At 41.8% G+C, this 144,179-nt stretch overlaps 1 long non-coding RNA gene across 2 annotated transcripts; it reads right to left on the bottom strand.

Annotated features, from left to right (window-relative positions):
- Positions 1-47,899: 47,899 nt before the first annotated feature.
- Positions 47,900-142,193, bottom strand: LOC134355141 (uncharacterized). Of its 2 annotated transcripts, XR_010019960.1 has the most exons (4): positions 141,994-142,193; positions 139,707-139,922; positions 78,443-78,701; positions 47,900-48,952 (listed from the first exon to the last, which is right to left on the bottom strand). It is a non-coding gene; the product is annotated as an uncharacterized LOC134355141 (long non-coding RNA). The 2 variants fall into 2 exon arrangements; XR_010019961.1 differs by lacking the exons at positions 47,900-48,952; positions 78,443-78,701 and adding an exon at positions 133,144-133,254.
- Between the last annotated feature and the right edge of the window lie 1,986 nt (positions 142,194-144,179).

Below are 144,179 nucleotides of genomic sequence, written 5' to 3'. Positions count from 1 at the left end.
GTCGTTTTTCAGCCCATTTTTCCAGCTGGTTCAGATTTGCAGTACAAGTTCTGATTGAGTTCCTCACTGTCCATTACACCCCTAATGTTGGTGTCATCTGAAGATCTACCGATCCAGTTAACCACATTATCGTCCAGGTCATTGATATAGATGACAATTAACAATGGACCCAGCACCAATCCCTGTGGCACTATACTAGTCATAGTCCTCCAGTCATAGAGGCAACCATCTACCACCACTCTCTAGCTTCACCCACAGATGTCTAATCCAATTTACTATCTCATTTTGAATGCCAAGTGACTGAACTTTTTTGATCAATCTCCCATGTAGGATCTTGTCAAGTGCCTTGCTAAGGTCCATGTAGGCAACATCCACTGCCTTGCCTTCAACAACTTTACTGGTAACATCCTCACAAAATTCTATAAGATTAGACATGCCCTACCATGCACAAGGCCTTGCTAACTATCCCTACACAGTCCATATCTATCCAAATACTCATATATCTGGCCCCTTAGAATACCTTCCAATAACATTCCCACTACTGATGTCAGGCTCACCAGTCTATAATTTCCTGGTTTAAATTTAGAGCCTTTCTTAAACAGCAGAAGATCATTAGCTATTCTCCAACCCTCTGGTATCTCACCTGTCACAATGGATTATTTAAATATCTCTGCTACCCTGCAGTTTTTGCATTTGCCTCCTACAGGGTCCAAGGAAATACCTTATCAAGCACCGGGGATTTATCCTGCCCCTTTACTTGCCTCAATACAGCAAACACCTCCCCCTCTCTATAGGGTCCGTGAAGTCGATGCAGCTTTACCTCATTTCTATAGACACTGTGTCTGTTTCCTGAGTTATACTGATGCAAAGATTCGTTTAAGATCTCCCCATCTCTTTTGGCTCCACTGAAGGATTACTATTCTAATCTTCCAGTGGATCAATTTTGTCCCTTGCAATCCTTTTGCTCAAAAAATATCTGTAGAGTCCCTTGGGATTCTCCTTCACCTTATCTGTGAGGGCAACCTCATGCCTTCTCTTAGCCTTCCTGATTTTGAAGGCCTCCTACTTACCAAGTACATCTTTGCCAGAAAACAGTTTGTCCCAATCTGCACTTTCCAGATCCTTTCTGATATCATCAAAATTGGTCCTTCTCCAACTTAGAATCTCAACCTGAGGATCAGACCCATCCTTTTCCATAATTACCTTGAAAGAAATGATATCATGATCACTAGATGCAAAATGTTCTCCCACACAAACTTCTGTCACCTGACCTGTCTTATTCCATAATAGGAGGTCTTGTATCGCACACTCTCTCATTGGGATTTCTACTTACTGATGAAGGAAACTTTCCTGAACAGATTTGACAAACTCTATTCTATCTAGTCCTTTTACAGGCAATGTGTGCAAAGTTAAAATCACCTACTGTAACAATCTCATTTTTCACGCAACAGTCCCTCGGGCTGTTGGGTGGTCTGTAATATAGCCCCATTAACATCTCGTACCTTCCTCATGCCTCAGTTCCACCCTTAATGCCTCACTAGATGAGTTCTCCAGTCTGTCCTGACTGAGCACTGCTATGGCATTTCCCTGACTAATAATGCCATACCTCCTCCTTTAATCCTGCCCACACTGCCAGAATATTGAGCTGCCAGTCCTGCCCCTCCTGCAAGCAAGTCTCACTAATGGCTACAATATCGTGATTCCATGTGTTGATCCATGCCCTGCGCTCATCTGCACTTCCTACAATACTTCTTGCATTGAAATGTACACAGCCTAGCACATTACTTGCACTTTGCTCAGTCTTTTGATTCCTGACTTTGTCTGTGGTCTTAACAACATCTGAATCCAGAACCTCTCCACTATCTGTTCTGGCACTCTGGCTCCTATTCCTGTACAACTCTATCTTAAATCCTCCTGTGCAGCACTAGCAAACCTTCTCACTAGGATATTAGTCCCCCTCCAGTTCAGGTGCAAACTATCTCTTTTGCACAGGTCCCACCTTCCCTGGATGACAGCCCAATGATCTGATGCCCTCCTTCCTACACCAACTGCTTAGCCACATGTTAAATTGTATACTCTTCCTATTTTTGGCCTCACCAGTATGTGACACAGGTATCAATCTGCTGATCACAACCCTGGACGTCCTGCCCTTTAACTCAGCACCTAACACCCTGAGCTCACTTTGCAGAACCTCCTCACTCTCCTACCTATGTCATTGGCATCTACATGGACAATGACATCTGGCTGTTCATCCTCCCACTTAAAGATGCTGAGGACTCGATCCGAGATGTCCCAGACTCTGGCAACTGGGAGGCAACATACCATCCAGGAATCTCATTCCCATCCACAGAATCTTCCTTCTGTTCTCCTAACTAATGAATCCATTATTCCTTCTGAGTCACAGAGCCAGTCTCGGTGATAGAGACTTGACTGCTGTGACTTTCCTCTGCTAGGTCACTCTCACCAACAGTATGCAAGGTATCCAAACCTGTTAATGAAGGGGGTGGGTACAATGGTACTTTGCATTGCCTGTTAAACTTTCCCCTTCCTGACTATCACCCAGTTTCCTGTGTCCTGTACCTTGGGTATAACTACCTTTCTATATCTCCTATCTATCACCACTTCAGCCTCCCAAATGATCCAGAGTTCATCCAGTTCCTCCTCCAATTCCTTAACATGGATTGTTAGAAGCTGCAGCTGGATGCATTTCTCAAATTTGTAGTCATCAGGGACACTGGGGGCCTCCCTGTCTTCCTATATCCCACAAGAGGAGCATTCAACTATCCTGCCTGGCATCCCTTCTGTTCAAACTGAGGAAAAACAATAAATGAACTGTGTGAGGGAATCTACCTGCAGGTTTTCACTCTCTCCGACTGAAGCTTCTTCCTCGCTAAAGCCTCAAGATCCTGACTCTCATTGAAATCCACTCCAGCAGAGGCTGCTGTGCTTGCCATTACCTTATCTAATTGGTTCTTGCCAAGGAAACCCGATTGCTGATTGGCTGCTGCTCAAAACACCAAAGTGCCGTGAGTCGATACCTTATCCATTCAATTGGCGAATCTGACTGAGCAATGATTTCTCACACTTCCTACCTCTGCTCAAAAAACCTTTCCGTAATCTGCCTGGACACCTATTCCTCCATCTCCCACTCCTTTTGGGTAGCCAATAGCACATTTGATTGCACTTTCATAGTCCTACCCATATCGCCTCAATGGATACAGCCTCCAGTGAATAATAGTGTTTAAATTGGATGACAGTGGAAAAACACAGTAGCATCATAATGCTTGTTCACTCCAAAGCAAGATGCACACAAAATACATGCAGCAGCCTCTCTACCATATTTTCATCATCCAATCAGCTATGTACAACTTTGCAACCCTAATGTAATGAGTGACAACCATTAGTTGAATCACGCTGACTGAATTCTGGCCTACACTTCTTCAAGAGAAGGTGCTTTTACTGCAGCTGGTGATGAAAGTCATTTCACAAGCTGATGGAAATCAATGCTGATGAATGAGAGATTTATCTTGAACTTCAGATGTGTTTCTACAAACCTTTGTGCACAAGGCAACAATAACCCTGCCCTTAGAGAGCTAAGAACTCCACCAGGCAGATGGTTAAGCCTCAGTGGGTGGAGGATGCAAATAAGTTGAATGGAAGTAGTCAAGTTCCGGGCACATGGAAGAAATGCTGGAAGAATTTAAGTGACCTCACAGACACAAGTGGCTAAATCTCTAAATCTTATTTCACAGCGGTGAACTGCCTGCCTCAGCTCTGCACAACACAATGCATCTTCATCACTCATATATTGGGTGTTATTGGTTTACTAGGTGAATAGTTGTGACATGATTGCAAGACATAATTGTGATACAGATTAAAATTTCTCTGTCTCTCTCTCACTTTCCCTTTCTCTCACTGTATAATGTCCAGCCTCTTACACTCAAGGAATTTGAGAAATTTTCAAGGAGTCCTCCAAACACTGGAGGAACACAAGGAATTTAAAATCCTTGATCCCCAAACTTACTCCCGGGACAAAGATCAAAACAATGCTGTATGTCAACATTGCTCCAAGTGCAAGCCCCAATGCTTTCAACCTGCAGAGATGATGTAATCAGAGCACGCAATAATTTAATGAAATATAAACTCCTGAAAATAAAATGAATACTTATAAAGGATGAAAGGACCAGGTAGGTGAAGGAAATAAAATATAACTAGGCAAGCTTTCTGAAAAAAATAAAAGTGCAAAATTTATTCCATCCACATTAAAAATTTATTAAGAATGCTGCACATGAACCTACAAATTCCTTTCACCAGGCTATCAATATTCTGTTTCACAGTTCAAAAAGTAAGATATTGGGGAAGCATTTATATTAGTTTAGTCACACTTCCCTTTGTACTTCTGGTAAAACTAAATACATTCAAGATTGTAATCTGGAATTTCAATTCTATTTACATGTTCAGCTTTCTCATTCAACTTCTTTTGATGCTTTTGTTTTGGAATTCCTGTTCAAAATTCTATTTATTAAATGCGTTTTAGCATAAAGAAAGCAGGTATTTGCTTCTATGTTGTGTATTTAGAACCTATATTGTACAACATTCAGTTCATTGGAAACTGAGCCTTTGGTTAAGACTAGTCATCTGCAAGGTGTTGGGCTATGCTGCTTGTACAATGAGGATAAGGTCAACAAAGATGTTTTTTTTTCAAAACAGCATTCCAATTTAAACCCCTTAATTTGACCTGTCAAAGAATTTTTATATTTGAGGTACTTATACAAGGATTGCTTATGTTAATATCAACTTTGACCAATGCACCAAAACTCTAAAAGGTAGTACTATAAACTGATTATTTACTTCTCAAAATTCAAGTTTATGATTCAAAGTAAATCTACTTTCAAAATACACAGATCTCACCAATTAAATACACTGGAGTACTGGGAAGACACCGTGTTCTGCTGGTTGGAAGTTCTACAGGCCAGTGCAATTAGAATCTGTTGTGGAGCATTCTGGACCATACCCGGAAATGCGTTCGGGGGTTGAACTGGGTGAGAAGCCTCTTGACCTACGGAGAGAAAAATAGAGTGGATTTCCTTAGTAGGGTGGAGGGCATCCCATCGGATTGTTGGGGACACACGAGCAGAGTTGGTAAATGTTTTTAGAGGATAATTAGGGACTATGTGCGGGAGCATGGTCTTGGGGATTTGCAGATTATCCCAACTGTGCCCTGGTCAAGTGTTCCACCATGGAAACTTCCAGATGTGGGAATAGATTTGACATTACTGGAGGAATCACAGGATCTTGTGGGTGGTGATAGGGTGTCTGGTCATTTACAGGAGCAGTATTTTTCCCTTTTACCTATCGTTACAGATGATTCTAAGACCCAGTTAGTAACCAGAAGAGCTCAGGGATATTTATCCCCTAGTTTAATATTTAGGTAGGGAAAAGGCTGACCGATGGATTGTCTGTCTATACAGCAGAATAATTGACCATTATTATTAGTCTGCAATGGGTTAAACTGGTTAAGCCAAACAAAGTGACCATTTGCTCAGACTCTTCCTCTGTACTGCAGAGTTTGGAATCGAAGTGTTCAAGGAGACCTGACCTGTTGATGGAAGTGCATCATAATCTATATGTTCTGGAGAGTGTGGGAATAGTAGTATAGTTTTGTTGGGTACCTGAACATGTGGGTGTATTAGGTAATGACAGGGCAGATGTTAAAGCAAAACAGGCACTTACTAAGTCGGAGAAAGATATTATAGTTAATATGGGGAAGTATGAAGCCGAATCTTGTTCTTGGTTGGCTGTGATTGGGAAAAAGCAGAAATTGTGGAATTGATTAGATTAGATTATGAAGACACGCAGTCCTCTTTTATTGTCACTTAGTATGCATTTAGCATGCATTAAGAAATGATACAATGTTTTTCCAGAATGATATCATAGAAACACATGACAAACCAACTTAAAAACTAACAAAAACCACATAATTATAACATATAGTTACAACAGTGCAAATCAATACTGTAATTTGATAAGAACAGACCATGGCACGGTAGAAGTCTCAAAGTCTCTCGAAAGTCCCATTATTTCACGCAGACGGTGAACCTCCAGCGCCACCAACTTGCCGATGCAGCATCCTGGAAGCATCCGACCACAGTCCAACTCCAAGTCTGTCCAAAAACTCCAAGCCTCCGACCAGCTCTCCGACACCGAGCACCGAGCACCATCTCTGCCAAGTGCTTCGACCCTGGCCAGGGCAACAGGCAATAGGCAAAACCGAGGATTTGAGGCCTTCCCCTTCAGAGATTCTCGATCGCACAGTAGCAGCAGCAGCAAAGCAGGCATTCCAGAAGTTACTCCAGGTGTTCCTCCGTGCTTCTCACGGCTGTCTCCATCAAATCCAGATTGTGCACAGCCCCCGAGTTAACATATACGATAGGAGTAGGACAGAGGGGTGGTAATACAATTCGTTTCCTTCAATCCAGAGGCGATGCCTTTTGGGAAGGAATAGGAGGAAAGGTGTGTGGTTGGCGAGACTGAAATTTGGATGTACGGGTTTGCACCCTACTTTGGCACTTGTTGGTAAGCATGGGAATGGGTGATGTGAGTTTTGTAGGCTCACAGGTTTGATAGAACCTGTGATCACGGTATGCCTCAGATATGTGTTGGAACATGGGAAGCTGTTTAAGCAATTATTGGGTAGATCTAAAGTGCTAGATTACAGAATATTCTGACAACTGGGGCAGGGGTGGTTAAGTCATGAAGGACCCTGATGACCTTTTTAATTAAAACAGGTTTGGAAGGTATTCTGATTCCTTTCATGGCTACCTTCATACCTAGGTGCATACCTAGGTTACAGTAGGTGGCGGTGATGCACCTTCCTGACAGATACAAGCCACCATTACCACAAAGGAAGAAGAAGAAGACTGCAGTTGGTTGCACTGGACAGAATTTGTGTGAACATGTCAAAGGGAGGGTACTGGTGATGGAGCACTTTTGCACCATCATTTTAAGACATCTTTCAGAATAGTGCACACCATCTGATTCCATTTGAACTATATTCATGGATTCTTACAGCAAATCCAAGAGTTATTCAACACATTAATTAGTGTGTATTGGGAGAAACCACTTCCATTTACAGAAGGGAGATGAGGAAGAGCTTACTTATGCAGGAACTTGCTTGAATCTGAAATACAAGCCTGAAAGGCCAGATCAAGTAAATTCAATTGTTACATTCAAAACTGAATTTGATAAATTCTTGAGAAGAAAAGACTTATAAGACATTCTTGGAAAAGCAGGGAAGTAAAATTAATAGAACATATTTTTCAGAGGTTCAAATAACTGTTTTCTTTGTAGTAAGATTCCAAAGGTAATATTCAAACAATGAATTTTCAGAAGTGCAGTGCAGTATAATGGAAGTTAATAATACCATATGCATTTATCAGAGACAACTAGAGACAAAATTTAGACAAAAGATTGTGTATATGTAAACAAAAGAAAGATGGAAATAAAGAACATACTCTTATATGTGGGAAATCTGTTGAGGATGAACTGGATAAACCTCTGCAGTTCAACAAAGATCAGTCTGAAGTAAACATCACCACATGTGCACTTTGAGAACAGAGTTGATAAGGTCAAGAGAGCAGTACTTAATTAGCTCTATAAAACCACCCTGCAGCATATTCCTTTTCCTGAAGCATGTGATCAATTAATGCTGAGAAGGAAATCATACAACTTCAAAAAGCAACAGCTGAATAAATACTTTGCAACCATGTTACAAAGCTTCTTGCTGAGTCCTGTATTCCTTTGAAAACTGTATCAGCTGGCTCATCACCATGGTTGTATAATGACATCCCACACAACTGTTGAGAAATGAAGATCACTGGGGATATATTTGATCCCCTTAAAAACAGCTGCAGGTTTCATGATGGAAAATCAACCTATGTCCATTCTTTCCCATACAGACAACAGAGCAAATTTGTACTGCCTACATATCCATCTGACTTCTACGCAGCCAGCTTGAGTTTATTCATTAGATCCATTTCACTGAAGGAAACCAGAATCATGAGTGGAAGCCGGACTAATTAAAGCTGGTATACACCCCCTAAAGAGGAGGTGTTGTGACTTCAAGAGACATTGGGAACTTTTATAGGAGTTAATTTAAGTTTCAATTTGTCTGAAGGTCAGTGCTCATAGCAGACTGAACAAATCCTAGTCATTATGTCTGTTTGGGAATCTATTGCCTGTTTGTCACTTGGTTTATGTTGGGACTGTGCCTCAATCTCTGGAGTTCAACTCAGGAAAAGTTACTCTGCACTTATATCATACATGAATAAATGAGTATTTGGGTAAGGTGGTTTCTCTGCTGTTAACTGTTAGTTGAGGGGACCAAATCTGAACATGAGAAAGTCTGCAGATGCTGGCAATCCAAAGCATCACACACAAATGCTGGAGGAACTCAGCAGGTCAGGCAGCATCCGTGGAAATGAAGAGTCAACATTTCCGGCCAAGATCCTGCTTCGGGACTGGAAAGGAAGGGGGAAGATGACAGAAGAAAAAGTTGGGGGGTTGGGAAGGAGGATAGCTAGAAGGTGATAGGTGAAGCCAGATGGGTAAGGAAGGTAAAGGGTTGGAGAGGAAGGAATCTGATAAGAGAGGAGAGTGGACCATGGGAGAAAGGGAAGGAGGAAGAGACACAGGGGTATAGGCAGGTGAGAAAAGGTAAGTGACCCGAGTGGGAAATAGGAGCAGAAAGAAAAATCAATATTCATGCCATCAGATTGGAGGCTACCCAGGTGGAATATAAGGTGTTGCTCCTCCACCCTTAGGGTGGCCTCATCTTGGCACAAGAGAAGGTCATGGAACAACATGTCGGAACAGGAATAGGAATCAGAATTAAAACGTTTGGCCACCGGGAAGTTCTGCTTTCGGTGGATGGAGCGGAGTTGTTCAATGAAGCAGTCCCCCAATTTTTGATGGGTCTCAGCAATATAGAGGAGGCTGCACTGGGAGCACCGGACAACTTAGATGACCCCAGCAGATTCACAGATGAAGTGTTGCCTCACCAGAAGGACTATTTGAGGCCCTGAATGGAACTGAGGGAGGGGCTGAATGGACAGGTGTACCACTTCGGCCATTTGCAAGTGTAAGTGCCAAGACGGAGAATATTGAGGAGGGATGAATGGACAGGGGAATCCCGGAGGGACTGATCCCTCTGGAAATTGGAGGGGTGGGGAGGTAAAGATGTGTTAGGTGGTAGGACTCCTTTGGAGACGGCTGAAGACGATAATATGTTGTATTCAGAGGCTCATGGGGTGGTAGGCAAGGATAAGAGGAACTCTGTCACTGTTAAGGCAGCAGGAAAATGGGGTGAGTGCGGATGTACAGAAAATAGAGGAGATGCGACCGAGGGCAGCACCTGTGGTGGAGGAAGGGAACTTGTTCTTTAAAGAAGGAGGAAATCTCTGATGTCCTGGAAAGGAAAGCACAATCCCGGGAACATCTGGTGGAGACAAAGGAACAGAGAAAAGGGAACAGCATTTTATAGGAGACAAGATGGGAAGAGGTATAGTCAAGATAATGGTCAAATCTGAATCTTACCAAGAGAGCTGTGGAGTTTAAATTGAACTAATAATCTGGAATTAGGAAAAGTAAAGCATCAACTACATTAGCAGTGATTGATGAGTGATAAACATCCTTCAGGTTCAATAATTTCCTTCAGGAGAATATCCTCTAACTTCGGCCCTCCAAACACAACAGATTGCTGTTGTATCCGAAAGGACCTCAAGGGTGTCACAAGGTTCGAACCACCTTCCCTCCAGCAGGAAAAGGAATTGCAGAGGGGCAAATATGAGGAGCTTTAGCGGCTCATCCACTTCTAGTAGAGCAGCACTCATGAACCCACTCCATTTTGTTTGATTCAGTGTCTGTCAGTCAACAAATAAAACTGGCAGACTTCATTCAAAGAAGATTCAATCTGAATCTATGCCACTGAAAAGCTAAGATTACTTCGAGTTCCCACGTAGAATCAGCAATCATTCCTGCTGAAAACCTGAAAGGTATTGTTGTTTAGAAGCACACCAGCAGGTGAAGTCACACAAAACAGACTCTCTGGGATTGCGTGAGGACTAGGCAGATAAATGCAATGGGTCTCACACTTTATAAAATGAATTTATAGCCCTCCAGCACTAGCCTGGAAGTATCCCAATGCATAAAACCTCATAGTACTGATTGTCACTTCATGTGTCATCTTTGAACTGTACACTCAGTAGTTTAGTACTCTGAATGGAGCGGATGGTACAGGGCAGAGAAGACATCACTACTCACCACAAATTCCTTACTGATGTTCATATAGAGTACTTCCTCCCCAAAGATTGAGATGAATATGGGCTTCTACTGGGAGCCTTCCTATCCCATTCCTTCCCTTTGTAGCATCCTACACTACTCCTTGGCCTTTTGTTCAAGTCACGCAAAAGCTTTAAGGCCAGGAAAAGTCACTCTGTTACGACACGCACCTTACCGTGACAGCCTCAGGGGTTTAAATGGTGTAACTCTCCAGAATTTGGATAGCTGGCACAGTTCCTTTAAGGATTCAGTGCCGCCCCACTAATTGGCAGCCATGTTTTGGTGCCAGGGTTTTAATATTTAAAGAGCACCTGAACAGAGGTTCAGTGCTCAATCATCAGCTCTACTGTGGATTCTCGTCTAATGCCTAGTTTAGAATCTTGTCTCCGTTTCAGTCTTGATTCATGTCTCGATTCCAGTCTCAGGTACTCCAGCACTTGGGTCCAACCCATCCTTGCCTCGGTCTTTCATCACAGTATGATTGAGCCTAACACGCACCCAGCGGGGTTTCAGGACTTCTCATCTGCCATGGCCTGCCACAGCGAAAGATTTTTGAGACAGAACCTGGAGTACACAGCCTCTAGGTCATCGTGTGCCAGCTATCACAAGGAGTTAGCCAGAGTCACTCGGCGAGGCTGCCAGTCGCTCAGCAGAGCCAGTTCATCTTCAGACCCCAATGGTGACTCGGGCTCTTGTTGTGGCTTCCTGACTCAATGTTCATTGGTGTTCGAACTCCAGCCAGCCTGGTTCCCTTCAGAGCACATAAAGGTGGCCTTCATGACCTCTCTCCTGACCGGGAGAGCCCTGTCCTGGGCCCCCGCACATTATGAGCGAAAGTTGGAGACTTGCTCGGATTCAGTGGAATTCATGGCCACCATGAGGAGGGTGTTCCATCACCCCACCAGAGCAAACAAAGCCTCGGACCATCTGATGAAGGTGCGTCAGAGTCTGGCCAGAACCATCCAATGTGAAACAAGTCCAACAATTCCTGGCATTTGCCAACTTTTACAGGAAGTTCATCAGGAGCTTCAGCTCAGTGGCGGCTCACTGATAGCACTAACCAAGAGATCCACGGGCCCTTTAGTTTGGACTACCAAAGCAGAGGTTGCTTTCACAGAGCTCTAACAGCGGTTCACAACAACTCCCATTTTGTTTTCACCTAACCCAGACTTTCCCTTCATCATGGAGGTGGATGCCTTGGACATCAGACCGGGTGTAATGTTGGCTCATTGGGCACCTTCGGACAGAAACTCTACCTGTGTATGGTCTTCTCCAGGTGGCTATCCCAGGCTATGACTTCAGGAATAGAGAGCTGCTCACATCCATTGGCTCTGGAGAAATGGCATCACTGGCTTGAGGGGACCAAGACCCCTTTTATTGTATGGACAGACCAAGAGAGCCTGCCTTATATTCAGGAGGCCAAGAGACTGAATTCCAGGCAAGCCAGATGATCTCTGTCCTTGAACAGCTTCAATTTTGTCCTGACATCTTGACTGGCATCAAAGAAGCAGAAACCAGATACCTCGTCTCGTCAGCGCAACAAACCCAAAAGATAGGAGCAGTCTACCACCATTTTGTCCCGGGCTAAGGTGATACTGCAAATTCTTTAGGGAATTGACACACTCATTTGCAAGGCCCAGGTGCAAGGTGAGATTCCCAGGAGTGGTCCTCCAGGCTATCTGTTCGTCACAATTTCTGACCAGTCTCAAATACTTCATTGGGGACATGCATCAAGAATGACTGCTCACCCAGGGATTGCCAGGATCCTCAAGTTTGTTAAGAGAAGATCCTAGTAGCCTGGAATGGTGAGGGAGGTCTGACAATACATGTCAGGAAAGGTTTCCTCTTGAGAAAACTATGCTGAATATGGTCTATTTTATCATGTGCCTCTGAAACCATATCCTTAACAATCAGCTCCAACATCTTCCTAACCACTGAGGTCAGGCTGACTGTCCTATAATTTCCTTTCTTCTGCCTCTCTCACTTCTTGAAGAGTGGAGTGACATTTGCAATTTTCCAGTATTCTGGAACCCTCCAGAGTCTACTGATTCTTGAAAGATCATTGCTGATGCCTCCACAATCTCTCAGCCACCTCTTTCAGAATCCTGGGTGTTCACCACCTGGTACAGGAGACTTATCTACCTTCAGACCATTCAGTTTCTCAAGAACCTTATCTCTAGTGATGGTAACTACAGACACTTCATGACCCCTGACACCTGGAGCTTCCACCATACTGCTAGGGTGTTCAACAGTGAAGACTGATGCAAATATACATATTCAGTTCATCCAACATATTGTTGTCCCCCATTACTACCTCTCCAGCCTTGTTTTCCAGTGGTCTGATTACTACTTTTGCTAAGTTTTCTACGTCCCACTAGTTTTTTTCCCCCTCTTTGGCTTTTATGTTGGCTTTGAATTCCCCTGTTAGCCATGATTGTATCATTTTGCTTTTAAAGTCCTTCCTCCTCTTTGGGATGTATATATCCTGTGCCTTCAAATTGTTTCCAGAATTTCCAGCCATTTTTGTCCTGTCGTAATCTCTGCCAGTATTCTTTTCCAATCAAATATTGATATTCCAGAATATGGATAGGTGATGAGGTCCCTTTAAATTTTCAGGCCCGCCCCACTATTTTGTGGCCACTTTTTTGTGGCACCAGGATTTAATATTTAAAGAGAACCTGAACTGAGGTTCAGTGCTCAATCATCAGCTCAACTTTGGATCCTCATCTAGTGTCTAGTTTAGGACCCTGTCATCGTTTCAGTCTCGATTCGTGTTTCAATTCTAGTCTCAGATACTCCAGCAGTCTGGCCATAACCATCTTCGCCTAGGCCTCTCGTCACACACTCAGGACATTAGCAACATTAAAGAAGTCTCACAGCCCATATATTTTGTACAATGATCAGCAAACATTACGGAAATAGATTATAATCTTTTTAAATTGATTTATTTAGAGGTGCAGCATGGAGCAAGCCTTCTGACACAACGAGCTGCACCATTCAGCACCAATGCTAAACCTAGCATAATCACAGGATAATCTGTAATGACCAATTAACCTAACTGGTACACCTTTGGACTGTGGGAGGAAACCAGAGCACCTGGAGGAAACCCACACATTCATGGTGAGAATGTTCAAACCCCTTACAGTCAATGTTGGGACAGAACTCTGAACTCCACTGCTCCAAGCTTTAATAGCACTGTGCTAACCACTTTTCCTGGTGCTGATCACATATACACTGTGAATTGAATTGAATTGACTTTATTTCTTACATCTTTCACATACATGAGGAGTAAAAATCTTTACGTTACGTCTCCGTCTAAATGTGCAATGTGCAATCATAGTAATTTATAATAATTTATAATAAACAGAACAGTCAATGTAACCCATAGGAATGTACTCAGATCAGTGTGAGTTAATCAGTCTGATGGCCTGGTGGAAGAAGTTATCCCAGAGTCTGTTGGTCCTGGCTTTTATGCTGCGGTACCGTTTCCCAGATGGTAGCTGCTGGAATAGATTGTGGTTGGGGTGACTCAGGTCCCCAATGATCCTTCGGGTCCTTTTTACTCAACTGTCTCTGTAAATGTCCTGAATCATGGGAAGTTCACAACTACAGATGCACTGGGTTGTCCGCACAAGTCTCTGCAGAATCCTGCAATTAAGGGAGATACAGTTCCCATACTAGGCAGTGATGCAGCCAGTCAAGATGCTTTCAATTGTGCTTTTGTAGAAAGTTCTTAGGATTTGAGGGCCCATACCAAACTTCCTTGACCGTCTGAGGTGAAAGAAGTGCTGTTATGCCTTTTTCACCACGTAGCTAATGTGTACAGACCACGTGAGGTCCTCGGTGATGACCGAGGAAATTAAAGCTGTTCACCCTCTCGACTCCAGATCCATTGATGTCAGTAGGGGTTAGCCCACCTCCATTCCTCCTGTAATCCACATCCCACTCCTTTGTTTTCGCGACATTGAGGAAGAGTTTGTTTTCTTGACACCACTGTGTCAGAGAGATTATTTCTTCCCTCTAGGACACCTCGTTATTGTTTGAGATTGTTGTGGATCAGTTACACAAGGTTATAAATGGGGTTAGTCAGAGTGTGTGATCTTAACCTGTATCAAATCAGTATCGAATCATTGCAGGACACTGGTTGTTATCAAGATCGCTCTTTTCTACCCAGTTTGTATTAGAAGTGCACTAGTTAAAGTCTTCACCTACACAACATCTGTTGGTGGACAAAGCAACAATTCTTGCATAGGTATGCAAGTATGCCATTTTGCAACTAATTTGCCAGTCCAAACAAATCCACATCATGAAAATAAATGTTGCAATTATTTTCATGAATACCATGTCATGGAGCGCTTTCTCTTAAGTTTTGTGCTCCAGGATAACAAGAAACTATAACTCTTGAGATTCCTTATATAACTGCAATCAAGCTTGAAACATCACATTTCCCACTGATGGGACTTTCTTCAGTGAAGCCTCATCACCTGTGACTCTATTCACTCTGCAGAGAGGTTTGAACTCAGGTGCTGAAGCAGAAATGATGCAGTGTGCATTGACATGCCTCTTGGTACCTCCGTTTGATTTCTCCAAATAGTTCTCATGCTGTCAGATTCCATTAGTGTAAAACAAAGAAGACAGCAGACCTTGATGTGGTTGTACTCCCATCTGATGTGCCGAAGAAAAGCCTAACACTTGGAAGTAAGACCTTGTCAAAATAAAAGTAGTCTCTCTACAACTGCAGAATTGAAAGTATGTATAAAATATGCTAAACAATTTAGTTTTACTAAGATCAATCTCCTTAAATATTATCATTGAGAACAACAGTAAAGAGACAAGAAACCACAGCAGCCAAAAAAAGGTCTAGAAAAGTAAAATCCCATGTAGCTGATTTATTTTTTAAGTGTTTAAGCCATACACTACTGTGCATACAAATTTAAGCTCCGAGTCTGACACTTAATTCACCTCTCCACAGCATGGTATCCTAAGCAGAAGCGAAGCTGGTGGTCCAGTTAACACCCATAATAAAGTGTACCTCCTCTCAAATAAACCACAGAGCAGTAACCACATGGAGCCAAAGTACAATGTCTATAAAAATATTCACCTCCCTTGGAAGTTTTCATGTTTTATTGTTTTACAACATTGAATCACAATGGATTTAATCTGGCTTTTTTTGTCACTGATCAACAGAAAAATACTCCTTCGTGTCAAAGTGAAAACAAATTTCTGCAACGTGATCTAAATTAATTACAAATAAAAAACACAAAATAATTGATTCTATAACTATTCACCCCCTTTAATATGACAGACCAAATCATCACTGGTGCGGCCAATTGGTTTTACAAGTCACATAATTAGTTAAATGGAGATCACTGTGTACAGTCAAGGTGAGTCAATTGATTATTGTTAAAATACACCCATATCTGAAGGTCCAACTGTTGGTGAGTCAGTATCCTGGCAAAAACTACAACATGAAGACAAAAGAACACTCCAAGCAACTTCGTGAAAAGGTTATTGAAAAACACAAGTCAGAAGATGGATACAAGAAAATTTCCAAGTCTCTGAAAATCTCTTGAGTCAATCACTTAAGTCAAGCATCAGGAAATGGAAAGAATATGGTTCAGCTGTAAATCAGAATCAGACTCAGAATCAGAATCAGCTTTATTATCACTGGCATGTGTCATGAAATTTGTTATCTTAGCAGTAGCAATTCAATGCAATACATAATAAAGAAGAAAAAAATAAAGTAATAATAATAATAAATAAGTAAATCAGTTATAGTATATGTATATTGAATAGATTAAAAATCATGCAAAAAACAGAAATAATATATATTTTAAAAAGTGAGGTGGTGTTCAAGGGTTCAATGTCCATTTAGGAATCGGATGGCAGAGGAGAAAAAGCTGTTCCTGAATCATGAGTGTGTGCCTTCATCTTACCCTTCCTGAAGTCCACGATCAGCTCTTTCATCCTACTGACGTTGAGTGCCAGGTTGTTGCTGCGACACCACTCCACTAGTTGGCATATCTCACTCCTGTACCCCCGCTCGTCACTACCTGAGATTTTACCAACAATGGTTGTATCATCAGCAAATTTATGGATGGTATTTGAGCAATGCCTAGCCACACAGTCATGGGTATAGAGAGAGTAAAGCAGTGGGCTAATCACACACCCCTGAGGTGCACCAGTGTGATTGTTAGCGAGGTGGAGATGTTATCACCAATCCGCACAGATTGTAGTCTTCCAGTTAGAAAATTGAGGATCCAATTGCAGGAGGAGGTACAGAGGCCCAGGCTCTGTAATTTCTCAATCAGGATTATGGGAATGATGGTATTAAATGCTGAGCTATAGTCAATGAACAGCATCCCGAGATAGTTGTTTGTGTTGTCCAGGTGGTCTAAGGCTGTGTGAAGCGCCATGGAGATTGCATCTGCTGTTGACCTATTGTAGCAATAGGCAAATCGCCATCGGTTTTGCTGAGGCAGGAGTTCAGCCTCAATCTGCCCACAGCAGACCATCCTCAAAAACTGAGTGACCGTACAAGTAAAGGACTAGTGAGGGAGGCCACCAAGAGCCCTATGACAGCTCTGAAGAAGCTACAAGCTACAAGTGGCTGAGACTGGGGATACTGCACATACAACAACTGTTACTCAGGTACTTCATCAGTCACAAATTTATGGGGAAATAGCAAAGAGAAAACTACTGTTGAAAAAACTCACATGAAATCTCAGTTAGAGTTTGCCAGAAGGCATATAGGAATCTCTGGAGTCAGATGGTAGAAGGTTCTATGGTCTGATGAAACCAAAATTGAGCTTTTTGGTCATCAGGCTAAATGCTATGTTTGGCATAAGCTGAACACCACACATCAAAATCACACCATCCCTACCATGAAGTATGGTGGTGGCTGCATCATGTTGTGGGGATGCTTCACTGCAGTAGGCCCTGGAAGACTTGTGAAGGTAGAGGGTAAAATGAATGCAGCAAAATATAGGAAAATCCTGGAGGAAAACCTAATGCAGTCTGCAAAAAACTGTGACTTGGGAGAAGATTTGTTTTCCAGCAAGACAATGATCCCAAGCATAAAAACAAAGCTACACAGGAATGGATTAAAAATAACAAAGATAATGTCCTGGAATGACCAAGTCAGAGTTCAGACCTCAATCCAATTGAGAATTTGTGGCTGGACTTGAAAAGGGCTATTCACTCATGATCCCATGCAATCTGACAGAGCTTGAGCAGTTTTGTAGAGAAGAATGAGGAAAAATTGCAGTGTCCAGATCTGCAAAGCTGATAGAGACATATCCACACCGATTCAAGGCTACAATTGCTGCCAAAGGTGCATCTACTAAATACTGACTTGAAGGGGGTGAATGTCTATGCAATCAATTATTTTCTGTTTTATCTTTGTAATTAATTGAGACCACGATGTAGAGATCTGTTATTACTTTGACACGGAAGAGTGTTTTCCTGTTCATCAGTGTCAAAAAAGCCAAATTAAATCCATTGTGATTCAATGTTGTAAAATAATAAAACATGAAAACTTCCAAAGCTGGGGGAGGGGTGGGTGGTGATGGGCACTACATCTTGTATACTCATTACTTAATATACTGAACTGAATCTCATTAATTAATGTACTAAAACTAAAAGAATAAAATCTGAAATGTTGCCAGAGATTTCTTGTATGGTGCAGATTTGTTCTTTAAGGTGAAATGTTCTAACGTAGTCTTTAAATTCTTGACAGGAGATGAATTATTAGAACAACAGGCTGAAATGAGAGATGAATGCTGTGAGCTTGACTTGTGTGACCATCCCTTAATCATTAACAGCGACCAGGGTAAGAAGCACTTTTCTTATTTGACTTGTGGTAGCCTTGACTTGATAAGGTCAAGCCTGAGATTACCTTTCAATTGCTCAGTGTAGTAGCCAAAGATTAAAAGCAATTCTTCAATCATCATCTGAGAAACTATTCTGATAGGTTAGGATGTTACAGTTGACCATTTATTGTGGTTTTTCTTTTTTGAAAAGCTGTGCAATAATTTTCTCCCTCCCTCAAATAGTCATGGTTCAAATTCAAAGGTTTGCTAATCAAGGGAATATGTGTCAGCAATGAGAAGCCACTGAACCAGCCCAGAAGCTAATAAATGATCCTAAAATATTTGGTTGGAAGCAGCAACTTCCAATAAAATGCCATTCTGATGTGGTTCATAAAATTCGTATTATAGTAGCTATTTATTAATTTGAACAGATAAATTACTGATTATTTTTACACTGATTTTCAAAAATTGATTCACTCTTATAAATCAGCATTTTTATTTTCAGGTTTAGATATAAGTTTTGAATCAAAGCTAGCATTTCCTATGTGTCATTAATAGGCCTCAAGAAGACAATAAATCAAAAAATATAGTAAATGCTGAAAAATACCAGTCAGGTAGCATCTGTACAGAAAAAAACTCAAAGATCCTTCAGCAGAGCAACAAAATATCCTCTTTTTTTTAGGAAATGAGGATTCCCCTCTACCGCTATCAATACAGGCCTCACCCACATCTCCATTTCCTGCATAGCTGCCCTCACCCCATCTGCCTAACGTAGCAAGGGTAGAATTCCCCTTGACCTCAACAACCTCCCCACATCCAACATATCATTCTCCATAGCTTCCACCATCTCTAACAGGATTCCACCACCAGTGACACATTCCCCTCTCCTCTCTGTTTTCCCCACAGGTCACTCTCTCTGTGATTCCCTTGTCCGGTCGCTCTTCTCACCGATAGGAGGGGTGATCGATAAGTTCGTGGCCTAAGGTAGAAGGAGATGTTATACGGCTCTCATTACATGCACATGCAGTTCAACTCTTTGAGTGGTTATGCAGAAAGTTTGAAGTTAATAATTTATCTCCTTCTACCTTGGGCCACAAACTTACCAATCACCCCTGATGAGTGATTAACTTCAAACTTTCTGCATAATCACTCAAAGAGTTGAACAGCATGTGCATGTAACGAGAGCTGTATAACTCATCTCCTTCTACCTTAGGCCACGAACTTATCAATCACCCCTGCTGTGGACACTTTCTGGAGGTCCAAGATCCATATGCTCCAGGACCGCTGGACTAAGTGTGTAAATGTAGGAGGAGACTATGTTGAAAAATTATATGTGCTAGGTTTTCCAAAATTGACTCTTTCTACCCTAGGCCACGAACTTATCAATCACCCCTCATACTCCTCTAGGTACTTATCCCTAGAACCATGATAAATGCTACACCTGCCCTTACACCTCATCCTTCACAACGATTCAGGGACCTCAACTGTCCTTCCAGGTGAGGCAGCACTTCACGCATGAATCCATCATGATTGTTTATTGTATTCAGTATTCCTGGTGCAGCCTCCTTTTTTTTTAGGTTATAGAAAGTGTAAAAGGGAGGTGAGAGTTGATACTGGTGAGGTAGTAATGGGGGAAAAACAAATGGCAGATGGACTAAATAAGTACATGGCATTAGTCTTCACCGCTCAAGACACTGGCAGTGTGCCAGAGGTCCGTATGTGTCAGGGAGCAGGAGTGAGTGCCATTGCTATTACAAATGGAAAAAGTCCTAGGCAGACTGAAAGGTCTTAAGGTATATAAGTCACCTGGACCAAACAGACTACATCTCAGAGTCCTGAAAGAGGTTGCTGAAGAGACAGCAGATGTATTGGTAATGATCTTTCAAGAATCACCTAATTCTGGCATGGTTCCGGAGGACTGGAAAATTGAAAATGTCATTCCACTCTTAAAGAAGGGAGGAACGCAAAAGAAAGGAAATTATAGACCAGTTAGCCTGACCTCAGTGGTTGGGAAAGTGTTGCAGTCCATTATTAAGGATGAGGTTTTGGGGTACTTGGAGACTAATGATAAAATAAGTCAAAGTCAGCATGGTCTCTGTGAAGGGAAGTCTTGCCTAACAAATCTTTTAGAGTTCTTCGAGGAAGTTACAAGCAGGGTGGACAAAGGAGAAGCAATGGATATCATTTACTTGGATTTTCAGAAGGCATTTGATAAGGTGCCACAGATGAGACTGGTTAACAAGATAAAATCCCATGGCATTACAGGAAAGATACTGTCATGGATAGAGGGATGGCTGGCAGACAGGAGGCAACGTGGGAATAAAAGTGTCCTTTTCTGGTTAGCTGCCAGTGACTTGTGGTTTTCCTCAGGGGTCAGTATTAGGACCGCTACTTTTCACATTGTTTGTCAATGATTTGGATAATGGAATTGATGGCTTTGTGGTGAAGGTTGCAGACTGAGATTCACATTCCTTTATTCTTCTCGTGTACATCGAAATATACAATGAAATGCGTCACTTGCGTTCGCAACCAAAACCGCCTAAGGATGTGGTAGCGGTAGCCTGCAAGTGCCCTCACATATTCCAGTGCCAACCTACCATGCCCACAATGTTCAGCAGAACAACAACAACAACAATTCAATCACAGCAACAAAACAAAACAATAACAACAAAATAAGCCGCTTTCCTCCTCCCCCACCCCCCATCCATCCATACGCACCCAGGACAGGCCACGTCTGGGCACACAACCTTCAGTCCCTGGCCTGGACTTACAGAAATCAGGCCTCTGAATTCCAGACACACTGACCCAGGGGCTTCAACCATTGGGCCTTGACTTCCAGACTTGCCAATTTCAGTCTTCGACCTTTGGGCATCAACTTTCAGTATCAACACTAGGACTCATCTGAAGTGTATTTAACATTTCTGTAACATTTTCAATCATGTCGTCAATGTATCCTGTAGCTGTATTTTATGGTATACCATATATACTGTAAGTTCGATTTGAGATTCATTCTATATTGAGTTGGAGTTTGTAACTAAGTAGGGAGGGATGTATTATATTTAATATTTCAGTAATATTTGAATGATATTATAAATATATTGTTTGATTAAGCATTCTTTGTTTGCTTACATAATTCATTATGGTTATATGTAAGATGTACATGAATAGCATACCTCATTACACCACCATGGCATATGAAAGCATCTCTCAGAAAAAAGGGGTAAAAAACTAAGTAGATAAGTATCTTGGTTCCTGAGTTTTTCTTTCCTTTCGATTTTTGAAGTTACAAAACCTAACGTTGCCAATCACGGAACTTTATAATTTGGGCTCAAATTCCAGACTCACACAATCCTCTGACCACAGGCCTCACTGATTTGGGGGGCCTAGGGAGTTGTTGACCTGAGTGCTTTCTGTCCACGTGGACATCGATCTTCTGTCTCAATGACCTGGGGGGACCTGCCGGACTACAGAAGTCCACATGGCCCACTGACCTCTGTCATTAACCATGGGGATAGCTGGTCTTTGTCCTCTGGGCCTGCTGGCCTGACATCTCTCTATAGGGGTAACTGGCCTTCTACTGTGGAACTACTCTCCCAGACTCTTCATTTACTGTCCTTGACCTCTAGCTCCCCTCATTCCTGTCCCTAACTAGTGGCCAGATCTAATCTGTTCTGTTTTTTTTCGTAAATGGAACATACCTCCTTGTCAGTACAGTCCAGTATTGTAGTACTGAAAGAACTTGTCTCTGAGGGTGTAGCTAATTCTGGAACACAGCTTTTCAACACAATACCAGAGATGCCATCTGATCCCATGCCTTTTGCTACACCCAATAACGTTAGCTTCTTCCTGATCAGTGTAGAAAACCAGAGGCTTAACAGTCAAGCAGTGGAAGACAGGCGTGCTGTATCATCCGAAGCCAGTGGAAGCGATATTGCCTAAGATAGATTAAGTGCCTGTTTCAAAGATCATTGAAGACAACATTAGTGCTGATACATCCTCTCACATCTCACCATTCCTTCGTCTGGTTTGCAAGCAGGCAGCTTTGTGCCACCTCTGTGCCCTTCTTCTTTCAGATAACTTATCATTTTGACCTGATCAGCTGTAGGAAGCAAAAAGAAAGTGAAGCTGACGGTGTAACTTCACATGATATAGTGCCATCAGCTACCTTTTATAATATAATTTTTATTGAGTTTTCAAAAAGAATAAATGAAAAGATAAAATCTACCCTCCCCCCTCCCCTTAACCGTCCCCTCCCCCCCATATATAGTCCTACCTAAAAAGAAAGAAGAGAAAAAAAAGGAAGAGCTGCCTGGATGTTGGAAGGTTTCCACATGCTCCATGGGATTCAAAATAAATTTGGTATAATTATTCATTACTTTCCCCAAGGGACCAAGATCTTTATCGGAGCACTTAAATATGCCATCCTATCTTTTGTAAATAAGGGCGCCAAATATTCAAAAATGTTACATATTTATCTCTTAAATTATAAGTAATTTTTTCGAGTGGAATAGAACTAGCCATTTCATTATTCCAACGATCCATACTTAAATACGAATCAGATTTCCAAGTAACTGCTATAGTCTTCTTAGCTACTGTCAATGCAATTTTTATAAATTCTTTCTGATATTTATTCAATTTCAGTTTCGGTTTTATCCCTTCAATATCACCTAATAGAAATAATACAGGGTTATGTGGAAGTTGAGTTCCAGTAATTTGTTCCAATAAGACTCTTAAATTTATCCAAAAGGGTTGAATTTTAAAACAAGACCAAGTAGAATGTAAAAAACTACCAATTTCTTGATTACACCGAAAGCATTTATCAGATAGATTTGAATTTAATCTATTTATTTTTTGTGGTGTAATATATAATTGGTGTAAAAAATTATATTGTACTAATCTAAGTCGAACATTTATTGTATTTGTCATACTGTCAAGACAGAGTCTTGACCAATTTGTTTCATCAATATTAATATTCTGATCTGTTTCCCATTTTTGCTTTGACTTATGGATTCCTTGTTTAATTGTCTGTTCTTGAATCAAATTATACATACAAGAAATAATTTTTTTAATTTTCCCTTTTTGAATTAAAGTTTCAATTTCATTAGGTTTTGGCAAAAACATTGTTTGGCCCAGCTTACCTTTTAAGTAAGCCCTTAATTGAAGGTAACAAAAGAAAGTATTATTTGATATTTTATATTTATCCTTTAGTTGTTCAAATGACATCAATATACCTCGTTCATAACCATCTCCTATAAATTTAATCCCTTTTTGGTACCAATTATATAAAAGTTGATTGCCCATTGTAAAAGGAATAAGTCTGTTTTGGAAAAAAGTCTCCTTGCTAATAGAGATTTCTGTGTTTCATTATCAACATTTATCTTATTCCATAGATCAATCAAATGTGTTAATATAGGAGATTCTTTCTTTTCCCGTATCCATTTAGATTCCCATTTATATATAAAATCTTCAGGTCTATTTTCTCCTATCTTGTCTAATTCTATTTTAATCCATGCTGGTTTTCGATCATCAAAGAAAGATGCAATAAATCTAAGTTGATTTGCTTTATAATAATTTTTAAAGTTTGGAAGTTGTAACCCTCCTAACCCAAATTTACATGTCAATTTTTCCAATGATATTCTTGACATTTTACCTTTCCAAAGAAATTTTCTCTCACATTTATTTAACTCTTGAAAGAACTTCTGTGGCAATTGTATTGGTAATGTTTGAAGCAAATACTGTAATCTAGGAAATATATTCATTTTTACAACATTGACTCTACCTACTAATGTTATTGGTAGTATCATCCATTTGTCAAAATCTTCTTGAATTTTTTTCAATAGTGGTAAATAATTAAATTTATATAAATTCTTTACATCATTATCAAGTCTTATACCTAAATACTTTATACCATTTACCGGCCATCTAAATTGGGTTACTAATCGACATTGACTATAGTCTCCTTTAGTAAGAGGTAAAATTTCACTTTTATCCCAATTTATTTTATAACCTGATACCTTCCCATATTCATCCAATCTAGAAGATAATTTATGTAACAAATGTTGTGGGTTTGTTAAGTAAATCAAAACAACATCAGCATATTCCTCCTGATTAACTCTAAAACCCATAATATCTGGATCAATTCAGATTAGTTCTGCTAATGGCTCTATCGCCAGTACAAATAAAGCAGGTGATAATGGACAACCTTGTCTAGTTGACCTTTTTAACTGGAATGGTGTTGAAATTTGAGAGTTTGTCACTACTTTAACCTTAGGGTTAGAATTTAAAGTTTTAATCCAATTTATAAAAGATGTTCCTAACCCATATTTTTCTAATACTTTAAATAAAAAATCCCATTCTAATCTATCAAATGCTTTTTCTGCATCCAAGGCTACTACTATACTCTTCTCATCCCTTTTTTGTGCCAAATGAATTATACTGAGTAGCCGGGTTACATTATCTGCCAATTGTCTATTTTTAATAAATCCTGTTTGATCCATATTTATTAATTTTGGTAAATATTTAGATAATCTATTCAATAAAATTTTTGCTATTATTTTATAATTCGTATTCAATAGAGAAATAGGCCTGTATGATGTTGGTTTCATAGGGTCTCTGTCTTTTTTTGGCAATACTATTACAATCGCTGTTGAAAAAGATTCTGGGAGTGTATGTGTTTTTTCTGCTTGACGTATTAGTTCCATAAAGAGAGGAAATAATAAATCTTTAAATTTTTTATAGAATTCAGGTGGAAAACCATCTTCTCCTGGAGATTTATTACTTTGGAGTGATCCTAAAGCTTCTTCAACTTCTTTTAATGTAAAAGGCATATCTAATCCCTTCTGTTCTTCCAAATTCAATTTTGGAAGAGATACTTGTGATAAAAACCTTTCTATCTCATTAACATCATTTTGTGATTCTGATTGATATAATTCAGAATAGAAACTTTTAAAGGTTTCATTTATTTCAAGAGGTTTATAAGATATTTTATTTGCCCTTGTTCTAATTGCATTTATTGTTTTGGAAGCTTGTTCTGTTTTCAACTGCCAGGCAAGAATTATATGTGCTCTCTCACTTAACTCATAATACCTTTGCTTAGTTCTTATAATTGCTTTTTCCGTTCTATATGTCTGAAGCGTATTATATTGTAACTTCTTATTAACAAGTTGTCTTCGTTTTTCTTCTGACATATATCTTTGAGATTCTTTTTCTATTTTTGTAATCTCTTTTTCCAATTGATCTAGTTCTGCCATATATTCTTTCTTAATTTTAGACGTATAACTTATTATCTGGCCCCTAAGATATGCTTTCATGGCATCCCATAATATAAATTTATCATCCACTGAATGAAAATTTGTATCCAAAAAAAATTGAATCTGCTTTTTCATAAAATCACAGAAATCTTGACGTTTTAATAATGTTGAATTAAATCTCCATCTATAAGCCACTTCTTCCTTATCAGCCATTATTATTGTCATTAATAAAGGGGAATGATCTGATAATATTCTTGCTTTATATTCCATATTTTTCACTCTGTATTGAATATGCATTGATAATAGAAACAAATCTATCCTTGAGTAAGTTTTATGTCTATGAGAATAGAACGAATAGTCTCTTTCTTTAGGATTGATTCTTCTCCATATATCAATCAAATTTAAATCTTTCATCAATGATAAAGTTAGATTTACTACCTTCGATTTTATAACAGCCTTGGTTGATCTATCTAAGACTGGGTCTAAGCAAAAATTAAAGTCTCCTCCAATTAATATTTTTTCATGTGCATCCGCCAAATTCAGAAAAGCTTCTTGTATGAATTTTACATCATTTTCATTTGGTGCATAAATATTCATAAAAGTCCATAGTTCAGAGAAAAGTTGACAATGTATAATCACATATCTCCCGGCAGAATCAGTTATTGCATTTTGTATTCTAATTGGTAACGTTTTATTGATCAAAATTGCTACTCCCCTTGCTTTTGAATTAAATGAAGCCACAACAACACTACCCACCCAATCTCTCTTTAGTTTCTGATGTTCTGTTTCTGTTAGGTGCGTTTCCTGTAAAAAAAGCTAAATCTATCTTCATTTTCTTAATGCAAACAACAGGAATTCTGCAGATGCTGGAAATTCAAGCAACACACATCAAAGTTGCTGGTTGAACGCAGCAGGCCAAGCAGCATCTATAGGAAGAGGCGCAGTCGACGTTTCAGGCCGAGACCCTTCGTCAGGACTAACTGAAGGAAGAGTGAGTAAGGGATTTGAAAGCTGGAGGGGGAGGGGGAGATGCAAAATGATAGGAGAAGACAGGAGGGGGAGGGATAGAGCCGAGAGCTGGACAGGTGATAGGCAAAAGGGGATACGAGAGGATCATGGGACAGGAGGTCCGGGAAGAAAGACGGGGGGGGGGTGACCCAGAGGATGGGCAAGAGGTATATTCAGAGGGACAGAGGGAGAAAAAGGAGAGTGAGAGAAAGAATGTGTGCATAAAAATGAGTAACAGGTGGGGTACGAGGGGGAGGTGGGGCCTAGCGGAAGTTAGAGAAGTCAATGTTCATGCTATCAGGCTGGAGGCTACCCAGACGGAATATAAGGTGTTGTTCCTCCAACCTGAGTGTGGCTTCATCTTTACAGTAGAGGAGGCCGTGGATAGACATGTCAGAATGGGAATGGGATGTGGAATTAAAATGTGTGGCCACTGGGAGATCCTGCTTTCTCTGGCGGACAGAGCGTAGATGTTCAGCAAAGCGGTCTCCCAGTCTGCGTCGGGTCTCACCAATATATATAAGGCCACATCGGGAGCACCGGACGCAGTATCACTCGGTGATCCCCAGTCGACTCACAGGTGAAGTGATGCCTCACCTGGAAGGACTGTTTGGGGCCCTGAATGGTGGTAAGGGAGGAAGTGTAAGGGCATGTGTAGCACTTGTTCCGCTTACACGGATAAGTGCCAGGAGGGAGATCAGTGGGGAGGGATGGGGGGGACGAATGGACAAGGGAGTTGTGTAGGGAGCGATCCCTGCGGGTTGCAGAGAGAGGGGGGGAGGGAAAGATGTGCTTAGTGGTGGGATCCCGTTGGAGGTGGCGGAAGTTACGGAGAATAATATGTTGGACCCGGAGGCTGGTGGGGTGGTAGGTGAGGACCAGGGGAACCCTATTCCTAGTGGGGTGGTGGGAGGATGGAGTGAGAGCAGATGTACGTGAAATGGGGGAGATGCGTTTAAGAGCAGAGTTGATAGTGGAGGAAGGGAAGCCCCTTTCTTTAAAAAATGAAGACATCTCCCTCGTCCTAGAATGAAAAGCCTTAGGCTTTTTTTTTAAGCTATATTGGTGAGACCCGACGCAGACTGGGAGACCGCTTTGCTGAACATCTACGCTCTGTCCGCCAGAGAAAGCAGGATCTCCCAGTGGCCACACATTTTAATTCCACATCCCATTCCCATTCTGACATGTCTATCCACGGCCTCCTCTACTGTAAAGATGAAGCCACACTCAGGTTGGAGGAACAACACCTTATATTCCGTCTGGGTAGCCTCCAGCCTGATGGCATGAACATTGACTTCTCTAACTTCCGCTAGGCCCCACCTCCCCCTCGTACCCCACCTGTTACTCATTTTTATGCACACATTCTTTCTCTCACTCTCCTTTTTCTCCCTCTGTCCCTCTGAATATACCTCTTGCCCATCCTCTGGGTCACCCCCCCCCCGTCTTTCTTCCCGGACCTCCTGTCCCATGATCCTCTCGTATCCCATTTTGCCTATCACCTGTCCAGCTCTCGGCTCTATCCCTCCCCCTCCTGTCTTCTCCTATCATTTTGCATCTCCCCCTCCCCCTCCAGCTTTCAAATCCCTTACTCACTCTTCCTTCAGTTAGTCCTGACGAAGGGTCTCGGCCTGAAACGTCGACTGCGCCTCTTCCTATAGATGCTGCTTGGCCTGCTGCATTCAACCAGCAACTTTGATGTGTGTTGCTTCATTTTCTTAATATGTGTTAAGATTCTTTTTCTTTTCACTGGTCCATTAAGCCCGTTAACATTAAAACTCAAAAAATTCAATAAATTAGTCATTATTCTTAACCAAGTTACTCCAATCTAAAACATTACTTATCTTCTCAACTCTCATAGTTCCTTGGGGAATCTCTTTGAACTTCACCATGTTGCTATGTGTTTCCCTCCCCCAACCCTCCAGGCAAAAAGAAAAAAAAAAGATAGAAAGGATACAAAAAAAGAAAAAAACAAAATACCCCCCCCCCCACTAATGTTGTGAATGAAAAGATACACAACACTACCCCCCTCCATTTTACGGGTCGTGGCTAAAGCCACGCTTGCACACATGATTAGCGTAGCAATTGGTCAGTGCTTCTTCCAGCTCCCCTGCAACAAAAAAAAATTATATATATATAGACAAAATTAATGTTATTATTCCCAACTAATATTCCTCCAATTTTAACCTTTCTTACCCCCCTCGTATAATTAATAATATATTTATATATTCATCCGCCTTCAAAAATCCAACAAGTCCATTCTTTGACCCAATCTTCATCTTCAATCTATCTCGCTCCCCTGGATTTGTTCTCGTATCTGGTGAATATTCAGAGAATCTCACACAAACTGCTCTGCTTTCCGGTAGTCATCAAAAAATCTTTTTTCTCCACCAGGCAAAAAAATCTTCAAGGTTGCAGGATAACGCAATATAAATTGATAACCGTGATCCCATGTTTTCACTGGATTAAATTTCTTCCTTCTCTTCAAAGTTCAGGGTCGAAAAAAACTTTGTTCCCTTGAATCATCAATGGCCCTTTTCTATCCTTGGCAGCTTGAGCAGCTGCCTGTAGAATCCTTTCCTTGTCTTGAAATCTTAAGAATTTTATTAAAATCGATCGTGGATATTGGTCATCTTTTGGTTTTGGTCTCAAAGCTCTATGTGCCCGCTCAATTTCAATTGGTCGAACCTCCTCTTTCATTTGCAAAACTTCTGGGATCCATCTTTGAAAAAATTCTATTGGATTTTCTCCCTCCATACCTTCTTTAAGACCATCAATTTTAATATTATTACGTCTACTGAAATTTTCCAAGATGTCCACTTTCTCCAAGAGTCGATTTCTTTCCGAGTTCCAAACAAGCAGATCATTTTCTGTTTTTTCCACTCTATCATTCATATGCCCCATTGCTCTTTCCATCTTCTGAATCTTCTTATCCATTTTATCCTGTCTTTCCATAACTTTATTATAGCACATCTTCATATCTCTAAGCTCTTCTCTTACTTTTCTTAGTTCAGCCGTTAATTGCAATATAGCCTCTCTTATGTTTCCATCATCTCCTTTACTTCCAATCGCTTCCAATTCTTTCTCCTCTTCTTCATCTGTGTTCTCTGCAGAATCCAATTCTGACTCTGAGTCATTTTCAATTGCAGTGGCTGTCGGTTCTTGTAGTTTGTGTTGTGTCGGTTTGCGCATGCGCATTTCCGGCATCTTCTTCGGAGAGACCGCTACCGCCGCCATTGCTCCCTGTTCTACCGAAGGAGATCCAACCTGAGTCCGAGGCTCCATCGTTGCAGTAGGCCCTTTTTTCTTCCCCTCTCGCGGCTGCTTCGCAACAGCAGACTTCTTTTGTTGCGGTTTAGGAGGCATATCATAAAGTAGTCTTACAAAGTTTATAAATAGTTTTCGGAAAGTATTTATTAACTTTGTTTTGTTTAAACAGTACTTTGCTAATTTTTTATGGGAGAGCTGGATTTACACGTCTCAATCCCACGTCATCACGTGACGCCCCTGCCATCAGCTACCTGATCAGGCACCCAATGATTATCTTAGAGATGAAGGCTAGAAATTTGTGCACCCAATACTGAAACTAACACTGTTGACCACTGAAAAATAGCTTTACCTGGAGTACAGCAATTCTGTGTGTATTTCTTGGTAGTTTAGCGCCTGTCAGGAAATTTGGTACCTTACATTTTGTCAGAAATTTCGTTTCCCCTCATACTTATCTTTCCAGAATGAGACTCCTCAAAACAAAGTCACAGTATCTACCTGGAGTGACACTCTCATTTTCACTGACTAGCATTTGTATTTACAAACAGAGCAGCTGCATTTTACTAACCCTGCTTCTCCCTATAATTGTGCTATTTAGCGGGTCAACGTGCAAATTGAATTCCTGCTCCTGAATGAGATCCGTGACCAGCTGCAAAATTAAACAAAGCCTTACACTGCTTTGTTTAGAGAGGTCAGAGTCACTGTCATTCTCATCTTCCAAGCCTCAGCATCGTCCAAACCCTTGTTGCTAATCTCTGCCACATCTCATAATTTGTTCTTCGCTGCTTCATTGGGGAGGATATCCAAGCTCTGTGCTGAATTTACTTTTCTCTTAGCCCAAAGGAATATGCATAGGAAGCCCAGCAATTTGCTATTTTGCAGCCTTCCCCAAAGCGCAAGTATTCATAGACTACAGTCATCATCACAGAGACCTTCCTTGCAGCATCCTGCCTGGAGCATCCAACGAATCTCTGAAGGGTCTCGATGGCTCCAAGCTCGAAGCATTTGCCTCCTAAAGATGTTCTTCACCAGATATACATGACTCTCCGGCATATTGGGTTTGATGTCATCTGAAGAAGATACGTTGATCATTTGAGGAGAGCAGAGTAAATTGTTCGAGAATAAAGGCGTCCGAAGCTGTCAGAACCTCTTCCTGCAGTCCCAGACTCAACTCCTACAATCACCACGGAAGATGCCCCGGAGCCAAAGATTGTTCAACTCTCAATAATCATTGCTTATATATTTATTATTATTATTTCTTTCTCTTTGTTTTTGCAGTTAGTTGCCTTTCGCACACTGGTTAAATGTTCAAGTTTGTGCAGTCTTTCATTGACTCCATTATGGCCAGGTAGCCTGGGAAAAATACACACTCAGGACAACAAATATTTTTTCAGGTCATTAATTCCTTTATCTGTTTTAGATGTTTTAATGCAGAAATAGAGTATCAAAATAAACACAAAAAAATGAATTTAAAAAGACCACAGTTCCTGCCGTTGCAATCTCAGTTTAGTTTCGGTCCACACAATTGTGCATCAACTAGTTGTGTATGCAGTATGAAAGTAAATAAAACAAAATTTACAAAACCATTACAGTAGTAACAATTCTATTAAAAAATACAAACAATATTAGAATCCCACAACACTGTACCTTTTATACGACATCAAAGATATGAATTAATACATCTCATCTTAACTAAGAGGTATACTCACATTGGCACACACATGTTCAACTTCCAAACACATATAGGCTAGACCTGAAATGAATTCTCTTGCTCATGCTACATGAACAGAGATTAACACATTCACATTACTCCGTTACATTCACATTCCGTCATGAAACAATAAAGTAAGACAAAAGTAAACTTTTACAACATCTTTACAATATGTTGCCTCATAGTTAAATCACTAGAAAGACAAACCTACTAGGCCAATAAGGAATATTGCACAACCATGCTATCCAGCACGGATACATTACCCATGAAAACCTAAAGCATCCACATGTAAAACATATCAAATTACCAATACTCTAGATTTATCAACAAGTATAAACAAATTTGCATGTCTATTATCAAATATTATTCACCTTTCCTCACCAAACCTGGGAAAAGCAGCTTCCAGCATTCAACGTTCATTCTAGAACATTGTAACTCTTCTTTCTACTCCACACGTGCATAATGACATCACTGTTTTCTCTTACAGGCATGGACAGCTATTTTAGCATTACCAGGTGTATATATATAAAGTTTACATTAACAATAAAATATAATATTCAACAGCCACCTGGTTACTGTTATTATTCTATTACACTGGACAACAAAGATTTTGCATCCTGAACACTTCTGGTGTATCTTATGGATTTTGGGCTGCTGATCATGAAATTCACCAAGAAATTTTCCTATCACTCACCACTTATATAAAATCGCCTGTATTTATTATTTCAATTCATAATTCTGGTCAGAATTTTGGTCCACAAATCAAACATCCTCATCAATGACAGTCAATTTGAAGAACTTCTAGTGAGACCCCAGAGAAAATCGAATGGAAGTCATTCAAGGATGTTGTTGAAATTTTTCTTGGCAACTACAGAGTGCCAGCCTACATGCAGCCGGTTGACAGCAGGCTTCAAGCATCCAAAACCATGAAGTGCAACATGTCACTAAAGATTCATTTTCTACATTCCCATTTAGACTTCTTCCCTGCAGATCTTGGCGCTGTCAGTGACAAGCATGGTAAAAGGTTCCACTAGGATACTGCAGTCATGGAGAAACGGAATCAGGCAACTGGAATCCATCAGTGCTGGCTGATTATTGTTGGACGCTTAAACGAGAAGCCCCGGACACTGAGTCAAATGAAAATCATCAACAAAACATTTTTAGCTTAGTTGAACTATTGCAAAGTGTCAGCATTGTTATACAAAATGTTAATTTCTTGTTTCTCCAATTTCCCATGTAATACAAGCAGTTTGAAATTACACTTGTGTTCAGCTTCAAGTGGTCTATCATAAACAAAAAAAAATTCTGAGAAAGCAACAAGTTCTGAAATATTTATTGTCTAGTGTTATTGATTTATTGAGTATGCCCACAAAGAAATAGATCTCAAGGTTGTACATGGTGACATATATGTACTCTGATAATAAATTTACTTTGCACTTTGAATACTCCAGGTATGGCCTCTCAATGTTTCTCAGGTTGTAACTTGATGCCTATGCTCTTATGCTTTCTTTACCACCTGTCGATGAGTGCTGTCACTTTCAAGGATGTATGGACTCGCACCCGAAGGTCCCTGTGCTCATCAACACTGCCTATGCCCTATGTTTGTTAATGATTCCTGCCCCATCATCGCAGCATTCATTCACTCGTGCAAACGTAGGCCTGCAGCTGGAAGTGTTGCTTGCATTGTGGCATGTCCCTTTAAGAGACCACTGCAGAGCTCCTATCTGCGAAATGCATGCTGACAACTGTGAGAACTTACAACATTTCAAAAGAGAATGTCATGCTGAAATCGACAACAACAGCTTCAGCGGGGCATTGTGCAGGGAAATCTAATGACACTCTTCAATGAAACCTCGGTGAAGTAACTAAAGATTGTGCTTTTTATGTAACCTTCAAAACGGCATCACAGCAACTGATAATACTATTTAATGTCAAGAATAAAATCAGTTTCTAGGTTGGGATCTGCATGTGGCATGTTGCTGGGCATTAGTTATTTTCCATAGGCTGGGCAGTTTCATGGTGAGTAAGGGTACATCATAGTATACATCCAGTGCAGAGGACTCAGATCTTGTATTTGGTCGGGTAGACTAGTAGTACAGCACATAGAAAAGTACAGCACAGAAACAGGCCCATCAGTCCATCTAATCCGTGCCAACCCATTTAAACTACCTACTCACATTGACCTGCACCCAGAACATAGCCCCCCATACTCCTGCCATTCAGATGTCTACCCAAACTGCTGATAAACTATGAAATTGAGTTTGCATGATGAGTGATGAAATTTTCCCTCAATTTCCCCATAAACTTTTCACCTTTCACCCCTTAACCTATGACATCTAGTTGTAGTCCCACCCAATCTCAGTGGAAAAAGCCTGCTTGCATTTACCCTGTCTATACCCTTCATAATTTTGTATACCCCTATCAAATCACCCCTCAATCTTCTAAGTTCCAAGGAATGAAGTCCTAACCTATTCAATCTTTCCTTGGATTTCCAGAAGGCATTCAATAAGGTGCCATGTAAAAGATTTATCCATAAGATCAGGATGCGTAGATCTAGGGGTGGTTTTTTAGCATGGATAGAGGATTAGTTAACCAACAGAAAGCAGAGAGTTGGGATACATGGGTGTTTCTCTGGATGGAAATCAGTGGTGGGCAATGGGCTGCAGGGGTCGTTGCTGGATCCGCAACTGTTCACAATATACATTGGTGATCTGGAAGAGGGGACCAAGTGTAGTGTATCTAAGTTTGCTGATGACACTAAATTGAGTTAGTTGTGCTGAGGATACAGACAGTCTGCAGAGAGATATAGATAGGATAAGTGAGTGGGCAAGAGTCTGGAAGATGAAGTACAATGTTGGTAAATGCAAGGTCATCCACTTTGTAAAGAAAAATAGAAGATCAGATTATTGTTTAAATGATAAAAGATTTCAGCACGCTACTTGTGCATGAATTGCAAAAGGTTGGTTTGCAGGTGCAGCAGGCTATCAAGAAGGCAAATGGAATATTGGTCTTCTTTGCTGGAGGGATTGAATTTAAGAGCAGGGAGGTTATGCTGCAACTGTACTGGGTACAGGTGAGGTTGCACCTGGAATACTGCATGCAGTTCTGGTCTCCTTACTTGAGGAAGGATAGACTAGCTTTGGAGGCAGTGTAGAGGAGGTTCACGAGGTTAATTCCAGAGATGAGCAGGTTAGAATATGAGAAGAGGTTGAGTCGCCTGGGACTATACTCACTGGAATTCAGAAGAATGAGAGGAGATCTTATAGAAACATATAAAATTATGAAAGGAATAGTTAAGATAGAGGCAGGAAAGTTGTTTCCAAGGATAGATGCGACTAGAACTATAGGACACAGCCTCAAGATTCGGGGGAGTAAACTTAGAATGGAGATGAGGAGAAATTGCTTTTCCCAAAGAATAGTGAATCTGTGCAATTCTCTACCCAGTAGAGGCTATCTCTGTTAATATATTTAAGACAAGGTTGGATAGATTTTTGCATTATAGGGGAATGAAGGGTTATGGGGGCAAAGGCAGGTAGGTGGAGATGAGTTCATGGTCAGATCAGCCATGATCTTATTGAATGATGGAGCAGGCTCGACGGACCACATGGCCTACTCTTGTTCTTATTTTTTATGTTCTCATGGTCCTTATAACTCAAGTTCTCCAGTTCTGGTAACATCCTTGTAAATTTTCCCTGCACTCTTTCAACCCTATTTACATTGTTCCTGTAGGTGGTTGATTAAGACTGCGCATAATACTCCAAATTAGTCCTCACCAATGTCTTTTAAATCTTCAACATAACACCTCATCTCTTGTACTCAGTACTTTGATTTACAAAGGCCAATGTACCAAAAGCTTTCTTTACAACTCTATCTACCTGCAACACTACTTTCAATGAATTATGGACCTGTATTCCCAGATACCTTTGTTCTACAGCACTCCTCAGAGCCCTGTCATTCACTGTGTAAGACCTACCCTAGTTGGTCCTAACGAAGTGCAAAACCTCGCACTTGTCTGAATTAAATTCCATCTGCCATTTTTCAGCCCATTTTTCCAGCTGGTCCAGATCCCACTGCAAGCTCTAATAGACTTCCTCGCTGTCCACTATGCCCCCAATCTTGGTGTCATCTGCAAATTTGTTGGTCCAGTTAACCACGTTATCATCCAGATCATTGATACAGATGACACACAAAGGACTCAGCACCAACCCCTGCAAAGCTACACCAGTCACAGGCCTCCAGTCAGAGGGGCACTATCTACTACCACTCTCTGGCTTCTTCCACGATGCCAAAGTCAATCCAATTTACTACCTCATCATGAATGCCGAGCGACTGAACCTTCTTGAGCAACCTCCCATGCAGGACTTTACAAAGTGTCTTGCTAAAATCCATATAGAAAACATCTACTGCCTTGTCTTCATCAACTTTTCTGCTAACTTTCTTAAAATACTCTATACGATTGGTTTGATATGACCTACCAGATACAAAGACATGCAGACTATCCCAAATCAGTCCATGTCTATCCAAATACTCATATTCAGTCCTTTAGAATACCTTCCGATATTTTCCCACTACTGATGTCAGGCTCACTAGTCGATAATCCCTGGTTTATTTTTAGAGCCTTTCTTAAACAGAGGATCAACATCAACCATGGAAGCAAATTGTTGTACAAGTCTCAGGGCCAATTACAATAAGATTCTTTATAGATTGACAGGCCTACTAAAATCCTTGGTCAAACAGCTTGGAGAAATGCAGTGCCAACTTTGTATAGGGCTTTTTCAGGAGCCTGGAGACTGTCCTTTTCAGTAAAGAAGCAGCTGGCAACTCCGTCCAGGTTGTGGAGCAATCTGCTTAGTCCTTGAACTACATTGAGAAGCCACCCAACAACAGAGGCAGTTCACATTTAGCATGGTCCCATGCCTACTCAGAATATAATAATTATATAATAATATAACATAAATAATCTTCCAGAAATAGTAAGGGACAGAGGGTCCAGTGAGATGGAGGAACTGAGTGAAATACATGTTAGTAGGGAAGTGGTGTTAGGTAAATTGAAGGGATTGAAGGCAGATAAATCCCCAGGGCCAGATGGTCTGCATCCTAGAGTGCTTAAGGAAGTAGCCCAAGAAATAGTGGATGCATTAGTGATAATTTTTCAAAACTCGTTAGATTCTGGACTAGTTCCTGAGGATTGGAGGGTGGCTAATGTAACCCCAATTTTTAAAAAAGGAGGGAGAGAGAAACCGGGGAATTATAGACCGGTTAGCCTAACGTCGGTGGTGGGGAAACTGCTGGAGTCAATTATCAAGGATGTGATAACAGCACATTTGGAAAGCGGAGAAATGATCGGACAAAGTCAGCATGGATTTGTGAAAGGAAAATCATGTCTGACGAATCTCATAGAATTTTTTGAGGATGTAACTAGTAGAGTGGATAGGGGAGAACCAGTGGATGTGGTATATTTGGATTTTCAAAAGGCTTTTGACAAGGTCCCACACAGGAGATTAGTGTACAAACTTAAAGCACACGGTATTGGGGGTAAGGTACTGGTGTGGGTGGAGAATTGGTTAGCAGACAGGAAGCAAAGAGTGGGAATAAACCGGACCTTTTCAGAATGGCAGGCGGTGACTAGTGGGGTACCGCAAGGCTCAGTGCTGGGACCCCAGTTGTTTACAATATATATTAATGACTTGGATGAGGGAATTAAATGCAGCATCTCCAAATTTGCGGATGACACGAAGCTGGGCGGCAGTGTTAGCAGTGAGGAGGATGCTAAGAGGATGCAGGGTGACTTGGATAGGTTGGGTGAGTGGGCAAACTCATAGCAGATGCAATTTAATGTGGATAAATGTGAAGTTATCCACTTTGGTGGCAAAAATAGGAAAACATATTATTATCTGAATGGTGACCGATTAGGAAAAGGGGAGGTGCAACGAGACCTGGGTGTCATTATACACCAGTCATTGAAAGTGGGCATGCAGGTACAGCAGGCGGTGAAAAAGGCGAATGGTATGCTGGCATTTATAGCGAGAGGATTCGAGTACAGGAGCAGGGAGGTACTACTGCAGTTGTACAAGGCCTTGGTGAGACCACACCTGGAGTATTGTGTGCAGTTTTGGTCCCCTAATCTGAGGAAAGACATCTTTGCCATAGAGGGAGTACAAAGAAGGTTCACCAGATTGATTCCTGGGATGGCAGGACTTTCATATGAAGAAAGACTGGATGAACTGGGCTTGTACTCGTTGGAATTTAGAAGATTGAGGGGGGATCTGATTGAAACGTATAAGATCCTAAAGGGATTGGACAGGCTAGATGCAGGAAGATTGTTCCCGATGTTGGGAAAGTCCAGAACGAGGGGTCACAGTTTAAGGATAGAGGGGAAGCCTTTTAGGACCGAGATTAGGAAAAACTTCTTCACACAGAGAGTGGTGAATCTGTGGAATTCTCTGCCACAGCAAACTGTTGAGGCCAGTTCATTGGCTATGTTTAAGAGGGAGTTAGATATGACCCTTGTGGCTACAGGGGTCAGGGGGTATGGAGGGAAGCCTGGGGTGGGGTTCTGAGTTGGATGATCAGCCATGATCATAATAAATGGCGGTGCAGGCTCAAAGGGCCGAATGGCCTACTCCTGCACCTATTTTCTATGTTTCTATGTTTCTATGTTTCTAATATTGCTATCATGGCCGTGCCACAGCAGTACAACAATCTTCTTCAGAGGACCTGCTGTATTTGGCTGCACTGAAGTCAAGACAAAGTTTTTCACCATCTGCAGAACCACTCCCTGTGGGTCTCTGAAATGAAAAAAAAGGACACCAATTGAATCATGGCAACTGCTGGTAGAAATCAATCAGCAGCAAGAACCACAGCTGCTTTTCGCTGCTGGACAGGTAGGCAGCAACGTGAGGTTCATATGTGGTACCAGATGCAAGGTGAGCTTCAGGATAGCAGAAATGGTTTAAACTATTGTTCCACACTACCTATTCTGTGCAACCCAGCAGCTGATGGTATCATATATGTCCATGACCTTGGCAGTATTTTGGCCAGTCTGACTTGGGCTACTAATAGCTGCAAGACCATCAATCATCCTATTGCAAACCAGTGAACAACCACAGCACCCAAATGCTGAGCAATATAGAGCCAAATTTTTTGGCAATTATTTCCACACAAATCAATGCTAGTTTCTTTGCACACAAATTATTTTGTTCCATTAAAATAAACCACAGCTGTTATTTGCAACTGTCTAACATCAGCCTAAATAATGATTTTAACCAGAAAACTGAAAAGTAACTATTAAAATTGTGTTTCAAATTTTACATATGCAGCAAGAGAGGATTTCCAGTTCATTTGATTTTTCCAAAATAAACTTAGCTCAATTCATAGTTGCCTCTAATTATCTCCTGAGTTATCTTGCATTAGAAACTAATGTTCTGATTAGTGACATCAGCCAGAGAACATGAAGGGGACTTGTTTATCAGAAAACACCATTCCAATCTGCAGTGATCCTTTAGAAATTTGCAAACTTACTCATGAATGGAAATTGGCTTGAGACTGTTCTAGCATATTTCACTTTGTATCTTTGGCAGCCAACTGTGGAAGACAAAGCATTCATGCCATGAGTCAGTTTATTTGAACAGAATAGAGTTTCTGGCTGTGATAAGAGTTCTCAAGCTGATTACGATGCTACCTAGTATCCTTTATAATTCAGCATGAAAGACCTCAGGAGTTTATCTCACTATGCATCAATGTTGGTAGCAAAAATAAAAGGGTTGATACCATATTGATTTTGTGCCATTATATCTGGCTTCCATATAGGTTAGAACATTCATGATAACTAGACATTAGGATTCAAACACTTTTAAGTTTGAATAGTTAAAGCTTCCAATTCATTCTGTTACAAGTTCAAATTTACTGGCACGAGGATAAAAAGCTCAAACTAGCCAATGACAAAATCCAACAAGTACTATTTCAAACATTCAGGGCCAACTAAAAAGGACTGCACCGACTTATATTCCTGTTCTATGTATTCCTCAATTCCAATGTACAGTGTGCTTGAATTCACTGCATAAGTTATTTGCAGTCAATTACCAGGGTTGTTTAGGAATTAACCTGTGGTAGGACCTCAGGCAAGATAAATGCAAAACATCTGTTGTGTAATTATTATTTCAGTAATATTTGTGTAACATTGTAAATATATTATTTGATTAAGCGTTCTCTGTTATTTACATTATTCATTTTGGGTTATATGTAAAAGCACATGAATGGCATACGCCATGATGCCACCACGTCATATGTGCATGTCTCAATAAAGTAAACTAAGTGTACACATCCTTCCGGAATCCCATGTTTTTTCCTTCCAATTAATTTCTGGAGTTACAAAACATAACAGAGACAATAAGTAAATTTTAAAATGAACCAGAGACAACTGCCTACAGTCTGAAACGCAGAGAGATGTTTGAGTTACTAACAAATGCAGTACATTATTTTTCTTTGGAAGGGGAGAAAGAGACATTCAAGTCAAAAGAAAAGTATAGCATGTTTTTTTTCTTCAAAAGGGGGATAGAAATGGTTCAGTTAAAAAGGGAAAAAGGGATGAAAATCATATGTTCATAAACAGCGAGTACCAGATGAAATAACAATAAATAAATAAAAGAGCAGAATGGCTGGCCTCAAAGGAAAGACAGATGCATTTTACTGAACAACAGATAACTGGATTATGTGTACTAGATGAACTGAGCAGAATTTTGAAGCAAATGAAAAGTGAGTGCCTGCGTTACTGAATGCAACAGCTGGACAGGCATACAACTTGTTTAGAAGTTTAACTGCTCCAAACAAACCAATCTGTTGTGTATGTGGCCTGGTTGCACAACAATGCTATTAATAAAAACGCTGGAGACGGCAGCTAAGTTTCATGGTTCTTTACTGGCAGAATCCAAACTCAACACACACGTACAGACCAATACATGCCTAATAGCACATTCAACGACGTGTTACTAGAACATAAAGTAGTCCCTTATTATACTGTAGGCTATACGATACACAACCAAAATAAGCTTTGCTGATATCATGAAAGTAATGCAGGAATACTTAGAACCAAACCATTGTTTATTGCAGAATGTTTTGCATTTCATGAATGGAATCAAGAGGAAAGTGAATCCATTTCAACATAGATGGGTGAATTGATGAAATGGTCTGAGCATTGTCAGTTCAGTGTTATGCTTAATGGTACACTGTGAGATTGTTTAGTTTGTGGAATCTTACAAAAAAAGCATTTAAAAATTGCTCCAAACTGAAGAACAACTTAAATTTAAGAGCAGGTGAAATAGCTGCTGAAATATCAATGGAAAGAGCAGACAGGGGGCAAAATTGAGTTGCAGTCAGGAATGAAAGTTAGTGTGAACAAAATTGCAGCATCTAAACAGGAAGCTGCCTGGCTGAATAAATTATCTTACTGTTGAGGCTGTGGCTCACATACATCAGACCAATGCAGGTTTAAAGGTGAGACTTGCAAAAAAAAATGCAGAAAAATAGGGTCCATACAAAGAACATGGCAGGTAGACAAATATAAATGGACTGCACAGGGAAGGTTGCATTTTTTTGATCAGAAATCAAGTTGCAGTTTCAAAAACAGCATTAATCTGCATGCTGTTAATGAACAATCTGACAATGATGAGAGTGGCCAGGACTAGGTAGCCTTGAGATTTACAATGTGAAAACTAACAAGAGACAAGTAATATGGCTTACACCAGAAGTGAAAGACAAATTAATAAAATGGAATTGGACACTGGCTCCGTCATTCCAGAAAAATAAGTTTGAACTCATTTCAAAGATACTGAACTAAAGCCTGCAGATCTCCAACTAAGAACTTATACTGGAAAAAAAAGATAACTCCTGTGTGAATGATATTTATAGCAGTGAAATACAACAGACAATAAGTTATATTGGGCTTGTATATGGTAAAAGCAGGAGAGCCAGCATCCTAGGGCCATGAGTGGCAGAGACAACTGCAACTAGATTGCAGATCCATCCACCATTTGCATGCCACGAACCCTGCAACAGAATCAATTGAAACCAGATTAAGAAAGGTACTGGAAGTGTTTAAGGATGGCGACGAGAAACTCAAAAATATCAAGGGTAAAGTAGTGTTAAATGAAAATGCCACACCCAAGTTTTACAAAACCTGACCGGGTTCCTAATATCATCTGTGAACTACATTGCATGGAGGCTGAAGGAATTCTTTCCAAGGCTGAGTGGAGGACAATAACCAACAATATCGGGTCTGCCTGGATCGGTGGTGAATTTAAGGTCATTATTAACCCAGTACTGAAAGTAGATCAATACTCTCTGCCCAGGATAAAGGTTATCTATGCAAACCTTTCTGCAGGAAAACAATTTAGCAAAGTGGATTTAGCTGAGGCTTACCTACAGATGGAGATGAAAGAAGAGTCCAAAATGTTTCTCACCATAGACATTTATAAAGGGCTTTATCACGATAATAGGCTTATTTCTGGAGTAGCATCAGCACCTGCACTCTGGCATAAAGCTATGGACCAGGTGTGGAAAGGCTGCCCAGGCTCTCAGTGTTACCTGGATAATAACATGGTTACAGGTGAGGATGACAAGGAACATCTTCCAAAATCTCAAGACGGTGCTAAAAAGATTAGAAGATTATGGTGTCAGTACCTCCAGTTGGACTCTGTCTTTTTGTATGTTTCCCCCTAGCTGTCAGTCTGTGGTTTTGTATTGCCATGTGCTCCTGTCCCTGCTCCTGCTCTACTCGGGCCCCTGTATTACTGAGTACCCCGTCTCTCATCTGTTTCTCATTGTTACCTGTATTGCTCCACTTATCATCTGCCTCCCCGTTTATTGCTCAGTGTATTTCAGTCCTGTGTTTTCACCTGGTTGTTGCCGAATTGTGCCAGTGAATTCTCTTGAGTCTTTCCAGCATTGGTGTCTGTACTCTGTCTGTCTGAATATTGACTCTGCCTGTTCCCCGATTCTGGTGTTTGAATTTCTATGGATGTTTTGATCTCTGCCTGAACTTTCACACCAACTTTGTTTGCACCTTGGGATTTGTTACTCAATTAATATCACTGTGTGCACAGTACTGGGTCTGCGATTGGATCCCTGCTCCAGCATCCTGACAGTACAATCTGACCAGAATGGATCCAGCCAACCCCGATTGTCTGAGAGCTGCCCTGGAACAACAGGGAGTGATGCTGGGGAGACACCAGAACCAACTGGACTCGATGTTCAGGGCAGTGGAGTCTCTTTCTGCCAATGTAGCCGATCTTTTGGCCCAGACTCAGTCACTCCAGCTGTCTTAGAGCACTCATCAACACTCTGCGACTGCATCTTTCACCACACCCTCCGCGTTCACGCTCACTCCGCCCATCCAAGAGTCTGATCTGCCTTCTCCAGAAAAGTACTCAGCTGAGCCCAGTACCCGCCGCTCTTTTCTTTCCCAGTGCACCCTGATTTTTGAAATGCAACCAACAACATTTCCGACTGATCAAGCCAAGGTAACCTACATCACCTAACTGTCCGTTTGGGTGAGAGAATGGGGAACAGCCGTCTGGGAGACAGGCTCCCCTTTCTGCAGTAGTTTTCAGTTATTTTCTGAGGAGATGAGAAATGTGTTTGATCGCTCCAAACATGGGAGAGAGGCTGCCCGTGAAATGCTGCACATGCACCAGGGGAGCAGACCTGTGTCAGATTATGCCATAGAGTTCCGGACCCTAGCCACCTCCAGCGGTTGGAACTCGGAGGCACAGTACGACACCTTCCTGAATGGCCTCTCTGAAGACATCAAGATGGGCTGGTCACCCAGGACCTTCCTGCCACCTTTGAAGCATGGGAGGGGTTCCAGAGGGTCCCTGGGGGCACTGGGTGAGTTCCAAGCTCCTCATCAGTCTACATTGCCCTGCCATTTGCCTCCATCTACAATTCCCATTCCAGAGCCCGAGACTATGCATGTTGACTGTACCCACTTGACGCCGACTGAAAGACAATCAGCTCCCGCTCCTGTCTGTACTGTGGTCAATCAGGCCACTTCACCTGCACCTGCCCAGTAAAAGCCAATGCTCACCAGTAGGACGAGGAGTACTCGTGAGCATGACCCCTGTCCTGCCCTCCTCGACACCATTCACTTTCATACCTGCTTCTCTGGCGTGGGGTGCCCAACTCCAACCAGGGTCCGTCTTGGTCGAGTCTGGTGCGGAGGGGTGTTTTATCGATTCTAGCTTGGCTGCCCAGTGGGGACTACCCACGTCTGCTCTCCAGTCATCATTAATGGCCAACGCCTTGAACGGTCAGAGACAGGCTAACATCACCCATGTCACAGCCCTGGTGAGTCTCAGTTTATCTGGCAACCATCATGAACAGTTAACCCTTTTATGTTATTGACTCTCCTCAAGCTTCCGTTGTCCTAGGCCATCCCTGGTTAGTCAGACACAACCCCACATTGACTGGCTCAGTCACAAGATTGTAGGCTGAAGCCCATTCTGTCACTCCCACTGCCTCTGCCATGCTCAGGTCCCCTTCTCTCCAAGCTCAGATCCACCCCCCCCCGAGGAATTTCCAGACCTTAGTGCCATCCCTCCTGAATACATGGACCTCAAGGCTATGTTCAGCAAGTCCCAGGCCACTTCCCTGCCACCTCATCGTCCATATGATTGTGCCAATGACCTCTTGCTTGGCACATCTCCCCCTATCCGTACCTGAAACAGAAGCCATGAATAAGTACATTCAGTAGTCTCTGGCTGCAGGCATCATCCGGCCGTCTTCCTCCCCTGCTGGTGCCGATTTTTTTTTCTTTCTTTCTTTTTTTGAAAAGAAGGATGGTTCCTTGCATCCATGCATTGATTACCGGGAACTGAATGAAGTCACTGTTAAGAACTGTTACCCTCTTCCGCTCATGACCTCGGCGTTTGAACTACAAAAAGGAGCCTCAGTTTTCACCAAGCTTGATCTATGTAATGCCTACCATCTTGTCCGCGTCCGCGAAGCAGACGAATGGAAGATGGCCTTCAACACCACCTCAGGCCGTTACGAGTATCTGGTCATGGCATTCGGTCTCACCAATGCCCCCGCTGTCTTCCAAGCCCTGGTAAATGACGTTCTCAGGAATATGCTGAGCTAATTTGCTTTTGTGTATCTCAATGACAATTTGATTTTTTTTTTCCAAGTCCCTTGCTGAACACACAGGTCACGTCCGCAGAGTTCTCCAGTGCCTTCTGGAGAACCAGCTCTTTGTGAAGGCTGAGAAATGTGAGTTTCATCGCAATACAGTCTCCTTCCTGAGGTATGTAATTTCAGGCGGTTCCATTCAGATGGACCAACAGAAGGTCAAGGCTGTGGTCGAATGGCCCCACCCCTCGACTCTTCGGGTGTTGCAACACTTCTTGGGCTTCGCTAACTTCTATTTCCGCTTCATCAGAAATTACAGTACACTGGCTGCACCAACCACTGCTCTTACCTTATCTGCTGTCAGATTCTCCTGGTCCCCGATGCTGAAAAAGCATTCTCTGACATGAAGGAACGTTTCACCTCTGCCCCCATCCTGATTCAACCAGACACCGACCGACAGCTCATTGTGGAGTTGGATGTGTCTGACATTGGCATAGGAGCTGTTCTCTCTCAGCTCTCGGCCAAGGATGAGAAGGTACACCCCTGTGCTGCCTTTTCACACCGTCTCACTCCCACAGAGCAGAATTACAATGTCGGAAACCGGGAGCTGCTGGCTGTGAAGCTAGCCCTGGAGGAGTGGAGTCATTGGCTGGAGGGAGAAAAGGTGGCATTCTTAGTCTGGACTGATCACATGAATCTGGAATATATCTGTACAGCCAAGCGTCTCAACTCCCATCAACCTCGTTGGTCCCTGTTTTTCTCAAGATTCAATTTTACTCTGTCCTTCCGCCCCAGTTCCAAGAATGGAAAACCTATGCCCTTTCCCAAAGATTTCCTTCCTCTGAGACCCCTGAGGTACCCAAGGTCATCCTCCCTGCTCACTGTCTCGTGGGTGCAGCACAATGGGATATTGAAGCCATGGTGCAAGATGCTCAAGAGAGCGAGGCAGCCCGCAGTCAATGTCCCACTAACGGTGTTTATGTTCCCAGCTCTGTCCGCTCACAGGTATTGCAGTGGGGTCATTCTTCCTGGTTATCCTGTCACCCCGGAACCAAGCATACTCAGGCCTTCATCAGTTGGCGGTTCTGGTGGCACCCCATGGGAGATGACATCCGTAAAGTTGTGGGCTGCAACTTTGTCTCAGCCTGCTCGGTCTGTGCTCAAGGCAAAAACTCTAACCAGTCACCTGCTGGTCTGTTACAACCCCTGTCTATCCCCGAGAGACCCCTGGTCCCACATTGCCCTGGATTTGGTCACCGGTCTTCCCCCATCAGATGGTAATACCACCATTCTCACAGTAGTTGATCGTTTCTCCAAGTCTGTACATTTCATTCCTTTACCTAAAGTCCCCTCGGCTAAAGAAACAGCAAAATTACTAGTACTGCATGTTTTTAAATTACAGGGTTTACTTATAAATGTTGTGTCAGACAGGGGCTCTCAATTCACATCCAACTTCTGGAGGGCATTCTGTAATCTTCTGGGTGCATCCATGAGTCTGTCTTCAGGATTCCACCCACAGGCCAATGGCCAGACAGAGCGGGACAACCAACAGCTGGAGACTGTATGGTGTCTGATCTCACAGAACTCCTCCACGTGGAGTCAGCAGCTATCCTGGGCCAAGTACGACATAAACTCTCATCCGTCCTCATCCACCAGTCTGTCCCCTTTTGAATGCTGCCTTGGGTACCAACCTCCCCTGATTCCTGCCCAGGAGGAGGAGGTTGGCGTTCCATTTGCCGAGGCATCCATCTGCCGTTTTCAGCGGACGTGGAGGCGCACTCAATCTGCCCTTCTCCGTGCCTCTGCTAGGATCAAGCGTCAAGCTGACCACCATCGCTCCAAGGCCCCACATTACCGTCAGGGACAGCGTGCGTGGCTTTCAACCTCAGACCTGCCCCTCAAGATGGATTCCTGCAAGCTTGCCCCTCGCTTCATCGGCCCCCTTTCCCATTGCTAAAGTCATCAACCCTGCTGCCGTCTGTCTCAAGCTCCCCTCCACTCTCTGCCACATTCATCCCACCTTCCATGTGTCCCGCAACAAGCCTTTCATGAGTCACCCCCTGTGTCCTGTCCCCAAACACCCTCCACCCCCATGGCTCATCGATGGGTCAGAGGCCTTCATGGTGCATCGACTGCTGGACGTTTGTCGCCAGAGCCGTGGCCTCCAGTACCTTGTGGACTGGGAGGGCTACAGTCCTGAGGAGAGGTGCTGGGTCCCCGCCCGTAATTCCTGGACCCCTCTCTCATCAGAGACTTTCATCGCCAGCACCCAGCTCTACCTGCCGTTATGTCAGGAGGCATCTGTGTGTGTGGGGTGGGGGGGTGGTGGTACTGTCAGTAACTCCAGTTGAACTCTGTCTTTTTGTGTGTTTCCCACTAGCTGTCAGTCTGTGGTTTTGTATTGGCATGTGCTCCTGTCCCTGCTCCTGCTCTACTCCGGCCCCTGTATTACTGAGTACTCCCTCTCTCACCTGCTTCTCATTATCACCTGTATTGCTGCCACCCGTGTATCATTGTGCTCCACCTATCATCTGCCTCTCTGTTTATTGCTCAGTGTATTTCAGTCCTGTGTTTTCACCTGTTTGTTGCCAGTGAATTTTCCTGAGCCTTTCCAGCATTTGTGTCTGAACTCTGTCTGTCTGAATATTGACTCTGCCTGTTTCCCGATTCTGGTGTTTGGATTTCTCAGGATGTTTTCATCTCAGCCTGAACTTTGACAGCAACTTTGTTTGCACCTTGGGATTTGTTACTCAATTAATATCGCTGTTTGCACAGTACTGGCTCTGCTCCAGCATCCTGACATATGAGCTCAGAGCATGACATGACAAAAGTGAATTCTATAAACCAAGCCTCACTTACTGAATCCACACCATTGACACACAAGACATACTCAAGTGTGCTGGAAAAAATTCAAACAGTTGTGGATACCCTAAGGTCAAAAAGCATGTCACAGTCAGGATTTTTCAATTATTATAATTAAATTCTTGCCAAACCTGGCCACTGTGCTCCACACCCTGAACTCGTTACTACAGATAGGGTGGAAATGGCAATGGACAAAGCAGTGTGAGGTGGTTTTCCAAAAGGCAAAGGAAATGGTGACATCAGACACAGTATTCACACATTGCGATCCATATCATCCAGTGAAGCTTGCCTGTGATGACTCACCTTATGCTACAGGTACAGTCATGTCAAATGTTAGGAATAATGGAAGCAAACACCACAGATTTTGCATCACATTCCCTTGTTGCAGAGAAAAAAATACACACAGATTGACAGAGAGGTCTTGAGTATGGTTTGGGGTGCAAAACATTTCAACCAGTACTTGTATGGGAAGGAGTTTACCCTTGTTATTGATCATCAACCACAGGTGTCCATTTTCAATCCACAGTGTTTATTAACAGCAACAGCACAAATGCAGAGCTGGGCTCTGTTTCCTGGAGGTCACAATTACAAGATTAAATTCAAGAGGACAACTGCACATGATAATGCTGAAGGATTGGCCTGTTAGCCCTTGGAAAAGGAAGTTCCTGAATATTTTACAAAAGAGGACACTCCTCTTGATGTATTTTCCATCGTGCAAATAAAATGTCTCCTTATTACAGCAGAGATGATCCAAAGGGTAACCGGAAAAAAACCTTACACTATCTGAGGTCTACATGGCCACTTTAAATGGCTGAATTGTGTAGCAGAAATCCAATTTCCCATATTTTTACCAGTGCCAGAATGAATTTTCCCTTGACACTGGTTGCTTTATGTGGGAATTGAGAGATTTTTGTACCATCCAATCAGAGAGCTGAAGTGTTAGAGGAGCTACATGACGGTCATCTAGATGTGCTTAAAATGAAGGACGTTTTCCCACTAGAGTAAGAAATCATCCACAGTGATTAATTCTTTAAGCCTGAATGGGACAATTTAAAATTTACTATGCTATGGATGTCGATATGGTAGTTGTGTAATACTGTGTATATAGTTGAGATGCATTCTATATTGTGTCAGAGTTTATAGCTAAGCAGGGAGGAGTGTAGTGTATTTAATATTTCAGTAATGTTTGCACAATATTTTAAATATATTGTTTGATTAAGCATTCTTTGGTATTTACATAATTCATGATGAGTTATATGTAAAAGTATGTGAATAGAATACCTCATTACGCCACCATATCTACCTCGCTAGAGTAAACTAAGCATAAACATTCTCCCAGGCTCCTGTGTTTCTTTTCTGCCTTATGATTAATTTCTGGAGTTACAAAACAAATAATATCCAAATTCCCACAATTATTAATTAAGTCCTTAAACAAATATGACAATGCATGCAACATACATCAAAGTTGCTGGTGAACGCAGCAGGCCAGGCAGCATCTATAGGAAGAGGCGCAGTCGACGTTTCAGGCCGAGACCCTTCGTCAGGACAATGCATGCACTTCTTTCATGGATAAGGTCCCCAATTCCCTGATTCCATAAAAAAAATTCTATGTAACTTCATTACATGAACACCAAGCAGAGAAATAAAAAAACTGTGCTGTACATCTGTTTGCTTTTACTCCATTTTAAGATTAATCCACTCATATACTGTGAAATACCAGTGGCAGATATATATCATTCATTAAGCTTTTGGTGGACAGTACCTGGTAGATGTCCTAAACACATCAAGTCAGAAAGTCATGCAGGTTCCAGATAATGGCCTGAGCTGTAGAAAGAAACGTACTCCTCATTTGATGAAGACTTTACAACTGAGGCAGAATCTGCAGATTTTCTCGTGTTTGTGACGTTACAACAGACCTTCATGATCCTGAGTGTGACAGGAGAGACAAAGACTGATGTTTCCCTTGCTGCTCACTACACAATTATTTTAGTAGGAATGTTTGTTGACTCTGGGTTTGCACTCACTGCAGTTTAGAAGAATGAGGGGTGGATCACATTGAAACCCATTGAATATTGAAAGAGAGGATGTGGAGATGTTTTGTGTAATGGGGAAAGTCTAGGACCTGTGGGCACAGCCTCAGAATTGAGGGATGCCTATCCCTTTAGAACAGAGATGAGGGGGAATTTCTTTAGCCAAAGGATGGTGAATGTGTGGAATTCATTGCCACAGACAGCTGTGGACACCAAGTCATTGGGCATACTTAATGCAGAGGTTGATCGGTTTTTGATTAGTAAGGGCATCAAACATTATGAGGAGAAGTCAGGAGAGTGAGGTTGAGAGGAATAATAAATGATAAGGATCATAGGTGGAATAGCAGAGCAGATTCAATAGGCCATACAGCCTAATTCTTCTTCTATATCCTATGGTCTTATGGTCTATTGTATGTGCAAATGGATATAGTGATGTTTGAGAGAATCCCTTCTCTTTATGGCCACATGAAAAATATATAACATGTCATTTTGTCTGCCTGATTACCAAAATCCATGCATAAATCTTTGGCAAGTGGGAAGGGAAAAGGAACATCCAAATAAGAGAAAACAGTAATTTGCCAATAAGCCCCCATAAGTGGGACTCACTGGCACTGGACTGGAAAATTTTCCAGACTATTGGATTGTTACTCCTATTAATACTCATTCTGGTCAAATTCATACTTCTTAGATGTTACAGCTCCATATTACAAATTTTCCAGTGAACCAAGTGAGATTAGGAGTATGGGAAACAAAACCTGGTGAGTTTAAAAGAAGCGTTAGAATTGAGGTTCAGGGGTTCCAGTGACGTCATCATTCGGAATGGCAGCTTAAATCAACAGCTCCTCCGGAAAAACAGATATTTTGCCCCGTTAATGCACCAAATCTAAGATTTTTCGAACATATCTGAATTGATAAGGGGGCAAGAATGGGGAGAAAGGATGGAGATAAAAAAAAAGCATCACTGCTGAGCCTATGGAAGAGAGAGGTGCAGCACGCGGCTCTCCTACACATACGCGTGGCGGCGAGGCTGACGCGGGGCCTCGTGCAGGCGAAGCGGCAAATATGATGAAGATTCTGGAAGAGATAAGAGAAGTCCAAAAAGATATAAAACAACAACTCAATGATATAAAGTCAGAGCTCGCCAACTTCAATCAGGAAATAGCGACGGCAGAGACTCGAATTGAGAAGATGGAAGACCGCATGCAAAACGTGGAACAGATACTAAGTAAGATGATAAAATTATTAAATCAACAGGAAAGTAAATTGCTTGACCAGGAGGGAAGATCACGACGGAAAAATATCAGGATTTATAATGTTCCCAAAGGAGCGAAGGGAGTGTCAATGATAGGCTTTGTAGGCAAGCTGCTGCGGGAAGCGCTGGAGATTCCCCCGAATATATAGATGGAAATTGAAAGGGCGCACCGTTCTCTCGCCCAGCGGCCTGCCGGAGACAGACAAAGTAAACTGCAATCCATTGTACTTAAATTTCTCCGATTCAAGAGCAAGGCGGAGATTCTACAAAGGTCCTGGGGTAAGAAGAGGGTTCTTTGGAATAGAAAGTTAATATACTTCGATCATGATTACCCCCCACCCCCGGCAGTCCTACAGAAACAGAAGGAGTATTCTGAAGCGAAACAAATATTAAAGGAGAAAAGATTAAATTTCTAACCCCATACCCTACAAAACTGAGGGTATTTTACCAAGAAGGGATGCGACTGTACCAGACGGTGGAAGAGTTGACTACAGACATGAACAGCAGAGAACTGTCCATTAGCGTGGTCAAACCAAGGGGAAGTCTGGCTGAGCAGTTATCCCGAACTGCTTGGGAAATAGTAAGAGAACAGAGAAAGCAGGGGTCGGGAACAGGACGAAAGAAGGATATTAGGAAGAGACTGTGAGTTCTCCTAAGACAACCCTCACCTCCTCCAGAAGAGCCATAATGTTTGGCTAAACTTAAAAGTGCTGATAAACTAAACGGAAACAAAAATAGACGGTGATATACCCATCTCGAGAAATACGTGTTATAATGTGGTTTTTATATTACTCAATTTTTTAAAAATTCATTTATTCATTCCTTTTTCCCCACCTAAATGAGAATATATACATGGGAGGAATACACAGGGAAATCATTTCTGTGTAATGGACATCGTTTTTTTTTTACTTACTTTTATAGGTACTGCAACGGGGGCCCTCAACCCAGAGGTAGGACGGGCTATCCCCCACGGCTAGACTTCTCTTCTAGCCCAACCCAGGGTCATCTAGAGACCCCAGCCTTGGAACCACACCTTCCTTATCTTTCTTTTTATTATTCACTTTTCTTGGATCTTATTTGTTCAGGGAGTAGATCGATTAAGTATTATTCTGCAAATTTCAATGATATACTAACTTAGAGAGTAAGACGATATATTTGGGGTATATACCTCAAGAATGGTTGAAAAGAGATAAATATAAATATTTAATGAAGGTACTGCTGGTGGCTGGTAAAAAGACCCTTACCAAGAAATAGTTATCTCAGGAGAGCCCAATTTTAAATGTATAGATGGAAATTACAATGGACATTTACAAAATGGAGAAGATAACAACATCTGTTAATCATAAGTTGGAACAATTTTATTCATACTGGAAAAAATGGTTTAACTATGTAACATCTTATAAGCCTGATTTTATTCTCACAATCAATGAATATGTTATTGAAAAAAATCACTCCCTAGTCTGTACATATTTTTCTTCTTTTGATTGTTCTTTCTTTCCTCTTCTTTCTATGAGTATACTTCAGATAAATATTATGTGGAGATTAGTGACAAATATGATTATATGATATATGTGTACAGTATCTGAAATACATCTTATGGAAATGTTTGTTTGATGATGAAATTCAATAAAAAATAAATTACAAAAAAAAAGAATTGAGGTCCTGATAAATTTAAAACCATCTGTGAGAATAGGCCCTGGTGAGTTTGAAGCAAGTGTGGGAATAGGCCCAGGTGAGTTTAAACCAAATGTGGGAATAGGCCCTGGTGAGTTTAAAGCAAGTGTGGGAATAGGCCCAGGTAAGTTTAAAGCAAGTGTAGGAACAGGCCTAGGTGAGTTTAAAGCGAGTGTGGGAATAGGCCCTGGTGAGTTTGAGCAATTGTGAGAATAGGCCCTGGTGAGTTCAAAGCAAGTGTGCAAATAGGCCCAGGTGAGTTTAAAGCAAGTGTGGGAACAGGCCCTGGTAAGTTTAAAGCAAGTGTGGGAATAGGCCCAGGTGAGTTTAAAGCAAGTGTGGGAATAGGCCCAGGTGAGTTTAAAGCAACTGTTGGAATAGGCCCAGGTGAGTTTAGAGCAAGAATTGGAAAAGGCCCAGGTGAGTTTAGAGCAAGTGTGGGAAAATGCCCAGGTGAGTTTAAACCAAGTGTGGAAATAGGCCCTGGTGAGTTTAAACCAAGTGTGGAAATAGGCCCTGGTGAGTTTAGAGCAAGTGTGGGAAAAGGCCCTGGTGAGTTTAGAGCAAGTGTGGAAATAGGCCCAGGTGAGTTTAAAGCAAGTGTGGAAATAGGCCCTGGTGAGTTTAAAGCAAGTGTGGAAATAGGCCCTGGTGAGTTTAAAGCAAGTGTGGGAATAGGCCCTGGTGAGTTTAGAGCAAGTATGGGTCACTGCCTCAGAATAGAGGAGTGTCTTTTTAGAACGGAGATGAAGAGGAATTTGTTTAGCCAGAGAGTGGTGAATCTGTGGAATTCTTGGCCACAGGCAGCTGTGGAAACCAAGTCTTTATGTATATTTAAGGTAGAGGTTGACAAATTCTTGATTGGTCTGGACATGAACAGGCACAGGGAGAAGGCAGGATGTGGGACAGAGAAGAAATTTGGATCAGCCTTAATGAAATGGCAGAGCAGACATGATGGGTCAAATGGCCTAATTCTGCTCCTATATCTTATGGTCTAATAGGCCCTGGTGAGTTTAAGGCAAGAAAAAGGACAATGCTGAGTCTAAGGGAAGTGTGAGACAGTACCCTGGTGAGTTTAGAACATGTGAGGCAATCCAGTAAACCACATGCCAATCACACTGTGATTTTCAAACAATCAAAACTGAACTACAAGAGATTGCAGGGGCCCTGGCTGAAATATTTAAAATGTCAGTGTCTACAGGTGAGGTGCCGGAGGATTGGAGAGTGGCTTATGTTGTTCCGTTGTTTAAAAAAGGATTGAAAAGTAATCCGGGAAATTATAGGCCGGTAAATGTAACGTCGGTAGTGGGTTAGTTATTGGAGGGAGTACTAAGAGACAGAATCTACAAGCATTTGGATAGACTGGGACTTATTAGGGAGAGTCCACATGGCTTTGTGCGTGGTAGGTCATGTTTGACCAATCCATTGGAGTTTTTCGAGGAGGTTACCAGGAAAGTGGATGAAGGGAAGGCAGTGGATATTGCGTACATGGACTTCAGTAAGGCCTTTGACAAGGTCCCGATGGGAGGTTAGTTAGGAAAATTCAGTCTCTAGGTATACATGGAGAGGTGGTAAATTGGATTAGACATTGGCTCGATGGAAGAAGCCAGAGAGTGGTGGTAGAGAATTGCTTCTCCGAGTGGAGGCCTGTGACTAGTGGTGTGCCACAGGGATCAGTGCTGGGTCCATTGTTATTTGTCATCTATATCAATCATCTGGATGATAATGTGGTAAATCGGATCAGCAAGTTTGCTGATGATACAAAGATTGGAGGTGTAGTAGACAGTGAGGAAGGTTTTCAGAGCCTGCAGAGGGTCTTGGACCAGCTGGAAAAATGGGCTGAAAAGTGGCAGATGGAGTTTAATACTGACAAGTGTGAGGTACTGCACGTTGGAAGAACAAACCAACGTAGAACATACAGGGTTAATGGTAAGGCACTGAGGAGTGCAGTGGAACAGAGGGATCTGGGAATACAGATACAAAATTCCCTATAAGTGGCGTCACAGGTAGATAGGGTCGTAAAGAGAGCTTTTGGTACAGTGGCCTTTATTAATCGAAGTATTGAGTATAAGAGCTGGAATGTTATGATGAGGTTGTATAAGGCATTGGTGAGGCCGAATCTGGAGTATTGTGTTCAGTTTTGGTCACCAAATTACAGGAAGGATATAAATAAGGTTGAAAGAGTGCAGAGAAGGTTTACAAGGATGTTGCCGGGACTTGAGAAACTCAGTTACAGAGAAAGATTGAATAGGTTGGGACTTTATTCCCTGGAGCGTAGAAGAATGAGGGGAGATTTGATAGAGGTATATAAAATTATGATGGGTATAGATAGAGTGAATGCAAGCAGGCTTTTTCCACTGAGGCAAGGGGAGAAAAAAACCAGAGGACATGGGTTAAGGGTGAGGGGGGAAAAGTTTAAAGGGAACATTGGGGGGGGCTTCTTCACACAGAGAGTGGTGGGAGTATGGAATGAGCTGCCAGACGAGGTGGTAAATGCGGGTCCTTTTTTAACATTTAAGAAAAAATTGGACAGATACATGGATGGGAGGTGTATGGAGGGATATGGTCCGTGTGCAGGTCAGTGGGACTAGGCAGAAAATGGTTCGGCACAGCCAAGAAGGGCCAAAAGGCCTGTTTCTGTGCTGTAGTTTCTATGGTTTCTATGGTTAAGAGTGTAACACTTAGCCTGTCAATCCTGTTCTGCAATTCATTTACTTGCGTTTGCTCCTTATTTCCTCATACTTTTCTGACTTAAACACTTCAATTGTCTTATAATCAGGTTTAGGAGAGGTTGGGCAGGAGGTACATTGAAATTAACAATCAAGATCTTATGCAGCATTCAGGCATAGTTGACTGAACACAGCTTTTTTTTCTTGAAGGAACCAATAGTTGCATTTCTTTTAAAAATCAATCTAATTCGATGTACGTAAAGTACTGTACCTCTGTCAATTATTCATCATATTGTTGCACAGGCTTCACCTCAAACTCGGCAGACAAATTAGAATCAAAATATTTCTGATTCCCATTCCCGTTCTGATGTGTCAGTCCATGGCCTCCTCCTGTGACAAGATAGGCCACCCTCAGGGTGGAGGAGCAACACCTTATATTCCGTCTGAGTAGCCTACGACCTGATGGCATGAATATGGATTTTTCCTTCCAATAAACAGATTCCATCCCCAACCCCACACTCTGACATTTTACTTCTTCTCACCTGCCTATTACTTTCCGCTGGGTCCCCTCCTCCCTCCCGTTCTCTTATGATCCACTTTCCTCTCCTATCAGATTCTTGCTTCTCCAGCCCTTTATCTTTCCCACCCACCCAGCTTCACCAATCACCTTAGTGCTTACTTCCTTCCTTCCCCGCCCCCCCCCCTTTTTAATTCTGGCGTCTTCCCCTTTCCTTCTCAATCCCGAAGAAGGGTCTTGCCCCGCTACATCAACGGTTTATTCTTTTCCATCGATGCTGTCTGACCTGCTGGGGTCCTCCAGCATCTTGTGTTTGTTGTTTTGGATGTCCAGCATCTGCAAACTTTCTCCTGTTCAAAATACTTCACACTGGGATTCTTATAATTTATTTTTGTACAGATTGAACACCTATTATGCAAAATGATTGGGGCTAGATGTCTTATGGATTTTGGAATATTTTTATCCATATAAAGGGATACCTTGGAGATGGGACTCAAGTCTAAATGTGATATCCATTTACATTACTTACACAGCCTATACACATGCCCTGAAGGTAGTTTTACATAATATTTTTAATAATTTTGTGCATGAAATAATAATGCATACGTTGAACCATCAGAAAGGTAAGCAATCACTACCAAGGCCACCCAGGTGGTCAGTCAGTGGCTGTTCGCCATCACCATCATTCCTGACTCTGAATTTATGTACTACCAGGAAGCAGGTCTTTTCTTACACTTGTTCATCACACATACGTGCTGATGAAGCTGTTCAACATGTTAGATTTTCATCTGCGACAATCTTGACAAACTCAGTGAATTTCTCTGCTGCTTCGTGATCACCGCAAATCTTTAAAATTTTAATACCGTGCCTTTCTTGAAATTTCTGCAACCAGTCTGCTGAATATTCAAAATTACCTTCAATTTTCAATTCATCACAATAGATGTTTGCTAATTTCATGATCAGCATACCGTTAAGCAGAATATGCTCACTCTGACACTGACGATCAACTCTTTCAATACACATTCAAGATCTTTATTTGTCAACTTATGCCATGTTTTTCTATTTCTCATTAACTTTTGTTTATTACATATGTAAGGTCACTTCTCAGAACTGTTCATGGAGTGCAGAAACTTTCCCAGCACCTTGTAGAATTTTCTATTTATGGCGTCTTGTCAGCACACAAAAAAACTTTGAATTTCAAAAGTTTTCAGATTTTGGAACTTCGGATGAGGGGTACTTAACCTGCAATGAGTTTTGAGATTGACCTATTATGCTGGGATTGCTCTGTGTACAATGAGGTCTGCAGGATGCTAGGAAATTCAAAATGAAACTGTATTTTAGATTAAAATAGGAAAAGTAAATTTTCAACAGGTTAGGCAGACTCAATATAGAGGAAGAGAGAGTGAAAGAGATGGAGTGAGAGAAACAAAGAACTAAGAATCCCTCTTCGCCATCAAAAAGAAAGAAAATATTACACTCAATAATCTTATCAAAATGACATAACGTTGCTTGTTACAACAAACACAATCCTAGTTCATATTGCCTGTACTTTCTCTGTAACTGTAACACTATATTCTACATTCTGTTTTTGCTTTTCCTTTTGTACTACCTCAATGTAGTTACATTAGGAATGATTTGTATAGTTGGCTCACAAAACAAAGGTTTTCACTGTACCTCAATACATGCAATAATAATAAAAGAATTTACTAATTTACCAGTGTGCCTTCATGCTGAAATACAGCCAAGCTGCTCCAGTTTAATTTTTACTGGAAAACCATGATTGAGTGTGTTAGAAAATTTTGTCAAATTACTCACAAAAACTTGTTTTGGCCCAAAAATGCTGCAATATACAAGGAGAAATAAAAAAAATATATATATAATGCAAAGTATGGTTGCTTTATGGAACAAAATACACACAGAAAAAAATTGAGTCTTTTGTTAGTACTTAATGTGTCCAGATTTAAAGTGTTCCAAACTATTTAATATGCAGATTGCAAGGACCATCTGCTGGGTCTAGCATGATATAGTGCATTGTGGCATTTGGAAAAAGAAGATTTGTAGTAGGTACTAGAGTTTGATGATGGCAAGGTATCATAATAATAATGTTTATTTACATAATGGAAGAAGCCAGAGAGTGGTGGTAGAGAATTGCTTCTCTGAGTGGAGGCCTGTGACTAGTGGTGTGCCACAGGGATCAGTGCTGGGTCCATTGTTATTTGTCATCTATATCAATGATCTGGATGATAATGTGGTAAATTGGATCAGCAAGTTTGCTGATGATACAAAGATTGGAGGTGTAGTAGACAGTGAGGAAGGTTTTCAGAGCCTGCAGAGGGTCTTGGACCAACTGGAAAAATGGGCTGAAAAATGGCAGATGGAGTTTAATACTGACAAGTGTGAGGTATTGCACATTGGAAGGACAAACCAACGTAGAACATACAGGGTTAATGGTAAGGCACTGAGGAGTGCAGTGGAACAGAGGGATCTGGGAATACAGATACAAAATTCCCTATAAGTGACGTCACAGGTAGATAGGGTCGTAAAGAGAGCTTTTGGTACATTGGCCTTTATTAATCGAAGTATTGAGTATAAGAGCTGGAATGTTATGATGAGGTTGTATAAGGCATTGGTGAGGCCGAATCTGGAATATTGTGTTCAGTTTTGGTCACCAAATTACAGGAAGGATATAAATAAGGTTGAAAGAGTGCAGAGAAGGTTTACAAGGATGTTGTCGGGACTTGAGAAACTCAGTTACAGAGAAAGGTTGAATAGGTTAGGACTTTATTCCCTGGAGCGTAGAAGAATGAGGGGAGATTTGATAGAGGTATATAAAATTATGATGGGTATAGATAGAGTGAATGCAAGCAGGCTTTTTCCACTGAGGCAAGGGGAGAAAAAAGCCAGAGGACATGGGTTAAGGGTGAGGGGGAAAAGTTTAAAGGGAACATTAGGGGGGGCTTCTTCACACAGAGTGTTGGGGTGTGGAATGAGCTGCCAGACGAGGTGGTAAATGTGGGTTCTTTTTTAACACTTAAGAATAAATTGGACAGATACATGGATGGGAGGTGTATGGAGGGATATGGTCCGTGTGCAGGTCAGTGGGACTAGGCAGAAAATGGTTCGGCACAACCAAGAAGGGCCAAAAGGCCTGTTTCTGTGCTGTAGTTTCTATAGTTTCTATGGTAATTGAATGACTTATTTATTCTTTATAAACTCTACAAATATGTTGCTGTTATGTGTCATTGAAGTCCAATGAGGAGCTATTATCAATTGAATAGGAAAAGTGTGTCTCCTCAGGGTACCAGACTAGGCAACTGTTTAGCAGTTTCTCAGCATAAAAGAATTTAAGTGCAAAGGTAATTAGCAAAGCACAGAAAAGCCATAAAGTAGCAGTATTTTTGGACATGAAAAAATAATGGAATGCATTGCTTGAGTGGTTGGAGAAGGCCAAGTCAATTATTTTCTGAAAGAACAGTGGATCAATATTAAAACTTAGCTGGAGAATGAGCAATTGAAGCAGTAAGAATGGGATGCCTCTTCTATTTCTGTACAGGCACATGTTTGATGGGCCAAATGGACTCCTCCATGCTTTATCATTCTACAAAGCCAGTCATATCTGACAAAAATCACATTTTTTGTGAAGTTGATGCAAGTTTCAATTCCATCTTCTCATTCCGTCACCACAGCTCATGCATGTATATGGAGGTTTGCCTACAGACTCTGCTCTAGGCATAGGATGTGCACTTTAGCCAGTGGGGTGTACTGGTCATTGGGACAGAATAAATTACCGCCCACCAAGACACTGGAGCTGGCAGGAAATCAAACGGAGTAGTATACTCCACCCAACTACCACTTGTTATTGCTCTTCTTGTGTGTGAAGTAGGAAGCAGGCAATTCAGCAGTAAGCCAAACTCCACTCAGCTGAACATGGAACTCAGGATGAAGCATCCAAGCTCCAGGTGCTTTATTGGGCAGCACACACACATACAATTGAGTCAGAGTAAAACTAAGAGCGAATCAGAAAGACACCGGAAGTACTTAATGCAGCAAACGTATGATGATTAAATCACATATTCATAAGAAATTAGTAATTTTTGAAGCTAGAAGCTAGACTTACATATAAAATATACACATGTAGATTATACACAGCATGAGTAAGCAAAGTTTTAAAGTATGTGAGAATGTAAGCATTATTTAATTACCAAGGCTGGTTGTACCTTATAGCCTACTGTATATTATGGGACTACTTTATGTTGTAGTAACACATCACTGCATACGCTACTAGGCGCGTATTGATCTGTACGTGTGTGTTCAGTTCAGTTTCAGTCAGTAAAGTACCCTGTTAACTTAGCTCCCATCTCCAGCATTTTTATTTACAGCTTTGTTATGTAACCCGGCCACATACACAACAAATTGGCGATGAGGTTAATGAACCTACATCGCATCGGAACGCCAGGTTTTAATTGATAACGACACTCGGAAGAAGAGCGCAAGGTACGAGCCAAGGCAGAGCGGGTCTGAAAGGAAATGGAAGCATAGCCGCAGGTTGGGAACGTTGGGAGACCAAGAGACACAGTCGGAGCCGCAGCACAATCAGCCGAGACCACAGCCGGCGCTGACCCCCAGGGGCTGAGGGTCTGCCTGCACCGGAAGGGAGATAAAAAGAAGCGACACACAAACCTAGACGAAGTGCGCTCATGGCGCTAGCAAAAAGGTCACGTGAGTCAAAAAGGAAAATAAGGGGAAAACGGGGCTTAATTAACATAACAAAGATGGTGATGATTGGAACCATTACAGCATTTGATAGTGGCATTGAAGACTGGGCAACTTACATTGAAAGAGTGGAGTTATATTGTGAGGCTAATGGTGTTAATGATGAAAAGAAAGCCAATGTTTTACTCGGTATTATGGGAGCAAAAACATACAGGCTGCTACGGAGCTTGTTAACCCCTGAAAAGCCAGCTGACAAAACGTTCAAGCAAATAGTAGACACTCTCCAACAGCATTTAAACCCCAAACCACTGGTCATTGCTGAAAGATTTAAATTCCACAATTGGAATCAGAGCAAAAATGAAAGCATTTCTGAATATTGTGCTGAATTGCGCAAATTATCAGAACATTGTCAATTTGGAGCTGGTCTATCAGAGGCATCGAGGGACAGGTTAGTGTGTGGCATGCACTGTGAAACCACACAGAAGAAGCTCTTGTGTGACAAAGACCTTGCATTTGAGAAAGCACTAAACATTGCAATATCAACAGAAACAGCGGCACCGGGTGCTTCCAAGATACAACAAAAATCTCTGGAACATGCCACGGATAAAATGACACCAAACAGAAATGAAGGAAAGAAATGTTATCGTTGTGGGAACAGGTCACATGACCCTGATGACTGTTATTTTAAAGACAAAGAATGCAGAAACTGTGGCAAACAGGGCCACATTGGCAGAGTATGCAAAGCTAGTAAACAGCAGAAAAAGGACAAATTACAGAGAAACAAGAAACCCCAGAGAGGAAAATACAACAATGTACACAAAATGGAAGAAAGCAGTTCTAATGAAAACAACTCAGGTGAAAGTGAATTGCCTTGTCTGCAACTTCACAGCGTAAAAGAGACAGATGATCGAAGCGTAATATGGATCACTCCACAAGTGGTAGGCGTGAGACTGAAGATGGAGTTGGACACAGGCTCAGCTTTAACAATGATCTCTGTACACGACTACAAACGACTGTTTTCTCACATACCTCTGAAACGAACTAAACTACTACTAAGGACTTATATAGGACAGAAAGTGCATCCCAAAGGTAAAATTAATGTGACAGTGACCTACGGAGACAAAACACAGCGGCTGAACCTCTATGTACTGAAAAATGGAGGACCACCATTGCTGGGACGTGAATGGCTCAGGAAAATCCAGTTGGACTGGCACACCATCAAGGCACTAGTTGTGTCAGCAAAGGAGGGCAGCAAGGCTACATCTGAGAGACTGTCACAAATACTTGCTGACTCTGAGGAAGTGTTCATGAAAGGAATAGGAACACTTTAGGGCATGAAGGCAAAGATTGAGATTGAGGAAAATGCATGTCCAAAATTTCACAAAGCCAGACCAGTGCCATATGCAATCCGTCCTACAGTAGAGGCAGAGCTGAAAAATCTGGAGCAGACCGGGGTCCTGTCAAAGGTAGATTGGAGTGAATGGGCCGTGCCTATTGTTCCAGTGATGAAGAAAACCTCCAGCATGAAACCAGGAAAACCAAGCAAGGTGCGCATATGTGGTGACTTTAAAGTGATTGTTAACCCAGTTCTCCACACAGTACAGTATCCTCTACACCGAATTGAGGACATTTTTGCTTCCCTGTCAGGAGGGGAACATTTCACAAAAATCGATTTGACCCAGGCTTACCTCCAAATGGAAATTGATGAAGCATCCAAGAAATATCTGACAATAAATACAGACAAAACACTTTACCAGTACAACAGGTTGGTGTTTGGGATAGCATCAGCACCTGCAATCTGGCAAAGGGCAATGGACCAGGTCCTGCAGGAGATTTCAGGGACTCAGTGTTACCTGGATGACATCATTATCACTGGCAAAGATGATGACGAACATCTTTCTAACCTTGAACAAGTGCTCACCAGGTTACGAGAATATGGGCTCAGAGCTAAATGACAGAAATGTGAGTTTTTCGAAAAGGAATTCTCATACTGTGGGCTTGTGATCAACAAGGATGTCTTACACATATCTCAAGACAAGATATAAACAGTGCTTAAGGCACCACCACTTGAAAATGTGTCTCAACTGAGAGCATATCCTGGTCTAGTGAACTACTATCACAAGTTCTTGCCTAACCTATCCACAGTCCTACACTCACTAAATGCACTATTACAGATAGGGACACAATAGAAGTGGACTGAGAGCTGTGAGAAAGCGTTTCAAGAAAGTAAAAGACTCATAACTTCAGAAGTGGTGCTCGTACACTTTGACCCCTCCTTACCAATCCGACTGGCTTGTGATGCCTCATCCCATGGGATAGGAGCTGAGTTATCGCACAAGTTTTCAGATGGCTCCGAAAGACCAATAGCCTTTGCCTCAAGAACACTAACTTCAGCTGAACGCAACCACGCACAAATCGACAGAGAGGCCCTAAGCCTCGTGTGGAGAGTCAAGAAATTCAGTCACTACCTGTATGGTCAAAAGTTTACCCTGTTGACTGACCATCAGCCTCTCGTGTCAATCTTCAACTCAAGAAAAGGCGTTCCAGTGATGACAGCACAAAGGCTGCAGTGATGGTCTCTTTTCTTAGGAGGTCACATGTATGACACTGAACACAAGGGGACCAAGCAACACGGCAATGCAGATGGCTTGTCACGTTTACCACTGCCCACTTCCGAGATAACTATGCAAATAGATTCAGCAGAGGTCTTTCACACAAGAATAGTTGAACAATTACCAGTAACAAACAGCCTCATTGAAAGAGAAACACGCAATGACCCTATGTTGTCAAAAGTGTATGACATCACGGTAAAGGGATGGCCAGAGCGTGGTAACACTGTTTCCAGCCTTCACAGCGAGGAAGGAGCAGTTGTTAATGTGTCGGAGAACTCTAATGTGTGGTTTACGAGTTGTGATTCCTCCCAAGCTACACACCAGAGTGCTGGAGGAACTGCACAAGGGGCACCTGGGTACCGTGAAGATGAAAAGTCGTGCCCGTGCCTATGTGTGGTGGCCAGGAATCGATAAACAGACTTGCCCAAGAATTGCTCTGGATGTCAAAAGATCCAGAACATACTACCACAAGCCCCTCTCCATCCATGGGAGTCGCCCTCATCACCATGGCAACAAGTGCACATTGGGTTTGCTGGACCATTCATGGACCCTATCTTTTTAATCGCCGTTGATACACATTCCAAATGGCCAGAGGTCATCAAAATGAAATCAACCACATCGGAAAAGACCATTACGGTTCTGAGGACCATGTTCACCAGGAATGGCATACCAGAACAAATCTGTACAGACAATGGATGACAATTTGTCTCTGAAGAATTCCAAAGTTTTGTGGAGAACAATGGAATCAAGCACTTTATATCTGCCCCTTACCATCCATCCACAAATGGTTTGGTGGAAAGATTTGTGCAGACATTCAAGAAAGCCATCAAGGCAATGGACGGTGAAAATCGACCACAACAACACAAGGTAGACAACTTCCTCCTTGCCTATCATAATGCAGTACATGCAACCACTAATCAGGCCCCAGTGATGATGTTTCTGAACAGGAACCTGAGGTCCTGCATGGGTCTTGTCAAACCAGATGTACGGCGTGATTTGGAAAACAGACAGTTCAAACACTTGAATGCTAAGCCAACACAGAGCTTCAGTGTGGGACAGTCAGTACTTGCACGTGATTACTGGACTGAAAAGTGGCTACTGATGTATAGAATACAGGTGAGAGAGAATGTATGGAAACGTCATGTGGATCAAATCCTGGACGCTCAGGTGAAAAACACAACAACGCCTTGCCCGGACTCCCATGACATAGAAGCAAACACTCCTGATATGACCACATCAGCCTCATCCACAGATAAACCTGTCATCAGTGCTGACGACCCACCTAATATACCTCTGGAGACTAATTCCCTAAAGCAAACATTTCAGGGCAGACGTTACCCGGAGAGGCAGAGAAGACCTCCCCAGAGACTTGAGTTATAATTATAATAATAATAATTTTTATTATAACATTACTTTATTATAATTTGATATTATTAAGTTGCTAAGTAAACAATTGGTAGGTGTTTCTATGTTAAGGGTACACATATTTGTTTAACATAGTGCCCCAGAAAAAAAAACAGTTGATCTCTATTAAAATAAAACAGGAGGAGTGTTCCATATAGCCTTCTGTATATTATCGTACTACTTTATGTTGTAGTAACACGTCATTGCATGCGCTATTAGGCACGTATTGATCTATACATGTGTGTTCAATTCAGTTTCAGTCAGTAAAGAACCCTGTTAACTTAGCTCCCGTCTCCAGCGTTTTTATTTATAGCTTTGTTGTGTAACCCGGCCACATACACAACACTGGTCAAACACTATACCGATTATCAGGAATTAATTTTTACATAACAATACCATAAAATATTGCTCAGATGGCATTCTCCTTTATGAACTTACAGACAATGCTTTCAATTGCTTATTGTTGAAAGACGACACAGGATTGGGCAAATGTTCTTCAGTCTGACCGAAAACTCCACCAAAACAAAATGGCTGCCCTCACGTGATCCAACAGAAGTTCAAGTTTAAAGGCAGCCACACTATCAGAATTAAAGCCAGCAGTGCAATCGGAACAAATATCAACAGGGCTATATTTTAAAATAAAATCATAAATACCACACAAAAATCAAGGGTTGCTGAAATCTTTGGCTAGATCTCTGTCTCTGTTGTGTTGGTTCTCCAAGGTTTCCCTGGCAGATGAAGACAGACCTTCGCTTGCAAGTGAACAGTAGTGGGACTCTGGAATTCCACAAAGGGATGGTTGAGACAGAAACCTGCTTCACACTGAAGAAGTAATTGGATATATTCAATTATTGCTGAGGCAAGAACCTAATGTTGAAAGATGGAATTTTACTTAACAATACTTTTTGAGGAAGAATGGGAAGAACAGATCGCTTTTCCATGATTCTATCACATTTATGCAATTGAGGAGGCAAAAGTTACTATCCTTTTTGACCTACACAGAGCAGGATAGGTCTGTAATACTCAGGAGATGCAACAAGAGAAAGGCCATTGAGAATGAGAGAATTGAATCATGATTTTAAGACTCAGTAATACCTCATTCTTTCATTAAGATCATTGTAATTCTAAGGTTCTTTTTCATGCTTACAGGTTTTCAGTATACTGTCTCCTGCCCACTTCCTACAAGTCCTTAAACACGAGGAAATCTGCAGATGCTGGAAATTCAAGCAACACACACAAAATGCTGGTGGAACGCAGCAGGCCAGGCAGCATCTATAGGAAGAAGTACAGTCGACGTTTCGGGCTGTGAACCTTCGTCAGGACTTTGCAAGTTTACCTTCTCTAGCTTATTAGCAATTGAAAGTCAGTTTTACATGAAAGAAATAGTTTTGAGAGTTGCTTTATTTTCCCTTAGCAACATACATCTTAAATGTTAATAGATATTAAAATTTACAGGAGAATCTTGTAAATGTCTGCAAATAATATAGTGCTCTCAATTTTCATAGTTGTGTAGTCATTAAGTGAATAGTAAATTTTCCTGTCAGTTTGCTGATAACAATTTCCCATTTTTTTTCTGTTTTAATCCCTTTTGTAAAGGTTATTTCATCTAATTTGCCTGAAATCCAAGTTATATTTTACAAGATGTGTTTTTTACCTTTTGTAACTATTATTTCAAGACAATTAATCAATCTTTCATAGTAGCGTACATATTAGATCAGAAATTTCTTGCAAGTTCTTTACCTAGAAGTTGAATTTTACTTTCTTTTTTGGATGCTATGTTTAATGTGAATGTCAAATCAGGAACCTTTCAAGAAAATAATTAAAAGAAAATGAGAGTATTTTTAATTCTCATCTTAATTTAAATCGACTGCTTAATTTTATAACATAACCACTGGAGAAGAACATGTCCTCATAAGGAAACTCTCCATGGCAACTATCCATATCAAAACACAAGGAGAGAGAGAGGAGGAGAGGACATGGTGAGGGAGGTGAGGGAGAGAGTGAGTGGGGAGAGTAAGTGGTAGAGAGAGGGGAGAGAAATGGAGATAGAGGGAGAAAGAGGGGGGAGAGGAGCAGAAAGGGAGGGGACAAGAGAGAGAGGCAGAGAAGCAGAGGGAGGAGAGAGAAAGAGAGGAGGTAGAGAGGTGAGGAGAGTGACCAGGACAGAAACAGAGAGGGGAAGAGAAAGTGGAGGAAAAAAGGGAAGAGAAGGGCGAGAGGGGGAGGGTGGGAAGGGAGAAGTGAGGTGGAGAGAGGGAAAGAGGGAAGGGAAAGGAAGGAGGAAGAGAACCTGAAGATCTGTCATGTTTACTTAAAAAAGTCTTGCCAGAATGTGGCTTGTGTGGTCTCATTCAGAAGCGAGAATCGACAATCCTTCATGTCTCTACACATGCAATCACTGGCATTTTTACCCATTTCCCCACCCCAACCCCAGTGAATTGTTCTGAGACGTTTTCCCCATTTAGTTTAAAAGGAACAAGAGGGAAGCTGCCCAGACAGGAGAGAGGCCCCCTCCAGTACAGTTCCTCAGTGATCACATGATCCTCCTCTACAGAAGCAGAGGTGTCATTGAGGTGCAAACCACCTCATTCAAAGAGGGTATACAAGATCTGTCAGTTCATAACTTTAATAATGTTATGCTGTGGTTCTTCCATCAGCTTGATGAGATCACCAGTAAGTTTTGTGTGGATTTGAAAGGACTTTCATAAGTGGCACAGTAATGCAGGTAGTAGAGCCACTGCCTCACAGCTCAAGCAATTCAGGTTCAAGGTTCAAAAGTTCAAAGTAGATATATTATCAAAGTACATATGTGTCACCATGTACAGCCATGAGATTCATTTTCTTGCAGGAAAGCTGAATAAATCCAAGAACCCTAAATCCAATAACCATGCTGAAAATCTAGTCAAGAAGAAAAGAAAAGCTTAGGAAAGGTTCAAAACAACAAGGTAATGAGAGAGATCTAGAAAATTATAAGGCTAGCAGGAAGGAATTTAAGAATTTAAGAGAGCCAGAAGGGGCCATGAGAAGGCCTTGGCAGACAGGATTAGGGAAAACCCCAAGGCATTCTACAAGTATGTGAAGAGCAAGAGGATAAGGTGTGAGAGAATAGGACCAATCAAGTGTGACAGTGGAAAAGTGTGTATGGAACCGGAGGAGATAGCAGAGGTACTTAATGAATACTTTGCTTCAGTATTCACTATGGAAAAGGACCTTGGCGATTGTAGGGATGACTTACAGTGAACTTGAGCATATAGACATTAAGATAGAAGATGTTCTGGAGCTTTTGGAAAGCATCAAGTTGGATAAGTCACCGGGACCGTATGGGATGTACCCCAGGCTACTGTGGGAAGCGAGGGAGGAGATTGCTGAGCCTCTGGCAATGATCTTTGCATCATCAATGGGGATGGGAGAGGTTCCAGCGGTTTGGTGGGTTGCAGATGTTGTTCCCTTATTCAAGAAAGGGGGTAGAGATAGCTCAAGAAATTAGAGACCAGTGAGTCTTACTTCAGTGGTTGGTAAGTTGATAGAGAAGATCCTCAGAGGCAGGATTTATGAACATTTGGAGAGGCATAATACGATTAGAAATAGTCAGCATGGCTTTGTTAAAGACAGGTTGTGCTTTAGGAGCTGATTGAATTTTTTGAGGTTATGACTAAACACATTGATGAAGGTAGAGCAGTAGATGTAGTGTATATGGATTTCAACAAGGCATTTGACAAGGTATCCCATGCAAGGCTTATTGAGAAAGTAAGGAGGTATGTGATCCAAGGACACCTTGCTTTGTGGATCCATAATTGGCTTGCCCATAGAAGGCAAAGAGTGGTTGTAGACAGGTTATATTCTGCACAGAGATTGGTGGCCAGTAGTGTGCCTCAGGGATTCTCTTCATGATTTTTATAAATGACCTGGATGAAGAAGTGGAGGGATGGGTTAGTAAATTTGCTGATGACACAAAGGTTGGGGGTGTTGTGGATAGTGTGGAGGGCTGCCAGAGGTTACAGCGGGACATTGATAGGATGAAAAATTGGGCTGAGAAGTGGCAGATGGAGTTCAACCCAGGTAAGTGTAGGGTGGTTCATTTTGGTAGGTCAAATATGATGATAGAATATAATATTAATGGTAAGACACTTGGCAGCGTGGAGGATCAGAGGGATCTTGGGGTCTGAGTCCATAGGACACCCAAAGCTGCTGCGCAGGTTGACTCTGTGGTTCAGAAGGCATACAATGCATTGGCCTTCATCAACCATGGGATTGAGTTCAAGAGCCAAGAGATAATGTTGCAGCTACATAGGACCTTGGTCAGACCCCACTTGAAGTACTGTGCTCAGTTCTGGTCGCCTCACTACAGAAAGGACATGGAAACCATAGAAAGGGTGCCCAGGAGATTTACAAGGATGTTGACTGGATTGGGGAGCATGCCTTATGAGAATGGGTTGAGTGAACTCAGCCTTTTCTCCTTGTACTGAAGGAGGATGAGAGGTGACCTGATAGAGGTGTACAAGATAATGAGAGGTATTGATTGTGTGGATAGTCAGAGGCTTTTTCCCAAGGCTGAAACAGGTAACATGAGAGGGCACAGTTTAAGGTGCTTGAAAGCAGGTAGAGAGAAGATGTCAGTGGTATGTTTTTTACGCAGAGAGTGATGAATGCGTGGAATGGGCTGCCAGTGACGATGGTGGAGGCAGATACAACAGGATCTTTTAAGAGACTCCTGGATAGGTACATAGAGCTTAGAAAAATAGAGGGCTACGGGTAACCCTAGGTAATTTCTAAAGTAAGCACATGCTCGACACAGTGTTGTGGGCCGAAGGGCCTGTATTGTGCTGTAGGTTTTCTATGTTTCTATATCTAGAATCAATGAAAGACTACAACAACAGTGCATACAACCAGTGTGCAAAAGACAACAAACTGGCAAATACAAAAAGAAAGAAATAATAAATAATAAACAAATAGATCGATAGATAATTAAATAAACAATAAGTACCGAAAATATGAGAGGAGGAGTCCATAAAAGTGAATCCATAGGTTCTGGGAACAGTTCAGTGAAGGGGCAAGTGACATTGAGTGAAGTTATCGCCTTTGGTTCAAGAGACTGATGGGTGAGGGGTAATAACTGTTCCTGAACCTGGTAAGGTGGGTCCTGAGGCTCCTGTGCCTTCTTCCTGTTGGCAGCAGTAAGAAGCGAGCATGGCCTGGATGGTGGGAGAGTCCTTGATAACGGATGCTGCTTTCCTGTGACAGCACACTTTGCATGTTCTCCCTGAGACCGCATGTGTTTTTTCCACTTTCTTCCGACATCCAAGGCTGGTAGGTTAACTGACAACTGTAAGTTGCCATGAATGTCTAGGTGAGTGGTACAATCTGTGAAGAGTTGTTAAGAAAGTAATGAGAATAAAATGGGACTGGCGGAAATCGGTGCCTGATTGGTAGCGCAATGGACTGGATGGCTTTTTGCCAATCTGTATCAGCCATTAATCTAGGACTTGAATGGAAAGGGAGCATCCTTCAGAAGCCAGACTGCAAGCACAGAAAGTGCTCCACAGCATACAGCTGTACTATTGAAACCCACCTCAAAAACAGTCAAAAGGGAATGGCACCTGATGAACAAAGATCATGGTTTCCCATTTATATATTATTTTAATGCACTTTGTTATAAATGATTTCAATAGCACTAACATCATGCACGTTTAGGGGCAGATAACATCTGAGACATTGTGTTGAGATAAGTCACTGGTATGGCAGGTGCTGTCAGCTCAGAAGGTACTCATGGCGTACATTTCAGAAAACTGCACGTGAAGGAAAACTTAATTGTCACTAGACTGTGAAAAAAAAGTGCCATATGTGATTGCTCAATAACTTGATAGTCTAGCAGAGATGTTACTGGGCCATTAAATGAGCATAACATCCAGTGCAAAATGGATCCAAATTTCAGACCATTTCTCTCTTATCCTTCAGCACTTATTAAAGTCAGCTTTGTGGAAGGGTCTGTCAAAGAATCTGAAGAAGATGAGCAATATTGTGTGATGAGATGAAACATCTGCTTGATGCAGCCCATTAGCTAGAATCTCTATCTAATGGAGAAAAAAAGCACCAGGAAAAAGTGAGCGGGCACGAGAGAGATGTAATCAATTGAGCTGGATGACATGCCAATATAATAATCCCATCATAAGTGCTTGCATCATTGAGAGAATCAGTTCCTTCCCATTCTGTACTCTGAATTGTCAATCAGTACATAGGCTAGTGAACCGCACTTGAACTTCAATGAGGGATTTTTCACTGCTGAATAAGTATGGATTGAAACGTTAGATTCTCAGTACCTACCAGTCGTGTGCCAATGTGATCAGTACAAGTCCTTTTAAATCTTTTTATTAAGTAAGTATACAAAAAGGTAAGCCATATAGACACTAATACATTGTTAGAATATAATAAAATTACAGAAGATATTAATACAAAAAAAATACTACAAACAATGTAATTTAAACATAACATACCAAGGTAACATAATAGTATACTCATTTTATATATATATCAATAGAGAAAAAGAAAAAAAAACCCCAAAAAAAAACCCACCATGCAACTAACTAAAAGCAACGCAAAGCAATGGGCTAACTTGAAACCAAACAGAGTTAAACTTAAAATCACGTCCTCAATCCCGACCTCCATTAAAAACAGTGAAAAAAACAAGAAGGGTATATATTACATTAAATGAAAATATTGAATAAAAGATCTCCAAGTCTGTTCAAATTTAAATGAGGAGTCATAAAGATTGCTTCTAATTTTCTCCAAGTTCAAGCATAATATCGTCTGAGAAAACCAAAAAAAGGTAGTTGGAGCATTAAGCTCTTTCCAATGTTGTAAGATACATCTTTTCGCCATTAAAGTAAGAAATGCAATCATTCTACGGGCTGAAGGGGAGAGATTACTGGAAATTTTAGGTAGTCCAAAGATAGCAGTAATAGGGTGAGGAGAGATATCTATATTCAATACCTTGGAGATAATATTAAAAATGTCTCTCCAAAAAGTTTCCAAAGTAGGGCAAGACCAAAACATATGAGTTAAAGAGGCTATCTGCCCCGGACATCTATCACAAAAAGGATTAATATGAGAATAAAAGCACGCTAACTTATCTTTGGACATATGTGCTCTATGAACAACTTTAAATCGAATTAGGGAATGTTTAGCACAGATAGAGGAGGTATTAACTAATTGTAAAATCTGCCCCCAGTCATCCACAGAAATGGTAAACCCCAATTCCTGTTCCCAATCTACCCAATCAGTACAAGTCTTTGCTGCGTTGTCTATGGTAGGCAGCCATCGACCCCAGGGGATTATGGGTTTGCACTTCTGGTTTACTGTGTCCTCTTCAGGGCGTAAGCCTAGGAGGGAAGATTTGAAGAACCTGCTGTTGCCCATGAAGCAGGATCCCCTTCTCCACGTCACTGACGTAGTCCAAGGGAAGGCCAAGCTCCAATAAAGCTTGGCATCAGTGTCAATGCAGAGGTGGCCAGAGTGAGGTTGTAAACAACACCAAACTGCCTTAGGGACCCCAGCTCCAGATTTCTTCCTCAGGGTTTACTCCCGAAGCCTTTCCCATGGGCGGGTATGGCTGCAAGGCAGTGGTGGTTTAAAATCAGAGTTTTCCTTCTGCGGGGTGGGGTGCCATCCAAGGCTGACAAGCCCCACCTGCCCAAAAAAAATTGTCTATAATGGACAGTTTAAAGCATCTACACTCTCAACCAGCATTGTTCTGCAGAACAGTGTTCCTCTGAGGGAAAGTGGTTTTGTATGATGTCACAGTGCCAGACTGGGAAATACAGAGATGTTGTAGCAAGCCACTTAAGAAATTGGAACAAAGACTTAATAATTGACATGTTGTAAACAGTGCAGATACAAGGAGTGATAGTGTCATCTAGACTCTCTTGGCTGCTTATGGTTTATTGTTCTTGTGGTAACAAATGGAGTGTGGAATGAGTCACATGTATGGCATTGGCACAACTGGCAGAGCAACTTCTACGCAGCAACAGATTCCCAGGTTCGATCCTGACCTTGGATGTTCATGCAAAGAACATCTGTTCTGCATCTGACTATATGGATTTCCTCTTTGTATTTCAGCTCCCTCCCGTGTCCCAAAGACATGTGGATCGGTCGGTAAGTTGGCCCCTGTAAATTGCCCCTAGTGTGTAGGTGAGTGATAAAATCTTGGGGAAGTTGATGAAAATGTGCAGAGAGAAAAAAAATGGAAAAAATTGAGGATTTGTGTAAATGAGTGGTTGTTTGTCACTGCAGACTTAAATAGGCCAAAGAATCTATTTCCCTCCCTGGAACTCTCACACTATGTAATTGTACAGGCACTTTAGGAGAGAGTTTATCCATAAGAAAATCCTTTATCCATTAGGACTTCCTTACTCTGCTCTATTGGAAAGGGGAGCAGCTCATGTTGGACAGAGGCCACCCCACCAATCCCTTTGCACCTTAGTAGCTTTCATCATCATCTGGTTCCTCTTGCTCCCGTTGTCTTCTTTGTCTATTTCATGTCCCTCAGGTTCAGTGTCACCCTGCTTTGCCTGTTACCTTCTGTCATTCAGGTTCTTTCTGTTTTGTTCTTCCTTCTCAGGGTCAAGGTTGCCTTGTTTCTATGCCTTTTCTATAGTTTTTGAGGAGATGAATCCCCCATAACACCCACACACTCTGCCATGGATAGGTGGTCAATGGAGCGGGTGAGTGGGTTGTTTTGAATATTGCACTGTCCTTATAATATATATAACCATATAGCCATCTCAGCCCTTCTAGTCTGTGCCGAACTCCTACTCTCACCTAGTCCCACCGACCTGCACTCGGTCCATAACCCTCCATTCCCTTCCTGTCCATATATCTATCCAATTTAACTTTAAACGACAACATCGAACCTGCCTCAACCACTTCTGCTGGAAGATCGTTCCACACAGTGTAAAAAAGTTCCTCCTCATGTAACCCCTAAACTTTTGCCCTTTAACTCTCAACTCATGTCCTCTTGTTTGAATCTCCCCGACTCTCAATGGAAAAAGCCTATCCATGTCAACTCTATCAATCCTCCTCATAATTTTAAACACCTCTATCAAGTCCCCTCTCGACCTTCTATACTCCGAAGAATAAAGACCTTACTTGTTCTACCCTTCTCTGTAACTTAGGAGATGAAACCCAGGCAACATTTTAGTAAACCTCCTCTGTACTCTCTCAATTTTATTGATATCTTTCCTATAATTCAGTGACCAGAACTGTACACAATACTCCAAATTTGGCCTTACCAATGCCTTATACAATTTCAACATTACATCCCAACTCTTATACCCTGATTAACAAAGGCCAGCATACCAAAAGCTTTCTTCACCACCCTATCCACATGAGATTCCACCTTCAGGGAACTATGCCCACCTGGCCTCCATGTTTCTTTCAAGGGGATTCAAAATACAGGGTTAGTGTGAGATTTTCATTTTCCAGACCAGTTATGCAGCAAGTCAATAGTTCGTAACCTATTTGCCATCTTGGGTCACGCTTTTATTTCTCATATTGCTATATCTGCTGCTCCCTCACAGTTTTACTTCCTAAAATGCAATTCAAATTAATTTTCTACTTTTTTGTGGAAAAACACTTTGTACAAATGAATAGAATTGCTGCTATACAGCAGTTTGAGTATCCTTGAGTCTGAAAATACGTCACAGAGACTCCAATGCACAGGATCACCAGAGGTTGCAGAGGATTATGAACATCTTCCTCACCGTCAACAAAATCTTCAAGAAACAGTACCTCTGGAAGGCAGGAAAAGCTCTTCACCAAACAGAACATGCCCTCTTCTCATTGCTACCATTGAGGAAGAGCTACAGGAGCCTGAAGAACCACACTCAAAGAATCAGGAACAGATTTTTCCACTCTACCTTCAGATATTCTATACACATTACCTCATTATTCCTCTTTTTGCACTACCTATTGAATTTTGTCATTTATAACAATTACATGTTTTTGCACTGTACTGCTGCTGGAAAACAATAAAATTCATGTCGTTTAAGTCAGTGTTAATAAATCTGATTCTGAAGCATTTTGCTCTTTCCAGAGCCTGCTGTTGGGCATGAGGAACCATATGGTCTTTCTAAATCATTGCAAGCAGACCCTGAGGACTGGGAGAGGGCCTAACCCCCACGGCATTACCAACTGCTCAAAATGTCAGTGCAGACTCCCTCAAATTAAATGATTCGAGGAAACTACCAAAAAAACTTACCACAAAGGTCATTTCCATAGAACCATAGAACCATAGAACATTACAGCACAGAAACAGGCCTTTTGGCCCTTCCTGGCTGTGCTGAACCATTTTTCTGCCTAGTCCCACTGACCTGCACCTGGACCATATCCCTCCATACACCTCTCATACACGTACCAGTCCAAGTTTTTCTTAAATGTTAAAAGTGAGCCCACATTTACCACTTCATCTGGCAGCTCATTCCACACTCTCACCACTCTCTTTGTGAAGAAGCCCCCCCCCAATGTTCCCTTTAAACTTTTCCCCCTTCGCCCTTAACCCATGTCCTCTGGTTTTTTTCTCCCCCAGCCTCAGTGGAAAAAGCCTGCTTGCATTCACCCTATCTATACCCATCATAATTTTATATACCTCTATCAAATCTCCCCTCATTCTTCTACGCTCCAGGGAATAAAGTCCCAACCTATTCAACCTTTCTCTGTAACTCAGTTTCTCAAGTCCCGACAACATCCTTGTAAATCTTCTCTGCACTCTTTCAACCTTATTAATATCCTTGCTGTAATTTGGTGACCAAAACTGTACATAATACTCCAAATTCAGCCTCACCAATGCCTTATATAACCTCACCATAATATTCCAACTCTTATACTCAATACTTTGATTTATAAAGGCCAATGTACCAAAAGCTCTCTTTACAACCCTATCTACCTGTGATGCCACTTTTAGGGAATTTTGTGTCTGTATTCCCAGATCCCTCTGTTCTACTGCACTCCTCAGTGCCCTACCATTTACCTTGTAAGTTCTATCTTGGTTTGTCCTTCCAAAGTGCAATACCTCACACTTGTCTGTATTAAACACCATCTGCCATTTTTCAGCCCAATTTTCCAGCTAGTCTAAATCCCTCTGCAAGCTTTGAAAACCTTCCTCACTGTCCACTACACCTCTAATCTTTGTATCATCAGCAAATTTGCTGATCCAATTTACCACATTATCATCCAAATCATTGATATAGATGTCAAATAACAATGGACCCAGCACTGATCCCTGTGGCACACCACTAGTCACAGGCCTCCACTCTGAGAAGCAATCCTCCACTACCACTCTCTGGCTTCTTCCATTAAGCCAATGTCTAATCCAATTTACTACCTCTCCATGTATACCTAGTGATTGAATCGTCCTAACTAACCTCCTATGAGGGACTTTGTCAAAGGCCTTACTGAAGTCCATGTAGACAATATGCACTATCTTCCCTTCATCCACTTTGCAGGTAACCTCCTCGAAAAACTCTAATAGATTGGTTAAACATGACCCACCACGCACAAAGCCGTGGTGACTCTCCCTAATAAGTCCCTGTTTGTCCAAATACTTGTAGATCCTATCTCTTAGTACTCCTTCCAATAATTTACCTACTACTGACATCAAACTTCCCGGCCTATAATTTCCCGGATTACTTTTAGAGCCTTTTTTAAATAACGGAACATGGGCTATCCTCCAATCCTCCGGCACCTCACCCATAGATACCGACATTTTAAGGGCCCTTGCAATTTCAACAGTAGTCTCCTTCAAAGTCCGAGGGAATACCCTGTCAGGTCCTGGGGATTTATCTACTCTGATTTGCCTCAAGATAGCAAGCACCTCCTCCTCCTCCTCAATCTGTATAGATTCCATGACCTCACTACTTGTTTGCCTTATTACCATTGACTCCATGCCAATTTCCTTAGTAAAAACAGATGCAAAAAACCCATTTAAGATCTCCCCCATTTCTTTTGGTTCCATACATAGCCGACTACTCTGATCTTCAAGGACCAATTTTATCCCTTACTATCCTTCACCTTGACTGCCAAAGCAACCTCATATCTTCTTTTAGCCCTCCTGATTTCTTTCTTAAGTATTTTTTTGCACTTTTTATACTCCTCAAGCACCTTATTTGCTCCCTGTTTCCTATACATGTCGTACATCTCTCTTTTCTTCTGTATTAGAGTTCCAATATCCCTTGAGAACCAAGGTTCCTTATTCTTATTCACTTTGCTTTTAATCTTGATAGGAACATACAAACGCTGCATTCTCAAAATTTCTCCTTTGAAGGCCTCCCACTTACCAATCACATCCTTGCCAGAGAACAACCTGTCCCAATCCATGCTTTTCAGATCCTTTCTCATTTCTTCAAATTTGGCCTTTTTCCAGTTTAGAACCTCAACCCGAGGACCAGATCTATCTTTAGCCATGATCAAGTTGAAACTAATGGTGGTATGATCACTGGAACCAAAGTGTTCCCCTACACATACCCATCACCTGTCCTAACTTGTTTCCTAATAGGAGATCTAATATTGCATCCTCTCTAGTTGGTACCTCTATATGTTGACATAGAAAACTTTCCTGAGCAGATTTTACAAACTCTAACCCGCCTAGACCTTTAACAGTATGGGAATCCCAATCAATATGTGGAAAATTAAAATCCCCTACTATCACAACTTTATGTTTCCTGCAGTTGTCTGCTATCTCTCTGCAGATTTGCTCCTCCAATTCTCACTGACTATTGGGTGGTCTATAATACAACCCTATTAATGTGGTCATACCTTTCCTGTTTCTCAGCTCCACCCATATGGCCTCAGTAGACAAGCCCTCTAACCTGTCTTGCCTGAGCACTGCTGTAATATTTTCCCTGACTAGCAATGCCACCCCACCACCCTTCATTTCTCTGCCTCTATCATGTCTGAAACATCGGAACCCTGGAACATTAAGCTGCCAGTCCTGCCCCTCCTGTAGCCAAGTTTCACCAATGGCTATAATGTCGTAATTCCATGTGTCAATCCATGCCTTCAGCTCGTCAGCCTTCCCCACAATACTCCTTGCATTGAAATAGACACACCTCAGAAGATTATTACCACCACACACAACCCTTCTCTTTGTGACTTTGCATGAACTTTCAACATAATTTACTTTCACCCCCACTTCACTATCTGCTCTGGCACTCTGGTTCCCATCCCCCTGCAAATCTAGTTCAAACCCTCCCCAACAGTACTAACAAACCTCCCTGAAAGGATATTGGTCCCCTTGTAGTTCAGGTGTAACCCGTCTCTCTTGTACAGGTCCTACCTGCCCCAGAAGAGGTCCCAATGATACTGAACTCTGAAACTCTGCCCCCTACACTAGTACCTCAGCCACGTGTTAATCCGCCACAGCATCCTATTCTTTCCTTCACTGACACGTGGCACATGTAGCAATCCTGAGATTACCACCCTTGAGGTCCTGCTTTTTAACTTCCTACCAAGCTGTCTATACTCACTCTCCAGGACCTCCTCACTCTTTCTTCCTACGTAACTGGTACCGATATGTACCATGACATCTGGCTGATCACCCTCCCACTTCAGAATGTTGTGCAAGTGATCAGAGACATCCTTGACCCTGGCACCCCGGAGACAACAAACCATCCGGGAGTCTCTGTCACGACCACAAAACCTCCTTTCTGTACCTCTAACTATCGAGTCCCCTATCACTACCGCTCTCCTCTTCTTCCACCCTCCCTTCTGCACTGCAGAGCCAGACTCAGTGCCAGAGATCCGGCTACTGCAGCTTGTCCCAGGTAAGTCATCCCCCCCAACAGTATCCAAATAGGTATACTTATTGTTGAGGGGAATGGCCACAGGGGAACCCTGCTCTGCCTGCCCTTTCCCCTTCCCTCGCCTGACAGTAACCCAATTGCCTGTGCGCTGCTCCTTTGGCATAACTACCTCCCTGAAGCTACTATCTATAAACACCTCATTCTCCCGAATGATCCGCAGGTCATCCAGCTCCTGCTCCAGTTCCCTAACGCAGTTTGTTAGGAGCTGCAGCTGGATGCACTTCTTGCAGGTGTTGTTTTCAGGGACACCAGAGGTCTCCCTGACTTCCCACATCCTGCAAGAGGAGCATTCCAACATCCTGCCTGGCATTCTCTCTACTCTAAACAAACAAAACAAAACTTAACGAACACTTACCTTCACCTCTGTCTGTTCACACCGACGCCTGTTGAGCCAAGGCCATTCCACTCTGCTCCCTCTCACTCCGCTGCCCGCTCTCAATGCTGCCCACTGTATAGGGTCATCTTTTTTTTAAACCTTTGGCGCACTACGTCATGCGCCTGCGCAGTCTAGCCTCTTTTCCCCGAGCAGAGTAAAAACAAAAGTCTTCTCTCCAAGATTCCTTACTCCTTCACTCTCAGCCTCTTGCTCCAATTTTAAAATGATCTTCGGCAATCTAGAATATACACAAAGAACGTTAGGATCCTGGGAAGTGCTGAGAAACAGAGGGACATTGGTGTATGAGACCAAACATCCCCAAAAGCAGAGGCACATGTAGATGAGGATAAGAAGCCTTGGGGAATACTTGGCATCATTAGCCATGAATAGAATATAAGAGCAAAGAGGTTAGGTACAGTTACATAAACATTGATTTGGCCGGAGATGGAATACACGTGCAGTCTGGTTGTCACACTTTCACAAGGACGTAACTGGAGAGTGTACAGAGGAGACTGGGTGCCACATTTCAGCTGTAAGAAGAGAGTGATGAGCCTGGATTTGTTTCCCTTGAAACAGAGGAGGCTGAGGAGAGGGTAGTTGAGATGTACCAAATTATAAGCGGCTTAGGAAAACCAGATAATGAATCTCATTTTACCTTAGTAGACAGACGTATACCCAGAGGACATAGTTTAAAGTGAGGCATAAAAGGGTTGCAGAGAACTTGAACAAGAATGTTTATGAATAGATGGTTGAATTATGGAATGCACTGCCCGAACATAAATGGGAATAAGTCCACAGATAATATTTAGATGAGCACGTGGATACCATGGCATGGAAGCTAGGGACAAGTGCTGGGAAATGGGATTAGTATCAGCAGGCAGTGCAGGATAGTGGTGCTGAAGGTAATGCCGATGTCTCACAGCCCCAGCAACCCAACTTCAGTTCTGTCTTCAAGGGTCGCCCATTCAAAGTTTGTAGCTCCTCACAAAACACACATTAGGTGGTAGGCTATTTGGTTACTGAAAACTCTAGGTGGACAGTGGGAGAATCAGCTTGGTGGGTGGTGGGGAACAAGGAGTTGAACGGATTGCAGATGGCAGGTGGAAGTGTAGTCAGATGTTTAATAATCGGGACAAATGCAATGGGCTGAAAGGCCTTTTTCTTATGACACTCTTTGGTATTTAATGGCCACAAGGAGATGATGGGCCAGAGCGCTCTATGATCCTGGATAGCTTTGGAAAGAAAAGATGGAAACTCTTTCTATTAATGAAATGGGCATTTGTGTTGTCAATACAAAGCTACCAGCCCTGACAATTCCCAGTGCTCAAGAAGCCACTTTCTCCTCAGACCATTCATAAAAAATGGAATTGAATTTCTCTAATGACAGCCTTGGTGATCCCTGATGCTGTGCTGACCATAGACTGAGAAATATCACACATCCACTGGGAATGATCCTCTGGCAAAGAAGATGAGAGTCATTGTGATCTTCATCTCCAGAGACGAGTCCAGGTATGTAATGTCAATTTTCAATGCTTTTACAGCTCTAGATGATCTGAGCACACGAGGGCATTATTTATCAGAGAGCTTGTGATGTTTCCTAAACCTCTTCACACAGGGTCCTTATAATTCGATTTTTCCTGCAATGGTCCTTCATTTGATGTCTCCAGTCTTTAAGCCATATATATGGTTAAACCACTGAGGCAACCACCAAATGAATACCTCAACAGCAATAGTCTCTAGCAACACACATCAAAGTTGCCGGTGAGCACAGCAGGCCAGGCGGCATCTCTAGGAAGAGGTACAGTCGACGTTTCGGGCCGAAACCCTTCGTCAGGACTAACTGAAAGAAGAGCTAGTAAGAGATTTGAAAGTGGGAGGGGGAGGGGGAGATCCAAAATGATAGGAGAAGACAGGAGGGGAAGGGATGGAGCCAAAAGCTGGACAGGTGATTGGCAAAAGGGATATGAGAGGATCATGGGACAGGAGGTCCGGGGAGAAGGAAAAGGGGGAGTGGGGGAAAAAACCCAGAGGATGGGAAAGGAGTATAGTCATAGGGAGAAAAAGGAGAGAGAGAGAAAGACTATGTGTATATAAATAAATAACGGATGGGGTACGAGGGGGAGGTGGGGCATTAGCAGAAGTTAGAGAAGTCAATGTTCATGCCATCAGGTTGGAGGCTACCCAGATGGAATATAAGGTGTTGTTCCTCCAACCTGAGTGTGGCTTCATCTTTAAAGTAGAAGAGGCCGTGGAAAGACATATCAGAATGGGAATGGGATGTGGAACTAAAATGTGTGGCCACTGGGACACAACAATAGCCTCTACTTGCTTAAGCAGACTCTTTGGTTGTTGAGGGAATAACTGGGCATGCACAATCAGTTCTATGTCTGCTCTGCTGGTCAGCAAAGTGCCCATGTAAATCACAGTAACACTGTCATGAAACCAGTTCGCTCGAGGTTGCACAGTGATAATGGTCGTGTGGAACTCCAAGCCCCAGCTTTTGTCAGAAACATAGAAACATAGAAAATAGATGCAGGAGTAGGCCATTCGGCCCTTCGAGCCTGCACCGCCATTCAGTATGATCATGGCTGATCATCCAACTCAGAACCCTGTAACAGCCTTCCCTCTGTACCCCCTGATCCCTTTAGCCACAAGGGCCATATCTAACTCCCTCTTAAATATAGCCAATGAACTGGCCTCAACTATTTCCTGTGGCAGAGAATTCCACAGTTTCACCATTCTCTGTGTGAAGAAGTTTTTCCTAATCTCAGTCCTAAAAGGCTTCCCCTTTATCCTCAAACTGTGACCCCTCGTTCTGGACTTCCCCAACATCGGGAACAATCTTCCTGCATCTAGCCTGTCCAATCCCTTTAGGATTTTATACATTTCAATCAGATCCCCCCTCAATCTTCTAAATTCCAACAAGTATAAGCCTAGTTCATCCAGTCTTTCATCATATGAAAGTCCTGCCATCCCAGGAATCAATCTGGTGAACCTTCTTTGTACTCCCTCTATGGCAAGTATGTCTTTCCTCAGATTAGGGGACCAAAACTGCACACAATACTCCAGGTGTGGTCTCACCAAGGCCTTGTACAACTGCAGTAGTACCTCCCTGCTCCTGTACTCGAATCCTCTTGCTATAAGTGCCAGCATACCATTCACCTTTTTCACCGCCTGCTGTACCTGCTTGCCCACTGTCAATGACTGGTGTATAATGACACCCAGGTCTCGTTGCACCTCCCCTTTTCCTAATCGGCCACCATTCAGATAATAATATGTTTTCCTGTTTTTGCCACCAAAGTGGATAACTTCACATTTATCCACATTAAATTGCATCTGCCATGAATTTGCCCACTCACCTAACCTATCCAAGTCACCCTGCATCCTCTTAGCATCCTCCTCACAGCTAACACTGCCACCCAGCTTGGTGTCATCCGCAAACTTGGAGATGCTACATTTAATTCCCTCATTCAAGTCATTAATATATATTGTAAACAACTGGGGTCCCAGCACTGAGCCTTGCAGTACCCCACTAGTCACTGCCTGCCACTCTGAAAAGGTACCGTTTATTCCCACTCTTTGCTTCCTGTCTGCCAACCAATTCTCTATCCACATCAATACCTTACCCCCAATACTGTGTGCTTTAAGTTTGCACACTAATCTCCTGTGTGGGACCTTGTCAAAAGCCTTTTGAAAATCCAAATATACCACATCCACTGGTTCTCCCCTATCCACTCTACTAGTTACATCCTCAAAAAATTCTATGAGATTCGTCAGACATTATTTTCCTTTCACAAATCCATGCTGACTTTGTCCGATGATTTCACCGCTTTCCAAATGTGCTGTTATCAAATCTTTGATAACTGATTCTAGCAGTTTCCCCACCAACGATGTTAGGCTAACCGGTCTATAATTCCCTGCTTTCTCTCTCACTCCTTTTTTAAAAAGTGGGGTTACGTTAGCCACCCTCCAATCCTCAGGAACTAGTCCAGAATCTAAAGAGTTTTGAAAAATTATCACTAACGCATCCACCATTTCTTGGGCTACTTCCTTAAGCACTCTGGGATGCAGATGCAGAAGGGATTGAAGCCGATATTTAACAATGCAACATCACAAGAGACTCTGCAGATGCTGAAAATTCAGAATAATATAAAATGCTGAAGGAACTCACTAGATCAGGCTTCAACTATGGAAAGGAATAAGCAGTTGATATTTCAGGTAGGGAACCTTCATCAGGACTGGAAGGGAAAGGGGGAGAAGCCAGAATAAAGTTGGGGAAAGAGGAGGAGTACAAACTAAAAGGTGATAGGTTAAGTCAGGTGTGTGGGGGAAGGGGATGACGTAAGAAGCTGGGAGATGATAGCTCGAAAAGGTAAAGGAGTGAAGAGCAAGAAATCTGGTCAGAGAGAGGAGTGGAACAATGGAATAAGGGAAGGAGGATGGGCACCATTGGGAGGTGGTAGGCAGGTAAGCAAAAGAGAAGAGGCAAGGGGGAGCCAGAGCAGGGAATGATAAAAGGTGGTGGGGGGGGGGGGCGCGGGGAGAGAAGAGTGTATTCACTGTCCAGGTCAATGGAGCCTTCCTTTTTGCCAAGCTCAACTTCCTAACATAGCAGCTGACACTTGTAGAAATCAAAGAATTGTTCTTAAGTAAAATGAACTTTCAAACAATATTCTTTGTTCAGCTTCTTGTCATCAATGGGATTGAATTCTTAATGTAAATGGCGAGCAATAATCAGTCTGACGTTAAAAAAATAGCTTTGCAAACAAATAGCACTGTCTATAGAACACAGACTGCTGGTCCACAGCACAGGGCTGACTGCTCAAAAGATGTAGTGGGGTTATGTTCATTGGCCTGTTTCAAACCAGACAACCCTGGCCAAGTTAGTTAGTTCAAGGAAGCTTGCAGAACAGATTGATACTATCATTTAGCACATCAAATAACTGATCTACTAATCGCTGGAAGGTTTGCATGCTCAAAGAGGCCACCTCACAGCATTAAATATGGGCATCTGGGAAATCTGTCACCAGAAGCTTTTAGACCGTTTGTGTAAAAAGGTATATGAAAAATTATCACATGTACAAGAGAGGGGTAAAAGAGCAGCGAGACTGCGCAGGCACATGACGTCAGCCAGTAGAGCATGAAAGGTTTAAAAAGAAGACTGCCATATCCAGTGGGCAGCATTCGGAGCAGGTAGCGGAGTGAGAGGCAGCAGAGTGATCGGGCTTTGGCTCAATGGGCAGGGTAGGTTTACCTGTGTTATTTGAGGAAAGGAGAAAGTATGCGTGTGAGGCCAGTTTTCCGTGCTCGGTGTCAGATGTGGGAGGTCCGGAAGTCTCACAGCCTCCCAGAAGGCCATATCTCCACCTGGTGTGTAGAGCTGCAGCTCGATGACCTTCATGTGGTCAGGGAGAGCGAGGATATGATAGAAAGGAGTTATAGGCAGGTGGTCAAACTGGGGCCATGGGAGACAGTCAAGTGGGTCACAGTCAGGAATAGGAAGGGGAAGAGTCAAGTACTAGAGAGTACCTCTGTGGCTGTACCCCTTGACAATAAGTACTCCTGTTTGAGTACTGTTGGGGGGGGGACAGCCTACATGGGGGAATCGACAGTGGCCGTGCCTCTGGCACAGAGTCTGGCCCTGTGGCTCAGAAGGGTAGGGAAAGGAAGACGATGGCAGCAGTGATAGGGGACTCTATAGTTATGGGGTCAGACAGGCGATTCTATGGACGCAGGAAAGAAACTCAGATGGTAGTTTGCCTCTCAGGTGCCAGGGTCCCAGATGTTTCAGATCACAACAAAGATATCCTGCAGTAGGAGGGAGAACAGCCAGAGGTCATGGTACATATTAGTACCAGTGACATAGGTAGGAAAAGGGAAGAGGTCCTGAAAGAAGACTACAGGGAGTTAGGAAGGAAGTTGAGAAGCAGGACCACAAAGGTAGTAATCTCAGGTTACTGCCTGTGCCACGCGACAGTGAGAACAGGAATAGAATGAGGTGGAGGATAAATGTGAGGCTGAGTGATTGGAGCAGGGGGCAGGGATTCAGATTTCTGGATCATTGGGACCTCTTTTGGGGCAGGTATGACCTGTACAAAAAGGACGGGTTGCACTTGAATCCCAGGGGGACCAATATCCTGGCAGGGAGGTTTGCTAAGGCTACTGAGGAGAGTTTAAACTAGAATTGTTGGGGGGTGGGAACCAAACTGAAGAGACTGGGGAAGAGGAGGTTGGCTCACAAGAATAGGCAGGTGATAGAGAAGGGACACGCTCAGACCGAAGGTTTGAAATACATCTATTTTAATGCAAGGAGTGTTGTGAACAAAGCGGATGAGCTTAGAGCGTGGATCAGAACCTAGAGATATGATGTGGTGGCCATTACAGAGACTTGGATGGCTCGGGGACAGGAATGGTTACTTCAAGTGCCGGGTTTTAGATGTTTCAGAAAGGACAGGGAGGAAGGCAGAAGAGGTGGAGGCGCGGCAATGTTGATCAGAGAAAGTGTCACGGCTGCAGAAAAGGTGAACGCCATGGAGGGGTTGTCTACAGAGTCTCTGTGGGTGGAGGTTAGGAACAGGAAGGGGTCAATAACTTTACTGGGTGTTTTTTATAGGCCGCCCAATAGTAACAGGGATATTGAGGAGCAGATAGGGAAACAGATCCTGGAAAGGTGTAATAATAACGGAGTTGTCGTGATGGGAGATTTTAATTTCCCAAATATTGATTGGCATCTCCCTAGAACAAGGGGTTTAGATGGGGTGGAGTTTTTTAGGTGTGTTCAGGAAGGTTTCTTGATGCAATATATAGATAGACCTACAAGAGGAGAGGCTGTATTTGATTTGGTATTGGGAAATGAACCTGGTCAGGTGTCAGATCTCTCAGTGGGAGAGCATTTTGGAGATAGTGATCATAATTCTATCTCCTTTACAATAGCATTGGGGAGAGATAGGAACAGACAAGCGAAAAATGTTTTTTTAGAAAAGCGTTTAATTGGAGTAAGGGAAATTATGAAGCTATCAGGCAGGAAATTGGAGGCTTAAATTGGAAACAGATATTCTCAGAGAAAAGTACGGAAGAAATGTGGCAAATATTCAGGGGATATTTGTGTGGAGTTCTGCATAGGTACATTCTAATGAGACAGGGAAGTTATGGTAGGGTACAGGAACTGTGGTGTACAAAGGCTGTAATAAATCTAGTCAAGAAGAAAAGAAAAACTTACAAAAGGTTCAGAGAGCTAGGTAATGTTAGAGATCTAGAAGATTATAAGACTAATAGGAAGGAGCTTAAGAAGGAAGTTAGGAGAGCCAGAAGGGGCCATGAGAAGGCCTTGGTGGGCAGGATTAAGGAAAACCCCAGGCATTCTACAAGTATGTGAAGAGCAAAAGGATAAGACGTGAAAGAATAGGATCTATCAAGTGTGACAGTGGGGAAGCGTGTATGGAACCAGAGGAAATAGCAGAGGTACTTAATGAATACTTTACTTCAGTATTCGCTATGGAAAAGGATCTTGGTGATTATAGTGATGACTTGCAGCAGACTTAAAAGCTTGAGCATGTAGATATTAAGAAAGAGGGTGTGCTGGAGCTTTTGGAAAGCATCACATTGGATAAATCACCAGGACCGGATGAGATGTACCCCAGGCAACTGTGGGAGGCGAGGGAGAAGATTGCTGAGCCTCTGGCGATGATCTTTGAATCATCAATGAGGACGGGAAAGGTTCCGGAGGATTGGAGGGTTGCGGATGTTGTTCCTTTATTCAAGAAAAGGAGTAGAGATAGCCCAGGAAATTATAGACCAGTGAGTCTTACCTCAGTGGTTGGTAAGTTGATGGAGAAGATCCTGAGAGGCAGGATTTATGAACATTTGGAGAGGTATAATATGATTAGGAGTAGTCAGCATGTCTTTGTCAAAGGCAGGTCGTGCCTTATGAGCCTGATTGTATTTTTTGAGGATGCCACTAAACACATTGATGAAGGAAGAGCAGTAGATATAGTGTATATGGATTTCAGCAAGGCATTTGATAAGGTACCCCATGCAAGTCTTATTGAGAAAGTAAGGAGGCATGGGATCCAAGGGGACATTTCTTTGTGGATCTAGAACTGGCTTGCCCACAGAAGGCAAAGAGTGGTTGTAGACGGGTCATATTCTGCATGGAGGTCAGTCACCAGTGGGGTGCCTCAGGGATCTGTTCTGGGATCCTTCGTGATTTTTATAATTACCTGGATGAGGAAGTGGAGGGATGGGTTAGCAAGTTTGCTGATGACACAAAGGTTGTGGGTGTTGTAGATAGTGTGGAGGGCTGTCAACATTTCCAGCGGGACATTGATAGGATGCAAAACTGGGCTGAGGACTGGCAGATGGAGTTCAACCCAGATAAGTGTGAAGTGGTTCATTTTGGTAGGTCAAATATGATGGCAGAATATAATATTAATGGTAAGACTCTTGGCAGTGTGGAGGATCAGAGGGATCTAGGGGTCCGAGTCCATAGACACTCAAAGCAGCTGTGTAGGTTGACTCTGTGGTTAAGAAGGCGTATGGTATATTGGCCTTCATCAATCGTGGAATTGAATTTAGGAGCCGAGAGGTAAGGTTGCAGCTATATAGGACCCTGGTCAGACCCCACTTGGAGTACTGTGCTCAGTTCTGGTCGCCTCACTACAGGAAGGATGTGGAAACCATAGAAAGGGTGCAGAGGAGATTTACAAGGATGTTGCCTGGATTGGGTATCATACCTTATGAGAATAAGTTGAGTGAACTCGGCCTTTTCTCCTTGGAGCAACAGAGGATGAAAGGTGACCTGATAGAGGTGTATAAGATGATGAGAGGCATTGATCGTGTGTATAGTCAGAGGCTTTTTTCCCAGGACTGAAATGGTTGCCACAAGAGGACACAGGTTTACGTTACTGGGGAGCTGGTACAGAGGAGATGTTTGGGGTAAGTTTTTTACACCGAGAGTGGTGAGTGTGTGGAATGGGCTGCCAGCAACGGTGGTGGAGGCGGATACAATAGGGTCTTTTAAGAGACTTTTAGATAGGTACATGGAGTTTGGTAAAATAGAGGGCTATAGGTAAGCCGAGTAATTTCTAAGATAGGGACATGTGCAGCACAACTCTGTGGGCTGAAGGGCCTGCACTGTGCTGTAAGTTTTTGTTGTTTCTATGTTTCTATGTACGTGAAGTCACCCAAGTGACAGAAAAACAAAAAATGTAAGAGAGCAGTCAGCTTGTTAGGAATAGTTGCAGAACAGCAAGAAGAATTATAGAAAGAAAGGATGATTAGAATCCTTTCTTCAGTGATTGATTTCTATGATGGATGACTTGTTTGCCTTCAACTTGTCGATGTCTACTTAGCCTATAGGAATTGTATCTGTGTTTTGGAAATCGTTTAAATTTAGAAATCTGTTAAAAGATAGAACTATCTGTGAGTTTTAATGTGTTTTATGAATTTTGTCTGGATTTAAATGTGTTTCACTACAAATGAATGAACTGCATTAAACTATATTATTAGCTGGAAGTATCTCTTGCCTGGTTGAGTGGGGGTCCTTCTGCTCAAGTAATTGGTATTGGCAGCTACACTTGCAGTGGAGGATAAACAGGGAAATTATCCAGCCTTTAAAGAGAAGATGAATGCAGTATAACTCCCCTTTAGCGAGGGTATCTGTAGCTGTCTATATCAGATATGGCCCAAGATCTTCACTTGAGTTTAGATCTTTGTGGTTAGCAAACCCAATACCATCACAAGAGAAGCGGGTGGGTAGAAGGGGATGAGAAAGGGGAGAGAGAAAGGGGAAGGGGGGGGGAGAAAAGTCTGGAAGTGGGTACTAAGGGTACTGCATACGCAGCGCTCCTGATAAATGTCCCCGATGAATCACAGGGAGACCTCTATGTCCTCTCATTTGTTCTCGAAGTTCTTGGTAGGACTGTGAATTTGTAGAATTCATGACATTAGCTATGTGTCTGATGTCAGCATAATAATGAACATGTGAATATGCATAGTGTTCTCAGACTAGTTACACAATTGAAGCAAATTAATGTAGGATTAGTGCAAATGGACCATTGATAGTCTTCACTGACAGTGGCCTGAAGGGCCAGCTTCCTTGCTCTTTTTTTCTATAACTCAATGACTCTAATTTCATCTGTAAATTATTGCTAATTTAACTTAGATATATAGCAACTTACAGCTCAAAAACAGGCCCTTTGGCTCACTTGAGTCCAAACCCATCCTCAAACACTCATTTGCAGTAACCTCACACTCATCTCCAGTTATTCTCCTATACTTCCCTCAGCTTCTCCATGGCTCTACAATTTGCCTAAGCTTTAGGGGAATCTTACATTGGCCAATTAACCCAAAAACTCAGACGTCTTTGAAATGTGGACCAAAGCTCAGGAAATCCATCTGGGCACAGGGAAGGCATGCAAACTCCACACAGACAGTGCTGAAGATCAGGGAAGAACCTAATCACTGCAGCTATGGAGGCAGCAGCTTTACTTCAGGCAAAACCAAACTTCAAATTCCAAGTGCTATGCAATCCATATCTAAGGGAATGTTGATGCTAAAACTCACATTGCGGTTAGATCAAAAGTAAGGATAGAAGTTAAATCATGATAATAAACAAGCTAACTCTATGACTCCTGCTTTGTCTGCAGAGTGTTTGGCTGCCCAAAACAACCTGTTGGAAGGCAAAATACAGCTTCAAAATAGACTCCTACAGATCAGCTGACTATGTTTTTCACCAGATATTTCTTTCCAGATGGCAGGATTGAAGAGGATCCATATAGGTGAATGAAGATTTTTCCTGCATCGATTCAGAAATACATTTGAAGTTTATTATTTCACGCTGTTACGAGTAACCCTAATGTTTCTGGTCATTTGTTAAGGATGATTATGCTAAGATAATTTGGAACCTAGTGCAAGTTGAGTACCCCTTATCTGAAATGCTTGGGGCTGGAAGTGTTTCAGATTTTGAATATATATTGAGATAGTTTGGGGTCACCATCATTTCCAACTCTGAATTTATGTGCTGTCTTTACTTACATTTGTTCATCACACATACTGTATGTATTTAACAGTAAAAAATATTACACACCTTTAATATAATAAAGATATAATGTGTGCAGAGTAACAAAAGCAGCATCGGCAGAATACCTGAATCAGCTGTTGAATACAACAAACAATGGCAGGCTCTCAGTCTCCACCTATGATGCCGTGTCTTGATTAAAAGGTTATGTAGGTATTACAAACAATCAGCATTGTAGACTTGTTCTGAGGTTAGATTTTCATCAGCAACGATCTCGGCAAACTCGATTAATTTTTCTGCTGCTTCGTGATCAGCAACTGCTTTAAAAATTTAATACCATGCCTTTTCTTAAACTTCAACAACCAGCCTGCTGAATATTAACATTTACCTTCAGTTTTCAGTTTGCTGTGATGGATCTTTGCTTGTTTCATGATCAGCGTACCGTTAAGCAGCAGCTGTTCACTCCAGCACTGACAAATCTACTCTTTCAACGCACGACTGAGATATTCACTTTTTGCTTTGTGCAGTGTTTTCTATTTTTCACTAACTTCTATTCATTACGTATGTGAGGTCACTTCTCAGAATTGTCTGTGGTGGACAGAGACCTGTGGATCGCTTGAGAACCTTTCCAGCACTTTGTGGAATTTTCCCATTTGTGACGTCATTACAGTGCTCAAAAAAAAATTCGGATTTTGGAGGCTTTCAGAGATTGGAATTTTGGATAAGGGGTAGTCAACCTCTATTTCAAAATGTATTTCTTTAAAAGGAGGAGTATTTATATAAAAAACAAGAATAATTTATTCTGTTTTTTTAAAATAAATAATAATGTGGCAAGAAGGTGACAGCTCCACTCCATTTAGCAATAATATTTTGCTCAAGAGAACAATTCTCTGCATCAACTGAACAAAACAAGTGCTGAAGAACTTGTTTTGAATATTACGCCCCTTCATGTTAAAATTTGTGTTTAACGGTGGCATTATTTAAGATGTATTTTATGCCCCAAGTTCACCTACAAATCATTTTGGTTACGAATTGTTCTTTAGATCAGAAAGGGCAGTGCTTGAGAAGCTGATTGTAAGATCAGATAGTAACCTTCTGCTTTCTTTCCTTCTCCATAATTATCAGATGCACAATGCAAGTTAATGGTTTTATTTGGCAGATTCCCAAAATGAAGCTGAACATACGTAAATCGATCTCAAGAGACTGTGGTTACAAACCTGAAGTTAAGATTTACTTGCTCTAATCTGAGAATCACTGAGGAAGATCTATCGTTGAAAAGCACTACCAATGCTGTGCAGAAAATTCAAATATACCAATAACAAGAGTAAATCATACAGGTAAATTAATGCACACAAACAAAGTTATGTCACTGCCTAGCCCTTACATAATGTTATGCTCTGAAATAATATTTCATAAGAATAATTAGGTACAATTATTATGCACACATTCAGTGCATTGCAGCCAATCATAGTGATGGATACATGTGATCACAGCCTATTTTGATTAATAAAGAAAGATTTTATTTCTGGACTATTTACCCAATACACTAGCTATAAAAAATTGTAGGGCTGCCTTAAAATAAATTTTGTTCCTTCATTGCAGCTCTATGTATATTTATTTAAATTTATTTTTCATCTCATTTGCATTTTGCACTCAAATCAGTTAATAAAGCGTGCACCAACCTGAGCAAGTCAGCAAAATCGCAAACCAAGCTTAAAACATAAAATGTATCAGTTGCCAAAATCAGCCCAGTGCATCTTATGGAGTCTATCATACTCAATGATATGGAACCTTCTGAAATCATTTCTTTTCCTTAAGTGAATTTCCATTCTGATCTTCTCATCCTATTTTTAATCAGCTTGCAATTATATGCTACACTTGTCTATAATTTATATTCCAAAAGCCGGTTCAGCACAACCATTTCCCACAGAGCAGACTCTTTTTTTATGGAATATTCTCCTTCTGAGAGTGTGGGGGAATATTGCATCAGCTGTGTTACTGAGCCTCTGCGCCTAATCTTCAAACACCACAGTGAAAGACTGAGATAACATTGCAGCAAAAACTACAACCGTAGAAAATAGTTTGGATGTAAATATTTTTTTAGACCTGGTAATCACACCACGGTGCACTCATTGTGACTGGTCAAATCCAAGGGATATTATTATCTACAAATATGAAAATATATCTAATATATTCTTTGGACCAATCACACCAAATTGCAGAGCTCAGTTGAATAAATGTCATTCCAAAACATTTCCTATATTTTAAAATTTACACCAACACCCATTCAGAGACTGTAAGACTAAATGTAATATTTTACAGCAAGCTTTGAGAAATACTGGGCATCCTCTTAGGCAGTATGTCATTCCATAACAATGCCCATATCTTAGAGGCACAGGAAGATTTTATGTTGCACTCTTTTGCTGCAGAGAGCTCAGAATTGACTGAAGTGTCTCAGAATCAGATAGCTTAAATGTGTGAGTGAGTGACTGAGTGAATGAATGTCAGAATGAGTGACTCACTAAATAATGCAGGTCGGGTGAGTTTACATATTATTATAAGGTGTGGGGAAAGATGTGCTTTGATGCACAGTGAAGTACTTATCATGAATGTCAAAGCAAAACATATCTGATGACATGAAATAATATTTATGACTTTGTTTTTTTTAGTATAGTTCCCTCAATTCCCAGCTGAGAAAATGATCTAAAACATTAGCCAATGCTATTCCTGAGTACAATGCCGAGAAAAATGCAAGGACAGCTCTTCATAACTCACTGCCTATTTTCATATTTGGTTTAGTGGTGTTTGTGTCACTAAATCTCAAAGTATGGATTTTGACCAGCTGGAGGCAACTTCAGGGTGAACTGGGAAGATTTGGTTTAAAACAAACTGGTATTGACACTTGCTAATTCCAAAATACAAACGGTTGGCCTTTCTTTCTATCTATCAATTAATGCTACTGAGAAAAAGCCCACTGTTTATATTTAGGAGTTAGCAGGGAGCTGGTGCCAATTATGGTTTGAACACCTTTGCCTAATGATATTTCACATGCAGAAACAAAGAGCTAAAACTACCTGCTCCCGTTTTTTTTTTGGCAACTATTTGGCATATTTCAAAAAGCAAAACATCTCCGCCAGCTTCTGGCTCCAAGTGTAAATCTTCTGAAACTGGCCAATACTAGAAAGGAATTATCTGTATCTAGGTAATATTTTATTGACTTATTGACAAGTAAACATAGAATAAATCCACAGATTATTGTTGTGTGTGGCAAGAGGGATTGGCGTCACTTAAAAATGTTTTGTCCGCATGATTTTGGCATGTTTAGTACGAGGGGTGATTGATAATTTTGTGGCCTAAGGTAGAAGGAGTCAGTTTTAGTAAGCTTAGCACATTTATTTTTCCTACATTTACACACTTAGTCCAGCGGTCGTGGAGCATACGGATCCCTTCTTTGTAGAAGTCGGCATCTTGAACCTCCAGAAAGTGGTCCACAGCAGGGGTGATTGATAAGTTTGTGGCCTAAGGTAGAAGGAGATGAGTTATTAACTTCAAACTTTCTGTATTTTCACTCAAAGAGTTGAACTGCACATGCATGTAACGAGAGCGGTATAACTCATCTCCTTCTACCTTAGGCCACGAACTTATAAATCACCCCTGCTGTGGACCACTTCTACAAAGAAGGGATCTGTATGCTCCATGACCGCTGGACTAAGTGTGTACATGTAGGAGGGGACAATGTTGAAAATTAAATGTGCTAGGTTTTCTAAAATTGACTCCTTCTACCTTAGGCCACGAACTTATCAATCACCCCTCGTAATTTTAAAGCCAATATATAAGAGAAGGTTTTTTTTAATATTTGCATTTGTTTTTATATTTAAATTATGAATTGGAAGAAGGAAATATACTTAGTCACTTATGCTATATTCTAATTTAACATGGGCAAGAATGCAATACTACAGTGAGAAAACTACTGTTACCCATTCAGTAGTGTGAAATGGATGATGATGAATGGACCATCTAGTTTTACTCTTATTTTGAAAGCAGTGCTTTCCTCTGTGTTTTCCTTCCATGAACACCATTCTTGGCCTGAGTTTTTCTTATAGCGGACACATGAACAGAGACTTTAGCAAGTTCAAGAGATTTCTACAGGTCTTCTGCTGTTATCCTTGGGTTCTTTTTCACTGCATTCAGCAGTGCACGTTGTGCTCTTGGTGTGATCTTTGCAGGATGCCCACCCCTAGGGAGAGAAGCAACAGTACTGAGGTTCCTCCATTTGCAGACAAATTCTCTTACCTTGAACTGATGGACACTCAGGTATTTACAAATGCTTCTGTAGCCTTTTCCAGTTTGATGCATCTCTACAATTTTTCTTCTAAGCTCCTCTGAAAGTGGTTCTGATTGAGGCACGGTGCACGTAAACAGATCATCCTTGAGAAGAGCAGACTCTGTCAGTAGCCTGACTTTGTCTTTTTATAGGGCAGGACACCTCTACTCTCAATCTCATCTCACTGATTGGAACTCCTGGCTCCAAATAGTTTTTGTAGAAGCCATTACCCCAGAGATTCACATACTTTTTCCAACAAATACATGTAATATTGGATCATTTTTCTCAATAAATAAATGAACAGGTATAATGTTTTTGTGTTATTTAATTGGGTTCTGTTTATCTAGTTTTAGGACTTGTATGAAGAACTGATCATAATTTCGGTTATATTTATGCAGAAATAGAGAAAATTCTACAGGGTTCACAAACTTTCTAGCACCACTGTATAATCCTACAGTCTTGATGATATGTACAGTAATCCCTGGTGAGGGCCTGCTTATGTGATTTCCTGGATAATGCTCTGCAAAGGTGATCACTCTTTCCATCATGGCACTCCTGATGGAACTGTACTTCTGCAACCTCCATGTGTTGCAACAACTCCAGAATTACCTTGTTTGCCATTATCCCAGGAGCAGGTACATCTGCATGCAATCGAACAGAATGTAGCCTTTCCACAACTTTAGCTGTTAAATTCTGTTGCATTTTCCATCTCTGTTATTGATTCTTGATCCTTCATGAACTGCTAGTCTCAAGATGAAAGCAACTATCTTTCCTGAGGCACTTTATTGAAATGAATCTGAATGTGTGGCAAGATGATTCATTCTTAGAGTGAATAACCACTTCTGAGGATAAGGCAGTCTCATTCCTGCTGAATATTCACAGAAAACATTGAATTCCCATTGAAAATAAAAGGCATAAAGCAGAACTATCATGTATAAGAACATTCAGTGCTTACATTTTATATATTTTATTGTTTGCTCAAAGAATACTTCAAGCCTATCTCAGTGAATTTGTATGTGATGTGACTGAACAAGATAAAATTCTGTTACTGGCTCTATATCTCTCCATCTCTGGTGGACATGCATTCTGTCAACCCAGTTACTTCTGGAGTTACTTCATTTGCAGCTGAGATAACTAGAAAGCGACCTTCTGCTTCCTTCTGATGCTGAACATGCACCTCCTTTCTCCTGCATGGGAGATAAGACGGGACTAGTGACTGACAGTGATTGTATGTGTTGAATGGATGGATGGAGAATATTTGTTGATAGTGACTAACATGAGAGTCAAAACATTGTGTAAAGATAATTGTCTATAGCTGTGATAGATATTCACTTCATAGGTCCTCCTCATGTTTTGTTAAGCTTGCTTTCTAAACACAACAGCTACCACTGTAAGATTAAACAGAAGTACGTAAAGTTCCAACCAATAACTTTTTTTATTTTCTGGTTGTAAATGGAAGTCAGTATTCAGTTCTAATACGTAGATGGAAAGCAGCAATCATTTTGAAGCTAAAACGAGCACTGTCTATAGAGCAGCTTTGAAGGTGCTCTGTCTGTGGAAAGCAGATGCTAGATCATTGCATCTGGTTTATTATTGCTCAAGAGACGCAGTGCAACACAACGAGTTGTTTAATTTAGCTTATTTCAATACAGACATAGCTGAGTAAGTCACTTTGTTCAAGAAAGTTTACAGACCAGATGGAAACAAACATTTAGCACATCAGATAACTAATCTACTAATGTTGGAAGGTTTATGTACTCAGAGAAGTTCGTTTTACAGCATTAATTGTGGAACTGTACCTCCAAGGTGCTTTGAGACCTCTTGTGTAAAAAGGGTATCTGAGGAAATATCCTATGTGTGTCGAGTCACCCAAGTGGCATAACAGTGTAAAGAGCAATTCAGGCTTATTGGGAATGGGATAAGAAACATCAAGAAATGTCAAAGAAACACAGGGTGAACTAGATCCATTCCACTGGATTTGATTTCTGTGACAGACAATTTGTTTGCCTAGATCTTTGGTATATCTTTTTAGTTTGTTGGAATTGTACCTGTGTCCTGGAGCTTCTTTGTGCTTTGTGTTTTAAAAATAGTTTGTGTTTTAGAAATAATGTTTAAAATAGACATCCTCTGTGAGTTTTAAATATGCTCCTCCCGAAAAACTGCTTTCCGAAGGGTTTACTCCCTCCATAAATCCCTTGTCCATCCATCCCCCCCCCAATAATCTCCATCCTTCCAGGTGAGGCAACATTTCACCTGCAAATCTGCTGGGGTTGTTATTGTGTCCAGTGCTTCCAATGCGACCTCTGAGATACTTTGTAAATTGGGGGGGCAGCTTGGATGAGCAGCTCCCCTCCACCTGCCAAAAGCAGAACTTTCTGGTGGCCAAACATTTTAATTCCTATTTCCATTCCCATTCTGACATGTTAGTCATTGGCCTCCTCTTGTGCTGAGATGAGGCCACATTTAGGGTAGAAGAACAACACATTATTTACTATCTGGATAGCCTCCAACTTGTGGCATGAGTATTAATTTCTCCTCCTGGTAAAAAATATTTTTCCTCCCCCTCCCCTCTTTTTCTATTCTCTACTCTGGCCTCTTACATCTTCTCACCTACCCATCACCTCCCCCTGGGTCCTCTCCTCGTTCCATTTCTCCTATGATCTCCTATCAAATTCCTCTTCAGTATTTATCTTTCCTACCCACCTGGCTTCACCTATCACCTTCTTGCTACCCTCCTTCCGCTCCCCTGGCCTTTTTATTCTGGCATCTTCCACTTTCCTTTCCAGTCCAGAAGAAGGGTCTCGGTCAGAAGCATCGACTGCTTATTCATTTCCATAGATGCTGCCTGACTTGCTGAGTTCCTCCAGCATTTTGTGCGTTGCTTTTAAGAACATTGTTTGAATTCATATGTGTGTCACTGAAATTAAATGAGCATGTGTTTTAAACTATTTTGTTAGCTGAAAGAATCTTCTCCTTGTTAGGGAGAGAGGACTCACCAGTGAGTATTGGCAGATAAACTCTCCATGGAGAATAAACAGAGAAGTTAACTAGATTAGGTAATTACAGTATAATCTTCCTTTAGTGAGAGTACTCATGGCTATTTATATCCAATATGGCTTAAGGTCAGAATCAAAATCAGGTTTATTATCATCGGCATGTGACGTGAAATTTGTTAACTCAGCAGCAGCAGTTTAATCTAGCAGAGAGAGAGAGAAAACAAAATAAATAAAACAAAACATAATAATAAATAAACAAGTAAATCAATTACGTGTATTGAATAGATTTTTTAAAACGTGCAAAAACAGAAATACTGTATATTAAAAAATTGAGGTCGTGTCCAAAGCTTCAATGTCCATTTAGGAATCGGATGGTAGAGGGGAAGAAGCTGTTCCTGAATCGCTGAGTGTGTGCCTTCAGGCTTCTGTATCTCCTGCCTGATGGTAACAGTGAGAAAAGGGCATGCCCTGGGTGCTGGAGGACCTTAATAATGGACGCTGCCTTTCTGAGACGCCGCTCCCTAAAGGTATCCTGGGTACTTTGTAGGCTAGTGCCCAAGATGGAGCTGACTAGATTTACAACTTTCTGCAGCTTCTTTCGGTCCTGTGCAGTAGCCCCTCCATACCAGACAGTGATGCAGCCTGTCAGAATGCTCTCTATGGTACAATTATAGAAGTTTTTGAGTGTATTTGTTGACATGCCAAATCTCTTCAAACTCCTAATAAAGTATAGCCGCTGTCTTGCCTTCTTTATAACTATATCGATATGTTGGGACCAGGTTAGATCCTCAGAGATCTTGACACCGTTTGAATTTATAACTTTGTGGTTGGCAAACCCAACACCATCACATAGATAGGCATATGAGGAAGAGGGATGGATGCACCTGCAGAACATCATGGTGAGGAGAGGCATACTTTAGTAGGCTAAAGAGGGCAGTTTATTTATGGTGGATAAACTTACATATCAAGAATGAGGCAGCTTGGTCACTTTTCACCAAATGACTGAATCCAGAATCGGAATAGGTTGTGTTAACAGAATGAGAAGCAGCTTTGGTGAGTTCACAATTCCATTTTTATTTCCTTTTTTCTCCATTCTCCTGCCATCTCTAAAATGCATCATAAACTAATGCTAGCAACGTGCAGTTAAATATTAGGACTGAGTCTTTATTTTGCTTGATCAGACCTAATCAGGCAGGAAACCAAGAAATACAAACTTATTAGACTGTGTGTGAGATGTAGCTCTGAAAACTGTGCTACAAAGAAAGTCTGACTCTCCCATGCATTGGCAACCCCCTCCATCTAATAACCCACATCCACCTTTATAATCTTTCCAAACTCATTGGAAAGTTAACATGAATCCCATTAAAAATTGTGAACTAATTGAAAATTCACTGATAGAAATGGTTCCTTAAATAACTAATGAAAAAATTATGTTGTTAATGCTGTTCTCTGGCCATGAGGACCCTTTGACCCAATTAGGTCTTGTTTTGTTTTTGGAAATTGATTAAAAATTATGTAGTTTCCAGAAGACTTGGCTAATTACAAGCTTTTAACAACCTCAGACTCATGATCTTGCAGATAAGAAGCTTTGCCAAACCACAAACAATCACAGTAGATTTATTTTTCACTGTGGTTATTATATTCTGTATCACCAATTTAGGTGAAGTAAAAATTGAGTAGCATCATATTGAGGAACAATCCAGGAGCAGCTTTCTGTCTTTCTGGGATTGAAAGAGGCTGCCAATATCTTAAATGACACATACCAATTCAGCCATTAGGCTAATTTTCTCTTTCGGGTGCTGACAGCTGCATTTCCAACATGTATCAGACTTGTTTTGTTTACAAGAAATTCAACATGATTTTCATGTGTGCAGTAAATCAGAAAGTGAATAATTTACTTTATGAAACCAATACACTAGTAATTCTAGTCTATCACAAAAACTAGCATCCTCACACCCACACAACTGGCAATACATCACAATATACAATAGCAAAGAAAAACAACAGGTTTGTATGTGTTCCAAAATTTCAAATTCCGAAAGTAAGTAATTTGTTTCAATAAGAATCCAGTTAGTTTCTTCAGGATTTGCAGATATCTTTGAGTTCAGTTACATCTGTTCCAGAGGATTTATTTGATATTTTACTTGTTCATCTGACTTCATCCTGCCTATAACACCGAGTGAGGAGATAAAAGAGACTTTGCAACCACATTTTGTCTTGTCAACATCAAGTGGCTGCACATCTGTGACACAGAACTGTTCACCTACTTAGAGTGCTTGAAAACAATAGCCAGTGTGAAAAGGTCACACATTGATGAAGCATGGGAGCAGATGGAGGTTTTGCATGAAAAATCAATTTTTTTTACAATGTAGCACCAATAAAGTTCATTTTTTTACATGCACAATATATTTAATTTGATGATAAAATGCTCCAGCTTCGTACAAATCCCCAATATTGCACCTCCAGAGATACCACAGAGGCAAATTATTCAGGACTAGTCAGCAGTCTCACAAAAGAGAAAAATAAATCTCTGACAGACCTTCTCCCTAGTCACTCTTCATCACTAGTAGGCAGACAATTGAGGGTTGATTTCAATGTCAATAGCACAGACTGAGAAAGGCGGCTTTAAAATACCAGCTGGACCTTTCAAAAGACATAAAATCAGACAGTGCATTCACCATTTCAATCAATGATACAGCTCATTTTATCGGAGCTTTAGAAAATGGGAAGCTGTTTATACACAGTATGAAAACTCAGCTTGTGTTTTGTTTAAAGAGTTAAACGTTATTGAACTGGCACAACTGGATTCACCTTTTGTAATCATTTATGCCAATTCATTTAGTATTCTCTCATATGTGCATTTACCCAAATAAAGCACATTGATCGATATTAACTCAATAAATGGTATCATTAACATATTCTCTGTATTTTGCTGATGGTCTTTGGAGGGAGAGAATGCTAGAGGCAATCAATATATCAGTGCAATCTGTAGTGTAGTAGTGCTGAGACACAAATAACAGCTTTTCTTTTAAGGAAGGCATTAGTGGCAGACTATTTTAGCCTTGTTACATGACCAACACAGAGCTCTGAATTAATTTAGTATACCATTAGAATACAGAATCCTTGTTTCCTGGATTTATTGGTCAAAGCTAATTGCTAAACTTTGCTCTGGCATGACAGAAAACTTCCTGATAAAATATTCAAACCAGTTTTTTTTCATTAATAAATGCTCCACGTTACAACAATTGACTGGCACTGCGTGTGTTATGGAATTTAAATGAGATTTTTAATGGGTATAAAATTGGTCAAAGTCACTTTTAAATGCATTTTAGATGCCATGTCACCCAGATATTTACTTAAGACAGCAGCTTACATTGCAGAGAAGTAGCTGGACTGAACAGTGCTGAAGAATTTAACCTCTCCCCTACCCACTCCGCATCTGGCTCAGTATAAGTCTCACACAGATTTTATCCTATACATATTTGAGTGGCCAGCATGTGCTGAGATATGGTCCACTCCCTTAGTAGATCCCTTCCTGTCCAGCCGTTTACGTTTCCTACCCCCTTGGCTTCACCTATCACCTTCTAGTTATCCTCCTTCCCCTCCTTCCCACTTTTTTATCCTAACATCCATCCCTCCCTTTCCAGTCCTGAAGAATGGACTCAGCCAAAAACGCTGACTACTTATTCGCTCCTGTGGATGCTACCTCACCCGCTGAGCTCCTCCAGCATTTTGTGTGTGTTGCTTTGGATTTCCAGTATCTGCAAAATTTGGGTTTATAAGATAACTGTTGATTTATTTGCACATCAGTATTCACATCAGCTTAGTGACTGGCGAACAGCAGTTCAAACAAGCTGGATCCGTTTGAGTCAAGTCTGCAAGAGAGAGTGCTTGGTGACAATGTTCCGGAAGGGGTTAGCAGAATGAACACAGGGGAGATAGATACCTGAATTTTCTGATCTACCTACTGAGCTCAGGAGGCCCCGACATTTACTCTGAGCTGACAGTGAGAGGAGACAACTGACAAAGGCCAGTGCCAGAAACGCAGCATCAGCTAGTACATTTGGATGTGGTGCTGTGAAACCTTCGCTAACTACACGTGCATATTCTCTATCAATGAATACATCTTAGATCCCACCTCCAATCAGCTGAGCCATTAGCCTGATAATCTGCTCAATTCAACACATTCCCACCAGGGGTAGACTAATGATCTCACATGGACCATCACTAATTAGTAGTATTAAGAATCGCAATGAAAGTCAAATTTATTGTCATATCCACAGGTGCAATGAAAAACTTACTTATAACAGTATCACGGGCATGTAGCATCATTCAAGAAGGCAAGAGCAAGAAAAATATAAGTTAAACACCTCACATCTCAGAAATCGCACATGCAGCTAGCTAGTCAACCATCACAATCAGTATCACTACACCTCCCTTCATCATACATCCAGCTTACACGTTACCATAGTGATCTGTGCTTGGGCCCCATTATTCATAATACTTATCAAGGATCTGGATAAGACAACAGAATATAATTCCTCTATGTTCACCAGAAATGCCAGGCTAAGCGGAATTGTGGGTTGTTGTGACTAAAGAAGCGTCAAAGCGTTTGGACAAGTTGTGTGAGTGGACAGAGACAGCATAAAATGGAAAAATATGAAGTTATTTATTCTGGTAGGCTGGGAAATGTTAATACACGAAGGGACACAAGCGTCCTTGTACACCAGTCTCTAGAAGCAAACAGGGAGGTTCCACAGGTAACTAAGAAAGTAAATGGTATGTTGACCTTCAATGCAAAAGGTTTGAGTACAAGCACATATGGCAAGCATTTATAGGTTGCATGGATGAACTACAACAATTGTTCATCCCAGTTTGGCAAAAGAATAAATCAAGGAAGGTAGTGCACCCGTGGCTGACAAGAGAAATTAGGGATAGTATCAATTCCAAAGAAGTAGCATACAAATTAGCCAGAGAAAGTGGCTCACCTGAGGACTGGGAGAAATTCAGAGTTCAGCAGAGGAGGACAAAGGGCTTAATTAGGAAGGGGAAAAAAGATTATGAGAGAAAACTGGCAGAGAACATAAAAAGGGACTGTAAAAGCTTTTATAGATATGTAAAAAGGAAAAGACTGGTAAAGACAAATGTAGGTCCCCTGCAGACAGAAACAGGTGAATTGATTATGGGGAGCAAGGACATGGCAGACCAATTGAATAATTACTTTGGTTCTGTCTTCACTAAGGAGGACATAAATAATCTTCCAGAAATAGTAAGGGACAGAGGGTCCAGTGAGATGGAGGAACTGAGTGAAATACATGTTAGTAGGGAAGTGGTGTTAGGTAAATTGAAGGGATTGAAGGCATATAAATCCCCAGGGCCAGATGGTCTACATCCTAGAGTGCTTAAGGAAGTAGCCCAAGAAATAGTGGATGCATTAGTGATAATTTTTCAAAACTCGTTAGATTCTGGACTAGTTCCTGAGGATTGGAGGGTGGCTAATGTAACCCCAATTTTTAAAAAAGGAGGGAGAGAGAAACCGGGGAATTATAGACCGGTTAGCCTAACGTCGGTGGTGGGGAAACTGCTGGAGTCAGTTATCAAGGATGTGATAACAGCACATTTGGAAAGCGGTGAAATGATCGGACAAAGTCAGCATGGATTTGTGAAAGGAAAATCATGTCTGACGAATCTCACAGAATTTTTTGAGGATGTAACTAGTAGAGTGGATAGGGGAGAACCAGTGGATGTGGTATATTTGGATTTTCAAAAGGCTTTTGACAAGGTCCCACACAGGAGATTAGTGTGCAAACTTAAAGCACATGGTATTGGGGGTAAGTTATTGGTGTGGGTGGAGAATTGATTAGCAGACAGGAAGCAAAGAGTGGGAATAAACGGGACCTTTTCAGAATGGCAGGCGGTGACTAGCGGGGTACCGCAAGGCTCAGTGCTGGGACCCCAGTTGTTTACAATATATATTAGTGACTTGGATGAGGGAATTAAATGCAGCATCTCCAAGTTTGCGGATGACACGAAGCTGGGTGGCAGTGTTAGCAGTGAGGAGGATGCTAAGAGGATGCAAGGTGACTTGGATAGGTTGGGTGAGTGGGCAGACTCATGGCAGATGCAATTTAATGTGGATAAATGTGAAGTTATCCACTTTGGTGGCAAAAATAGGAAAACAGATTATTATCTGAATGGTGGCCGATTAGGAAAAGGGGAGGTGCAACGAGACCTGGGTGTCATTATACACCAGTCATTGAAAGTGGGCGTGCAGGTACAGCAGGCGGTGAAAAAGGCGAATGGTATGCTGGCATTTATAGCGAGAGGATTCGAGTACAGGAGCAGGGAGGTACTACTGCAGTTGTACAAGGCCTTGGTGAGACCACACCTGGAGTATTGTGTGCAGTTTTGGTCCCCTAATCTGAGGAAAGACATCTTTGCCATAGAGGGAGTACAAAGAAGGTTCACCAGGTTGATTCCTGGGATGGCAGGACTTTCATATGAAGAAAGACTGGATGAACTGGGCTTGTACTCGTTGGAATTTAGAAGATTGAGGCGGGATCTGATTGAAACGTATAAAATCCTAAAGGGATTGGACAGGCTAGATGCAGGAAGATTGTTCCCGATGTTGGGGAAGTCCAGAACGAGGGGTCACAGTTTGAGGATAGAGGGGAAGCCTTTTAGGACCGAGATTAGGAAAAACTTCTTCACACAGAGAGTGGTGAATCTGTGGAATTCTCTGCCACAGGAAACAGTTGAGGCCAGTTCATTGGCTATGTTTAAGAGGGAGTTAGATATGGCCCTTGTGGCTACTGGGGTCAGGGGGTATGGAGGGAAGGCTGGGGCGGGGTTCTGAGTTGGATGATCGGCCATGATCATAATAAATGGCGGTGCAGGCTCGAAGGGCCGAATGGCCTACTCCTGCACCTATTTTCTATGTTTCTATGTTTCTATGTTGTGCTACAATTCTACAGGGCTTTGGTGAGACCACACTTCAAGTATTGTGTGTACAGTATGTGTGGTTGCCTTTCCTCAGAAAGGATGTTCATGCCATCAAGGAAGTGCAGTGGAGATTCCTGAGATGGCAGGGGTGCTATGCAAGGAGAGTTTAGGATAGCTAGGCTTGTATTCACGAGAATTTAGAAGAATGAGATGGGATCTCCATGAACTCAAAATTCTGATGTGACTTGACATATTAGATGGCAGAGAGGACATTTCCACAGGTTAGGGTTCAAGAACAGGAGTCACAGCTTCAGAATTGATTTTTTTTTTAAGAACTGAGCTGAAGAGACCTCGTACCCCATCCGTTATTTATTTATATACACACATTCTTACTCTCTCTCTCTCCTTTTTCTCCCTCTGTCCCTCTGACTATACCCCTTGCCCATCCTCTGCGTTTCCCCCCTCCCCCTTTTCCTTCTCCCTGGGCCTCCTGTCCCATGATCCTCTCGTATCCCTTTTGCCAATCACCTGTCCAGCTCTTGGCTCCATCCCTCCCCCTCCTGTCATCTCCTATCATTTTGGATCTCCCCCTCCCCCTTCCACTTTCAAATCTCTTACTAGCTCTTCTCTCAGTTAGTCCTGATGAAGGATCTCGGCCCGAAACATCGACTGTACCTCTTCCTAGAGATGCTGCCTGGCTTGCTGTGTTCACCAGCAACTTTGATGTGTGTTGCTTGAAGAGAAATGTCTCCACTTAGAGCGTTGTGAATCTGTGGAAATCTCCACCACAGAAGGCAGAGGAAATCAGAGCATGAGTAGGTGATAGAAAGGTTTCCAGGTACAGAAGAAATCATTTGATGGGGAGAGAGTGGGTTTATAATACTGTGACAAAGAATCAGATATGTTGTATTGAAAGGCAGAGCAGATCTAAAGGGCTAAATGGCTGACCCCTGCTCCTACTTTCTACATTTCTACCAACTGTTCAGACAAAGTAAACTATTGTTATTTTGGACCACCTCAGTGTTTAAATGTAATATTCTCACTCCAATATGGAGCCAGCGATGCACTGCTGCAGACTCTGTTACCAGATATCCATGAGATCCTACTGCCTCTCATTCTCTACATGTGAAGAAGATGAATTCCATTTACCTGCAGTACAAAGGACACATTACCAAATTTCATTACTGTGTGCTTTTATGGTGTTGACCACTGCAAAGGCTTAGAACAGTGGTCCCCAACCACCGGCCCACGGACCGGTACCAGGCCGCAAAGCACGTGCTACCGGGCCACAGGCCGCGAGGGAACGATATGATTTGGCGATATGAAATATGAGTCAGCTGCAACTTTCCTCATTCCCTGTCACGCCCACTGTTGAACTTCAATGCACACGAGGTCATCAGTGACCCAAGACGTGCAAAGGAATAGGTCCGTGACCCATTTGTGAATGTTTCCGGTGAATCTTCCATGTCAGCGTGGGAAAAAGATCAACTCCTCGAGCTTGCAAATGACGGTGGGCTGAAAAGTATGTTTGACATAACATCTCTGTCGGTATTCTGGATCAAAGTCAAGGTTGATTGTCGATTGTGTCGCCTTTGATCTGGGCCAACATTTACGTGCCGGGCAGCACCTAATCGATTAGCTTGTTTATATTGGCTTTTTTCTTAAAGATGTGCTGGGTGTGTTCCGGCCACCGCTGTACTGCTGCATTCTTCACGGCAGTGTATTGGTCCACGGCCCGGAGGTTTGGGACCACTGTTATAATTAACTTATCACTACATTCATGCAAGAAAAATATGCGCTGTGTGTTTAATATTAAATTTGTTCAATAAACCCCTTTAGAAATGAAATTGAGTGAACTAGTCACTGGTAAGTGACTTATAGTTGACTTATCACCTATATTCCGGTCGTGATTAACAACACCACCACCCCAACCCCAGTTGGCTGGTCCGCAAGAATATTGTCAATATTAAAGCGGTCCACAGTGCAAAAAAGGTTGGGGGACCCCTGGCTTAGAATAACGTGACATGGCTACCATACCCTTCCAGTTACCGGCCTTGTTCTGCATATTAACATGTGGCATATTGACACCATAACTAGCTGTTCATTCAACCAAGTCTCTCAAGGCATTAGTCCTTGCTAAGATATATTTAGAAAAATGTTCCTCAAATACTTTTGATGAAGAGAGTTTCCTGAGAATTTCCCTCCTCCATCTACTTCAGGTCCCACGCTTCATTCCCCACCGTTCAACGGTCAGACACACACAGGAGAAAACATCAATAGTCTCTCTAAACTTAAAGGCATACACATGCACTTCCTGTGAAAAGCTAGCTTGTAACATGCAGCAACTAGTACTCCCGAAAATCAATGAACAGAAAGACGTGCAACCAGCAGCAGGAGAGGTCCCTCATCTTCTCACGGAGGACACTTCCTGCTCCGAAATGCTGAGTTGACTCATATCGAGTCCAGGGCATAAAAAATTGTACCTTTGATATGACAGTACTGGAGTGTTACACATTGATTGAGGTCAAACCTATCCATTCTGCATTGTTTGAATATGCATGAACACACAATCACAGCTGGCCTTTCCAACAAGGAGGTTAAATGAATCATGGTAAATTCCAAAAAACATACATCAAAGTTGCTGGTGAACACAGCAGGCCAAGCAGCATCTATAGGAAGAGGCGCAGTCGACGTTTCAGGCCGAGACCCTTCGTCAGGACATGGTAAATTCCACACAGCTCATTAGCATCCATTGAGCCCAAACGACGGCAATGAGATTCACAGCCAGTGAATACAAGCCTGCACTCTACCTGAGGATGTCTAATGAATAAAGCCATGCACCTATAAATTATATGAATATAAGTAAAGATTATTGCAATTTAATGCTACCTATTATAACAGACAGGAAATAAAGTGGAAAGAATACATGTAGAAATTTAAATAATTAGATGTTGTCAGTCTCTGCAGATGAAAGCTTTAGAAGTGCAATAGAGAAAGTGACCTTTTGGCCACATTCACTGAGTGATTTAGTAGGAGAGTTAGATATTCAAGACCAATTATATTTGGATTATTAAAGATACTCAATACAGTGACCTACTTCTTAGGCACGTTAAGCACCTCGGATTGGCTGTCAACAAATGGAACAGAAAAATATGATGTGCCATCCTACAAGACTTCAGTTACAAAAATTAAATCAAAATTCTTTTTTTAATTTATTATACCCTAACAACTGCACAGTTGTGAAGCAATTTGACACAAAATTTATATCAGAAACAAGGAAGATTTTTGAGCTATTCAGCAACAAGGTTTTTAAAGCTATCAGTACACCATTTTTACCATTGCGTGTTTATTAGACAAGATATAAATACAGAACATTAATAAAACTAGAATGCTGCAATATAAATAATTGTTGTAACCATATGCAGATGAGACCTAAAGTAGTATTTCTAACTCTTCTCTCTAATAATAAAGAAGAATGCAGCTAATTTGGAAATTTTGGGAAGAATAAAGGGGTCCATCAAATATCATATAAACTGTTTATTCCTATAGTGTAACATATGTTGTATTATGATATTTTTTCAGTAAATTTAACATATCTCCATATATCATCCAAATTATGTATTACCATTTTAAATAGCACAATCTATTTCCTCATGAAAAATATGAATGTGGGTCATAATAAAATTTTCAACTGAATATCAATGATATTTGTACCATTAGTCCTGTCTGAGTTACTGCATGTTTGCCCTGAAGGTGTTGAATAATGCATCAGTTTATAATGACTGCACCAATATGATAAACGTTGATGATTTTCAATTCACTTTTAAAATCTTTTCCTTTGCAAATGACATTGAATGACATTTTAGAGTGTATGACTCAGAGTCATTTGAAGGCATAGCAAAACAACATATGTGCTAAAAAATTGCAAAACTCTGTGGACAAACAGCTACTTTAATATTACATATAACTTTACAGGTTGTCAACATAAGCTTCACATGAATGGCATGCCCAGATTTCATTATTATTTGTTACTGGTACTGAACATCTTTTAATGATTAGTGCTGAGGGTCAAAAGTGAAAAATTCTGATAATCACTGGACACATCCACATCCACTCATTTCACAGTACAATATTAGCATTGAATTCTAGATGGTAGGTTTAGATAATGGATATGTCAAGTATTGCATTCATTTGAACAATAAAAATAGACTTTTGAGATTAACATTATCAACATACTCATTATTGTATGCTGTATCTCATCAGGATGAGCTTATTGTTAACATCTGCTCCACTTGATTTTAATGCAATATACAGTACCAAATTGCACTCTTTTTTAAGAATATCATTGAATACAAGACTGTGAGGGTTTTTAAATCATATTTTCAGGATAGGAAATAACATATCCAAGCATTTGATTTCTTTTAATTTATTCACCAGATGTTCATTGCAGCAATTGCCCATCTCCAGTTGTCTTTGGGAAGCAGGTGAATTAAAGTCTTAAACTACTGTAGTGGGTATAATGAAACTACTCTCACAGTACCATTAGGCGGGGAGATGCAGGATTCAGGTTCAGTAACTATGAAACAATGCCAATGTAAACACGAAGATATTAGGAGGCTAGAAGGGGATTTAGAGATAGTTCCTGGTGATTTCTGCCCTTCAACTGGATGGGAAAGATTGCAGGTTTGAGAAGTATTGTATGGTAGAAGGGTTGGGATAGCACACTTGATGTTTCAATCATCTTGATACCATCACTTACCTTCTAAGCTCACCATACCAAAGCAACTCACGTTACCATTACTTTTTAATTCACACTCATGGCCTCTTTCATACAGTGCCTATAAGAAGCATTCATCCCCCTTGGAAGATTTCATGTTTTATTGTTTTACAACATTGAATCATGATGAATTTAATTTGGGTTTTTTGATACTGATCAACAGAAAAGAATCTTTTGTGTCAAAGTGAAAACAAATTTTTACAAATTAGGCTCAATTTATTACAATTAATAAACACAAAATAATTGCATAATTACTCATTCACGTCAAGTCAGTATATAGAAGATGCACCTTTGGGAGCAATTACAGCCTTGAGTGTACAGATAGGTCTCTATCAGCTTTGGACATCTGGGCACTGCAATCTTTCCCCATTCTTACTTACAAAACTGCTCAAGCTTTGTCAGATTACATCGGGATCATGAGAGAACAGCCCTTTTCAAGTCCAGCCACAGATTCTCAATTGGATTGAGGTTTGGGCTCTGACTTGGCCACTCCAGGACATTAACTTTCTTATTTTTAAGCCATTCATTCCTGTGTAGTTTTGGCTTTATGCTTGGGGTCATTGTCTTGCTGGAAATTAAGTCTTCTCCCAAGTCACAGTTCTCTTGCAGACTTCATCAGGTTTTCCTTCAGGATTTCCCTGTACTTTTCTGCATTCATTTTGTCCTCTATCTTCACAAGTCTTCCAAGGCCTGCTGCAGTGAAGCATCCCCACAGTATGATGCAGCCACCACCATGCTTCATAGTAGGGTTGCTGTATGTTTGATGATGTGCAGGGTCTGGCATATGCCAAATATAGCAATTAGTCTGACGGCCAGAAACTCAATTTTGGTTTCATTAGACCATAGACCTTCTTCCAGCTGACTTCAAGTCTCCCATATGCCTTCTAGCAAACTCTAGCTAAGAGTTCATGTGACTTTTTTTCGACAGTAGCTTTCTCATTGCCACTCTCCCATAAAGCTGGGCAACTGGAGAAGCATCCAAGCAACAGTTGTTGTATGCACTGAAGCTTGTAATTCCTCCAGAGTTGACATAGGTCTCTTGGTAGCCTCCCTCTTGTACAGTCACTTGGTTTTTGAGGGCAGCCTACTCTAGGGAGATTTACAGCTGTGCAATATTCTTTCCAATTCTTGATGATTAACTTAACTGTACTCCAAGGGATAGCCAGTGACTTGAAAATGTTCTTGCATCTATCTCATGACTTGAGCTTTTCAGTAAACTGTTTTGCAGAGTTGCTTGGAGTATAGTTTTTGCCAGGATACTGACTCACCTAGCAGGTGGACCTTCCAGATACAAGTATATTTTTATTTCAATCAGTTGAAATACTTTGACTGCCCACTGATGATCTCCTTTTAACTTTAAACATGCCTTTTAAAACCAATTCGCTGCACCATTGATGATTTGGTGTGTCATATTAAAGAGGGTGAATAGTCATGGAATTAATTATTTTGTGTTTCATATTTATAACTAATTTAGATCACATTTGTAAAGATCTGTTTTCATTTTGCAACAAAAAGTCTTTTTCTGTTGATCAGTGTCACAAAGAGCCAAATTAAATCCAATGTGATTCAATGTTGTAAAACAATAAAACATGAAAACTTCTTGGGGGCGGGTGTGGATGAATACCTTTTATGGCCACTTTATGTAGGCCTTTGGTTTTCCAATCCACATTGTTTTATTCTCAATGTACATGCTCAGTGTATCAGATGCTCAAAAATCTGATTCAACTTCTAAACTTTATACAGGAAATAATTTAAGCAATTGCTTACAAACTCAAGTATTTCCTCCAGCGTTTGGCAAATGAGAACTTGACTTGAATCTCCATGATAGCTTATCACACGTTCACAGTTTGCCTCTGCCCACCTTGCATCGAATGTTGGTGTCAGCTATATTTCACTGGCAGCTGGCTCAACACTGCGCCGGAAGATTGTGAGCTTAAATACACTCCAGAGATTTGTGCACAAAATCTCAGTACAGATGTTATCAGAGAATGACAATAAATATTAGCAATACTAGTGCTGCCGGCATTACCTATATTCTGTTGATGCAGTAAACTAAGGCTTACTCTGGCTGCTGTGAAAGGTTCCACCTCAAAAAAATAACAATTCTTGGCCAATATTTATCACTTAACCACCATATTAACATGGTAAATTATTGGACTATACAAAAGATTTGGGGCATCAATATGAAGACACAGAATTGACCTTCTGCCCCACCCCTGACAAACAAGCAATTTAAATTCAAGCCATTAAATAAATAAGTTAGAAGCTAATATCAGTAAAACTGACCATTAAAAAGGCAGATTATCATAAAAACCCACCTGCTTCACAAATAGGAGATGAAATATGTCATTCATAACCTGTCCAGCTGTACGTGACTCCACTCCCACTGAAGTGGTTGACACTTCACTGCCTCCTCAGTACAAATGCCATTAGGGAGGGAAAATAGATAGTTGCTGCCTGTGTTGCTGATATCTCCTATAACTGAATAAATAAAAACAACCTCACAAAACTGCCCTTTGCCGTGTTTAATGAGACCTTGTGTTCTGCAGCATTGTTGCTATGTTTTCTACACTGCAACAGTGCTTCATATCTATTTAATTGGCTGGAAAATGCTTTGGGTTGTGAAAGCCACTATATTAGCACAGCCCTATTTTTCTTTATTATCTTGTCTTTCAAAGTAGCAAATGATTTCATTTTCAAATCTTCTGCAATATGAGAGGGTCTGATATCTGAATTATTTCATCCTCAGTAGTTAATGAAGTACAGAAACTCATTGGAGACACAGGACACAGTCACCCAAATTTAAAAATCCATGATAGCATGACTCATGAAATCATGCAACTGGAAAGAAAGCCCAAAGATCATGCCAACTATCATACATCCACTGACACTAAACCTATTTGATTCTTTCCACCTTCACTTCAACTTCTCCAAAGTTTTGCCATCCACCTGCGCTCCTGGGGCAACTTACAATGACCAACCTGTAGTTCTTCGGGAGGAAATCGGAAGTTATAGCCCCTGGTAAAATCGGAGTTACCACAGAGAGAAAATGGAAGCTCCACGTGCATAACAACAGAGATCAGAATGGATCCCAGGTCACAGGTGCTGGGAGAAAGCAGCTCTGCCAGATGCACTGCTGTGCTTTCTTGTTCTTTATGTTCAAAATTATGAATGAAATACACTGAAAAATATTTCCGGTTTCAAACAAGTTACAGCAGATGTGATTTTAATGAGTTCCTTTTCTCTTGAAAGACTCAGACAAGAAATAACAAAAGAGACTTCATTCTTAATGAGTTGAATATGAACACCCCATGCCAAATGATTCATGTTTGCATAACCTTACATAATGAGATTGATACAGAAAATGCTAGAGCGTTTTGCTGTTTTATCAAACAAAGAATGTGCCATCCTAAAATATGTAACTATCAGATTAACAGTCACTGTGGCAACAATAATTTTACCTTTTTTTCATAGGAACAAAGCTTTAAATCCTAGTACTGTCTGTTAGGCAAGGTGCAATGTTAAAGACATACATTCTATGAAATGTGTTGGGTCAAAGGTTGTTACATTTGATTTATTAATTGTAGTGAACCTCATTGAAATAAAAAATAGGTACTGAGCTATCCCAGAGTTAAACACATTTTCATCCTGAGCTTAATCCTTAAAAACTTGTTTCCATTCAGTTCACACAATAAATTCTAAATGGTGTGAATGCTTGAAATGGCATTGATTTATGCTATAGAAGAGAAAATGATTACATTAGCAAAGCTTGAAGAAATGTGATACCATTGCTTCAGCAGCAGATCGAGCTCTGTGAAACCGGTTATAGAAATCAATAAATGCAATAATCAACACTTGTACTCTATTAAAATAGCACAAAACTAAATGTTTCCACTTTTTTGAACAATTGTCCTATAGAAGGAAGCTCTATGTCTTTCTAATAGTTGTAACTGAAATGTCTGATATACTTGCATCTAATATGGAGTGCAGTTTAAACTAGATCTTGCTAAGTGTACATTCATCTGAAGATTTTCATTATAGGGTCCTGGCTGTCCCATCAAATCTGCGGTCAATAAAAAGGCAATATCCATCTCATACTTAGTATTCTGAATATTTCTTCTCCTGTTTTTACTGAAAACATGCCTTGATAGTTAAACTATTGCAAATTATCTCTCCATTGGCATCCGTACAAAATAAATTTGCATACCAGCTCATTAGCATATGATAGAGTCAATCAACACCACCATCTGAAATCCACGAATTGGAAGTTAAGCTGCAGAGCTAAACAATTCGATATAAAGTGTCCAGATTTCATTGCCCACCTATCTCCTCATCCTATCCTATCACCAAGTCTTCACCAACAATCTAGCGGTCCAATCAGCATTGGGAGCAGAGCACTGCGAAGAGTTTGCTCGCAGGTTGGCGAAGCTAGTCAAGAAGGAGAGCTTTGTGGGCATTCAGACATTCCAGAGGTGCAATCAGCATTGGGAGCAGAGCACTGAGAATTAGATAAAAGTGCAGAAGCAGGAAGCAGGGTGGCCATTGTTAGGAGTAGGAGTAGGCCAGAGGTGAGGGTTGGAGCGCCAGGCTGTGACTCAAGAGGCTTCGACGAGAAGAGGTTGAGGCCAAAGGCACAGGTTAGGGGATTTGCTCTTGGTTGCCCATTGTACAGTGCAGGCGGGGTGGCAGATATGGCAGTGGAATGCTCCTCCTGTAGGATGTGGGAATTCATGGAACCTGATAGTCTCCCTGACGACTACACCTGCAGGAAGTAGAACTCTAGTTCATGAAAGACCGCATTAAGGAGCTGGAGGTGGAGTTGGATGAACATAGGATCATCCAGGAGACAGAGACATCGACAGGTATGACTTTTTAACAGATGGTTACACCTAGAGTGCAGAATTCAGGGAGTAGGTGGGTGAACACCGAGAGAGGTAACGGGAGAAGGAAATCACTGCAGGATCCCCCTGTGGCCATTCCCCTCAGCAATACGTACACCCCTTTGGATACTTCTGAGGGGGGTGACCAATATGGGCAAGGCAGCAGCAGCCAGACCAATAGCACCGCTATTGGCTCTGAGCCTCAGGAGGGAAGGGTGGAGCCAGGTGGAGCAATAGTTGTCAGGGACTCGTTAGTTAGGGGGGCAGATAGGAGATTCTGTGGCAGCAAAAGAGACACCAGGATAGTGTGTTGCCTCCCAGGTGTTAGGGTCCAGGATATCTCTGGGCAGTTGCAGAATATTCTTGAAGGGGAGAGTGAGCAGCCGGAGGTCGTAGGACATGTTAGCACAAATGACATAGACAGGAGAGAGGTAGAGGTCCTGTGCAGTAAGTTTAGGGAGTTAGGAAGAGGGCTGAAGATCAGGCCCTCAAAGATAGTAATCTCCAGATTATTCCCCGTGCCACGAGCTAGGGAAGGTCAGAACAGGAGGATAGCGCAGACAAATGAATGGCTGAGGAGTTGGCACACAGGGCAGGGTTTCAAGTCCTTGGATCATAGGAACCTTTTCTGTGGAAGGGGTGACCTGTACAAGTGGGATGGGCTGCACCTGAACTGGAGGGGAACCAATATCCTGGGAGGGAGGTTTGCTAATGCTATTGGGCAGGGTTTAAACTAGATTTGCAGCGGGGTGGGAACCAAAGTGAAGATGCAGAGGATGGGGCAGTTGGTGCACAAGGAGTGACAGCTTTTAGGGAGTTTATGAGGAAAGATAGGCAGATGATAGAGCTAAGAAGTACTCGGCAAGGTTGTTTGAGATATGACTATTTTAACCCAAGGAGTATCATGAGCAAGGCAGATTAACTTAGAGCGTGGACCAATATGTGGAACAATGATGTTGTCACCATTACAGAGATTTGGATGATTCAGGGGCAGGAAGGGCTGCCGAATATTCCGAGCTTTAGATGTTTCAAAAAGGACAGGGAGGGAGGCAAAAGAGGTGGAGGAGTGGCACTGCTAATCAGAGATAGTATCATGGCTGCAGGGAAGTCATGGAGGGGTTGTCTACTGAGTCATTGTGGGTGGAAATCAGAAACAGGAAGGGGGCAATGACTCCACTGGGTATTTTTTATAGACCTCCCCCCAATAGTAATAGAGACATCGAGGAGCAGAGAAGAAGGCAGATTCTGGAACGATGCAATACTAATAGGGTTGTTGTGATAGGAGATTTTAACTTTCCTAAGGGGTTTAGATGGGGTGGAGTTTGTTAGGTATGTTCAGGAAGATTCCTGATGCAATATGTAGATAAGTCAACTGAAGGAGAAGCTGTACTTGATCTGGAACTGGGAAATGAACCTGGTCAGGTGTCAGATCTCTCGGTGGGAGAGAAATTTGGAGGTAGTGATCACAACTCTATCTCCTTTCCCATCGTGCTGGAGAAGGATAGAAGCAGGAAATTTGGGAAAACATTTAATTGGGGTAGGGGAAATATAATGCTATTAGGCAGGAACTTGGGAAATAAACTGGGAGCAGACGTTCTCAGGAAAACGTACAGCAGAAATGTGGCAAATATTCAGGAAACATTTGCATGCTTTTCTACATAGGTGTGTTCCATTGAGGCAGTAGGGTAAAAACGATGGTGTATAAAGGATGTAGAAAATCTAGTTAAGAAGAAAAGAAAAGCTTACGAAAGGTTCAAGAAACTAGGTACTGATAGAATTCTAGAAAATTACAAGGGTGCCAGGAAGGAGCTCAAGAATGAAATTAGGAGATCTAGAAGGGGCCATGAGAAGGCCTTGGCCAGCAGGACTCAGGGAAACCCCAAGGCATTCTACAACTATGTGAAGAACAAGAGGATGAGCCATGTGAGAATAGGACCAATCAGGAGTGAGAGTGGAGCCATGTATGTGGAGCCGGAGGAGGTAGCGGAGGTACTTACTGAATACTTTACTTCAGTATTCACCAGTGAAAAGGACCTCGGCAATCGTGGGGATGACTTAAAGCAGACTGAAACACTTGACTGTATAGACATTAAGAAAGAGAATGTACTGAAAATTTTGAAAGGTATTAAGTTAGATAAATTGCAGGGAACGAATGAGACATAGAAACATAGAAACATAGAAAATATGTGCAGGAATAGGCCATTCGGCCCTTTGAGCCTGCACCGCCATTCAGTATGATCATGGCTGATCATCCAACTCAGAACCCTGTACCAGCCTTCCCTCCATACCCCCTGATCCCTTTAGCCACAAGGGCCATATCTAACTCCCTCTTAAATATAGCCAATGAACAGGCTGTGGTAAACCATGTATATATGTTGTAACTCAGTTACCTGTCTGGACACACCCCTCTACTGACTGCCCCTGTGGCTCCTCCCACAGAGTCCTGTATAAAGGTGTTCGCCTTGCCCCTCCCCCTCAGTCCGGGGGCAGACACTCACTGTGGGGGTCGTATTGTACAGCGAATAAAAGCCTTTCAGTATTTTACCAAACCTCCGTCTTTTGGGGTAATTGAAGGTGCTTCAATTTTATTCGCTGTACGTTTTAAAACATGGAACAGTCCCTGAGACCAGAAAAATTAGACCTCAATCCGCAAACACCTGAAGCTGGAAACGCTTTCAAACCCTGGCTGACCTGCTTCAAAGCGTATCTAGAGGAGATTAAAGCGACCGACCCCGTAGCGAAGCTCAGAGTTCTACTCTCCAGGGTCAGTCCACGGGTCTATTCACTGATCAGAGACCAGCCGAACTACGACGGCGCAATGAACGCACTCAAAAGACAATACCTGTGGCCGATAAACAGCGTCTATGCTCGGCACCGTTTAGCGACACGGCAACAACGCCCCGGGGAATCGAGTGCTGAGTTCATCCAGGCCCTACGGATGCTCGTGCGAGCCTGCAAAATGCAGCATGCAGAACTCCTAGTGAGGGACGCCTTCATCACGGGGACCAGGTCAGTGTACGTGCGCCAGAGGCTGCTGGAAAAAGCCGATCTTACCCTAAATTCGGCGATGGAGCTGGCTGATACATTGGAGGCCGCGCTGCATAACTCCGAGGCTCTCCAGGCACGCGATCCCCCGATGGCCTCGTGGGTGCCGCAGACCTCGCAACCTGCCGGCGAATCGACCTCGGCTGCCGCCAGTCATGAGTCCACGAAGTGCTACTTCTGCAGACTGGAGAAGCACCCCCGGAAACGCTGCCCAGCCCGACAAGCTACCTGCTCCAGCTGCGGAAAGAAGGGCCACTTCACCAAGGTCTGTAAGTCAAAACCGCGAGCGGGATCGAGCAGCGCCGCGTGCGAGACGTGGGGGTCGCCATCATGCCTGCCGCCATCTTCCCTGCACGCCACCACCACGTGCGAGACATGGGGGCGGCCATCTTGGTTGACACCACCTCCCACCGCCTACGACCAATGGGTGCTCACGGGGCACCCCACCCTGGCTTCCGTGACCCTCGACCAAAGCGCTCCCCACCAGCTCGCAAGGTCAATGATGGACATCCTGGTGGTGGGGCACAGGACAAACTGTCTGTTTGACACAGGCAGCACGGAGAGTTTTATCCACCCAACAACGGTGCAGCATTGTGGACTCATGATACGGCCGATAAGTCGGAGGGTCACCATGGCCTCCAGGTCGCATACAACAGACATCCGGGGGGGTTGTGTAGCTACACTAGTGGTGCAGGGCACAGAATATCGGGACTTTACGTTACTGGTCTTGCCTCAACTGTGTGCCCCTGTGCTGTTGGGGTTGGACTTCCAGAGCCACCTGAAAAGCGTGACAATGAAGTATGATGGGCCCCTCCCGCCAATTACTGTCATAAATCCCCTGTTTTGTAGAGATATGTCACGTACCCCGCTACTGACCACACACACACACCGACCCGCGCATCCCACCCAACATCATGCCAACTGCCACACTACCGACACCACTTGCGGCCTCTCCACCCTCAGGATCCCTCCCCCACCGCTGTTCGCCAACCTGACCCCCGAGTGTAAACCTGTGACAACGAAAAGCAGGAGGTACAGCGCAGGGGACAGAGCTTTCATTAAGTTGGAGGTGCAGCGGCTGCTCAGGGAGGGGGTCATTGAGGTAAGCACAAGTCCTTGGAGGGTGCAGGTGGTGGTTGTTCGGAATGGGGAGAAGAATAGGATGGTCGTGGACTATAGCCAGACCATCAATAGGTTCACGCAGCTCGACGCGTACCCTCTACCCCGCATCGTGGATATGGTCAATCAGATAGCACAGTACAAGGTGTACTCGACCATAGACCTAAAATCCGCTTACCACCAGCTCCCCATCCGCCGGGAGGACCGCCCTTACACTGCCTTCGAGGCAGATGGCAGGCTTTATCAATTTCTGCACGTCCCCTTTGGTGTCACGAATGGTGTATCTGTCTTCCAGAGGGCAATGGACCGGATGGTGGACCAGTGCCAACTGAAGGCCACGTTCCCATACCTGGATAACATCACCATCTGCGGTCACGACCAGCAGGATCACGACAACAACCTCCAAAAATTTCTCCAAGCGGCCAAATCTTTCAACCTCACCTATAACAAAGACAAGTGTGTATTTGGGACCACCCGACTTGCTATCCTTGGGTGTGTCGTAGAGAATGGAGTTATTAGCCCTGACTCCGACCGTATGCGCCCCTTGTTGGAACTCCCTCTTCCCAATACCCTCAGAGCCCTCAAAAGGTGCCTGGGCTTCTTCTCATATTATGCCCAATGGGTCTCTAATTATGCAGACAAGGCCCGCCCCCTGGTCAAGTCCACCACATTCCCCCTCTCTGCCGAGGCCCACGCGGCCTTCAACCGCATAAAAGGGGACATTGCCAAAGCAGCAATGCATGCGGTGGATGAGGCCATTCCCTTCCAAGTAGAGAGTGACGCCTCCGACTTTGCGCTGGCTGCTACCCTCAACCAGGCAGGAAGACCAGTGGTGTTCTTCTCCCGTACCCTTCAAGGCCCTGAAATTCGGCACTCTGCGGTAGAGAAAGAGGCCCAGGTCATAGTGGAAGCTATAAGGCACTGGAGGCACTATCTTGCCGGCAAAAGGTTCACCCTGCTAACTGACCAGCGTTCAGTCACATTCATGTTTAATAATCAGCAGCGGAGCAAAATCAAAAATGATAAAATTCTGAAGTGGAGAATCGAACTCTCCACCTACAACTATGACATCATGTACAGGCCTGGGAAGCTCAACGAGCCCTCCGATGCCCTATCCCGGGGAACATGTGCCAGCGCGCAGATCGAGCGGCTATACGCCCTACACGTAGACCTTTGCCAGCCGGGAGCCACCCGGCTTTTGCACTTCGTGAAAGCCTGGAACCTGCCTTACTCCCTTGAGGAGATCAGGATGATGACCAGGGACTGCCAAGTCTGCGCAGAGTGCAAACCGCACTTCTACCGACCCGAAAAGGCACCACTCATCAAGGCCACCCGCCCCTTTGAGCGACTGAGTGTTGACTTTAAGGGCCCCCTTCCCTCCATCGACCGCAATGTGTAGTTTCTTAACGTAATTGACGAGTACTCGCGGTTCCCCTTCGCCATCCCCTGCCCCGACACCACTACCACGTCAGTTATAAAAGCCCTGCGCAAGCTCTTCACTCTGCTCGGATACCCATGCTATATCCACAGTGACAGAGGGTCCTCGTTTATGAGTGACGAGCTGCGTCAATATCTACTGGCTAGGGGAATTGCAACCAGTAGGACCACGAGATATAATCCCCGGGGGAATGGACAGGTGGAGAAGGAGAATGGCACAGTGTGGAAAGCCACACTCTTAGCCCTCAGGTCAAAGGGACTGCTGGTCTCCCGCTGGCAGGAGGTCCTTCCCGAGGCACTCCACTCCATCCGCTCCCTGTTATGCACAGCCACCAATGCCACCCCTCATGAGCGGCTCTTTTCTTTTCCCAGAAAGTCGACCACTGGGACCACCTTACCATCTTGGCTGACGTCCCCAGGGCCAGTGCTGCTCCGGAAACATGCGAGGAGCAATAAATACTCCCCGATAGTCGAGAGGGTTCACTTACTTCATGCGAACCCCCAGTATGCCTGTGTGGTTTTACCTGATGGGCGGGAGGACACGGTCTCCATCCGCGATCTGGCACCCGCAGGAGCTCCGGACCCCTACCCTGAACACTCCGTGGTGACTATTAACCCCGTACCCACCAATGTATGTACCTACGAGACACCGTGCACCCCAAACCCTATACAGACACCACACGACACTCCCATACCGGGCGCGACGCACACGCACGAGGGATTACCGACGCCTAACGTGCTGGCACCTGAAGTCAGGCCGGAGCCAGCACAACCGCCATCGCCGGTGCAATCACCGCCGGTGCTATGTAGATCACAGCGACGGACTCGACCGCCTGATAGACTTAACCTGTAAATATACCTCTTGTAAATATTGTCAGTCACTTCACCCCGCGGGACTCTTTTTAAAAAAAGGAGGGGTGAATGTGGTAAACCATGTATATATGTTGTAACTCGGTTACCTGTCTGGACACACCCCTCTGCTGACTGACCCTGTGGCTCCTCCCACAGAGTCCTGTATAAAGGTGTTCGCCTTGCCCCTCCCCCTCAGTCCGGGGGCAGACACTCACTGTGGAGGTCGTATTGTACAGTGAATAAAAGCCTTTCAGTATTTTACCAAACCTCAGTCTTTCGGAGTAATTGAAGGTGCTTCAGTAACATGGCTGATCATCCAACTCAGAACCCCGCCCCAGCCTTCCCTCCATACCCCCTGATCCCTTTAGCCACAAGGACCATATCTAACTTCCTCTTAAATATAGCCAATGAACTGGCCTCAACTGTTTCCTGTGGCAGAGAATTCCACAGATTCACCACTCTCTGTGTGAAGAAGTTTTTCCTCATCTCGGTCCTAAAAGGCTTCCCCTTTATCCTCAAACTGTGACCCCTGGTTCTGGACTTCCCCAACATCAGGAACAATCTAGCCTGGCCAATCCCTTTAGGATTTTATACGTTTAAAAAGATCCCCCCTCAATCTTCTAAATTCCAATGAATATAAGCCTAGTCGATCCAGTCTTTCATCATATGAAAGTCCTGCCATCCCAGGAATCAATCTGGTGAACCTTCTTTGTACTTCCTCTATGGCAAAGATGTCTTTCCTCAGATTAGGGGACCAAAACTGCACACAGTACTCCAGGAGTGGTCTCACCAAGGCCTTGTACAACTGCAGTAGTACCTCCCTGCTCCTGTACTCGAATCCTCTTGCTATGAATGCCAACATACCATTCGCCTTTTTCACCGCCTGCTGTACCTTCATGCCCACTTTCAATGACTGGTGTATAATGACACCCAGGTCTCGTTGCACCTCCTCTTTTCCTAATAGGCAACCATTCAAATAATAATCTGTTTTCCTGTTTTTGCCACCAAAGTGGATAACCTCACATTTATCCACATTAAATTGCATCTGCCATGAATTTGCCCACTCACCTAACCTATCCAAGTCACCCTGCATCCTCTTAGTATCCTCCTCACAGCTAACACTGCCGCCCAGCTTCGTGTCATCCACAAACTTGGAGATGCTGCATTTAATTCCCTCATCTAAGTCATTAATATATATTGTACACAACTGGTCCCAGCACTGAGCCTTGCAGTACCCCACTAGTCACCGCCTGCCATTCTGAAAAGGTCCCGTTTATTCCCACTCTTTGCTTCCTGTCTGCCAACCAATTCTCTATCCACGTCAATACCTTACCCCCAATACCGTGTGCTTTAAGTTTGCACACTAATCTCCTGTGTGGGACCTTGTCAAAAGCCTTTTGAAAATCCAAATATACCACATCCACTGGTTCTCCCCTATCCACTCTACTAGTTACATCCTCAAAAAATTCTATGAGCTTCGTCAGACATGATTTTCCTTTCACAGATCCATGCTGACTTTGTCCAATGATTTCACAGCTTTCCAAATGTGCTGTTATCAACATCTTTGATAACTGACTCCAGCATTTTCCCCGCCACTGATGTTAGGCTAACCGGTCTATAATTCCCTGGTTTCTCTCTCTCTCCTTTTTTAAAAGGTGGGGTTACATTAGCCACCCTCCAATCCTCAGGAACTAGTCCAGAATCTAAAGAGTTTTGAAAAATTATCACTAATATACCCTAGGCTACTGTGGAAAGTGAGGGAAGAGATTGCTAAGCCTCTGGTGATGATCTTTGCATCATCAATAGGGACAGGAGAAGTACCAGAGGATTGGAGGGTTGCAAACGTTGTTCCCTTGTTCAAGAAAGGGAGCAGAGGTAACCCAGGAAATTATAGACCAGTGAGTCTTACTTCAGTGGTGGGCAAGTTATTGGAGAAGATCCTGAGAGGTAGGATTTATAAGCATTTGGAGAGACATAATATGATTAGAGATAGTCAGCATGGCTTTGTCAAGGACAGGTACTGCCTTACAAACCTGATTGAATTATTTGAGGATGTAACAAAACACATTGATGAAGGTACAGCAGTGGATGTAGTGTATATAGATTTCAGTAAGGCATCTGATAATGTTCCCCATGCAAGGATCATTCAGAAAGTAATGAGGCATGGGATCCAAGGAGACCTTGCTATGTGGATCTAGAATTGGATTGCCCACAGAAGGCAAAGGGTGGTTGTGGATGGAAGACGGTGACCAGTGATGTTCCACAGGAACTGTTCTGGGATTCCTCCTCTTTGTGATTTTTATAAATGACCTGGATCAGCAAGATCTTGGGGTCCATAGCCATAGGACAATCAAAGCTGCTGCGCAGGTTGACAGTGTTGTTAAGAATGCGTGTGGTGTGTTAGCCTTCATCAACCGTGGGATTGAGTTCAAGAGCTGTGAGGTAATGTTACTGCTATATAAGACCTTAGATAGACCCCACTTTGAGTACTGTGCTCAGTTCTGGTCACCTCATTTCAGGAAGTATGTGGATGCTACAGAAAGAATGCAGAGGAGATTTACAAGGATGTTGCCTGGATTGGAGAGCATGCCTTATGAGAATAGGTTGAGTGAACTTGGCCTTTTCTCCTTGGAGCAACGAAGGATGAGAGGTGATCTGACAGAGGTGTATAAAATGTTGAGAGGCATTGATTGTGTGGATAGCCAGAGGCATTTTGTCATGGCTGAAATGGCTAACATGAGGGGGCATAGCTTTGTGCTTGGAAGTAGGTACAAGGAGGATGTCAGAGGTAAGTTTTTCACACAGAGTGGTGGGTGCGTGGAATATACTGCCAGCAAAGGTGGTAGAAGCAGATGGAACAGGGTCTTTTAAGATACTCTTAAATTACACGGAGCTTAGAAAATTAGAGGCCTATGCGCTAGAGAAATTCTAGGCAGCTTCAGATGGTCGGCACAACATTGTGGGCTGAAAGGCCTGTAATATGCTGTATTTCTATGTTCTATGTTCTATGTTCTATGTAATCAGTTCTCCATTCAAATTTCAGTGACCTGCTTAAGAAAATAGAGATAATATTCTGACTCTCAAGAACCTATCAAGCTGTAGGCCTTTTTTACTGGTGAAAGATGGTCATCTTTAAAACAAGTGTATTTGAAGGATGTTTGACCAAAAGAACTATACAACTGGGGCACCATTACTTGAGAGGAATTCTTGTATCTTTGTTCCCAATCAGCAGATGTTTTTAACATGGCATAGGGAAGGGTAGTAAAACCCATATTCTCCATACATAATCAATCTCTATAGTTCATATTTATTGCACATAATTGATGATGGTAAAACATGGATATTGGTACACATCAATGTCTGATAAGTAAGAAGTGTAGCTCTCAAATGGATTCAAAAACTCAGTTGCCTGGCAACCAATGGTTACCAAGATGTATTGACCTTCAAAGCAGCTTCTCTCGATTGCAGTTAATTTTATGTTGACTTCAATAAAGCTGCATGCATTTTATTAGTTTTGCCATTTTTTTTACTGTTTCTGATTTTCAACAACAGTTTTTTTTGCCTTCTATTGCCCTCTTTGTTGTCAAGTCACCTAATACTGAAATACATTTCTAGAACTACGTGTAAAAATATTGCAACTATATAAGACCATAAGACATAGGAGCAGAATTAGGCCCATCGAGTCTTCTGCACCATTCAATCTTTTTTTCCCTCCTCATAATCTTTGATGTTGTGGCTAATCAAGACCCTATCAATCTCGGCCTTAAATACTAATGACCTGGCCTCCACAGCTGCCTGTAGTAACAAATTCCACCAATTCACCACCTTCTAGCTAAAGAAATTTCTCCGCATCTTTTTTTTAAATGGATGGCCCTCTATCCTGAGACTGTGCTCTTTTGTTCTGGACTCCCCACCATGGGAAACATCCTTTCCACATCTACTCTGTCTAGGCCTTTCAGCATTCAAAAGGTTTCAGTGGGATCCCCCTTATCTTTCTAAATTCCAGTGAGTACAGACCCGGAGCCATCAAACATTCCTCGTATGATAATCCTTTCATTCCTGGAATCATCTTTGTGAACCTCCTCTGAACCCTCTGCTATGCCAGTGTATCTTTTCTGAGATGAGGAGCCCAAAACTGTTCACAAACTCAAGGTGAAAACTCACTGGTGCCTTATAAAGCCTCAGCATCACATCCCTGCTCTTGTATTCTGGAGTTCTTGAAATAAATGCTAGTATTGCATTTGGCATTCTCACTACCGACTCACCCTGTAAGTTAACCTTTAGGGTGATCTACACAAGGACTCCCAAATCCCTTTGCATCTCAGATTTTTGGATTTTCTCCCCATTTAGAAAATAGTCTGCTTATTTACTGCTACTACCAAAGTGCATGACCATGCATTTTCCACCTTCTTGCCCATACTCCTAATCTGTCTTTCTGCAACTTATCTGTTTCCTCAACACTACCTGGCCCTCCACCAATCGTCGTATCATCTGCAAATTAGACAACAAAACCATCTAATCCATCATCTAAATCATTTATATACAGCCTAAAAAGAAGCGGTCCCGACACCAACCCTTGCAGAATAGCACTGGCAGCCAACCAGGAAAAAATCTCTTTATTCCCACTCACTGCCTCATACCATTCAGCCAATGTTCTCACCATTCCAATATCTTTCCTGTAATACCATGGGCTTTTAACTTGTTAAGCAGCCTCATGTGTGGAAACTTGTCAAAAGCCTTCTGAAAGTCCAAATATACAACATCCACTGCATCCCCTTTATCTACCCTATTTATAATCTCCTCAAATAATTGCCACAGATTTGACAGGCAAGATTTTCCCTGAAGGAAACTATGCTGACTTTGTCCTATCTTGTCCTGTGTCACCAAGTACTCCATAATCTCATCGGTAACAATTGACTCTAACATCTTCCCAACCACTGAGGTCGGGCTAACTGGTCTATAATTTACATTCTGCTGCCTTTCTCCATTCTTAAAGAGTGGAGTGACATTTGCGATTTCCCAGTCCTCTGGCACCATGCCTGAGTCCAGTGACTTTTGAAAGAGCAGAAACCTGATTGGATGACAACTAATTGATCAGGAGGGACAGACTAAAGGTGTATAAGTATCACCAAACAGGACATGCCAGGCATCACCCCTGGTGAAGATGGCAGAATTTATCCTCGAAACATCAGTTATAATCAATATCTGTACCTAGCAGGAAGCCCAAGAAGGATTTATTTAAGTAAGTTAATTACTTAATGAACCTGTAAGAAAGTGTGTAAAAATTTCTGATACATCAGATGAAGGCCATTTTTCTTTTATGCCTGTACCCCTTTTTTTAATGCACTGAACTCTGGGCATGTATGCCGCCAAGAGAATCAATTAGGATAAATTATAATCCATGAATGATGACAAGTAATTACAATAGATCTACAAAATATAGATAACATAAATTACAGGTTCTTATATGTAAAGAAAATATTGTGAGGAATTCCAAAGTGTGACTCTTTGGATCCTGAGATGTAAGTGGGGTTTTCAGGGTTTAGATGTGAAGTGTGGAACAAAGTATCTTTTTCACCAATACAGAGATGTTAGAGATACTCAGGTCTGACATTGAACATTTTATACCCTTCTTCAAACAATAGTCACATATCTTTCTCTTCAAGAAATTAGGTTCATATCCAGCCAGAACTAAAGATATAAAAAGTTGCCTGGTACGAGTTTTGCTCTGGTGTGAGTGTTTGGACAATTTCTAACAATCATGTGATTGATAAATACGCTACAAACTTCAATTAAGAAACAGATCCATGATGTCTCTTTCCACAAAACTCATAAGAGACCATCAGCAAGTTGTACTTCCATTCTGTGCCAGCTGGCTTATGAAACATGACTGATAATCTTTCCTTAATACCACTGGCTACTTTTCCAGTCGTGGGTCCATTTGTCCTGGTGCCAACTTCAAAGAACAAATAGATGGTTGGTTTCAGATATCTGGAGCGGTGATAGATATTACCCGGATACGTGCAGAGTGCAGGTATTACACCATGAGTAAGTAAGGACTAAAATCTATTTGAGTACTGCATTCTCATTAAAATATGATGTGTACACAATTACTGTGTGCAGAGATATTGACACAGCAAATTGTCAAAACTGAAGACTGTCTAATTATAATTCACATATATCTGCAGTCTCCATTGACTACATACATTGCTTTCCAAGTGATCCTTGCCGAACAAACACATACAATACAATATCATACTCACAAGCAGTTTCATTGGCTATTGACTGCAATTTGTTTCAAAATGTTTCCTTAGCCTATTTGCTTTTCAACCTGATAGTTGAAATTATTATGACAGAATACTTTGGATGATGGAAATTCTTTGCAGAAAGAATTATTTCTATCACTTCATATGTAATAGAAATTAAATCGTCTCAGAATTTTATCTTCATTTTATTAACTTTTCATATTCTTATTGCTAGTTGTGTCGTGGAACATTTTTGCCTATATTATAATTTCTTTTAGAATCTAATATTTTAAGATTAAGTTTAAAAAGCAATCGAGGCCTGTAGGGACTTGTCTGCTGAGTTAGAGATTACAGAATGAATTGGAGACAGTTCCTTGGGGACTTTACACACCAGTTTTAAAATGCGACAGGGACCTGTCAGAACTTTTCTGCCAAGTGGGAGATCATTTGGGTTATCAGTAACTCAGCAATGGCCAATAAAAAGAAGCGAGGTGTAAGCAGAGCAGCCATTGTGCAAGTGGGCCAGTGTTAGAGTGATTAGTCTTTGGCTCAACAAGCTTAAGCTTAAGGTAGAGGCTAGAACATAAGCCCGAGAAGGTAGAGTGAACTTGAGAAGGTAGAGCCATAGGTATAACAAGTGCAGGTAGGATGTTAAGTAAGGCTCCTCTCCCTGATGACTACATGTGTAGGAAGTGTACCCATCTACAACTTCTCACCAACAAGATCAAGGTACCAGAGCTAGATTTGGATGTAAAGCTCAGAGATGAGACTTGGGAAGGATGAAAACCTCAAAGATAAGACTTTTACTGAGGTGGTCACATCCAGAGTGCAGGCTTCAGACAGTAGATGGGTGACCATTTGGAGAAACAAGAACAGTAAACCCTGTGATCATTCCCCTCAGCAACAAGTATACCCCTTTGACAATAGACAATAGACAATAGACTATAGGTGCAGGAGTAGGCCATTCAGCCCTTCGAGCCAGCACCACCATTCACTGTGATCATGGCTGATCATCCACAATCAGTACCCTTTTCCTGCCTTCTCCCCATATCCCTTCACTCCGCTATCATTAAGAGCTCTATCTAACTCTTTTTTGAAAGAATCCAGAGAATTGGCCTCCACTGCCTTCTGAGGCAGAGCATTTCACAGAACCACAACCCTCTGTGTGAAAAAGTTTTTCCTTAACTCCGTTCTAAATTGTCTACTCCTTATTCTTAAACTGTGGCCTCTGGTTCTGGACTCCCCCGACATTGGGAACATGTTTCCTGCCTCTAGCTTGTCCAATCCCCTAATAATCTTATATGTTTCAATCAGATCCCCTGTCATCCTTCGAAATTCCAGTGTATACAACCCCAGTTGCTCCAATCTTTCAACATATGACAGTCCCGCCATCCTGGGAATTAACCTCGTGAACCTATGCTGCACTCCATCAATAGCTAGGATGTCCTTTCTCAAATTTGGAGACCAAAACTGTACACAATATTCCAGGTGTGGTCTCACCAGGGCCCTATACAACTGCAGAACCCCAGTTGCTCCTATACTCAATTCCCCTTGTTATGAAGGCCAGTATGCCCTTAGCTTTGTTCACTGCCTGCTGTACCTGCATGCTCACTTTCAGTGACTGATGAACAAGGACACCTAGATCTCGTTGTACTTTCCCTTTTCCTAACTTGACACCATTCAGATAGTAATCTGCCTTCCTGTTCTTGCCACCAAAGTGGATAATCTCACATTTATCCACATTAAACTGCATCTGCCATGCATCTGCCCACTCACCCAACCTGTCCAAGTCACCCTGCATTCTCATAACATCCTCCTCACATTTCACACTGCCACCCAGCTTTGAGTCATCTGCAAATTTGCTAATGTTACCTTTAATCACTTCATCTAAATCATTAATACATATTGCAAATAGCTGCGGTCCCAGCACCGAGCCTTGTGGTACCCCACTAGTCACTGCCTGCCATTCTGAAAAGGACCCATTAATCCCTATTCTTTGTTTCCTGTCTGCCAACCAATTTTCTATCCATGTCTGTACCCTACCCCCAGTACCATTTGCTCTAATTTTGCACACTAACCTCCTATATGGGACCTTATCAAAGGCTTTCTGAAAGTCCAGGTACACTACATCCACTGGCTTCCCCATGTCCTTTTTCATAGTCACATTCTCAAAAAATTCCAGAAGATTAGTCAAGTCTGATTTCCGCTTCTTAAATCCATGCTGACTCGGACCTATCCTGCCACTGCTATCCAAATATGCCGCTATTACATCTTTTATAATTGACTCCAGCATCTTCCCCACCACTGATGTCAGAATAACTGGTCTATAATTTGTACAATTTGTAGATGTCTGTGAGATGGCTTTTTCGAACAGCTTATTGATGAGCCCACTAGGGGATCGGCTGTACTGGATTGGGTAATGTGTAATGAACCGGAGGTGATTAGAGATATTGAGGTGAAGGAACCCTTTGGAGGCAGTGATCATAGCATGATTGAGTTCACTGTGAAATTTGAAAAAGAGAAGCCAAAATCTGATGTGTCGGTATTTCACTGGAGTAAAGGAAATTACAGTGGTATGTGAGAAGAACTGGCCAAAGTTGACTGGAAAGGGACACTGGCGGGAAGGACGGCAGAGCAGCAGTGGCTGGAGTTTATGCAAGAAGTGAGGAAGGTGCAAGACAGGTATATTCCAAAAAAGAAGAAATTTTCGAATGGAAAAAGGATGCAACCGTGGCTGACAATAGAAGTCAAAGCCAAAGTTAAAGCAAAGGAGAAGGCATACAAGGAAGCAAAATTTAGTGGGAAGACAGAGGATTGTGAAGTTTTTAAAAGCTTGCAAAAGGAAACTAAGAAGGTCATTAAAAGGGAAAAGATTAACTATGAAAGGAAGATAGCAGATAATATCAAAGAGGATACTAAAAGCTTTTTTCAAGTATATAAAGAGTAAAAGACAGGTGAGAGTAGATGTAGGACCGATAGAAAATGATGCTGGAGAAATTTTAATGGGAGATAAGGAGATGGCAGAGGAACTGAATGAGTAGTTTGCGTCAGTCTTCACTGAGGAAGACATCAGCAGTATACCGAATACTCAAGGGTGGCAGGGAAGAGAAGTGTGCGCAATCACAATTGTGACAGAGAAAGTACTCAGGAAGATGAATAGTCTAAAGGTAGATAAATCTCCCGGACCAGATGGAATGCACCCTCGAGTTCTGAAGGAATTAGCTGTGGAGATTGCAGAGGCATTAGCGATGATCTTTCAAAAGTTGATAGATTCTGGCATGGTTCCAGAGGACTGGAAGATTGCAAATGTCACTCCGCTATTTAAGAAGGGGGCAAGGAAGCAAAAAGGAAATTATAGACCTGTTAGTTTGACATCAGTGGTTGGGAAGTTGTTAGAGTCGATTGTCAAGGATGAGGTTACAGAGTACCTGGAGGCATATGACAAGATAGGCAGAATTCAGCATGGATTCCTTAAAGGAAAATCCTGCCTGACAAACCTATTACAATTTTTTGAGGAAATTACAAGTAGGCTAGACAAGGGAGATGCAGTGGATGTTGTATATTTGGATTTTCAGAAGGCCTTTGACAAGGTGCCACACATAAGGCTACTTAACAAGATAAGAGCCCATGGAATTACGGGAAAGTTACATACGTGGATAGAGCGTTGGCTGATTGGCAGGAAACAGAGAGTGGGAATAAAGAGATCCTATTCTGGTTGGCTGCCGGTTACCAGTGGTGTTCCACAGGGGTCCGTGTTGGGGCTGCTTCTTTTTACATTGTACATCAATGATTTGGATTATGGAATAGATGGCTTTGTGGCTAAGTTTGCTGATGATACGAAGATAGGTGGAGGGGCCGGTAGTGCTGAGGAAACAGAGAGTCTGCAGAGAGACTTGGATAAATTGGGAGAATGGACAAGTAAGTGGCAAATGAAATATAATGGAGGAAAGTGTATGGTTATGCACTTTGGCAGAAGAAATAAACGGGCAGACTATTATTTAAATGGGGAGAGAATTCAAAGTTCTGAGATGCAACGGGACTTAGGAATCCTCGTACAGGATTCCCTTAAAGTTAACCTCCAGGTTGAGTCAGTAGTGAAGAAGGCGAATGCAATGTTGGCATTCATTTCTAGAGGAATAGAGTATAGGAGCAGGGATGTGATGTTGAGGCTCTATAAGGCGCTGGTGAGACCTCACTTGGAGTACTGCGGGCAGTTTTGGTCTCCTTATTTAAGAAAGGATGTGCTGACATTGGAGAGGGTACAGAGAAGATTCACTAGAATGATTCTGGGAATGAGAGGGTTAACATACGAGGAACGTTTGTCCGCTCTTGGGCTGTATTCCTTGGAGTTTAGAAGAATGAGGGGAGACCTCATAGAAACATTTTGAATGTTGAAAGGCATGGACAGAGTGGATGTGGCAAAGTTGTTTCCCAGGATGGAGTAGTCTAGTACGAGAGGGCATGACTTAAGGATTGAAGGGCACCCATTCAGAACAGAGATGTGAAGAAATTTTTTTAGCCAGAGGGTGGTGAATCTATGGAATTTGTTGCCACAGGCGGCAGTGGAGGCCAAGTCATTGGGTGTATTTAGGGCAGAGATTGATAGGTATCTGAGTAGCTAGAGCATCAAGGGTTATGGTGAGAAGGCAGGGGAGTGGGACTAAATGGGAGATTGGATCAGCTCATGATAAAATGGCAGAGCAGACTCGATGGGCCGAATGGCTGACTTCTGCTCCTTTGTCTTATGGTCTTATGGTCTTATAATTGCCTGTTTTCTCTCTCCCTCCTTTCTTAAAAAGTGGGATAACATTAGCTACCCTCCAATCCGCAGGATCTGATCCTGAATCTATAGAATATTGGAAAATGATTACCAATGCATCCACGATTTCTAAAGCCACCTCCTTAAGTACCCTGGGATACAGACCATCAGACCCTGGGGATTTATCAACCTTCAGTCCCATCAGTTTACCCAACACCATTTTGTACCTGATGTGAATGTCCTTCAGTTCCTCTGTTACCCTAGGTCCTCTGGCCACTATTACATCTGGGAGATTGTTTGTGTCTTCCCTAGTGAAGACAGTTCCAAAGTACCTGTTCAGCTCGTCTGCCATTTCCTTGTTCCCCATAATAATTTCACCCGTTTCTGTCTTCAAGGGCCCAACTTAGCTCTTAACTAATTTTTTCCTCTTCACATACCTAAAGAAGCTTTTACTATCCTCCTTTATATTCTTGGCTAGCTTACCTTCGTACCTCATCTCACCCCCCCGCCCCCCGTATTGCCTTTTTAGTTATCTTCTGTTGCTCCTTAAAGTCTCCCAATCCTCTGGCTTCCCACTCATCCTTGCTATGTTATACCTCCTCTCTTTTTTTTTCTTATACTGTCCTTGACTTCCCTTGTCATCCATGGTCGCCCCTTACTCCCCTTAGAACCTTTCTTCTTCTTTGGAATGAACTGATCCTGCACCTTCTGTATTATTCCCAGAAATACCTGCCATTGTTATTCCACTGTCATTCCTGCTAGGGTATCTTTCCAGTCAACTTTTGCCACTCCCCCTCAGGTGTCCATAGTCCCCTTTGTTCAACTGTAATACTGACACTGGTGGGGTGAGCGACCTATCAGTGCCCAGCAGCAGTACTCAGGTCAGTGACACGGAGGCCAGCTCTTGAGGATCAGCAGAGAAGGGTCAAGTCAAGTAGATTAAAAGTGATAGGAGACACAATAAGGGACAGACAGGAGCGTCTGTGGCTGCGCTGCAAAAAAGATTACAGAATGCTGTGTAACCTCCATCAAGGATGTCCCAGAGCAGCTGTGCAATACTCTCAAGAAGGAGGGTGAGGAGCTAGGAGTATTGGTGCACATTGGCAACAATGATATAAGTATCATATTAGATGTTGTAAAACAATGAATATATGTCAGGTCAAAAGACCACTTAACTTTTCTGAACTCATAGCACGTGGGGACTGTATGTCTGCTAGTGAGTAATGCTTGTTGGTTAATAAACACTGTTAACGTCTGTACGTTTGTTGATGGGAGCTGGATTCTTTCTTCATCTCAAGATTAGGGTTATGGGGAACATACCTTTGCTCATTGCGGCCATAAATTTCTACTTTAACTTCATCTGTCCACAGGACTTGTTTCCAAAATGCATCAGGCTTGTTTAGATGTTCCTTTGCAAACATCTGACGCTGAATTTTGGCCGCAATGAGCAAAGGTATGTTTGGAGAAAAAAGAGTGCAGAATTTCATGAAAAGAACACCTCTCCAACTGTTAAGCATGGGGATGGATTGATCATGTCTTGGGCTTGTGTTGCAGCCAGTGGCACAGAGAACATTTCACTGGTAGAGGAAAGAATGAATTCAATTAAATACCAGCAAATTCTGGAAGCAAACATCACACCGTCTGTAAAAAAGCTGACAATGAAAAGAGGATGGCTTCTACAACAGGATAATGATCCTAAACACACCTCAGGATCCACAATGGACGACCTCAAGAGGCGCAAGCTGAAGGTTTGCCATGGCCCTCACAGTCCCTGACCTAAACATCATCGAGAATCTGTGGATAGACCTCAAAAGAGCAGTGCGTGCAAGATGGCCCAAGAATTTCACAGAACTAGAAGCCTTTTGCAAGGAAGAATGGATGAAAATCCCCCAAACAAGAATTGAAAGACTCTTAGCTGGCTACAAAAAGTGTTTATAAGCTGTGATACTTGCCAAAGGGGGTGTTACTAAGTACTGACCATGCAGGGTGCCCAAACGTTTGCTTCGGGCCCTTTTCCTTTTTGTTATTTTGAAACTGTAAAAGATGGAAATAAAAAAGTCATCTTGCTTAAAATATTAAAGAAATGTGTCATCTTTAGCTGTATGCCTTTTGGAAATCAGTTCTTCTTTTACTGCTTAGCTATTCACAGTAACAGAAATTTTGACCAGGGGTGCTCAAACTTTTGCATGTCACTGTATTTGTCTGTGGCAGCAGAGGAACAAAGTGCAGCATGATGTGAAAAATATATTTTAATTAAAATGATAACAGATCAAAACATGAACCTTCACTCTTGTGATGTGAGAGAGGAAGTTGGATTCATGATTCTGAATAAACTCATGCAGAAAATTCTCATCTTCGGTCTTTAATCTCACACCTGGATATTACTTTCTTCAGTGCCCTTGAAATACAGAGAAATCAGATTTTGTAATTATGTCCAATGTAGGCCAACTAGGTGCCTAAGTGTTTTAATTACCTTTTAAGCAGAGACAAATTGTATTTTGAACATCACTTGAGATTTTGCCTTTTCTTACATTTCCCACAGTTAATTTACACTTCATCATTTCTGAGCTGTGAAGCCAGAGCTGATACCAATAATACTCCCACTGGCTGTCTTTATCCCTCTAACCTTTCTTTTAAACAGAGTAAAATTTATTTTCTGGCAGCTTATTCAGTGCAATAATATTTGTCAGATTACACTCTGGAAAATCCAGCTGACATTTATGCTGTGCTATTTCATGATGAAGAGCCATTTGTAAAAAAGGCAAATAATTAGCATCATGAAAAATTTGCACATAATGGAACAGCTTTCTCACATGTTCATATATTTAGTAAAAGAAAGTAAACTCAAGGATATAAAGAAAATGAGAATCTATTATCAATTGCCTGTGTCCCTTTCACCCAATATCTATTTACTAATGAAGAAAATAGAACTAGACTGTATATTAAGGTCCTTCTATTAAACTGGTCTTTGGTATCTGCAAGATTTACTGAAATGCATAAGAATTTCCTTTGGATATGGTACTGAATGAATGAATAGACCAGATCCTGTTGTTCATATTGGTCTCCTTCAGTTTCCTCTGTTTTCTTTCTTGTTGTTGATTAGCAGGTTGGGGGTTGGGGTTTGATGTCCTTGTTGCTGTTTTCCAGATAAACGATACGTAAGCTTTTGTGCGAGGAAGGGGCTGGGGATTTGAAGGTTGGTGTTTTTGTTGGTGTTTTTCTCTGTGTGGGTGATTTGTTGTTTTTGTGCGTGCAAAACAGGAGGTTGGGGGTTTGATGTTATTGTTGCTTTTTTTCCGTATGGGTGATATTTTTGTTTTTTTTTGTGAAGGAGGGGGTTGAGGGTTTGGGGTTTGTGAGTTTTTGTTTCATTTTCTTTTATATGTGTGCGTGGGGGGGATAGTTTGATGTCTTTTCTTTCAATAACGTCCATGGTTTTTCTGTTTTGTGGCTATCTGCAGAAGACAAATCTCAGAGTTGTATTCTGCATACATACTTTGATTAAAAAATGAACCTTTGAACCATTGCACGAGGAAATCTGCAGGTGCTGGAATTTCAAGCAACACATACAAAATGCTGGTGAACGCAGCAGGCCAAGCAGTGTCTATAGGAAGAGGTACAGTCGACGTTTCGCGCCGAGACCATTCGTCAGGACTAACTGAAAGAAGAGATAGTAAGAGATTTGAAAGTGGAAGGGGGATGGGGAGATCCGAAATGATAGGAGAAGACAGGAGGGGGAGGGATGGTGCTAAGAGCTGGAATGTTGATTGGCAAAAGGGATATGAGAGGATCATGGGATGGGAGGCCTAGGGCGAAAGAAAGGAGGAGGGGGAAGCCCAGAGGATGGGCAAGGAGTACAGTGAGAGGGACAGAGGGAGAAAAAGGAGAGAAAAAAAATTAATAATAAATAAATAAATAAATAAATAATGGGTGGGGTACAAAGGGGAGGTCTTTTACTAGCTCTTCCTTCAGTTAGTCCTGACGAAGGGTCTCAGCCCGAAACGTCGACTGTACCTCTGCCTATAGATGCTGCCTGGCCTGCTTTGAACCGTTTGTTAGGGAGTAATTTGCAGAGGCTGGCATCTCTAAGTTCCTCTGATGTGAAATTGACTAACTGGATTCTTTATTGCACTTCATTTGTTCAGTTAAATACTCTGCACCTTCATTACCATATGAAAAAAAACAGTGTTTATGCCTGTGACCTAAGTACAGTTGAATGATTGGCCTAAGTTTAGAGAAAGGGCTGTAAAGTGAAAACAGTAATTGCCTCTCTTTCCACAGATGGTGCCTGACCTGTTGAATTTTCCCAGCAATTTATATTTTTATTTCAGAGTTCTAGAGTCTGCAGTGTGTTTTTGATTTTCATTTACTGATAGATTAGATAGATCAGAAGCATGTAACACTTTACACAGTGCTGTGATTGATTGTAAATGACGTTCCACATCTTTGATAGATTGTTTAATGGTACATTGATCACATGAAACTCAAGCACGGTAACGGGTAGGGTTAATCAGACCTAATTATTCCTGCTGATATGGAAATAAACGAACAAGCACAACAAAGAGGCTTATGCCTGATTTATTATCATAAAATAGAAAGCACAAATAAACGACACAAAGTACTACATAGCAAGTCGTAAAGATTTCTGCAAGTCACAAAGATTTCTGGGCTCACCACTTTATTGTTTCTGTCTGTCAGCAGAACAGCGAATTTCGACTCGTGAAACCCACCCCTAAATTCTTGGCATGGATCACATCCGAGTCCCGGTTGAAGTCCAAAGAAAACTTTAAAAGCAGCCCCATAAATCCAAAAGCTTTATAGGCACAGAATAACCATAAGATAGTCAAACTCTTTGATCTCGTCCATCAACACAGTCTGGTTTCTTTCATTCGAACAACACATGCCCATTAACACAGTCTCATAAATCGGTTTGGACATTTTAAGGATCACTCTTTGCTATCTCATTCCTTAATTTCCCAGTGTCCAGATACATAACATTCCTTGGGCTTACAAAGTCCATTAATGTTTACACATAAGCAATAAACCTGAGTTAAGAAAGAATCTAGCTATCAATCCCACTTGACAGACGTTCCATAGACCCCACATGCTAAGATTTCTGCAAGAGTTAAGTCTATCGTTCGGCCTGACAGAATCATTACTCTACAAATTCCACATGCTACAAGCACGTCACAGAAATCTTAGGGTTTGTCACTTCTACAGTACTCTTCCAGATCGCTTGCAATTTAAAATAAGGTTGACCAAAATAATTATAACTTTGTCCACTAAACTGAAAGTCTGATTGTGAGGAAACATGTTAAAATAAAATGCACTATCCAAAAATAGGAGATAGAAGATATCCAATTAAAGACCAAATCACTTAAAGTGAGAAAAGTGGAAGCTGGAATAGTGGATAGTCTAGGTGCCTTTACCTTCAAAAGTAAAATATGCCCTTAATCAGAATGATTCTCATTCTCAACATCACTCGGAGACCAGACCTTTTTAAAATGTTTTCTGCAGTTAAGACTTACTGATGCTAGAAAAACAGCTTCTAACATCTCGTTTCATCAATTCTTCTCACCTCATTGGCCTAGACCTTTGCCACAGTGTTTGCTAATCTGTCTAAACATCCCTGCATTGGATCAGTGCCAGCCGAGGTTCACTGAATCGCATTCATGCTTCTACTTTTATGTCTGGCTCCAAACATTTAAGCAAGAAATTTAGGTTGCTAATTCAGTATAGTGCTGGGGGAGAGCTGTTCCTAGTTGCAATATAAAGATGCAGCCACCAGTACCTTCTCAGGTGGATGTACAGCCTGTGGTCACTATATTAGGTACACCGGCTCGCTGATGCAAATAACCATTCAGCCAATCATGAGGCAGCAACTCAATGCATAAAAGCATGCAGCATGGCCAAGAGGTTCAGTTGTTGTTCAGACCAAACGTCAGAATAGGGAAGAGAACTTTGACCGTGGAATGATTGTTGGTGCCAGGTGGGGTGGTTTGAGTATCTCAAAAACTGCTGATCTCCTGGCACTTTCACACTCAAGTGTCTCTAGAGTTTACAGCGGGATGATGCGAGAAACAAAAAACCATCCAGTGAGGAGCAGATCTGTGGACAAACATGCTTTGTTAATAAGAGAGGTCAAAAGAAAATGGCCAGACTAGTTTAAACTGACAGGAAGGCCACAGTAACTCAAATAATTATGCGTTACAACAGTGGTGTGCAGAAGAGCATCACTGAATGCACAAGATGCCAAATCTTGTGGTGGATGGGCTACAGCCTCAGAAGACCATGCACAGGGACATAGATGCCTCTTTATTAGGTATAGAAGGTACCTAATAAATTGTCTACTTAGATTATATGGCGATACCACTATTCACAGAAAAGGATCCTTGTCACTATTTATTATTCAATTAACTCTGGAACAGATTATGTGGTCATTTATTTCATTGTGCCTGCTATCTACAAGTTGTCTGCCTTGCTTCATAAATTACAGCGCATTTCAAAAGAACTTTATGTCAGTCAGGCTTATTAGGATACCTTGATACTGTGGAAGACTTCTTTACAAATACAAATGCCACTCTAATTTGTGTGCTGCACAACTTTGTTTGTCAAATCTACAAATGTTAACACGACCTAAGAAAACATTGAGAGATGTAATGCATAAAAAAAGTGATTCAACCATGGCTAAGCTGCAGAAGATCGTGAACACGGCGCAGCACATCACACAAACCAATCTTCCGTCCGTGGACTCACTTTACACCGCACGCTGTCGGAGCAGTGCTGCCAGGATAATCAAGGACACGACCCACCCAGCCAACACACTTTTCATCCCTCTTCCCTCCAGGAGAAGGTTCAGGACCTTGAAGACTCGTACAGCCAGATTTGGGAACAGCTTCTTTCCAACTGTGATAAGACTGCTGAACAGATCCTGACCCGGATCTGGGCCGTACCCTCCAAATATCAGGACCTGCCTCTCGGTTTTTTTGCACTACCTTACTTCCCATTTTTCTATTTTCTATTTACGATTTATAGTTTAAGTTTTCAATATTTACTAATTTAACTATTTTTAATATTTAATATTTGTAATCCAGGGAGTGTGAAGCGCAGAATCATATATTGCTGTGATGATTGTCCATTCTAGTACCAATTGTTTGGCGACAATAAAGTATAAAGTAGTAAAGTAATACTGTGTTATAGTAGAAGAAAATCAACTTACTAGTATTATGTTGCTAGAAATAGGAGTGAGCATGAGGATTGGCTGAGTTTTAGAAAGCAGCACAAAATTACAACAGATAGAGATTATGAGACTGCTACCAAAATGTAAGAGCTTCTATAATAACAGAAAAAGAAATATAATATCAAAAAAATTACTCCTTTAGAGAGAGTGAGAGGACAAACTTTGCAGAAATGATAATAAATATAGTTAAAATGATGGTGTGCAGGTGTGAGGTCTAATGATAGGGAGGACCGGAAACTTATTCATATCACTGAAAGCATGAGAAAAAAAAAATATAACAAGGCATTTCCCCTGCACTAGAGTTTATCCCCGGGGTGCCTGCTCCTAAGGCTGCAGAGAAACTGGCTACATCAAAGTCAAAGTCAAAGTCAAAGGGCACAAGGACGTGTATGCACAGCCTCAAGGAAAAACTTATTTGCAGCAGCTTCACAGGAACATGGCACTAAAGACACAACATTCACCAGAAAGGCATAGAATAAACATAAATTATACAAAATTATACCAGAAAGAACACAAAGTCCATTGTAATGTGAAGTGGTCAAGGTTGTTGTACTATTGCTTTACAGAGCTGGTAAATAGGATTGATGTAGTGACAATTTTCAAAATATTCCTGTATTTTGGAAACGTTCCAGCAGATTGAAAGACAATAACTAGAAAACCATATTTAAAGAAGCAAGGGGAAAAGAACTGTAGCGGGAAAAAAAGCCTAGTTAACCCTTTGTTGACTTTGGCAAGTACTTCAATCCATTATTAAGAATAAGGCAATGTATCTCTCAGAAAATCATTACAAAATTGGTAGAATTAGCATATTTTAATGAAAATAAATTCATGTTTGACAAACATGGCAGTGCCTTATATGTAACTAGCTGAGTGGATAATGGATGCTGTAAACCTAGATTTTCAAAATGCATTCATTATTACCTTGCCTAAAATTTTTACATAAAATAAAGAGTTTCAGGCTTGGAGTAACAATATTATTGTGGACGGATTGTTTTAAGAAAGTAAGAGAAGATGGTTCATTTTCAGCTTGGCGTACTATTAGTAATGTGGTGGCGCAGGGATTATTACTGGAACTTGAAATGTTCACAATTTTAAATGACATATTAAAAGATAAAATAATTTGCATTCTAGTTTGCTGATGATTCAAGGATAGAAGTAAATGTGAAGGGTACGGAATGAATTTGTGAAAGGATGTAATCAAATTATGCAAGTGATCAAGGTAGTAACAAATGGAAATTACGTGGGGAAATGTAAGGTTGAGGAATTTTCATACAAATTGAAAAATAGATTTCCTTTTTCAATGATACAAAGATTCGAGATTGGAAGTCCATTTATTATCAAAGTATGAATGCAACATACAACCCTGAAATTCATTTTCCCCACAGACGGCCGTGAAACAAAGAAGCATGTAACCAACCTGTTCAAAGAAAAACATCAACCCCCAACTCCCATGCACAAAAAATATTGCACAAATGGCAACTAATAAACCGGCAAAGACACCGAATATAAAGCACAAAAATCAAAAGGCATATTTCAGTACAGCTCAGTGTTCATTATCTGCAGCGCTCCTCCCACCCCTCCAGGCACCCTCCTCCAGCCTCCACACTCACTTAGATGGTTTCAATCTTCCTCTGTATTTTAATCGGCGAGATGAGTGAGAGATGGAGTTGATCATGAGCTTGTGCCCTGTCTCCTAGCCTCCTGGCCTCCATGCTTGCAGCCTCATGGAACACTCTCAGAGTCAGCAAATCACCAGGTCACCCGATCGGCCTGAAAGCACATGGCCGGAATGTAGATAACAGGCTCCAACAATAGCAGAACCACAGCTGAAATAAAAAGGAGATGTAAAAGAAGTAAAAGAAGTGAAAGGAGTTAATTAAAAAGTAAATAAGATATTGTAAGTATTGGACATTTAAAATATATGCAAGAAATGCTAAAAATACTTGACAGGTCAGGCAGCATTCATGGAGAGAAGTAAATAAAGTTAATATTTCAGGTTAATGACTTATCAGCAGACCACTGACCTGAAGCATTAACTCTGTTTCTCCGTTCGCAGATGCTACCAGACCTGCTGATCTTACCTAGTTCATAGTATTTTGTGTGTTTTAGTGCCTTGTGTTTTTATTGTGCTGACAGAAAGTAAACTTGTAGGTATTGGGAAGATGTTGGCCTTTCTTGTCAGGGTTTAAGCTGCAAGAGTGAAGAAGTCTTGCTGAGACCTTGTTTGGAACATTGTTTGCTTATTTACTCTGAAATTAGTGCAGCATAGATTCAGAGAATGCATTCCCAGAAAAAGAGATTGAATAAAAGTGACACATACTCACTGGAGTTTAGAAGAGTGAGAAGCATTCTCATTGACTCGGCGGAGGAGCGGAGGAGTAAATTCAAGACGGATTTTCTTTTTTTACAAAATTAGAAAGAAGATGTAAAGTGTTCTGATGAAGGGTTGTACATTTAACACTGGGAGTGAGGGAAAAAATTCCTTGATTCAGCAAGTTATAAATGTTTAGAACCCTTGACTTCAGTGAGTTGTTGATGCTCAGTTATTCAAGGTTGACATCAACATCAATAGGTTTTCAGACATTATATGAAATATAGATGGTAAATAGGAGAGGCACACAATCAGCTATGCTGCTGAGAGGGAGAGCAAGCTTATACATATTCTGCCACCTTCTCCCCACTCCTCCCCCAACATTCTTATATTCATTCATCTTTCAGACTGACACATCTATTTTCATCAGGAAACATTCATTTCTATATTTAACCTTTACTTCTAAATTGAGAAGGGCTAGAATTTCCCAAATCATTACTTTATCTTTGCAGCTCCTTCCCATCTACGAGCATGACCATCCCATTGTGTCCCTGTCTCTCAATCATGCAACCACTTTGCCAAAATTCTGGGTCTCCAATTAATCTTGGAAAAAAAAAGCCCTTTTTTTTCCCCAAACTAGGGTTCAGTGAAAAAATTAAAATTTAAATCATTAAACATTTCTAACGTTTCTAGCTGCTGTTTTTATTTTGCTGCTGAATATTTTCTGCTATTAAATCATTTTTGCTTCTTATATTATAAAAGAATGCTTGGATAATTGGCTTTCCACCTTGGAAATGCATATAATGTGCACTGAAAAAACAATGAATAAATCATGATTGGACACTCATGATCCTACTACCTTATTCAAAGAACTGATTGTTCTCATCATGTGGAGTGACAGTTATTAAACACCGACAAAAATAGAGCACTTATTGCTTTATTTGAGAAGAGTGAAAACTATGATCTATTATCTGTAACCCTCCCATCCAAAATCTTGAGTTAATAACAAGCTTGTTGGAATGAACACATGATCAATTTTCTCTTATTCATTATAATTACAGGCACCGTAGCTTCCTGAGCTATCTGATGTTAGAGGTTATAACAGTGATTTGACTTGGCACTTGTGCTTATGAAATTTTCTGTCAGCTTAATGATAGACTAGTAGTTCATTTTATTTTAATTCATTAATATATTCAGTTTTTTTCTATTTGGTGAGTAATTTTGCTGAGATTTTAAATGGTGAAGTGGGAAAGGAATTATTACCCCAGCAGAAGTCTTGTGTTGTTCCATAAACAACCTGAATAGCACTTTTTCCTTGCAGCTGAATATTTGGTCTTATTACAGGATCAGCAGTCACAGTAATGCAAGGATTATAGAAATGCAGGGTAAAAATCATTCACACATCAGGTCAGCATATTTCTTTACACCACACTACATTTTTTTTTACTTATTGCTGGTTTCATGAAAATGTTTGAGTAAAATTGCCTTCTAGCATTCTGTTATCATATTTTCACACAAAGGAATAAAAAATCCGAAGATACGGCAATGTGCCGATACATCCTATTTTGAATTGTAAAGTCACTGACCTTCTTGTGATAGCTTTAGTACTAGAGGCAGTTTGAAAAAAGAAATGACCTGCTACAAAGTCATTGAATTGACAGCCACAGAAGTCTTGAAATTAAAAGTATTTTACATTTGTATCAAAGAGCCCGGACAAAACTAAATGGGAATCAAGAAGAAATTGATCCTCAGGCTTGCACAAAGGGTGATATTTGTAGTTGTGGAAGGTCAGTCATCTCAGGCTGAGGACGGTGCTGCAGGAATTTCTCACAGCAGTGCCCTCAGCTCAGCAATCTGCAAATGCATCATATTATGATGTCTACTGGTGACTGTACAATGTACCCTACCACTCACCACTCCTCTGAAAATAAACCAGTGTACGCGTCAGCGTGTCAACAGCTACGCAATTTCTTAGATTCCGGCTGATAAATGACACGAAATATTCACACCACACAAGTGTCGGGCAATGCAAAGGCATCACTATTGCCAAGGAACTATCATCAATATCATTGCCATTGTCTTGAAACTGAGCTGAACCAGCCACCTCAGTACTGTGTCCATAAAAAAAAAGGTTAGCCACTCTTGTGAGTGACTCACCTCCTTGCACCTCAAAGACTCTGGACTAGGGACATGGCATTCATAAGCTTTAAGAAATAGCTCAAACAAAATTAAGAAAACTTGATGCCACAGGGACAAAACAGTTCACTTGATTGGTATTCCGTCAGCTGCCTACACATTCTTTACTCCACTATGCAGGTTGCATGATCTACAAAGTGAAATGCAGTTACTCATTTAGGCCAATGTAACAACACCTTACAGACCCACAGTCTTTATCACCATGGACAAGGGAACGGGTGCTCTGGGTACCCCTCTAATGCTGTCTTCAAAATATATTGTCAGTCCTTCCTTGTCGCAGGTTGTTAATCCTGTTCAACAGTTGTATCTTCAACAGAAGGACTGCAAAAGTTCAAGGAGGTAGCTCAGTAGTACCTCCATCGAGGCAACTAAGGGCCAAAGCATTGGTTTTGACTGCACCATCCCACAAATAAGATTTGACCAAACATGACATTAATGCACCCCAGTAAAACTGGAATCAATAAGCATCATGGGAAAAACACTCCAGTAATTGTAGTACAACATACACAAAATGCTGGAGGAACTCTGCCTGTCTATGGAGAGGAATAAACAGTCAACAGGATGGGGGACAGGAGCCAGAATAAGAAGGTGGGGGAGGGGAAGGAGTATAAACTGGCAGGTGAAACCAAGTGAGGGGGAAGATGGCTGAATGGGGAGGGGGTTAAGAAGTAAGAAGCTGGGAGATGATAAGTTAAAGAGGTAAAGGGCTGAAGATGAAGGAATCTATTAGGACAGTATAGTGGACCATGGGAAAAGGTCTTCCACAGAAATTACTAGAAGGTAACAAAATCAATATTCAAGTCATCAGTTTGGAGGCCACCCTGATGGAATTTGAGGTGTTGTTCCTCCAACCCAAGTGTGGCCTCATCACAGCAGTAGGGGAGGCCGTGGACTGAAGTTGCAGGATAGGAATGGGAAATTGAATTAGAATGGGTGGCTACCAGGAAATAGCACAGAGTAAAGGTGCTCGACGAAGCAAGCAATTGTAACTATAGGTGTACTTTGCACTGGGGGTCAAAGTTACAGATTTATAAAGTTGTACAGCACAGAAACAGGCCTTTTGGTCCACCTATCTGTCCTATCCCATTTATCAGCACTTAGTCCATAGTCTTCTATGTGTCGATATTTGAAGCTGCATGATTTAGGGTTAACCTCTAAATCAACAAGCTGTTGTGAAACACTTAACAAGCAGATGCAATAAGCTGGTGTAGGCAGGTTCCTGGAATGCACTCTCATCTGGGGTCTGGTTGAGAATGGGACCATTGGGATTGTGCAGATTCTCTGGATTGTCTCATTTATGCTGACAACCCTGATGGCCTTTGGTGGAAATCACCCATGTCTTCACCTGTGTCCACACAATTTTAAGGCAGCTAGGGAAAGAAACTGTATAGGAGTCAAGATTTAAGGACCAGTACGAAGTGTTGTAAGGGTGATCTCAGAGTGAATGTGGTATATTTGTATATAAATATGTAGATGAGTCACATCCACATACAATGTAATAACAATTACATGCGGGGCCTGTTGGTTATATACTTAGTCTTCATGTGGAGGAAGAACAACAAAGGTTAGCTTGACA

This window comes from Mobula hypostoma, chromosome 12 (genome assembly GCF_963921235.1).
Source record: "Mobula hypostoma chromosome 12, sMobHyp1.1, whole genome shotgun sequence".
Taxonomy (NCBI): domain Eukaryota; kingdom Metazoa; phylum Chordata; class Chondrichthyes; order Myliobatiformes; family Myliobatidae; genus Mobula; species Mobula hypostoma.
This window is presented reverse-complemented; position numbering and strand designations above follow the sequence as displayed.